Raw genomic sequence first — 121,896 nt, 5'->3', positions numbered from 1 at the left:
AAAATAGCAACTTTTGGTGTGTATGCAGAATAAAAGTCTTGAACCTGACCAACTAGCTTACAAAAGCAGCGTAGACAGCAGTATAGAGCACAATATTGTTAGAATTTCTACTCTACTTGGGTGAGCTTAACACACACTACAAGCAGTCATTAAAAAAACAGAAACAGAAGAATCTGAACTGATAGATGATACTAAGGTACATATTGTTGATAGCAAAATACTGCAGATGCTGGAAATCCAAAATAACAACAGAAAATGCTGGAAAAACTCAGCAGGTCAGGCAACATCCGTGGAGAGAAATTAGAGTCAACGTTTCGGGTCGAAACCCTTTTGGGTTGAAAAGGGTTTCGACCCAAAACGTTGACTCTAATTTCTCTCCACGGATGTTGCCTGACCTGCTGAGTTTTTCCAGCATTTTCTGTTGTTATTACATGTTGTTGATAATGGTCAGCAAAATCTGTCAGATCAGGTGATAAATATTGCTTTATCAAAGATTGAAATTATATTCTAAGTACAAGTATACTTTTTTTTTTTTAAAAGGCCACTACTGGTTGAAAAAAATTATGAACAAGTTTAAGCTATACTTTACAGCATTCATTTCGTCTGGCAGTTGAAATCCTTGAAGAAGGAGTTTGCTATTGACTCACAACTCATCATCTTCTAAATCTTCAAAACTTGGACCACTTAGGATAATAGGCTCTTTCTTAGGCAACTTTAAAAACACAAATATGTATATTTGAACACTTTCTAAACAGAATATATTTAAAATAGAAATGAAGGTAAGACAACATGTTAGCACAATACATGGAGTTCCAGATTTGGGAAGTGAGGCTTGAGATTATTATTTTAAATAATTATATTCAATGAGATACCTGTACCTACTGATTTCCACATAAACTATAGATCATCACATTTAAAATATAAAAAGATGATAAAAATAATGGGGCTGAAATTCTGTGGGGGTTCCACCCATTTCATACAGTAACTCAGGAAATGGCCAGTCGCTTCCATGGGGATTTTGCCAGTCTCTCACCAGAGTTACAGTGGAAGATGTGTTAAACTCTTACTGAACTTGAGCTCTAAGTACTTGATGATATTTAAGTCCTGGGACTGACACATAATATGGGAACCATTAGGCTCATTGAATTTATAACAAAAATTATATCACACACCACTCTCCAAATCCAGGCTCACAGACTTGGAACATTTCAGTCCAAAATGCAGAAAAAAATATTTTTGAGATCTAATTGTAATTTAAGGAATCTCTAAATTAGGAAAATTACTCCAGATTAGATGTTGAAATTTAACTAAACACACCGACAGGGAATGCTCAAAAAATCTGAGAAGTCCACAATACATTATTTCCTCTGTGCTACTTAAAAAAATCCTGTGAGGGATTACAGGTGTATAAGTGAGCCCTTTTACCTCTAGGGCTTGTGTTGAAATCTGGTACAGGTTGATGGGATAAGACGTCTGCTGGCTGTAAGAGTTCAAAAAGAATGTGGACAGCTTCAATATAGTGAGCATAGGCCATAATTAGGCACTAAGTTGATAGTCCTATTCATGGAGGGCTCAGGATAGCTAGTGTGGGAAATGGAAAATGTCACACTAATGCATTAGGGGATATTCTTCTAAGACTGGGGAAAATAGAAAGAGCTGTATTCTGCATCCAACTGTGCTATGCCTAAATTGGGAGTACTTGATTATAGCACTGGGATAGTGTTCCATTCCTCAGCATTAACATTCTTCACAATGATTCATAAAACATATCTTTCCTTGGATCATGTGCGCCCACAGTATCACTGTTATATTTGCCATGCTCAAAATAAGATTCAAGTGCCTTGCAGTCTCTTCCTGCTGTTTAACATCTATTTTAGTCACAATTTTTTTTCAGACATTAACTATGTGATGTACCTTTTAGCACCTGTTAACAACAAAAGAAAGTAAATATATGGAGCAGTTCCAGACTCATGGCCATTGCTTTCCTCTGCACTGCCTTTAAAGTACCTCAATGGGCTTCTTATGTAGCTGCAACCAGAACGATACACAGTACACCAGCTGCAGCCTGATCAGGGCACTGTACAGCTTCAGCAAGACCTCTGGAGATTTGAACACAACTGATTTGACAATATAATCCAGCGTACTATCTGCTCTGTTTATTGTCATCTCAGGTTGTTTAGACACAGTTAACCACAAATCAACTATGTAGGATTCACAAAATTCCAGGACCCCCTACTCAATGGACATGTGTCTGGGGGACTGTGTTGGACCTTTTAGAGGAGAAATGTGGACAGAAATATCTCACTATTAGGTCCTTTGGACTAAACTAGGGCCTATTGGATTGAGTTTGGACATTTTAAATTGTATGCTGGGTCTGCACAGGAAAATGGGATCCAGGCAGTCTAACAAAAGCCCACCTACCAGGGACCCAGATACATACATATTTTAATAGTTCTTAAAACGGCTATACAGAAAAACCCTGGCATCAACAAAACACACAATGGACAGTATCAAGACCTGATTACATTCTAACAGCACCATTCAAAAACCCCATCCACACCTTCGGGAATCTTGTATCACGCTGATGCTCAATCAGCCCACCAAAATTCTCACAAAGGGATCACATCAGAGTTGATCAGCCTGCCAAAATCGCACAAAAGGGAGTCATCTAAAATCAATTGTGCACCCGAGTTTTGGCGCGAAAGTTTAAGCAGCCTCGCAGGTATAACTGGGGGCTTGCTAGTAGCTAAAAAAGAGATCTCAACAGACGGGCTGAAGAGAGAGAGTGCCGGCGGGCAGCACACCGGAGCAGAAGAAACGTACCCGAGAACACGCTGGAAAAGCACTTGGACTCTGGGCTCTTTGACTCTGGCTTTGAAACATCTAACTTGCCACACGAGGTTACAGCAACGCAACAAGAAAACCTAACAAGAAGCCTCGGAGTCACTGAAAGATCAACCATCATCCAGCGCTGACTCTAGGAAAAACTTGTTTACCATCAAAACGTCGACCAGTGCTAATACCGAAGACACCGCAACCAGCCAAGGAGTCCACAAGATTGAGGAGAGAGAAAGCAGTGAGCAACTGGTCTAAACTGTGGAGAAATCCTTTGGTGAGCATAGTCCCTGTAATTTCAGAGCCTAACTTAGCTAGTGTAGTGGTGGGAGGTGGTTTTATTCTGTTTTTTTTTTCTCTCACTGCATAACTTCTGCACCCGTTGCGTATACGTTTTGTTTGGTTAATTCGTGTGGTGTGCGATTTCTAAATAAAATATTTGTTCTTGCACCAAACAGTTGTCTGCCTATATCTATCACATCCCCTAAATAATCCCAAGCCCCAGAACCAGGGAGTGGGACGATTCGAACCATCAAGGTCAATTTAAAAGGCCGACAAACCCACCACCCCCTATAACTAGTACCCTAAGTCTCTTTCATCTTCTCTGGCAAGTTCTATCCCATCCATGAGTGCACATATCTCCTACTTTTACTTCTAATACATAGGGGCCAAAACACAATTTCTTTTGGTACAGAAACGGTGTAGTTCTGACATAGTGGACTGGGATTTGGGTGTAAATCAGATGCACCAGAGTTATAACTATTCTGCAATATATGCTCAATTCTGGTAGCATTAATTGCTGGCAGAAGATGCACCCACCTCCAAAGTGGTGCATGTATGCAAATAACAGGAACATGAATCATAGAATAGTACAGCACAGAGGGAGGCCATTCGGCCCATCGAGTCAGCGCCGGCTCTTTCGAAGAGCAATCCGGTTAGTCCCACTTCCCCGCTCTTTCCCCGTATCCCTGCAATTTTTTCTCCTTCAAGTATTCATCCAGTTCACTTCTGAAGGCTACTATTGAATCTGCATCCACCACCCCATCAGGCAATGCATTCCAAATCTTAACCACTCGTTGCGTAAAAAAGGTTTTCCTTATGTCGCATCTGGTTCTTTTGACAATTATCTTAAATCTGTGACCTCTCGTTATTGACCCTTCAGTCACTGGAAACAGTTTTTCTTTATTTCCTCTATCTAAATCCTTCATGATTTCAAACACCTCTATCAAATCTGAAAGGAAGGAAGGAAGGGGAGGGAGGGAGGACTTGCATTTATATAGCGCCTTTCACAACCTCAGGACACCCCAAAGCTCATTGCAGTCAAAGAAGTACTTTTGAAGTGTAGTCACTGTTGTAATGTAGGAAACACAGTAGCCAATTTGCACACAGCAAGCTCTAACAAACAGCAATCTGATAATGACCAGATGATCTGTTTTTTGTGATGTTAGATTGAGGGATAAATATTCACCTCAGTATTCTAAACACTTCCCTTCCCTGTACCACATGCTTCTCCACAAGTCACAAGGGGATATTGTGCCAACTCTCCTCATTCCAATCACACACTCACCTGTTGCTGCTGCCCTCACAACAGACACTAACAGCATTCTGCTTTTACCTGGTAGCAACTCCTGTTGCCTGCTTTCTCATTTCACATTGAAGCCACTTTCTTGCACATGATCATGACCCCACTCCATCCTGCTCTCAACTTCCTGCTTTTCCCTCTCAGCATGCACACTATATGAAGTTGCCCCACACATCTGCTCAACACCCTTTACAAGAACCACATAATAACTCTCTCCCTCTTTTTCTGCAGGAGAAGCTTGCTTACAATAATCAGGAGAGGATCAGAACTGGAGGCAGGAGCAGCCTCCATCCTAGCCCTAACCCAGATGGAGAAAGAAGCCATAGACATCCTCGGGGCAAGCACAGCAGGGAATATCAGTGACAGTGAGGTCTATTACTTGTACCTTTTCTCTTTCCTCAAGCTAATCACACATTCAGGCAGCTTGGCAGCCTAATGCTGCATAGTGTTGCTAATCATCTGCCACTGCTGAGTCTTTCGGTGTCATGCTTGCCCATATCCCTCTCCTCTTTTTCTAGGTCCATCTGAAGACATGGAGCCTGCAGAACATCACTGAGAAGAGTCCTCCTGAAGAAGCACCAACATTCACTCCATCCCACCACCCCAGGTGGGATAGATAGTGAGTTAGAGGGGTCTGCACCTAGTGAATCACAGAGCACAAGCGAGCAGGAGCAGGGGCTAGTAGAAAGGACAGATCTGGAGATGGCTCACCATAGGGCTAGCTCAGCTCCAGCTCTGCTGAGGACAGAAGAGATGCTGACTTCAGGGGCCCAGCCTTCAAAAGAAAACTTCTTTCTGCATATATGCAATTGTATGAGGTATTGGAAAACCTGCCTTGAAGCTGCCGTACTATATCCGCTTCCCGCTTGTATGGCATTCTTGTGCAAGGTATCAGTGCTCTGTAGCCTACCATGGAGTGTGTGGTCACCTCGGTGAATGCTGCAGTTGGGCCCTCACACCAGGAGTCTGTGTCTCAAACTAGTGCCATTCAAGCTCAAGGCTCCATGTTACCACTGTCTTCGAAAGGTTGGAGGCTTCAATCGTGTCGCAGCTCTCCTACAGCCTGCTGTCCCACAGATCAGTGGGAGGGATGAGCTGAAGCCCCATGGCAGTGGTAGTGAGGCAACAGGAGTGGCATATGTTGCCCTCTCTCAGGATGACAGTATGTGTGCTCCCTCAACCAAAACCAGCTATGATGCCAGAAAGTCAGCTGGGCCAGACTCCCTGGCAGCAGTCGAGATGCTGCAGTCTGCAACCGCGTTGTCTCAGGCCCGAGTTCCTAGAGGGCACCGACCACAAGTATCTCAAGGGCCCTCATCTGAGCATCAACAGGCTTCCACCACCCATGCTGAAGCCATTGGGAGGGCTTTGTAGGAGTAGTAGATCAGGCAAGAAGTTACTTAACAAAAGCACTATGCGTTAACACATGGGTAAAAATATGATGTTATGGCTCTTGTATCAGCCATTAAACAAAAATCACAGCTTTTGGCTTTCCAACTTTTTCTGCAGCGTCGTGTCATAGTAGCTACTGAACCTGCAAAGTCAGGTGTCGTATATGAAAGTTGATCAGAGTTTCAAAGTTCTTTATTACAGGGTGTAAGGACTGGTAGAGGTCGTATTGAGGAGTGTTAATGTGGTGGTGGGAGGTAGGGTAAGGGAATGGAGTAGATCAGCTGAAGCATTGGGCAATCAACTGCTGGCAAATAGCACTGACTGCTGCAAGAGTGGGTTGTAGGTCTTAAGAGGATTACAGGAGTGTGATAGCCTCTCTGAAGAAGCGTAGCTTCCTGATTCACTGCTCCTCATAAAATTGGAGGTAGGTGACTCTGGGCCTATAGACCCTATGGGTGGGTAAAGGCGCTTGTGTGCAGCTCTCCTTGTGACGTCTCCGGGGAGCCCCGACTTGAGGCTCCTTGCTCTGCTGCTGCTGCTCCTGTTGCTTCAACCACAGTAGAGTGCGCAGGATGACTCCTATCGTGAGCACTGTGCTTCTTGAGGGCGTAGAAGCAGAAGAAAAGTGAAAATCAGCAAATTCCAATGGAAAGACTTGTAAAAAATTTCAGCCATGTGAACTGTATACAGATACCAATGATCGAGTGCTTGCAGGCGAGTGCCCCTTTAAATACCGTTCCAATTGCCGTTTCATGCCTCTACTTCCACTTTTACACCTTAAAATAGTGGTAGAAGTCCTACCGACATCATAGGGCCTCAATTTACTTTAATGAGGTTCTTGCCTACTTTAGGCTGGCCCCTGGGCTGTTCTTGCGAAGGCCCTGGGCGAAACTGCGGAGGCAGGATCAGAACGGGAACTAGACAGGAAGTGCAGCACTCTGATTTTAGGGTTGCTACTGCTCAGTTCCCACCAGGTGGAGCGAGTTAAAATTGTCCCTAATGTGTTTAGAGTTCTGTCCTTTTTGCATAAAGGTGGAATAAAAATCATTGAGCTGCCATTGAAGCTATTTATGTTCCCTTCATTCTCTTCCTGGGACCTACCTTGCTGCGCCTGTTCTTTGACAAGCAGGCATATGCTTTTCATTGGTAATACTGTGCAGCTTGTAACATACTACAACTATCCTGTTAACTCGTTCCAGGTCATATCGTAATCCAGCACCAGAATATTGTAAATATTGGAAATGTTTTAACATGATAGAGGTTTGCATGGTTATATTTCTGCTTTGCAAATGTGTGTCATTGTAAGCTATTTCTTGTTGGGTCTGGAGTATCCATAAGGTGTGATCAGCCATGTTTAGATTGGGTAGCCACATCTTCCAGGTACAATTCTTGCATTCTATCATTGTGATAAATAACTGTGTTCTGATATTTGTACTTGTACTGTAATGTCTGGAATGTTCCACCAGGGGGAACCACTAATGCTCCTCCCTGGCCCCGCCCCTCTTCTGGTATGTTCTACCAAGGGCTCGGTCGATGATGTACTCTGTTAACTCTGCCATGATTCTTATTTAATAAAAGGCTTCTGTCTTAAGCTTTAACTTCACGGATTCGGCAGTTATTTGGCACATCAATTTTATTAAATAACAACTTTTGGAAGATGGATCGATTTTTGAAACCAGAGTGCCTGGATATCGATCCCCATTCGGCAGATGCGTCGAAGAAATTTACGCATTGGCTCTGATGTTTTGAACACTTCATCGCATCATCGACCGATCCGACGGTTAACAAGTTGGGTCTTCTAACCAACTTGGTAAGTCATCAAACTTACTCTATAATTGAAGATATTACTACATATGAAGAGGCCCTCGCAGCTCTTAAAGCCCAGTACCTTAAGTCGGTTAACGAAGTATACGCCAGGTATCTCCTGTCTACTCCAAGCAATTACCCGAGGAATCTCTGGACGATTTCCTGCAGGACCTTAAGGCTTTGGCTAAGGGTTTCAACTACAAGGCTGTCTCTGCCATAGTGTATCAGGAAGAAGCCATCTGCGATTCTTTCATATCTGACCTTCGATCTAATTATATTAGACAGAGACTCCTCGAGAACGACTCGTTAGTTTTAAAAATGGTTGTCGCTGCTGCTCGATCGTTAGATGTAGCCCAGAAGAATTCAGAAGTGTATGCATCAGCCCATACATCTCTCTCAGCCTCGTGTGTTCCGAGTATGGAGGCATCCATAACACCAATGGAGCCCCCACTTAATCCTATTGTTGCGGCTGTGCCCCATGGGTCTAAGTGTTATTTTTGTGGCCAATCTAAACACCCCAGGCAAAGTTGCCCAGCCAGAGAGGCTACCTGTTTTAAATGTAAGAAACGGGGACATTTTAGTAAAGTGTGTAAGGGTAATCCTGTACCTGATGTCTTCTCTGCTGCCGCCTATCGTTTTACTCTAGCCTCGGCTACGGTTAACCAGACCATACCGTGTTCCTTGTCAAAATCTATGATGGACATTAAGATTAATGGTCGTCCTACTGGGTGTTTGATAGACTGTGGCAGTACTGAAAGTTTTATACACCCCAACCTTGTTAACTCCTGTTCATTGAAGGTGTATCCTACTCGAAGTGAAATTGTGATGGCGTCCAAATCCCTTACTTCGGAGGTAACTGGATATTGTAAAGTCACATTGACCGTTAAGGATACGGAGTATAAGGACTTTAAACTCCTCATATTACCTCAGTTGTGTGTGAACTTAATATTAGGCTTGGACTTCCAGTGTCAGCATGAGAGCGTTACCCTTAAGTATGGTGGATCCCAGCCTCCGCTCACAGTCTGCGGCCTTTCTACTTTAAACGTAAGCCCGCCTTCTTTGTTTGCGAAGCTTGCTCCTAATTTTAGACCTATAGTGACTAAGAGTCGACGGTATAGTTCAGAAGATAAAACATTTATAAAAGAGGAAGTGGAAAGGCTTCAACGGGAGGGAATCATCGAACACAGTGGTAGCCCGTGGCGTGCCCAGGTGGTGGTGGTTAAAACTAATGAGAAGAAAAGACTTGTGGTCGATTATAGCCAGACTATAAACTTGTATACCCAATTAGGCGCCTATCCTTTGCCTCGTATTTCTGAGATGGTGAACCAGATAGCTCAGTACCGCGTGTTCTCCACCATTGATTTAAAGTCTACCTACCATCAACTCCCCATCAAAATAGAAGACCGACCTTATACGGCCTTCGAAGCTAATGGGCGCCTGTTCCAATTCCTTCGGGTGCCCTTTGGAGTGACGAATGGGGTATCCGTCTTCCAACGGGAGATGGATCGTATGGTGGATGAATACGCGTTGGAAGCAACATTCCCGTACCTGGACAATGTTACCATCTGTGGGCGTGACCAACGGGAGCATGATCAAAATCTTGCGAAGATCCTAGAGACTGCAAAGAGGTTAAACCTGCCCTACAACGAAAACAAGTGTACCTTCAATACTACACATTTGTGTATTCTTGGTTGCGTTGTGGAGAATGGGGTAATCGGGCCAGACCCTGAAAGATTACGCCCACTTAAGGAATTACCTTTACCTCACACTGTAAAAGCTTTAAGAAGGTGTCTGGGATTCTTCTCGTACTATGCCCAGTGGGTGGCTAGCTACTCAGATAAAGTCCGACCTCTTATTAAGTCAACGTCTTTTCCGCTATCGGCGGAAGCTCAGGAGGCTTTCCTTAATATCAAACGGGACATTGAGAAGGCAGTGGTATGTGCCGTGGATGAGAAGATCCCATTTCAAGTGGAAAGTGATGCATCTGATTTTGCGTTGGCAGCAACTCTTAACCAAGCTGGTAGACCAGTAGCTTTCTTCTCTCGTACATTGCAAGGACCAGAAGTTCGACATTCTTCAGTGGAAAAGGAGGCACAGGCAATTATTGAAGCAGTCAGGTATTGGAGACATTATCTCGCTGGCCAACGTTTTACGCTCATTACTGACCAGCGATCTGTGGCCTTTATGTTCAACACTAAGCAGAGAGGCAAGATCAAAAATGATAAGATTTTAAGATGGCGAATAGAACTGTCAACATATGACTATGATATTCAGTACAGGCCTGGAGTATTTAATGAGCCATCGGATGCTTTGTCACGAGGAGTATGTGCTAGTCTAGGTACAGATAAGCTTCAAAGTCTCCACGACGCACTCTGCCACCCTGGGGTTACCAGAATGAACCACTTAATTAAGTCCCACAATCTACCCTACTCTATTGAGGAGGTCCGGACAATGACCAGAACCTGTCATGTTTGTGCTGAATGCAAACCCCGCTTCTATAAGCCGTCCGAGCCAGCTCATCTTATTAAAGCAACTTGACCATTTGAGCGTTTGAGTCTCGATTTTAAAGGTCCCCTTCCATCGAGCGACCGTAATGTCTATTTTCTTAATATTATAGACGAGTACTCTCGGTTCCCTTTTGTTATCCCCTGTCCGGATGTGACTAGTGCTGTTGTAATTAAATGCCTCTGCCAACTGTTTTCCTTGTTTGGCATGCCTAACTATATACATAGTGATAGGGGTTCTTCCTTTATGAGCGAAGAATTACGACAGTTTTTGCTATCGAAGGGGATTGCAACGAGTAGAACTACCAGCTATAACCCTCGTGGTAATGGGCAGGTCGAGAAAGAAAATGCGACAGTGTGGAAGGCTATCGTACTGTCTCTGAAGTCACGAGGCCTGCCGACCTCTCGCTGGCAGGATGTCCTGCCAGACGTGTTACATTCCATAAGGTCTCTTTTGTGTACAGCGACGAATGCCACCCCTCATGAAAGGATGTTTAGTTTTCCAAGAAAAGCTACTAATGGAGTATTGTTACCCACATGGTTGACGACCACGGGCCCTGTGTTGTTGCGCAGACATGTGAGAGGCCACAAGACTGATCCACTGGTGGAGGAAGTACAACTCCTCCATGCTAATCCCCAGTATGCGTATATTCAATATTCGGATGGGCGAGAGGATACGGTCTCTATTAAAGATCTTGCACCTGCTGGAGCTCGAAAAGAGTTCGACTCTGAGAGTAGAGTTTTCAATCGTGGTATTGGACCTTCAGAGACACAAACCCTCAGTGTGGAAAATACTGATGATTCTGGGAATTCGAATGAACCGGAGTTAGTACTCCGGGAGGAGCCTCAGCAAGAGTTACGTCGTTCCCAGAGGATTATCAGACCTCCTGACAGACTGAATCTATAGCAGGGGGTGAATGTGATGAAATAACTGTGTTCTGATATTTGTACTTGTACTGTAATGTCTGGAATGTTCCACCAGGGGGAACCACTAATGCTCCTCCCTGGCCCTGCCCCTCTTCTGGTATGTTCTACCAAGGGCTCGGTCGATGATGTACTCTGTTAACTCTGCCATGATTCTTATTTAATAAAAGGCTTCTGTCTTAAGCTTTAACTTCACGGATTCGGCAGTTATTTGGCACATCAATCATCCCCCTCGACAACTGGGGAACTCTTAATTCCCTCAAGGTATGTGAATTGTGACCACTCTCTGGAAAATGAGGGTTAAATTGTGAACCTTTTTGCTGGTGGTCACATATCATTGGAACACTAAGGAAGCAGTAGCCTTTTTGTTGATAAAAGAGAGGGCACTGCCGGAAGCTGTACAAATGGATACACAAATGTATAATCAGTGGCACTTTGTACATGGGGAATGCCATATGATGAGGGCAAAATTGCATCTGCCTCTATAGATGGTGCTGCATGCCACTGTTGAACTTGCGGTATGCTAATATGTAACGGAGAAGGGGACTTGTTATCTTGGTCATGCATCCTTGAACTGTATACTAGTTTATTAGTTACTTCACCTCTTGATGCCTGGAAGGACCTGGTGGTATAGAAGCCGAGTGCACTGGGCACTTTCACGTCCAAGGAGGGTGCTGCCAGATGGCAGCAATATTCACAATGCATCAAGTACCAAGTCCTAGAAGTACACCTCCCATGGCCTCAAACCTCTCAGACCATGTTGTCCTGCTGTACATGCTCAACCTCCTCCTCCAAAGCATTTAACATTGACAGACTTGATACAATACCCAAGCTGCAGAATTCACGTAAAGTCTCTTCCTTTATTAAATGGGGCAGACTTTCCACTTTGTTGCACCTGAGGAACGTTTAGTTCTCAGGCACAGCAAAGAGGAAATAGAAGCAGAGACCCACTGCATCAAGTTCCTGACCCCACAGTCCTGCTCTGAGTTGTTCAAGGCATCCTCAAAACTGACATAACTGGACCTGTGCCTGCAGTAGGCACAAGCCCAGTGTAAGCAAGCAGATGATGCAGGAGGGGGCGTCTGGCCCACTCATCTCTTTCTGGCCCACTTCTTCTTCGTTTGCACCCAAGCAGGAGACTAAAAATTCTCTAATGTTCTGTCAATGCTAATGCACAAAATTTCAACCCCTTAATTCATGTGCTTGCTCTAGTGCACAGAGTGAACTAAACTCCTCAGAAAGATAGTACATTATTAATTTGTTGTGTTATTAAAGGAAAAGGAACTATTTATGGAAATAAAAAAAAATCAGCCAAATGAAGACCTCCATTATGTTAGTGCACCATCAATCTAAGTCATGTTATTGCATAAAATAATCATCCTCCCTTTTGCAACAGCCATTATTTACTTGTCTGAACAAACTGTAAATGTTTAATAATAAACTGGCATCCCATTGTGTGAAATTCTATTTTAAAATTACAGTGAAGCCTATATTTATGGATTCCTAAGCCATCAGTTATCCTTTTTTTGCAGGTATCCGTATTTTCAAAATGGTCATTATTAGTACGCATTTAGCCAGGTTGCATGCAGATACTCGCTGTCTCCATTCGACTGGTTCCTTGAATCAGCAAACCTGTCACCCTCACCCGGTGACTGGCAGGGACAGTGGCCGCAGGGCGATTCAAACTCTGGGGAACGGCAGGGACAGTGGCCGTAGGGAGATTCAAACACTGGGGAATGGCAGGGACAGTGGCTGCAGGGCAATTCAAACTCTGGGGAATGGCAGGGTCAGTGGCCGCAGGGTGATTCAAACACTGGGGAATGGCAGGGACAGTGGCCGCAGGGAGATTCAAACACTGGGGAATGGCAGGGACAGTGGCCGCAGGGAGATTCAAACACTGGGGAATGGCAGGGACAGTGGCCGCAGGGAGATTCAAACACTGGGGAATGGCAGGGACAGTGGCCGCAGGGAGATTCAAACACTGGGGAATGGCAGGGTCAGTGGCCGCAGGGTGATTCAAACACTGGGGAATGGCAGGGTCAGTGGCCGCAGGGAGATTCAAACACTGGGGAATGGCAGGGTCAGTGGCCGCAGGGAGATTCAAACACTGGGGAATGGCAGGGACAGTGGCCGTAGGGAGATTCAAACACTGGGGAATGGCAGGGTCAGTGGCCGCAGGGAGATTCAAACACTGGGGAATGGCAGGGTCAGTGGCCGCAGGGAGATTCAAACACTGGGGAATGGCAGGGTCAGTGGCCGCAGGGAGATTCAAACACTGGGGAATGGCAGGGTCAGTGGCCGCAGGGAGATTCAAACACTGGGGAATGGCAGGGTCAATGGCCGCAGGGAGATTCAAACACTGGGGAATGGCAGGGTCAGTGGCCGCAGGGTGATTCAAACACTGGGGAATGGCAGGGTCAGTGGCCGCAGGGAGATTCAAACACTGGGGAATGGCAGGGTCAGTGGCCGCAGGGAGATTCAAACACTGGGGAATGGTAGGGTCAGTGGCCGCAGGGAGATTCAAACACTGGGGAACGGCAGGGACAGTGGCCGCAGGGAGATTCAAACACTGGGGAATGGCAGGGTCAGTGGCCGCAGGGAGATTCAAACACTGGGGAACGGCAGGGACAGTGGCCGCAGGGAGATTCAAACACTGGGGAACGGCAGGGTCAGTGGCCACAGGGTGATTCAAACACTGGGGAATGGCAGGGTCAGTGGCCGCAGGGTGATTCAAACACTGGGGAATGGCAGAGTCAGTGACCGCAGGGAGATTCAAACTCTGGGGAACGGCAGGGTCAGTGGCCGCAGGGTGATTCAAACACTGGGGAATGGCAGGGTCAGTGGCCGCAGGGAGATTCAAACACTGGGGAATGGCAGGGACCGTGGCTGCAGGGAGATTCAAACACTGGGGAATGGCAGGGTCAGTGGCCGCAGGGTGATTCAAACACTGGGGAATGGCAGGGTCAGTGGTCGCAGTGTGATTCAAACACTGGGGAATGGCAGGGACAGTGGCCGCAGGGTGATTCAAACACTGGGGAATGGCAGGGTCAGTGGCCACAGGGAGATTCAAACACTGGGGAATGGCAGGGACAGTGGCCGCAGGGAGATTCAAACTCCGGGGAATGGCAGGGCGATTCAAACTGCGGTGGACCAGCAGGGACAGCTCCTCTCTCCCGCTATTATTGCTTTGCAGTACACGATAGTGCAGGTGTTCACTGCGGCACCCACAGTCATTTCAAGACATCTAAGAGTGCTGGTAATTTCTCCTATTAATATAACCTTGTTGCTGGATTCCAGCATGAAATTGTACATAACCCTTTCTTCATTAACTTTTTATTCCCCTTCCTTCCTATAGACACTGAACTCTGCTGGGGTATGTTTCCATGGGCGTTAGCCAGCCTCTGGGTACCTAACCCAAGTTGAGTCAAACTCCAGGGAGCGGCCTCATATTGTTTTAAAATTGCAAAGACTTAAATGTGTCAGTTTTAAGAACTATGTACAATAGTGAAAGAGCTCTGCAGATGGAACAGACTGCTCTTTGTGTGTTTACCAGAACAACTTGTTATGTCTGTTAAGTCCAAGATAGACTCTGTAGTGAAGGACGTCCCTATGTTTAAACGAGGCAGAAGAATTATAATCAGTTGTCTTTGGGCACAGTGTGAATTAGAGGCTTACCGGCAGAGCCAGCTGCTGCATTTTGGAGGGGGGGGGGTGGGGGGGAAGGGGGGAGTACGCATTCAAACCCCGGGGATAGGAAGTGGCAACGGCTTCAACAACGACAGCAGGGGAACTCATCTTTCTGCAAGTACACCTTTCTCCTGTTGCCGCGAATCATCCACCTGTAGTACCAGTGACCACAACCCCAATTCCCCTTTCAATATTAGTCCCACACCTTACCTTCCCCCCGTTACTGACCATCGCAGCGTCCTCTTGGCCACAATGCTGAGATAAAAGCCACCACAAGGCAAACTTTCCAATCCAACTTTATACTGTACATCCATCCATCCAATACTAGCAGGGGGGGCCCGGCGTTGCCAGGGCAGTTTAGAGGGCTGTGCGGTTGACGGCCGGCCGCTGCCGCTCCCCCGCTCTGTGTGTCGGGTCGCGCGGTTGACGGCCGCCTGCTGCCGCTCCCCCGCTCTGTGTCTCGGGCCGAGCGGTTGTGAGGCCCGGCCTGAGTGACCCCAACTCACCTCCCGCTCCGGCGGGCCGACGCAGCTGCCCCGCTCGCTGCTGAGGAAAAGCAGGGGAAAAAATGGCGGCGAAGTTTCGGGAGGCTGCAGGATTAGGTCCCGCCCGTGACGCACCGATTGGTCAACCATCAGGTCACTGAACTGTAGGATTGGTCAACTGCTAATGAACGGATTTTTGAACATTTTTTGTATACTGTGCGAACAATTTTTGTCTGACCAAAAAGTAAATACACCTATGACACTCCCCTGACATACAGACAGACGGACAGACAGACGGACAGACATACTGCTTTATATATATAGACTAGCTGATGTGCCGAGGGTTTTTTTGAGGGCATGTTGTTGTTGGAAGAGAGAGAGAGAGCAACTTGGGGGAAGAGAGAGAGCAACTGGGGGGAAGAGAGAGAGCGACTGGGGGGAAGAGAGAGAGCGACTGGGGGGAAGAGAGAGAGCGACTGGGGGGAAGAGAGAGCGACTGGGGGGAAGAGAGAGAGCGACTGGGGGGAAGAGAGAGAGCGACTGGGGGGAAGAGAGAGAGCGGCGGGGGGGAAGAGAGAGCGACTGGGGGGAAGAGAGAGAGCGACTGGGGGGAAGAGAGAGAGCGACTGGGGGGAAGAGAGAGAGCGACTGGGGGAAGAGAGAGAGCGACTGGGGGGAAGAGAGAGAGAGAGAGATGGGGGAGAGAGAGAGACTGGGGGAAGAGAGAGAGACTGGGGGGAAGAGAGAGAGAGAGAGAGAGAGAGGGAGAGAGAGAGACAGAGAGAGAGGGAGAGAGAGAGACAGAGAGAGAGGGAGAGAGAGAGAGGGAGAGAGAGACAGAGAGAGGGAGAGAGAGACAGAGACAGAGGGAAGGAGAGAGAGAGGGAAGGAGAGAAAGGGGAAAGGGGTGGGGGGAAGGGGTGGGGGAAGGGAAAGGGGAAGAGGGGGAGGGGGAAGTGGAAGGGGGGAGGGGGAAGAGGGGGAGGGGAAGAGGGGGAAGAGGGGGGTGGGGGGAAGGGGGGGAGGGGGGAAGAGGGGGAGGGGGCAAGAGGGGGAGGGGGCAAGAGGGGGAGGGGGGAAGAGGGGGAGGGGGAGGGGGAAGAGAGGGGAGGGGGAAGAGGGGGGAAAGGGGGGGAAGAGAGGGGGAAGAGGGGGGGAGGGGGGAGGCGGGGGAAAGAGGGGGGAGGGTGGAGAGGGGGAGGGGAAGAGGGGGAGGGGGAAGAGGGGGGGGAAGAGGGGGTGGATGAGGGGGGAGGGGGGAAGAGGGGGGGAAGAGGGGAAGAGGGGGAGGGGAGGGGGGAAGGGGGGGGGGGCAGAGGGGGGAGGGGGAAGCGGGGGGAAGAGGGGGAGGGGGAAAGAGGGGGATGTAGGGCAAGAGGAAGAGGGGGAGGGGGGAAGAGGGGGAGGGGGAAGAGGGGGAGGGGGGAAGAGGGGGAGGGGGGAAGAGGGGGAAGTGGGGGAGGGGGAAGAGGGGGAGGGGGAAGAGGGGGAGGGGAAGAGGGGGAGGGGAAGGGGGGAGAGGGGAGGAGAGGGAGGGGGGAGGAGGTGGAGGGGGGAGGGGGGAGCGGGGAAGAGGGGGAGGGGAAGGGGGGAGGGGGAGGGAGAGGGCAGGGGGTGTGTGGAGGGGGGAAAGGGGGGGTGGAAGGGGGGAAAGTGGGGGTGGGAAAGCGGTGTGGGGGAAGGGTGGGGGAAGGAGGGGGAGGGGGGAAGGGGGGAAGGAGGGGGGAGGGGGGAAGGAGGGGGAGGGGGGAAGGGGGGGAAGGGGGGAGGGGGGAAGGGGGGAAGAGGGAGAGGGGGAAGAGGGGGAGGGGGGAAGAGGGGAAGGGGAGGGGGAGGGGGAGGGGGGGAGAAGGGGAGGGGAAGAGGGGGGAGGGGGAGGGGGATAGAAGCGGGGGGAAGAGGGGGAGGGGGAGGGAGGGAGGGGAAGGGGGGGAAGGAGGGGGAGGGGGAAGGGGGGGAAGGGGAGAAGAGGGGGAGGGGGAAGGGGGGAAAGAGGGGGATTGGGGGGGAGGGGGAGGGGGAGGGGGGAGAAGGGGAGGGGAAGAGGGGGAGGGGAAGAGGGGAGAAGAGGGGGAAGAGGGGGAGGGGGAGATGGCGAGGGGGAGGGAGGGGGGGAGGGGGTGGAGGGGGAGGGAGGGGGAGGGGGGAAGGGTGTGTGTGGGAGGGGGGTGGGAGGGGGGGAAAGGGGGGTGGGGGGTCAAGGGTGGGGGAAGGAGGGGGGAGGGGGAAAGGGGGGGTGGGGGGGAAGGAGGGGGGAGGGAGGGGGGAAGGGGGGGAAGGAGGGGGGAAGGGGGGAAGGAGGGGGGAGGGGGGAAGGGGGAGGAGAAAGGGGGGGAGAAAGGGAGGGGGGAGCCAGCAGACCCTCTCCCCTCTGCCAGTGTTGAGAGTTGCGCTGCCGGCGGCGGTTGGAGAAGGCTAGGCCCTGGGGCCTCGGGCACCCGCACTGACATGGCCCAGCCGAGCGCAGCGCCCTGGTCAGCCCGAGTTCTGCAGCCGCCGTTCGGCTGCAGGCCACAAAGCACCCAAGCCCAGTGCCGGCGATGGCTCCGCGGAGCTCCGTGCCACCCCACCAGCCTTTAGAAAGATGGCGGCGGAGGTTACGCTCGGCTCAGACCCGCCCGGCCCACAAAGCACCCGAGCCCAGCGCTGGTGATGGCTCCGCGGAGCTCCGTGCCGCCCCACCAGCCTTTAGAAAGATGGCGGCGGTGGCTACGCTCGACTCAGACCCGCCCGGCCAGCCTTTAGAAAGATGGCGGCGATCGCGGGCCGCTTATTGAGCGGGACGGGAGGCGCCTAGCTCGGGCGTGGCTGGGGAACAGAGGCCGAGGCTTCGAGGCCTGCAAAAACGGTGAAAGGTAGGAAAATTAATGAGGTTAGAGAAAATATTTACAAATTAATAAACTTTTTTAAAAAACAATTTAATTGTGTTTTAAAAGCAACTTTTTTTTTGCTGGAAATGTAGATTTGAAAATAAACACGCAGAAAGTGGGAAAAAGAAATGAAGAGTTAGGAATCAAGATGGCGGCCACTCACCTCAGCTCAGAAGGATTAGGCCCGCCCACACACGCACCGATTGGTCAACCATCAGGTCACTCAACTGTAGGATTGGTCAATCATCACGTCACTCAACTCTAGGATGGCCCGCCCGCACACGCAATGAACCCGCCCCCCGTGAAGCAGCGATTGGTCAACCGTCGCGTCGCTCGACTGTACGATTGGTCAACCTTCACGCCACTCAATGCTAATGAGCGGATAATGAGCGGAATTTTGATCGTTTTTTGTATACCGTCTGAACAATTTTTGTCTGACCAAAAAGTAAATATGCTTATGACCATTCCGGAATCATAAGCTTTCTTTTGATATAACACATGTGTAGGTACGCTCTATAACTTTTGAGTGTATAGAGGACATACAGACAGACAGACGGAAGGACAGACAGACAGAAGAGCTCTTTTATAGATATAGATAGATGACATCAAGAAATCAACTCATCACCCTTATGCATTCCTTTAGTGAGTGTCTTGTGTGTGCCCTTTGCCTATCCTACTGATGTCACGCTGTGCTACCCCAGTGGCTGCAGCATGGCTGGTGGAAGGCTGCTGACTTTCAGTGGGGGACACTGCAAATGGTCTTGCTGGTTGACCTTGAGGTGCTGGTGGCTAGGAGTGTGAAATCGAGTGACGGTGTTTCTTCTTCTTCACTCTCCTCTCACTCTTCTTGGTCAACCATTGGCTGTGCAGGCTGCACTTCTTGGGGTGTGAAATGAGGAAGGCACAAGGGTGGAATTGTGGTGAGGGGATGGCAGAAAAGCAAGAGGTGCATGCGAGGAGGAGGATAGCGTATGAGGATACCAGCATCTTGTATCCTTCCAGCCATGCCGCTGGCCAAGGGCTCAGCCATGCCCCTGCCAAGAATGGCCAGCACCCTCTCCTCCAAGGGGGTGAGCTGAAGCTAGGAATGGGGGGTGTGCCTCATAGTTGGTACAGATTGTTGGTAGATGTGTGATTGGCGGGGGGGGGCGGGTGGTCGTGCATTGGGAAGTGTGTGAAGCTAGTGGTGCAGCTGGTAGGAGACGGCGTTCGAAGATGCATTCACTGACCTTGACCACTGGTCTGAGGTCATGAAGCTTCTATGGGCAGTGAAGGCAGGTGGTGGGGGCGATTTGGTCCCATATTCTTCTTTCTGGAGGGCCTCCTGGTCCCTGTGGGTAGAGGAACTCTCTTGCAGTGTTAACCCCTGCACAAAGCTGGAGTACTGCATGCGATAACCTGAGTGCCCCTTTCCTGGCTTGCTGAAGCACTTTTAGCATTTTTGTAGGTGCGGAAGGCAATTCAATTTTAAAAGCTGAAGACTCCCATTTGGGAATTCTTTTAATGTTAATTGTTTTTTCAGAAGGTAGTTTAGCTGTAAAAGCTAAAAACTGCCTATTTTTACATGATTTTTATTTTTTCATTTCAGAAAGCAGTTCCCTTTCTGAAATGACAGCCTTGCTTTAAGAGCAGGCTGTTCTTGCTGCAATGACGCTATGGCCAGGCTACATTGGGGCCTCCTGCCAGGACGAACGCCACCAGAACGGCTTTGCACTGCGCCAATTTACCGGTCCTGCCAGCGCCACTATTTTTGGCTGTCGTTAACACCGGCCCGCAGTGGCACCGGCAGGTTTTTACCAATATCCAATTTCTAGGCCATTGTTTTTAATAATTGAAACAAAAAATTACAGACTCAAAGATAAATTATACTTCATTCTATATTTTAAAGTAATAAATCTTCAACCAGGTCTATATCTAGGAGTCCTAGTTAAGTAGAAGTAACTTACTTCTTCCTTTTTGCCATCCCAGCGTTTCACTGTTTTGACTTTCGGAAAAACATCACTTATTGGTGTTCTGTAAATATGTCCCGTAGAAAGTTTTCTATCGATCAGCAATAATTAAAACACAATGGTTACTTTACTACATTGGAAGAAAAGGGAAGCTTCTTCACAATTATTTTTTTCTGTATTTCACAATCAAAATATGTGAATATATCACATACCATTTTTACTGTTAAATTCAAATAAAATATTCATCACCCTACTTTGCATTTTAAGCATCTTATTTGAATCAGTTTTAATTATTGTACCATGTAATTTCAATAACCAGAAGACAGAATTTTAGGATCTATTAAACAACCATTGTTTCTACAAACAACTCAATAAAAAAAACACAAATTGATTTTGACTTAAAAGACCTGGTCTAAAGAAAATGGGTTACTACAGCAAAAACTCATGTTTGCAAAACATTCTCAGATAAAATTAAAACATAATGGCCCGGATTTTGCGTTAGTAATAACGGCGAGGCTGTTAGCGCTGTGTAAAACTGACAGCAACTTCTGGCATCTGCACATGCGCAGTTAAACGGGGAAATCCGGAAGTTGCTGTCAGTGTAACCCTGCTCCTCCACAGATGGAATCAACACAGAATCACTGATTTGATGTGAACTTCAACTATTTATGCACTATTCTCGCTGTAAAAACCAATGAAAATGTTAAGCCTTGTTCAATCAGGAGTAACTAAGTTTTCAACTGTGTACTAAGTCATAATTACTGCTGAACAACCTCTCTGGCCCTGAAAAAACAATTTTACAAGTATAGTCTCCTTCCCTCAGAAGAACATTTAAAAATTGCTTTTATTTTTTTAAAGTTTGTTTTATGATATTTAAACTTCTCCCTTAATCCCATGTGTATGTCCCAGTCTTTATTTTGCTTTCTGCACAATGATTTAAATGTGAATTATATTCTTTGCTTTTTACTTCCTGCTTTGCTGGCTATGAGAATTCTTCAATCTCATTGGCTGATCAGCCTGCCTGTTGCTGGATGACACAGATCCCCTATAGATGCTACCAAATTCAAAGTGACGTTGGAATAGAGGAATTCTACGCTCTAAACAGCCCACTAAATCTTTGTGGGCAGCTTTTGCGAGGTCAGCGGCGAGCGCCGTCCCTTCGCCACTGACCACAAAATCCGGGCCAATGAATTGACGGTAACAATTTTCACAATTTACTGTCAACATTTTTTTTTGCAATACTGAAGACTCATGTCACAAAACCACCACTTCTTAAGGTTTTACATGATGCACAGTCATGATACATGATGATCATTATTATTATTACCACTGAAACCACAACTACTGTAACACATTATTTGAATAGCAACTGATTGATGCACAGACAATAGGAAATTGATACACACGATACAATACCAATCAATTTAAAACAGTAAAACAGTAATCCAATCTCAGACTTTACTTGACAATACATGAATACTTAAGTTTTGGCACTTGCAATTTATATCATCTGGACCCTTCTACTGGATTACATCCTTGTGTGTCACAAAAAGTTATCCAGTATTGTAAGATACCCTATTCGTGTATTTTTACATATGCGTAGGATTAGGATTTGGTTTAATCGCATATGATTTTAAGGTTTTTGCTTTCTTTTAAACTTGTGGATGGCTTGTGGATTTGTATTGTAGCTAGAAATAATGAAATAGTGTCAGGGCACAATTTAGCTGACTGTGCTGATTGTTTCCTGCTGAAGTATAGGATGTGTGATTCGTGCCTGTTTGACTTGACTTTGTCAATACATTGTGAAATGAGATAGTCTTAAAATAGGAAAAGGGACAATGGGCCCAAGATGATTAGTTACATGCTTGATGATAAACAAGTTAGCATCTGGTGTTTTGTCAGGAACGACCTCATTTTTGGGGGTCTTTTTTTTTTACAACAAACTCTTGTTATCAAGATAACAAGGACAGTATGCTTGACTAGAGGCCTATAAAGATATTTCCTTCACAATTGGTAGAAATATAAGAACGAAAAGTTCAATAAAGGTTACGTCTCTATTCAGAGGAAAACCGGGGTAATTGTGTTTATTTCTCTGTACGACTACTGCTTAGAGACATTGGGCTGGATTTTCATTGAGGAGGTGTGTAGGAGGCAGGACTACAACTTTTGGGGTTATAGTCCCACCTCCATCGAGTTGTGGCCAACCCACACGATTTTCACTTGATTGACCTTGTTGAGCCCGCCCAGCGGGCTCAGCAGGCCAATTAAGGGCCACCCGGCAACAGGTGACGTCACAGATTGACATTTCATTTGTCAAAAGCTTTTGACAGATGAAATATCAGCAAACACTGACAATCTGTACTCCAAGTTAATTCCTTCCTCTCAGGCTGATTTAGAGATCTCTCCAGAACAGAAAGCTGAATGCTGCAACTTTTGACAGCTCGCGGCCATTCTGCTTTCTATGCCGGTGAGATGAGGGACTCCCGAGACCTGAAGGAAGGAAGGCTGTAAAGGTAAGTAAAGGTAAGTAAAACTTCTTTAAACACTTTACACACACCAAATACACTTACCTCTTCACTCATGCACCCATCACTCACCTGAACACCGGACATCTCGAACCCTCCAAGCCCTTCAGCCCGATGGCCCACCTCACTAACTTGGCGTGGTTTGGAGCCGTTGGGAATCCCACACTTCAGCAATAAAAATAGGGATTAGGCTAAAAACTGCCTGTTAACAGGCAGTTAATTGGCACTAATCTCCTTCCCGCCTCACGGAGGTGGGCCCCAGCACAGGTCGGGTACCCGCCTCCTTTGAAACTGGCATGGAGGTGGGTTGGGGGCGGGATGGGTTCGTGCCCCCCGATTTTGAGATTTTAACCCCCCACACACCTCCAATCCCGCCTCCACGGCCCAATGAAAATCCTGCCCATTAAGTGTGAACACAATAAAAGGTTTAAGTTGCAACCATAATTGGTGTCAGACTCAAATTTTCTTAAGTATTCTCTATATAGATATGGAATTTTCTGGATTGCACTTTCGCAGAAATTATGCCAAAATTTGTGCCAATCTTGCTGACAAGAACATGCACCCAAATTTCCTGTGAAGCTAATTTGCCTGTGCTGGAACATAAAAACTGGTGTAAAACATGCGCATATTCAGCAGTAATTACCTATAATTTGTTGTGGCATAGCATCGAACGGCATTTGCCGTTAGTTAGCTTTGCATGTTTAGGTTTTAAACATTTGTCTGTGGCAAGTTGCTGAAAGTGTGAGATGACAATGTCGCAGCGAGGGAAACAGGGCATCTGGGACCTGAGTAAACTGGGCAGGCAACTGTGTTTCTCCTTAACCAATGAGATTGAAAGATTGTGAAATTAACAGTGTAAGGACTGAGCAGGAAGTGTAAATTACAGTGGGTGAATTTAATGTCAAATCAGGTACAGAAAGAGAAATAAAGAGAGGGAAAGAAAGATTGGATTAAGAGAGAAAAAGAGAGACTGAAAGGAAAAGTTTAAAAAAATTTAATTTAAAATTTGACATTTTTAAAATCTCCAACAATTGAAACCTGAAGGAATGAGACTCCACATTTATAATACAATAGCAAAATACTGCAGATGCTAGAAATCTGAAATAACAACAGAAAATGCTGGAAGGTGCCAGGCAGCATCCGTGGAGAGAGAAACAGGGTTAACGTTTCAGGTCTGGGACCCTTCATCAGAACTGGGATAAGCTGGAGATGTAACAGATATTAAGCAGGTGCAGAGACAGGGGGGGTGGTGGGGGGTGGGAGGGGAGGAAGGAATTGAAGGAATATACTGTGCTTATGTAAGAGGCAGGAAAAATAAAATGTTGCAAATGGGAATGGCAAAATCATACAGCATGAAAAATGCGGGCAGGGGTTATAGTTTGAAATGATTGAACTCAATGTTGAGTCCAGAAGGCTGTAAAGTGCCTAATCGAAAGATGAGGTGCTGTTCCTCGAGCTTACGCTGAGCTTCATTGGAACAATGTAATAGGCCGAGGACAGAGAGATCAGAGTGGGAGTGAAGCGGAGAATTAAAGTGACTGCCTGGACCATAACCCCACTAGCAAACATCAAGCCATGGGATTGGGGGCAAGGTTGGCGGACAGAAAGCAAAGAGTTGGAATAAACGGGTCGTTTTCTGAGTGGCAGGCAGTGACTAGTGGGGTACCGCAAGGATCGGTCCTAGGACCCCAGCTGTTCACAATATATATTAATGATCTGGACGAGGGAATTGGATGTAATATCTCCAAATTTGCAGACGACACAAAGCTGGGTGGGAGGGTATGCTGTGAGGAGGATGTCGTGAAACTCCAGTACGATTTGGACAGGTTGGGTGATTGGGCAGAAACATGGCAAATGCACGATAATGTGGATAAATGTGAGGTTATCCACTTTGGTGGCAAAAACAGGAAGGCAGATTATTATTTGAATGGCAATAGATTGGGAGAAGGGGAAGTGCAAAGAGACCTGGGTGTTCTTGTGCACCAGTCGCTGAAGGTAAGCATGCAGGTGCAGCAGGTGGTTAAGAAGGCAAATGGTATGTTGGCCTTCGTAGCAAGAGGGTTTGAGTACAGGAACAAGGATGTCTTGCTACAGTTGTACAGGGCCTTGGTGAGACCGCACCTTGAGTATTGTGTGCAGTTTTGGTCGCCTTACCTGAGGAAGGACGTTCTTGCCATGGAAGGAGTGCAGCGAAGATTCACCAGGCTGATACCTGGGATGGCAGGAATGACGTATGAGGAGAGATTGTGTCGATTGGGCTTATACTCACTGGAGTTTAGAAGATTGAGAGGGGATCTCATCGAAACCTATAAAATTCTGTCAGGCCTGGACAGACTAGATGCAGGAAGGATGTTTCTGATGGCCGGGGAGTCCAGAACCAGGGGTCATAGTCTAAGGATAAGGGGTAAGCCATTTAGGACTGAAATGAGGAGGAATTTCTTCACCCAGAGAGTGGTGAACCTGTGGAATTTTCTGCCACAGAGGGTGGTGGAGGCCAGTTCATTAAATATATTCAAGAAAGAGTTGGATATATTTCTTAAGGCTAAAGGGATCAAGGGATATGGGGAGAAGGCAGGGACAGGGTACTGAATTTGGATGATCAGCCATGATCTCATTGAATGGCGGAGCAGGCTCGAGGGGCCGAATGGCCTACTCCTGCTCCTATCTTCTATGTTTCTATGTTTCCAAGACTGTCACTGACCTCATCTCCACTGGAGATCTTCCCTCCATGGCCGCCAACCTCATAGTCCCCCAACCCCGCACAGCCTGCTTCTACCTTCTTCCCAAGATCCACAAACAGGACTGCACTGGTAGACCCATTGTTTCAGCTTTTCGATTAGGCACTTTACAGCCTTCTGGACTCAACATTGAGTTCAATAATTTCAAACTATAACCCCGCCCCCATTTTTCATGCTGTATGATTTTGCCATTCCCATTTGCAACATTTTATTTTTCCTGCCTCTTACATAAGCACAGTATATTCCTTCAATTCCTTCCTCCCCTCCCACCCCCACCGCCCCCCCCCTGTCTCTGCACCTGCTTAATATCTGTTGCATCGCCAGCTTTTTCCAGTTCTGATGAAGGGTCCCAGACCTGAAACGTTAACTCTGTTTCTCTCTCTATGGATGCTGCCTGGCCTGCTGAGTATTTCCAGCATTTTCTGTTGTTATTCCACACTTATAATAGTTAATTTTCAGGGCCAGAGAGGTTGACCAGTAGTAATTAACACTTATCACATCATTAAAAGGATACTTAGACTGAAATGGACAAGACTTAGCTTTCCATGGTGAGTTTAGTTCGTATCTACTGCGCAAATACAGGAACTTTACAGCATTCAATACATTTCAATGGTGAGGCAGACAGTGAGATGCAGTTTTCGCGAAGCTAACAGTGGAGCGGCACATCACAGACAGCAACTTTTAGATTTCCCCATTTAACCACGCATCTGCCCTTGCCTGAATTTGCTGCAGCATTAGTGCAGCCTTGGCGTTAATTTGACAGCAAATTATGGGATATTATCTTTCATTCTAATTGCTTTAATCTAAGTGGCTGGAAAGAGCCTTAAATTCATGATTTTTTTAGTCATGTCCTAATAAAGTTGATCAAAGCCATACACCTGTATACTAACATTTTTACTTCATTGTATATTTCTTTAAGTAATCAAGCATGTAAATAAATTAAACTTTTTTCTTCTCTAATCATTAGTCCTTAATAAGTGCAACTAATTCAGGAAGCCTGAATATCATTTTTTAGAAAACCAGATTTGAATAGTAGCTGCAACTGGATCATAAGATTCCATACAACCACCTTTATAATTGTATTGCTGATTGGACCAGTATTTATTTACTTATATTTAGTTACTTCGGGTCCTGCTTTGCCTAAACTATTGGGTGTAAATCTATGCCAGCGTATTACTAGCATAAATACAGGAAACTTGTGTGAGCTGGTCTTTTGCATGGGGGCGCATAGAGTGAGTGGCAGGAGGTTTTGGCAGACATATCTCGGAAACGACACGAACGATCAGGGAAATTTGTGCGTACCAATGTTTTGGTGTAAAACTAGCATAAATCAGTTACGCACAAATTTCTGCAGGAAAATATGGCACAACTCTGCTCATGCGTTGCAGTTACATTGAGAAGTTTCAGGAAATTGTGTCTTGGAACTAGTGCTAAGAAAAAGCACCTAAAGATCAGTGGAAAAACATATACGGTTGGGCAAAACTGTGGCAGATGAAGTTCAATGTGGGGAAGTGTGAGACCATCCATTTTGGATCCAAGACAGACAAATCGGAATATTTTCTTCATGGCGAGAGGCTAGGAACTACGGAGGAACAAAGGGATCTGGGTGTCCAGGTACACAAATCACTAAAAATGCACAGGTACAAAAGGTAATCAAAAGGCTAATGGAATGCTAACCTTTAGCTCAAGGGGGCTGAATACAAAGGGGAGAAAGTTATGCTTCATTTGTACAGCGTCTTGGTCAGACCCCATCTGGAGTACTGGGTTCAGTTTTGGGCACTGCACCTCAGGAAGGATACAGAGGGTACAGCACAGATTCACCAGAATGATAGGGCTTGAAGGGTTAAGTTATAAGGACAGCTTGCATCAACTTGGCTTGTATTACCTTGAGTTTAGATGTTGAGGAGTGATCTATTTTAGGTGTCTAAAATGATAAAAGGATTCGATAGGGTAGATTCAGAGAAACTATTTCCTCTGGTGGGGAAATCCAGAACAAGGGGGCATAATCTTAAAGTTACAGCTAGGCCGTTCAGAAGTGAAATCAGGAAGCACAAGTGTAAGGAAATCTTTAATTCCTTCCACAAAAGGCTCTGATGCTGGGTCAATTGAAATTTTCAAGATTGAGATTTACAGATTTTTAATAGGTAAGGCTATTAAGGGATAGGAACATAGGAATAGGAGTAGGCCATTGAGCCCCTCGAGCCTGTTCCGCCATTCAATGAGATCATGACTGATCTGCAACCTAACTCCACATACCTGCCTTCGGCCCATATCCCTTAATACCTTTAGTTAACAAAAAGCTATCAATCTTAGATTTAAAATTAACAATTGATCTAGCATCAATTGCCATTTACGGAAGAGAGTTCCAAACTTCTGCCACCCTTTATGTGTAGAAGAGTTTCCTAATTCCACTCCTGAAAGGTCTGGCTCTAATTTTTAGACTATGCCCCCTAGTCCTAGAATCCCCAACCAGCGGAAATAGTTTCTCTCTAACTACCTTATCGGTTCCCCTTAATATCTTGAAAACTTCGATCAGATCACCCCTTAACCTTCTAAATTCTAGAGAACACAACCCTAATTTGTGTAATCTCTCCTCGTAACTTAACCCTTGAAGTCCGAGTATCATTCTGGTAAACCTACGCTGCACTCCCTCCAAGACCAATATATCCTTCCTAAGGTGTGGTGCCCAGAACTGCTCCCAGTGCTCCAGGTGTGGTCTAACCGGGGCTTTGTACAGCTGCAGCATAACTTCTACCCCCTTGTATTCTAGTCCTCCAGATATAAAGGACAGCATTCCATTAGCCTTTTAAATTATTTTCTGTACCTGTTCATGACATTCTAATGATTTATGTACCTGGACCCCTAAGTCTCTCTGGGCATCCACTGTTTTTAGCCTTTCACCATTTAGAAAGTACCCTGTTCTATCCTTTTTAGGTCCAAAGTGGATGACCTCACATTTGCCTACATTGAAATCCATTTGCCACAGTTTTGCCCATTCACTTAATCTGTCGATATTCCTTTGTAATTTTATGCTTCCATCTACACTGCCGACAATGCTGCCTGTCTTTGTGTCATCGGCAAATTTGGATATATGACTTTCTATGTCATCATCTAAGTCATTAATAAATATTGTGAATAATTGAGACACCAACACAGATCCGTGCGGGACACCACTAGTCACATCCTGCCAATTTGAGTATCTGCCCATTATCCCTACTCTCTGTCTCCTGCCACTCAGCCAATTTCCTAACCAGGTCAATAATTTGCCCTCAATTCTGTGGGCTTCTACTTTAGTTAACAGTCTCTTATGTGGGACTTTATCAAATGCCTTTGGGAAGTCCATATAAATAACATCCATAGGATATTGTTCAAAGGCGGATAAATGAAATTGAGGTACAGATAGGCCATGATCTAACTGAATGGCAGAAAAGGCTTATTTCATCACATTCACCCCTTCTATAGATTTAGTCTGTTCGGGGGTTTGATAGTCCTCTGCGACCGACGTGGCTGTTGCGGTGCCGCGGGTGTCGGCTGGGTGTCCCCGGTAGCCTCCTGGGTCTCTGCCGGGGGTGCCGCCAGGGTTGTTGAAGGGGTAGTTGGTGGGGGTGCCGTTGGTCGATGTTCTTCCGGGGGTGATGAAAGAGTAGTGGGTGGGTAAGAGTTGCTGCGATCGTTGTCGCTGCTATCGCCGTGGTTGTTGTCGTTACCGGCTGGGGCGACGTCTTTTATGGACACGGTGTCCTCCCTTCCGTCGGCGTGCCGGACATATGCGTATTGGGGGTTGGCGTGGAGTAGGTACACTGGCTCCACGAGAGGGTCCGTCTTGTGGCCCCTCACATGCCTTCGCACGAATACCAGACCTGGGGTGGAGAGCCATGACGGCATGGATACGCCTGAGGTGGATTTCCGGGGAAAGACAAACATTCGTTCATGAGGCGTGGCATTAGTGGCAGTACACAATAGCGACCGTATCGAATGGAGCACATCTGAGAGGACTTCCTGCCAGCGGGAGATAGGGAGGCCCTTGGTCCTTAGAGCTAGAGTGACTGCTTTCCATACTGTCCCGTTCTCTCGCTCCACTTGGCCGTTACCCCGGGGGTTGTAGCTGGTGGTACGGCTCGTGGCGATCCCCCTGGACAGCATGTACTGGCGTAGCTCTTCACTCATGAAGGACGCCCCCCTATCCGTATGGATGTAGCTCGGCATACCGAACAGGCAGAACAGGCTGTTGAGGCATTTAATGACCGTGGCGCTGGTCATGTCTGGGCAGGGGAAGGCGAATGGGAACCGGGAGTATTCGTCCACAATGTTCAGGAAGTAAACATTGCGGTCGACGGACGGGAGGGGGCCCTTGAAATCTAAGCTGAGCCGCTCAAAGGGCCGTGTAGCTTTGATTAAGTGGGCTCTATCTGGGCGGTAGAACCGAGGCTTGCACTCAGCACAAGTGCGGCAGTTCCTGGTCAGAGACCGAACTTCCTCAATCGAGTAGGGTAAGTTACGGGACTTTATGAAGTGGAACAGCCGCGTGACCCCTGGGTGGCAGAGGTCGTTGTGGAGGGTCTGTAGCCGATCCCCGGTGGCGCTGGCACACATCCCTCGTGAGAGGGCGTCAGGGGATTCGTTAAGGGCCCCTGGCCGGTAAATGATGTCATACTCGAAGGTGGAGAGCTCGATCCGCCACCTAAGAATCTTATCATTGTTAATCTTCCCCCTCTGTTTATTATTGAACATAAACGCTACCGACCGCTGGTCGGTAAGTAGGGTGAAGCGTTTGCCGGCTAGGTAGTGGCGCCAGTGGCGCACTGCCTCCACGATGGCTTGGGCCTCCTTTTCCACGGAGGAGTGTCTGATCTCGGGCCCTTGGAGGGTCCTCGAGAAGAAAGCTACGGGCCGCCCCGCCTGGTTGAGGGTGGCCGCCAAGGCGAAGTCAGACGCATCACTTTCCACTTGAAATGGAGTGTTCTCGTCCACTGCCTGTAGCGTGGCCCGCTCAATATCCTGCTTAATGCTTTTGAAGGCGGCGTGGGCCTCAGCAGAGAGCGGAAAAGAGGATGCTTTCAAGAGGGGGCGGGCTTTGTCGGAGTAGTTGGGGACCCATTGGGAATAATAAGAAAATAACCCCAGGCACCTTTTCAGGGCTTTGGGAGTGTTGGGCAGGGGCAGCTCCCGTAGGGGGCGCAATCGGTCGGGGTCTGGTCCGATTTCCCCATTCTCCACCACGCTGCCTAGTATGCAGAGGCGCGTGGTGTTGAAAACGCACTTGTCCTCGTTGTAGGTGAGGTTGAGTTTTTGTGCGGTTTCCAGGAACCTCTCGAGGTTCGAGTCGTGATCCTGCTGGTTGTGACCACAGATGGTGACGTTGTCGAGGTAGGGGAAGGTTGCCTGCAAGTGGTGGTCATCGACCATGCAGTCCATCTCCCTCTGGAAGACCGAGACCCCATTCGTCACCCCAAAGGGGACTCTGAGGAATTGGTAGAGGCGTCCGTTCGCCTCGAAGGCGGTGTACGGGCGGTCCTCTGGTCTGATAGGGAGCTGGTGGTACGCTGACTTAAGGTCGATGGTGGAGAACACCCGGTATTGGGCGATTTGGTTCACCATTTTTGATATGCGGGGTAGCGGGTAGGCGTCTAGTTGGGTGTACCTGTTGATCGTTTGGCTATAGTCGATCACCATCCGTTTCTTCTCGCTACCCCTTACCACTACCATTTGGGCGCGCCACGGGCTGTTGCTGCGTTCAATAATGCGCTCTTTCAGGAGCCTGTCTACCTCGGTCGCGATAAACCGCCTGTCCTCCCAGCTGTACCTCCTGCTTTTGGTCGCTATTGGCCGGCAGTTAGGGGTAAGGTTCGCGAATAGCGAAGGCGGCTTTACCTTCAGGGTAGCCAGACCGCACACTGTGAGGGGCGGCTGGGACCCACCGTACTTGAGCGTGATGCTTTGGTGGTTGCACTGGAAATCCAGGCCCAAGATCACGCTCGCACATAGATTCTTCATGATTAATACTTTAAAATTATCATATACAGTTCCGTTAACGGACAATTGTACCGTGCAGTAACCCAGAATGGTCGATGTCTGGGTTTTATCAGCCATAGAGATGGTACCCTGAGTAGGGACCACCTTTAGGGAGAGTTGTTGTGCCAGTTCAGGGTGGATAAAACTCTCCGTGCTTCCACTGTCAATTAAACATTTAACCCTGCACCCGTTTACCTCGATGTCCACCATTGATTTGGATAGCGGGTGCGGCCTGGTCTGGTCCACTGTGACCGATGCCACTGTAGGGCCCTGATCGAGACAGATGGCGTCCACGCTGTCTGCTCATAAGATGGCGGACCCCACGAGGTCGGGCAAGATGGCGTCCAAGATGGCCGCTCCCACAGCGCGCACGCGGCGGTGGCGGGTTTTCCGGCGGTTGGTTTTCCGGCGGGGTTCCCTCTGCACACCTTCCCGAAGTGCCCCTTCTTACCGCACTTAAAGCAGGTGGTGCCTTTCGCCGGGCACAGGTTTCTGGTGTGCTTTGGCTGCCCGCAGAAGTAGCAGTTGGGTTCCCGACGCGTCGCGGCTGTCGTAGGGCTTCTGGGGGGAGAGCGGGGCCCCGACGGTGTTGGGCTGCCGGGCGGGGAAGATGCCTTCCAAGATGGCGGCGCCCTTGGTGCACACGTGGCGGCGTGGACGGCGCGGGCTGAAGAGTAGGCGTCCGAGTTTCTCTGGGCCACATCCAGGGATCGCGCGGTGTCCGCAGCCTGTTTCAGGTCCAATCCCATTTTTTCCAGCAGTCTTTGCCGGATGTAAGTGGAGCTGAGGCCTGTGATAAAGGCATCGCGAACAAGCTCGTCAGTGTACACTGCGGCTTTTACATCTCGGCACTTGCAGTCTTTGCCAAGCATTTTCAGGGTGCCTAGGAACTCCTCCACCGATTCCCCAGGTCGCTGTGCGCGAGTAGCGAGCAGATGCCTAGCATACACCTCATTCGTAGGCTGCTGGTAATGCGCCTTTAAGATGTCGCAGGCGGCCAGGTACGTGTCGGCGTCTTGGATGAGGGGGTAAACCCGGTGGCTTACCCAATTCCGCAGAATTCCGAGTTTCATACTCGCAGCGTCCATAGCGTCTGCCGGGGGTGCCGCCAGGGTTGTTAATAAAATTGATGTGCCTCAATAATTCCGAGACTCGATGTTAACAAAGGAGTTGAATGGCCTACTCCTATTCTGGGGTTCCCAACCCTCCCGCTTTCGATGGGAGTTTCCCGGAATTGGTGATTGGTATCCTGAACGTAACTTCTGGTGACTCGGGAGAAACGGTCCTTGTATGCGTGGATCGCGCATGCGCTGTACCCCGGCTGTCTTGGCTTGCAGCCAATCTGCATTATCTGGGCCCTGCTGGTCACCATCGGAACACACTGCTTCCTTGCCGGATGTGAGGATGGTGGCTTTGAGGTCAATGAAAATCACCTGGAAACTCCGTGAGCCCTGATTACAGAGAGAGAGAGAAAAACACAAACTGGAGGAGAGAAACAAACTGGAGGAGGGAGGGAAAGAGAGCGCAACACAAACTGAGAGGAGAGAGCAACAAACTGGGAGAGGGAGGGAGAGAAAGAGCAACACAAACTGGGGGGGGGAAGAGAGAATCAAACTAGGGAGGGAGGGAGGGAGAGAAACACAAACTGGGAGAGGGAGGGAGAGAAAGAGCAACACAAACTGGAGGGGTGGGGAAAGAGAGAATCAAACTAGGGAGGGAGGGAGAGAAACACAAACTGGGGGATGGGAGAAACACAAACTGGAGAGAGGGAGAGTTCATGTCAGCCTGTGATGTACATGGTTGTATAATGTGTTTCATTCCAGGACTCAGGCAGCTTTGGTGCTGCTCCCTGAGGGCTGAGCCTCACCTCCCTGAAGATGGGTTTCAGCAGTGGGGGTCAGTGAACTGAATTAGGCTTGGTTTCGGTTTTATTTATTATTTTTATAACTTGCTGTGTATTGTAAAAAGTCATAAAATTGTATGAAAACTTTAGTTAGCAATTACTTATATCGATGATGTTTTTGTTGAATCAGTGGAATTTACTTGGTGTTTCTCATTGTGGTCAATACTGTAGAAATATCACAGAAATAGCTTTTATTTCAACATTACTTATCCTTAAATCTTTATTGTTTTGTATTCTTTCTTTGATTCATAAATTATGTTATTCATCTCACTACTAAACAAAAAGGAAAATATTTTATTCAGGGCTTGGTGTTACATAGACACTCAACTAAGGTGAATTAAATCACATCTGCAAACAGTGGGCAAATGTCACGTGATCGAATGTCATATGATTAAGCATCACATGTGCAATGTCATATGATCGAATGCCATGAGATCAAATGTCACAAGATCAAATCTCCAGGAATAGATCAACTCTCCAACAATACATCAAATCAGAGTTCACAACCCAGAGTTCACAACCGTATCCTGTTCCTTTATTCTTATGAGAAGGGTGGGAGTAGTCCTTATGGCAGTGGCAAAAGGCCATTGATCTCTTTTTTGGATGGAAAAGGACCATTAATGGGCACCTCCTCTTCGCCCCTTAGGCCTTAAACATTCCGCTTTTTAGGCCTGGGTCCAGTACAAGGTCTAGCAATAAAGTCCTTTATGATCTATGGTGCTCTTCCACCCACTTAAGTGGCCTCCTATTCAGATACTGCCTGAATTTTCCTGGCCGGAAGGGGCAAGCTTTCTCTAGCTATTGAGGAGCCTGCAAGGCACATACCCTGAATACTTAATGATTCCCTTCTCAACCCAGGTAACTGGGCTGGGGTCATGCCAGGATTGGGAAGAAGTCCTGCTCTGACCCTCCTGGGTGCATTCAGGAAAATTCAGTACATAATCCCTGCCTATGTGGATTACTTAGTAGCTTGGTTTGGAGACTCTTATACATGCTGATCAAAAAAGGAAGTGGATTATGCTTTGGGGCAGTTAAAGCGTTAAAAATGGGATTCCTGACTTGATTCCGCCCCCAACCCACCGGTTTTGCCGGAGGCGGGAGACCAACCCGCTCCCAGGGGGCATTACCTCAGTTTAAATAATGTAATGAGGCTGGAAGCCTCTTTTTCCCCTCCATTTTGTTTTTAACTCGTGAAACCCAGCAGTTAAACTGAGGCGGGGACTGCTGCATCCAGGAGGTAAGTGGCTTTATACCTCCCTCCTGGATCCAGGGACCCTACCTAACCCACCCCCCGTGATCGGAGATCCCCCTCCACGAGGCCTCCGATCACCTTCCCAGGCCTCCCCCCCTAACGCTGATGATGAGGCCGACCCCGATCCTTCGGCGGACAGCCCCGATCCTCTCTCCACCCCCCTAGATCCCTGTCCGACCCCATCTCCACCGATATCCGGCCGACCAAACCCCCCCACCGTGATCCCTGACCCCTTCTGATACTCCCTTCCCCCCCTCTCAATCCCCAACCCCTACCAATGCTCTCTCTCCCCAGCGATTCCCAACCCCTGCTGATTCGCTCTCCCGCCGGCGCGATCCACGACCCCTGCCGCTGCTCTCTTCCCCTGCCGTAATCCTTGACCCCTACCGATGCTCTCTTCCCCACCCCCTGTGATCCCCGACCCCTGCTGATTCGCTCTCCCGCCGCCGCGATCCATGACCCCTGCCGATGCTCTCTGCCCCCCCACGAACCCTGACCCCTGCCGCTGCTCTCTTCCCCTGCCGTAATCCTTGACCCCTACCGATGCTCTCTTCCCCACCCCCTGTGATCCCCGACCCTTGCCGATGCTCTCTCCCCCCTCCCGATCCCCGACCCCTGCCGATTGCTGATCCCTCCCCCGAACCGGCCCCTTGCTTCAGAGGCCTACCTGCCTGCAGCCAGCAGTTGCTCAAGGCCTTCGGGAAACCTGACCTCCAGGGTTTCCCACCAACCTCGGAGGCCCCCCGCCCCCAACCTGCTTACCTGGGGTCAATTCCGGCCAGTATCTCTGCTCTAGCATTTTCACCCAATGTAGCTTGTGTCTGGTCAGTGAATTTATGAAGAAATGAAGGCCAAATTAAAGATTACCAAACTAACCATAAAAATAAGTTAATATTATATACAAATAAGATATTTTTCTGTAATTCATTGTTCATGAACTATGTCACAAATTTAAGACCCCTTCAAGTCTGACATCACATATTCAAGACTCACTCGAGCCTTACAATAATTAACTGAACTTACACAGTACCTTTAAGGTTATTTTAGTAAAACTTTAACTTGTGAAGGAATATACTATATAACCTTTTTAGAAAAATATACTATATAGCCTTTTTAGAAAAATACACTATCTTATGAAAGAATTCTGGCCTTGTTGAGATAAGACAGTGGTTGACCCTGAAGAGTACCTTATAAGGAACTCTACCTTATAAATTCTTTAAAACATGACAAACTGGGTTTGGAAATTTAGAAACCTAACTATGAAATAGCTATGAAAGAATTCTGGCTATTGAAACAGGACAAGTTGTTGACCCTGAATAAATAACCTTATTGAAACAGAAGAATGGGTGGCTCCGAGTGGCTGGCCTTTTGGAACAGAACAATGGTCAACCCTGGAAAAGTGATCTAAATTAAACCTCGTAAAGATGACAGGAGATAAGGAACATCTGCCCTCGTAAAGATGACACATGGAATAAGGGACATCTGCCTTCACACCTATATGGTAAAAACTCCCAATAACTATTGCCGATGTAGCAGTAAGAATTTGCAAGAGGTCAGCAGAAAGATGAATAGTGATAATTAACTTGGATCAGCAGAAACCTTATGGGATACAACTGAAAAAGGGTATAAAAATTGAAGTCTCAAATGGGATATTAGAATCGCTTTAATCGGGCAAAGCGATTCTCGACTACAGAGGCTGCTCTGTGGTCTTCCACTCTTTGTACCTTGGGGATCGAAGGTAATTTGATATTGATGGATATCCTGCAGAGAAAATTTTAAGAACTGTAATACTGTAGCGAAGTTAAGCTTTAAAAGTAAGATTCTTTGTTAATAAGATCATATTTTTTCTCTTTTTAGAACTGTTAATGTTGCGATTGACTGATTCACCAACTGTAAATTGCATGTCAGTTCTATTAATAAATCTCTATATATTTTTAGAATTGTCTCACATAAGTCTTCTGTATCAATAACTCGCGAACCCAATCTCTGTACACTCTTTGGTGGAGAGGTACATTTCTGAAGGAGATCTCCGGACCCTCATAATATCCGGGACGTTACAGTCTGGCTAAACTTATTAAAAGTGCTATCTGGAGGATGGTAACATTCTTGGGTTGCTCCTTTCCTTTTGGGAGAGATAGCCCGGACCTTTAGACCCAGTTAAGCGTCTTTAGGATTCGGCTACCTCAAACTTTAGTTGAAAGTGAACGTCTGAGAAATACGCCCCAAAGGGGCTAGGACAAGTAAATATCCTTTCAAACTTACATTACATCTTATTTATTTTGACATTAATTTAAATTTAGTTTTATAATCTTAGCCTTCCTGTTTTTCTGTGCCTCCACCAACCTTCATTTCATTCAGGGTGTTAAACCCACATCAATAAAATTTAGTGACGGAGTGTTTAAAAACCACTTCCAAAGTTTGAGTTTCTAATCGATCAGGAGACTGAAGACTAAAGTTTGACTTGGTTGCAGCCTTGAAACAAGCTGGTCGAAATTTCACTTTTTCATAAATGCAAAGTGGCTAATGACCTAAAATCTGATGGCATACATCCTTCCTAAAGTAGGGCACACAAAACTGGGCACAATTGTGATTAAAACAATCTAAAAACTTACTTCATATAAAGATTTAGATTTTTACCTAAAAAATTCAGCTATTCCACGTTCACTGAATGAACCCTTCAAGAGTACATATTTTTTTATTCTTGCATCAATGGCTGTTATGTTAGGGTACGCAATACCTCCAATACCCAAAGCCTTTTCTAGCTTTGGCTGAGCCCCAGATTCTGTCCACAGCCAGCTAAAATGAGAGCACAACAGTTTTGTTACACTACAGTCATGCAACAACATGAAAACTTTAAAAAAAAATTACAGTATTATCATCGTATGTAGTAAATATCCATGTGAACATAGCTTCAAATTTAATTGAAGGTTGAAAAGGCTTTAGAAGCTGAAAGACTGATCTCAAATCAGATCGAGCTGCTGGTCCAGATGGCATTCACATGAGGGTGCGCAAAGAATTGGGAGCTATACTAAGTGAGCCCCTTGCTTTTATATTTAATAACTCTCTGGAGTCTAGGATTGTTCTTACAGACTGGAAGGAGGCTCATGTTGTACTGATATTCAAAAACGGTAACAGATCAGAACTGGGAATTATGGGTCAATAGGTTGATGTCAGTTGGAGGAAAGTTGTTAGAAGGGTTCGTGGTGATACTCAGTAAGCCACCTTGGCAGAGATGGGGTTATTAGAGACGCGCAATATTGTTTCTGGAAAACAAAACCATGTCTTACCAATCTGGTTAAATTACTAGTTTGATGGATAAAAATAGTACATTTGGATTTTCAAAGAGCTATTAACAAGGTGCCATACAATAGATTACTATATAAAATAGTGTCCTGTGGGATTGGAGGCCAGTTACTGGGTTCGATAGGGAATTGGCTGCATTCTCATAGACAGAGGGTTATAATTAACAGTAGGTATTCAATGTGGAGACCAGTTACTAATGTTCTAACTCCGTGATCGGTGTTAGGACGCTTACTCTTCACAATCTAAACTAATGATCTGCATGAAGGCATTGGCCGGGGGGGGGGAATACTGTCTGCAAGATCATGAATGACACGAAGATTTGTGCCGGTGTTAGAACCCTCAAGGAGAAAAAAAGATGCGATAGAGGAATTGACCCGCATCTGGCAGATGACATTTAATAATGGAGATAAATGTAGAGTTATGCATGTGGGTAAGGCCAATGCCAAGCATGTGCATACCATGCTGGGTTCTGAATTACAGGGGTGAATTTCCCGGGGGTCAGTGGGTGCGATCGGTGGCAGTTCAGGTGGGAAAGTGGTTCTTTTTGACAGCAGGTCGGGACCCCGCTGACAACCCGCCGCCATGCGCCTTTACCAAATGCTGAGCAGACCTGACACGCAGCGGTGGGGGAGGCAATTAAAATAATTAGTGGCTTGTTTACAGCCACTTAACAACACTTTTTTCCCAGCTTTTTGAATTTGACAGGTCATGCATCGGTTTCCCGCTGTGCCTAGCTGCGAAGCTGAGGTGGGATGTCACTCACCATTATTTCAGCTGATGAGTTCACAGCTTCAAATGTCAAGTCAAAACTCCCAGCTGATTGAGAAATGTTCCGTTAGCCACTAGCTTCTCTAAACTGCACTTCCATTACAGATTCAGGATGCTGCAAGTCTTTACACAAGTCTCCATCCAGTCTGATCTCATTACCTCTCTCACCATTGACAGATCGCTTCTGTCATCTCTACTTCACCTGCCATCTATTCCATCAGTATCGGTGCCCTTTATACACTCTCACCTTGGTCTGCAGAATCCCACCACAATCAGCCCCAACACCAGCAAAAACACCAACCTTCTCCACAATCAACTGATGCTGCACAGGACAGAGGGCATCAGCGCCCGACTACATTGCTGCCTGGGATGCCAGGGATGGCCTCACCATAGCCAGAGTTACTTCACTTGAGGCTGTACACCCTGGCTGCCACATGGTGTGCTAGGTTGGCACCACCCTACACCAACACCATAAAGCATCCCTACAATGTCCAAGCCATTCCTTTCACACCATTCACTGCAACTCACTAAGCCACTTCCAAAGGTGCACACAAATCTGTCCAAGAATGCAAAGTATTGAAAATAAAGGTTTCAATGTTTGACAGCACGTTAACAGAAACTTTACATGAACATTGGCGAAAGCACCCAAGTGCTTACCCTTGTGTGTTGTTATGATTGCATTAGGATGAGAGTGAATGTGATGGGTGGCTAGTGAGATGGGGATGTGATAATGTAGATAGAGAGGGATGGGTGGAGGTGCAAGGTAAGTTGGTGTGAGTAAGGATGTGCAGGAGTAGGGTAGAGAAGGCAAAGTGATGGGGATGTGATGAGAGGCACAGCAGGATGAGGTTGAATGTGGCTTTGTACTAATGTTTTGTGATCTACTGAGATCATTGAAACATTTGCGGCACTGCATCCAGGTTCTCCTGACCACGTCCCTGCTTGTGCCCTCCTCTGCAATGAGCAACCAGGCTGTGTTGATCTTCTAGGGGTGGTCTTCTTTGCCCATGAGAAGGGAAGAGGACCTCCCTGTGTGCTGTGACTCCCTCCATGAGTCATAGGAGAGCCTGGGTGCAGCCGTACACCTCTGTGCAGTGCTTGTCAGTGTTTGCAGCACCTCAATGCTGTAGAACACTGACAGCACAAATGTCAAATTAAAGTTGGCCATGGTTCCTTTAAGGAAACCGGCTAATGACGCGTCATCAAATGACATCATCGGACCCGTTTCTTTCAATTGGCCGGGAAACTCGCTGGGCGGACTTAACAAGCCCAATCAAGGGAAACTCATTCTACACAGTGGGCTGGAGCCGGCAGTGGGGCCGGGACCTGCCACCGATATCGCCTGCCACGGACCCGCTGAGGTTCGTAACATCTAGTCCACAGTCTTTTGAGCACGGAAAGAGACCGAGTGTTATAGTACATGAGTCTCTAAAGTTTCACAACCAGTGCTGAGATGCTATAGCAAAAGCAAATAGAGTATTCGGATGCATAGCTAGGACTATTCAATATGAAACAAAAAAGCACCAGTGTCCTTGTACAAAACCTTGGTTAGGCCTCAACGAGAATACCGTGTCCAGTTCTGGTCCCCTCATGTGGTGGACGATATAGAGGCCTTATAAAAGGTTCAGTAGAGAGCTACTAGATTAATACCTAATTTAAAATCTCTTAGTATCACAATAGGCTCAGAGAGCTGTGTCTTTTTACTCTAGAAAAGTGAAGACTTCAAGGTGATTTGATTGAATATTTAAACAATGAATGAACTAGACTATGTGGTTAAATTATTTAAATTAGTCCAGGTTGGGGAGAATGAGGGGGCTTGCCTAAAAATTATGGAAGTGTAGAACTAGGCTAAATATCAGAAGGTTTTTTTTATTTTCGCAGATGGTCATAGGTCTGTGGAATAAGTTGCCAGCTCGTGCACTGGGTGCGTATTCATTGCAAACTTTCAAGAAAGAGCTGGACGAGTTCCTGGAGGAGGCCAATATCATTGCATACAAAAGGTAGGTGGGATGTTGGGTGATGTACTTCGCAGTCACTGTTATCTCCTGGAACTCGTTTTTTGATCACCTTCAGGGGGTGGGAGTGGAATTTCCCAGAGTCTTTTCCCCCCTGAATTGGCCTAGGGTTTTTTTCAAAACTGTTTTTTTTGCATCTCCTAGGAGATTAAATGGCTGCCGGTGGGTGGGGAGCATCGAGAGCCATGATGCTTAGTTGCAATAGGACTGAATGGGACAGACTCAATGGACCAACTGGTCCTTTTCTGTGCATCTATTTCGTTGGTTTGTACTAACAAAAATTATGGCAATTAGTAAAAGACCAGGATCAGATTAAAACTTCTGAAACAGTACATTCTGAGTAGAAACACTTAGATAAGCAAATATTTAAACTATCTTCCAATAGCAGACAGAGTATGTGTAATGTATATACCTTTAAGGGGGGAACTGCATAATTAATTCGGAAAACCAAATTATAATTTGATTTGTTAAGGTTTAGTTGAACTTTTGTTTATTTACAGTCTTTTTGGGTTCAAATAAAAAGAGTTAAGAGGGGAACTATCTTTTACAGCTCATGTATACTGCAGTACCGGCAGTGACCACACCTGTATATAGCACTGAGTAGTAATCTGTACAGATCAGTTCCCATGTGAGCCATGTTGAGTAAACACCTGTTGTACCGTTCTCCTGCAGTCTGTGTCTTATTATACACAGACACAACATTGGCGACAAGGCAAGTTCGAACCTACCTGCAACTCTGCATCACCTCCCGGGGATTCGTTCCTGGAGATCAGTGGATTGGAGGTCAAGGCCAGAGACTCGGGCGTCGACCACGGGCAACCGCCCAGTCATCCAGCAGAGACTCGAGAATTGCGGGGGAGGCTGTCGAGAGCCAGGCTTGGCTTTCCAGTCGAGGTGGTCCAGCGAAACGGGCTGGCAACAGGTAGTGCGCAGACCCTTCCCGGACAGAGGCGGGCTAGAGCCCGACCGAGCAGCACAGCAAAGGGCCGAGCAGCGTCGACGGGGGAGAGAGAGAGAGGGCAGAGCATACAGGGCGCAGCCGGTGTTCAGGGGCCGAGCAGCGTCGAAGAGAGGGAGAGAGAGACGCGCAGAAACCCGCGAGGCGCCGCCATTGCCACGAGGACCGCTGAGAGCGGCGTTGGCAGCAGCGCAGGAGAAGCGCACGAAACCTACAGGGCGCCGCCATTGCCACGAGAACCGCCGGGAGCGGCGTTGGCAGTAGCGGGGGAGGAAGGAAAGCGCGGGAGATGCCATTTTAAGCCATTGGGAGACGCCATTTTAAACCACACCCAAAATGCCGAAGAGTGGCAGTATCACCGCGTTTGACAATGAAGTCGAAGATTGGACTACATATGTCGAACGAATAGAGGTATACTGCCAGGCAAATGAGGTGTCAGATGACAAGAAAGCGTCGGTATTGATAAATTTATCGGGTGCAAAGACATATGGGTTATTACGAAATCTAGTAACCCCAACGAAGCCAATGGAAAAGAGTTTTGAAGACATAGTAACGATACTACAGGAACATTTAAACCCCACACCGCTGCTAATAGCAGAAAGATTCAAATTTCACAAACGGAACCAGCATAAGGATGAAAGCAATGCTGATTATTTAACAGAACTGCGCAAACTATCGAAACACTGCCAGTTTGGAGCGGGACTGGCAGATACCTAAAGGGACAAGTTTGTGTGTGGGCTTCAAAGTGAAGGAACCCAGAAACGGCTTTTATCTGAAAAGGACCTTATGCTGAAAAAGGCTTTCAGCATTGCAGTATCATATGAAGCAGCAGCACGGGGCGCTGCAGAGATACAACAGAGACAGCAAGAATATGGCACAAACGAAATGTCATATAGAACAGAGAAGTGCTATCGCTGTGGCAGAACAGCACATGACCAGAATGATTGCTGGTTCAAAGACAAAGTGTGCAGACAGTGTGGAAAAGTAGGACACATAGCACGAGTCTGCAGGTCGGGGAAGAAAACCAGCAATAAGAAACCTACCAAAGGAAAGTACAAGAAGGTACATAAGATGACGGAGAATAGTTCAGACGAACAAAAGAGTGATAACGACTCCGAAAGCAGGGAACTGAGTTGTCTGAAACTACATAATGTGATCACAATGGAGGATCACCGAACCATTTGGGTCACTCTCAAGATAGCAGGAGTCCAGGTAAAGATGGAATTGGACACAGGATCAGCCCTAACAGTCATAAACCGACGGGACTACGCGCGGCTATTCTCACATATACCCTTGAGAGACACAAAAATTATTTTGAAGACGTACACGGGGCAAAAAAGTCTACCCCAAAGGAAAAATAAGGGTGACCGTTATATATAACGGTAAGGAAACACCAAAACTAGACCTGTATGTATTGCAAGATGGAGGACCACCATTACTGGGATGTGAATGGATCCGGAAAATACAACTGGATTGGCATTCCATACAGGCACTGACTGTGGCTGACAAAAAGGATGACGACGTCACACCTGGGCGACTGTCAAAGATCCTAACTGACGCGAAAGAAGTGTTCCAGCAAGGACTCGGAACATTAAAAGTCATGACAGTGACGATTAAAATTGAAGAAAACGCAAGCCCAAAATTTTTAAGGCCAGACTGGTACCTTATGCGATCCGCCCAGCCGTCGAAGCAGAGCTGGAGAGTCTGAAACGTTCAGGTGTACTGTCCAAGGTAGACTGGAGTGAGTGGGCTACACCCATCGTCCCTGTGATGAAAAAGTCGTTGAGCAGCACGCCTGGGGAACCAAGGAAGGTTCGCATCTGTGGGGACTTTAGGGTAACAGTGAACCCGGTCCTTCACACCGTACAATATCCACTTCCGCGGATTGAAGATATTTTCGCCTCGCTATCTGGAGGGAAACGCTTCACTAAGATTGATCTGGCCCAGGCGTATCTGCAAATGGAGGTAGAAGAAGCATCAAAAAAATACCTCACAATCAACACCCATAAAGGTCTTTACCAAAACAACCGGCTGGTATTCGGGGTAGCATCAGCTCCGGCTATTTGGCAGAGGGCAATGGAACAAGTCCTGCAAGGGATCCCAGGGACCCAGTGTTATTTGGACGACATCCTGGTCACGGGCGAAAATGACAGTGATCACCTTGCCAACCTGGAGCAGGTGCTCACTAGATTGCAGGAATATGGGCTCCGAGCTAACTGCCCCAAATGCGAGTTTTTTAGAAAACAGATCTCGTGTTGTGGCCACATTATCGATAAAGAGGGGTTACATAAGTCCCCAGAGAAGATTGAGGCAGTAGTCAAGGCTCCAGCACCGGAAAATGTGTCACAACTGAGGTCGTTCCTCGGGCTGGTAAACTACTACCATAAGTTCTTGCCAAATTTGTCTACAATACTACACCCACTGAACACCCAAACTGCAAACTGGGGTGCCATGGAAGTGGAGTGACGAATGTAGACGAGCTTTCCAGAAGAGCAAAACACTAATCACATCGAAAGAGGTATTGGCCCTTTACAACCCGGCATTACCAATTCGGTTGGCATGTGATGCGTCACCCTACGACATTGGAGCGGTGCTGTCGCACAAATTCTCGGACGGCTCAGAGAGGCCAATAGCCTTTGCGTCACGATCACTAACCTCAGCCGAGCGTAACTACGCCCAGATTGACAGGGAGGCCCTCAGCCTAGTGTGGGGAGTGAAAAAGTTCAATCACTATCTGCACGGGCAGAAATTCACCTTGCTGACTGATCACCAGCCTCTTGTCTCCATTTTTAATCCGAAGAAGGGCGTTCCGGTGATGACTGCGCAACGACTACAAAGATGGTCACTTTTTCTAGGGGCGCACCACTATGAGATTGAATATAAGGGCACGAAACAGCATGGAAATGCTGATGGGCTATCACGCCTGCCACTGCCTACTGCGGAGGAAGCACCAGCAGTGGATCCTGTCGAAATATTCCATTCGACTATAGTTGAATACCTACCGGTAACTAACGCTTGTATCGAAAAGGAAACCCGAAATGACCCGACACTGTCTCGGGTATATGATTTGACGGTGAAGGGATGGCCAGCACATGGCGACTCACTGTTGCCAGCATTCTCGACAAGGAGAGAACAGCTGTCAGTGTGCTGGGGGACCTTGATGTGTGGATCCCGAGTGGTAATTCCACCCAAGTTAAGGGATAGAGTGCTCAATGAGCTTCATGAGGGTCATCTGGGAGGGGTAAAAATGAAAAGCTTAGCCAGGGCTTATTTGTGGTGGCCGGGAATCGATAAACAAATCGACGACCTGACCAAGAGCTGCTCAGGATGCCAGAAAGTCCAAAATGCACCACCACAGGCCCTTCTACACCCATGGGAGTGGCCCTCATCTCCATGGCAATGGGTGCATATTGATTTTGCTGGTCCATTCATGGACTCAATGTTTTTAATAGCCGTGGATGCGCACTCAAAATGGCCTGAGGTCATCAAAATGTCCTCCACCACCACAGAGAAAACTATTGCAGTCCTACGGACCATTTTTGCTAGGAATGGCTTGCCAGAACAGATTTGCTCTGACAACGGACCACAGTTTGTGTCCGAAGAGTTCCGGAGGTTCTTGAAAAAGAATGAGGTAAGGCATTACACATCTGCCCCGTATCATCCAGCCACAAATGGATTGGCTGAGAGGTTCGTACAAACCTTTAAGAAGGCAATAAAGGCTATGTACAATGACAACATTCCGCTGCAGCACAAGGTGGACAATTTCCTGTTCGCCTACTGGAATGCGACACATGCAGTCACCAACCAGGCCCCAGCCATGATGTTCTTTAACTGAAGGTTAAGATCTTGCCTGGATTTGCTCAGACGAAATGTACGAAGAGATGTTGAGAGTAAGCAATTCCAGCACATCCATGAGAAGCCAACAAGGAGCTTCAATGTAGGGCAACCAGTCTTGGCCCGCGACTACCGAACAGAAAAATGGCAGCCAGGAACGATATGCACACGGCAGGGCCCCCTAATGTACACAGTGGACGTTGGGGAGAGCATCGTGAGACGCCATGCTGACCAGATCCTAGAGTCACAGGAACAAGTTAACCCCATGCCTCGCCCATACGTACCTGGTGATGAACCCGACGTACAGGTCGTATCTACCCCAGAAACAGTAGCATCGCTGATGAACCAACCGACGACAGGGGGCCAGAATCGCCTCCGCACCAAGAGCAAGACACTCGGGAAAGGCGCTATCCAGAAAGGATCAGGAAGCCTCCCCAAAGACTGAATATATAAATAGACTATTTTCAGCTAATGTTGCATGTTAAAAGTGTTAATTGTAATTAGTTTGATATTTAATTGTTAAATGAGTGTTATGGTACTGTTAATCTAAAAGGGAAGGAATTGTAATGTATATACCTTTAAGGGGGGGGAACTATCTTTTACAGCTCATGTATACTGCAGTACCGGCAGTGACCACACCTGTATATAGCACTGAGTAGTAATCTGTACAGATCAGTTCCCGTGTGAGCCACGTTGAGTAAACACCTGTTGTACCGTTCTCCTGCAGTCTGTGTCTTATTATACACAGACACAACAGTATGAAGATAATGACTAGCTTTTTCTTTTTTTCTCTCCTCTCCTGAAAATGCTGACTTTTGCTTAAGTACAGATGAATGAGCAGCTTCTGGTACCTCGCCAAAATGGCCATTCTTCATATGTGAGCCTTGACAGCAAGTGTCAAATGGTTACTTAACCAAGGAGAGCATCACAGTGAAGCCTACTCCTGGTCCATGAAATGCTCACATGTGCATTTTCCAATAGGTGGAACTAGATTTTAATCACTTCACCATTGGCGGCCATATGGGTTATGTGGAACGGGTAGGGAAGTGGCTTTGAGCCCAAGATCAGCCATGATCTTATTGAATGGTGGAGCAGGCTCGAGGGGCCAACTGGCCTATTCCTGCTCCTATATCTTATGTTCTTATATTCATACCTTCAGCTGCCTAGGCCCTAAGCTCTGGAATTTCCTCCCTAAACCTTTCCGCCACTCTACCTCTCTCTCCTGCTTTAAGACTCTCCTTAAAACCTTTGACTAAGCTTTTGGTCATCTGTCCCAATACCTCCTTATGTGGCTCAGTGCCAAATTCTGTTTTATAACCCTCCCGTGAAGCGCCTTCGGATTTTACTACGTTAAAGGCGCTATATAAATGCAAGATGTTGTTGTAGATAGCAATCAGCAGGCGAATCCTGGATGACTTTTTTCACTCCTTAGCTCAGAAGCCCAAGGGCAATTGTAGCAGCCCAACTGCTGACTCGGCATAGGAATCTAACTGGAGACCTACTAGCCTGTATGACATAATGCTACGCTGAGTGGTGCCTTTATCAATTAGACCATCAGGGAAGCATGGTAAACCCTTACTACAGGTACTATCCAAGTACTTAATCAAACAATATTTTTAAAATGTTTCATAACAGCTTATACTAACTAAAAATTTGCTATACATATTCATACAGTAATCGTAAAAGGAACTAAAGTAACATTTTTGAACCATCAAATTGTCTCCTTAGAGAATACCTCACTAAACCATTATGGACTAAAATGTGTAGCAATGTGCATTTTGTTCAGTACTTTGATGTACATGTGCAAGGCACCATATTCTACTTTGCCACTGCACATAGCTTGTTGCTTACTGAAGTGGCAGTTCCAAATAATGTCACAGAGTACAACTTGCTATAAATAAAAGAAAGCATTTGCATGTATATAGTACTTTTCACCATCTTAGGACATCCCAAAACACTTAATGAATTCCCTCCCTAAACCTCTCTGCCTCTCCATCGCTCTCTACTCTTTTAAGTCGCTCCTTAAAACCTACAGCCTGGAAATTCCCCACCTTAGTGCCGGCTGTCGACACCAATTTTCTTGAAAAAATAGCGGCCGCCTCGCTTCCGGTGCTGAACACGGCGGCTGCCATTTTGGAGAGGTCGGCAGCGCTGTTGTTGCCTGTTTTTTTTCAGCAGGCAGTTGAGCTTTAAGGGCTAGAGACTGCCTATTTTTGAATGATTTTTTTTTTTTTTTCAGAAGTCTGCTTTCTAAAATGACAGCATTGCTTTAAGAAAATGCAGCCTCGCTCCAGGGACGGGATATTGGGCCTCCTGCTGAGTGCACAGCCTAAAGCAGCACGTTTGTCGCTGGGATGTGCGCTGAAATCATTCAAATCAGCAGGCAGGACCAAAATAACATGCTGCCTGTGATTTTTTTAACGGTCGCGAGCTAATCTCGCCCACCGCCCGTTTTCGGGCCTTATCGTATTTCTAGGCCTACCTCTTCGACCAAGTCAATAAAGTACAAAAGTGACTATGCTTCAAAATGTAGGCAAACATAGCAGCCGGTTTGTGCACAGTAAAGTCCCATAAAAAACAATGACCGGAATTTTCAGTACCCGGGCAGGTCGGGTGCGGGCGGTCACCGTTGCTGCTTCCATCCTGCTGCAGAAAATTACTTTCTGATAATGGGGCCTATAAAACACGCCCTATGCGTTACCCAGCCCAATTAAATGGTGCGGGTCTGATGACGTCATCTATGACGCGTTTTCAGCCAGGATATTTAAAGGAGCCATGCCACATTGCATTTGAAGGTGCATCTAGGAGCAGGCAGCACACTGGAGGTTTTCATTGCTCCAAATAGTTGGAGAGATGGCTGCAAAGAGGCAAAGGCTGCACCCAGGTTCTCCAATGACTCCCTCCATAGGGAGTCTGCACACAGGGAGGTCCTCTTCCTTTCCAATGGGCGGAAGAGAACTCCCAGGAGACAAAAAGCCTGGCTTCAAGTTGTAGAGGAGGTCAACAGCAGGGATGTGTTCAGGAGGACCTGGGTGCAGTGCCGCAAACATTTCAATTATCTCACTAGATCTGGAAAAGTGAGGAGTACAAAGCCACACTCACCTTCACCCTGCTGTGCCTCTCATCACATCCCCATCACTCTGCCCTCCCAACCCTACTCCTGCACATCCTTACTCACACCAACATACCTTGCACGTCCATCCATCCCTCTCTCTCTATCTACATTATCACATCCCCATCTTACTAGCCACCCCTCACATAAGAACATAAGAAATAGGTGCAGGAGTAGGCCAATCGGCCCCTCGAGCCTGCTCCACCATTCAATAAGATCATGGCTGATCTGATCCTAACCTCAAATCTTCTATCACTCTGCATCCACCCGAACCCATGTGATCTCCCGGGAGAGGCGAAAAACCAGATAAAGACCCAATGGCCAATTTGGGAGAAAAAAATCTGGGAAATTCCTCTCCGACCCATCTAGGCGATCGAAATTCTTCCAGGAGATCACTCTGTCCCTATATTTTCTACAGTACTTACCTTCTGTAAAGGCGATCTCCACCCCAGCCAGGAACAGGAATAAAACCATCTCCTGAAATCTAACAGAATTAGAACACAGTAGGAGCAGAACAAGGCTACACGGCCCCTGGGCCCGCTCCACTACCCACAGGGCCATGACCATTCCGAACCCAGACTCATGTCCAATTTCCTGCCCGCTCCCCGTAACCCTTTATTCCCTTTACTTCTAGGAAACTATCTATTTCTGTTTTAAATTTATTTAATGATGTAGCTTCCACAGCTTTCTGGGGCAGCAAATTCCACAAACCTACCACCCTCTGAGTGAAGAAGTTTCTCCTCATCTCAGTTTTGAATGAGCAGCCCCTTATTTTAAGATTATGCCCCCTAGTTCTAGTTTCACCCATCATTGGGAACATCCTCACCGCATCCACCCGATCAAGCCCCTTCACAATCTTATATGTTTCAATAAGATCGCCTCTCATTCTTCTGAACTCCAATGAGTAGAGTCCCAATCTACTCAACCTCTCCTCATATGACCACCCCCTCATCCCCGGGATTAACCGAGTGAACCTTCTTTGTACTGACTCGAGAGCAAGTATGTCTTTTCTTAAGTATGGACACCAAAACTGTATGCAGTATTCCAGGTGCGGCCTCACCAATACCTTGTACAACTGCAGCAATACCTCCCTGTTTTTATATTCCAACCCCCTAGCAATAAAAGCCAACATTCCATTGGCCTTCTTAATCACTTGCTGCACCTGCATACTAACTTTTTGAGTTTCGTGCACCAGGACCCCCAGATCCCTTTGTACTACAGTACTTTCCAGTTTCTTGCCATTAAGATAATAACTTGCTCTATGATTTTTCCTGCCAAAGTGCATAACCTCACACTTTCCAGTATTGTATTCCATCTGCCAAATCTCTGCCCACTTACTTAACCTGTCTATGTCCCTTTGCAGGTTTTTTATGTCCTCCTCACTCACTACTTTCCCTCCCATCTTTGTATCATCTGCAAACTTTGATATGTTACACTCGGTCCCCTCCTCCAAATCGTTAATATAGATTGTAAAGAGTTGGGGACCCAGCACTGACCCCTGCGGAACACCACTAGTTACTGGTTGCCAATCTGAGAACGAACCATTTATCCCAACTCTCTGCTTTCTGTTAGAGAGCCAATCCTCCACCCACGCCAGAATATTACCCCCAATCCCGTGATTTTTTATCTTGAGCAATAATCTTTTGTGTGGCACCTTGTCAAATGCCTTTTGGAAGTCTAAATACACTACGTCCACTGGTTCCCCTTTATCCACCCTGTATGTTACTTCCTCAAAAAACTCAAGCAAATTTGTTAAACATGACTTCCCCTTCATGAAACCATGCTGAGTTTGCCCTATTAAATTATGTTTATCCAAATGTCCCGTTACTGTCTCCTTAATAATGGACTCTAACATTTTACCAACCACAGATGTTAGGCTAACAGGTCTATAGTTTCCAGCCTTCTGCCTACTACCCTTTTTAAATAAGGGTGTTACATTAGCAGTTTTCCAATCTGCCCGGACCTTTGCTGAGTCCAGTGAGTTTTGGAAAATTATTACCAATGCATCCACAATCCCTACCGCTACTTCCCTCAAGACCCTGGGATGCAAGCCATCAGGTCCAGGGGATTTATCCGCCTTGAGTCCCATTATTTTACCAAGTACCACTTCCTTAGTGATTTTAATCGTATTTAGTTCCTCCCCCCCTAGAGCCCCCTGTTTGTCCAGTGTTGGGATATTCTTAGTGTCCTCTACTGTAAAGACTGATACAAAATAATTGTTCAGTGTTTTTGCCATCTCCATGTTTCCCACCATTAATTTCCCGGTCTCATCCTCTAAGGGACCAACATTTACTTTAGCCACCCTTTTTCTTTTTATATAACTATAGAAACTTTTACTGTCTGTTTTTATATTTTTTGCTAATTTACTTTCATAATCTATCTTCCCTTTCTTAATCAATCTTTTTGTTATTTTTTGCTGTCTTTTAAAGACTTCCCAATCTTCCATCCTCCCACTAGATTTGGCTACCTTATATGCCCTTGTTTTTAGTCGGATACTATCCTTAATTACTTTACTTAGCCACGGATGGCTCTCTTTTCTTTTACACCCTTTTTTCCTCAGTGGAATATATATTTTTTGGAAGTTGTAAAATAACTCCTTAAATGTACACCACTGGTCATGTACCGTCTTACCCTTTAATCTATTTTCCCAGTCCACTCTAATTAATTCCGCTCTCATACCTTCATAGTCTCCTTTATTCAAGCTCAGCACGCTTGTTTGAGATCCAACCTTCTCACCCTCGAATTGAATATGGAACTCAACCATGTTATGGTCACTCATTCCAAGGGGATCCTTTACTAGGACATTTTTAATTAATCCTGTCTCATTACACAGGACCAAATCTAAGGTTGCTTGCCCCCTGGTCGGTTCAGTTACATACTGCTCAAGAAACCCATCCCTAATACACTCAATGAACTCTTCCTCAAGGCTGCTCTGCCCAATTTGATTTGTCCAGTTAATATGATAATTAAAATCCCCCATAATTATAGCTGTTCCCTTATTACAAGCCTCAACTATTTCCTGATTAATACTCCGTCCAACAGAGTTGCAACTGTTCGGAGGCCTATAGACTACACCCACTTGTGTTTTTTTCCCCTTATTATTCCTTACCTCCACCCAAACTGTTTCGCTATCCTGCTCCTTTGACCCAATATCATTTCTCTGTATTATAGTGATTCCTTCCTTTATTAACATAGCCACCCCACCTCCTCTCCCTTCCTGCCTGTCCTTCCTGATTGTTAAATAACCTGGTATGTTTAATTCCCAGTCATGGTCACCCTGCAGCCATGTTTCTGTAATGGCCACAAGATCATACCCATATGTCATTATTTGTGCCGTTAACTCATTCATTTTGTTACGAATGCTACGTGCATTCAGATAAAGAACTTTCAAATACTCAGCCTCATCCTAATGCAATCATACAAACTAACAACAAGCAAGGAGCCCATTTGGCATTGCCACCCCAATCCATCATAGTCTCTCTAAAGATGTAACCCATCCATTCCTTACACTCATTCCATCACTCTCACTCAACCTTCTCTTCTTTCCCTCCTTGCAGGAGAAGAGAGCGCACAATGAGATGGAGAGGGAGAGAACTGGAGGTGGGCCCCCATCATTTGCGACCCTTACAACAGCAGAGGAGGCTGCGTTGGAAGTCTCGGGAGTGGCTGAGCAGCTGGAGGTAGGAGACGGAGAGAGGGGGACATCTCAGCAACCTGGTGACAGAATTAAATATGATACAGCTACATGGCATACATCAGTCACTCATATGGGGACTGATGTCATCAGCCACTAAATGGTCGTCATGTGCATAATGGTATCAGTACCCATTCTTCATATGGCATATCTAACTCATCTCTTTACTCTCCCACAGGTCCATCAAGAGAATCCCCCCCATTGTCCAGGAGGAAGAGCAAGACGACTCCTCAGAGGAGCCTCCAGCCTCTGAGGGCGCTGCGTCATCAGACATGAGCGCACCCAGCACCAGCGCAGAGACATTAATTGGGTCAAAGGATCAAGATAGTGAAACAGTTTGGGTGGAGATAAGCAATAATAAGGGGAAAAAGTCACTAGTGGGCATAGTCTATAGGCCTCCTAACAGTTGCAACTCTGTTGGTCGGAGTATAAATCAGGAAATAGTTGGGGCTTGTAATAAGGGAACAGCTATAATCATGGGGAATTTTAACTTTCATATTGACTGGACAAATCAAATTGGGCAGGGCAGCCTTGAGGAAGAGTTCATAGAGTGCATTAGGGACGGGTTCCTTGAGCAGTATGTAACTGAACCAACCAGGGGGCAGGCAATCTTAGATCTGGTCCTGTGTAATGAGACAGGATTAATAAAAAATGTCCTAGTAAAGGATCCCCTTGGAATGAGTGACCATAACATGGTTGAATTCCAAATTCAATTGGAGGGTGAGAGAGTTGGATCTCAAACCAGCGTACTAAGCTTAAATAAAGGAGACTATGAAGGTATGAGAGCAGAGTTGACTAAAGTGGACTGGGAAAATAGATTAAAGTGCAAGACGGTACATGAGCAGTGGTGTACATTCAAGGAGATATTTCACAACTTTCAAGAAAAATATATTCCAGTGAGGAAAAAGGGGCGTAAAAGAAAAGACAGCCATCCGTGGCTAAGTAAAGTAATAAAGGATAGTATCCGACTGAAAACAAGGGCATATAAAGTAGTCAAATCTAATGGGAGTATAGAAGATTGGGAAGCATTTAAAAGCCAGCAAAGAATAACTAAAAGATTAATTAAGAAAGGGAAGATAGATTATGAAAGTAAACTAGCAAAAAATATAAAAACAGATAGCAAGAGTTTCTACAGTTATATAAAAAGAAAAAGGGTGGCTAAAGTGAATGCTGGTCCCTTAGAAGACAAGACCGGGAAATTAGTGGTGGGGAACATGGAGATGGCAGAAACGCTGAACAAATATTTTGTTTCAGTCTTTACAGTAGAGGACACTAAAAATATCCCAACACTGGACAAACAGGGGGCTATGGGGGGGGAGTAGCTAAACATGATTAAAATCACTAAGGAGGTGGTACTCGGTAAGATAATGGGGCTAAAGGCGGATAAATCCTCTGGACCTGATGGCTTACATCCTAGGGTCTTGAGAGAAGTAGCGGTAGGGATTGTGGATGCATTGGTGGTAATTTTCCAAAACTCCCTGGATTCAGGAAAGGTCCCAGCAGATTGGAAAACTGCTAATGTAACGCCCTTATTTAAAAAGGGAGGCAGACAAAAGGCTGGAAACTATAGACCAGTTAGCCTAACATCTGTGGTTGGTAAAATGTTGGAGTCCATTATTAAGGAAGCAGTAGCAGGACATTTGGATAAGCATAATTTAATCGGACAGAGTCAGCATGTTTTACGAAGGGGAAGTCATGTTTGACAAATTTGCTTGAATTCTTTGAGGACGTAACAAACAGGGTGGATAAAGGGGAACCAGTGGATGTGGTGTATTTGGACTTCCAAAAGGCATTTGACAAGGTGCCACACAAAAGATTACTGCACAAGATAAAAAATCACGGGATTGGGGGCAATATACTGGCATGGGTGGAAGATTGGCTATCTAACAGAAAACAGAGAGTTGGGATAAATGGTTCATTCTCGGGTTGGCAATCAGTAACTAGTGGTGTTCCGCAGGGGTCAGTGCTGGGACTCCAACTCTTTACAATCTATATTAACGATTTGGAGGAAGGGACCGAGTGCAACATATCCAAGTTTGCCGACGATACAAAGATAGGAGGGAAAGCAGTGAGTGAGGAGGACATAAAAAACCTGCAAAAGGACATAGACTGGCTAAGTGAGTGGGCAAAAATTTGGCAGATGGAATATAATGTTGGAAAGTGTGAGGTCATGCATTTTGGCAGAAAAAATCAAAGAGCAAGTTATTATCTAAATGGAGAGAAACTGCAAAGTGTTACAGTACAAAGGGATCTGGGGGTCCTGGTGCATGAAACACAGAAGGTTAGTATGCAGCCACAGCAGGTGATCAGGAAGGCCAATGGAACCTTGGCTTTTATTGCAAGGGGAATGGAGTATAAAAGCAGGGAAGTCTTGCTGCAGTTATACAGGGTACTGGTGAGGCCACACTTGGAATACTGCGTACAGTTTTGGTTTCCATATTTAAGAAAAGATATACTTGCTCTCGAGGCAGTTCAGAGAAGGTTCACTCGGTTGATTCCAGAGATGAGGGGGTTTACTTATGAGGAAAGGTTGAGTAGGTTAGGCCTCTACTCATTGGAATTCAGAAGAATGAGAGGCGATCTTATCGAAACATATAAGATTGTGAGTGGGCTTGATCGGGTGGATGCGGTGAGGATGTTTCCACTGATGGGTGAGACTAGAACTAGGGGGCATAATCTTAGAATAAGGGGCTGCCCTTTCAAAACTGAGATGAGGAGAAACTTCTTCACTCAGAGGGTAGTAAATCTATGGAATTTGCTACCTCAGAGAGTTGTGGAAGCTGCGACATTAAATAAATTTAAAACGGAGATAGACAGTTTCCTAGAAAATATAGGGACAGAGTGATCTCCTGGAAGAATTTCGATCGCCTAGATGGGTCGGAGAGGAATTTCCCAGATTTTTTTCTCCCAAATTGGCCATTGGGTTTTTATCTGGTTTTTCGCCTCTCCCGGGAGATCACATGGGTTCGGGTGGATGCAGAGTGATCGTAGATTTGAGGTTAGGATCAGATCAGCCATGATCTTATTGAATGGTGGAGCAGGCTCGAGGGGCCGATTGGCCTATTCCTGCTCCTATTTCTTATGTTCTTATGTTCTAGCAGATAAGGGAATTAGGGGTTACGGGGAGAGGGCAGGGAAGTGGACGTGAGTCTAGGTTCGGATCAGCCATGATCCTATTGAATGGTGGAGCAGGCCCGAGGGGCCGTATGGCCTACTCCTGCTCCTATTTCTTATGTTCTTATGTTCAACTAAAAGAAACTCATCATGGAAATTACTCACCCCCATTTTTTCTTCTTGTACTTGTCTGCCATTTTCACCAGTAAGTCCAGATAATCACTTCTGCCACTAGTCCCTGGCAACAGGAAAGTTCCATTAAAATATAAAATGCAAAACTTTATTCAAAATTAATATAGGGAATATATAACACAACATTTCATATAATTTCACTGGATAACATACCTGTGTCAGAAATGTGAGGCAGCACAGCAATAATACATAGTAGCCGGTGGCCACAGGTTTTCTTTAAGACTTCTTCACTGATCATTTGCTAATCAAATGAAAAGAAAATAGAAAACAATGTTAGTTTATTATGTTAATAGGATTTTGATTTCCTCAATATTGATGTCTCGTGTAATAATAAAAAGGATATAAACAGTCTAAAAGAGTTGGTCTACTTTGTATTTCACAGCTTTATTATCCCTTTGCCAATTTCAGATCATTCTCAGAAATTCAGTATCAATCTCTTCTAAAGGGCATTTAAAAAGGAGTTTAGAAGGAAATAATTCTAACATTTTAAAGATGGAGTTCAGAGGAATGGAAACACGGATTCTACCGTTTTCATGCTTGAGTTAGAAATTTCAGGCTCAGTAATTTTTGTATGTGATGAGAGGGTTCAGAAAATAACTTCAGCGATGACTCTGGAGGGTTCTAAGTTATGAGGAGAGACTCAAAGAGCTGAAATTCCTTTCATTACAGAAAATAAATTGAGAGAATACTGAAAGGGATAGATAATACAGATGCAAGCTGGTTGAATCTGGATTGTAGCCATAAAACTGGAAGACACAAGCAAACTTGACATTATATAAAAAATCTCTTACAAAACAATATGTGGGATATTCTCCCAACTAGAATCACGGGGCTAATTCTAGTCTGCATTACAGCCTGGAAACAGGTGCAGACAAGGAGTACTGGAGAGTGAAATTGGGCAATCGATCCCAACTGATCTGCACCCATATATTTCATTTTCCGGTGGGGTTTGGGGTAGCTAATGGGAGCTTCATAAACATAATAGCCTAGATTTTCCATGACCTATTCGCATAATTTCAGGGTATAATTGGGGGAAGTAACATTTTTAGCAGCAAAATGGGACAGAATCTGTTTATGCCAGTTTTCCAACCAAAAACCGATCTCCCTGAATTCTTTCTTGGGTTTTGGTTGTTATTGAAATCCTCCCACCAAGTCCTAAGTGACTTTAGTTAAATATATTATAATGAAGGCCAGTGGTGCTAAGGGCCCGAGCTTCATGATTTTACACTTGGGGTAAGTTACACTGAGAATTATAAGGCGCAGCGCGTGCCAGGATCTGCTGAAGAATGTGGACAGTTTCGGGAGTGATTTCTACAGCTGGAAACATTTTTTGCAATTGTTTTTGGCATTCTGCTACAAAGACATGGACCTGCTTCTCACTACTTCAGATCAACAGAGATTTTCAACCCCTACCCACAGTGAGGGCTTCTTGGGAGCAGATATGGTATTCCCTATGGGCATGGGATGCCATGCGACAGTGTCGGTGCTGAGTCATTAACCTGGCACTGGCAATTTGCTCCCAACCTCGCCATCTCCCATGGTAAGAGCAAAGTATTCCACCATGAGCTCAGAGCCTTTTTCTCATAGGCCGTGAGGTATTTCAGGTTGAAGATACCCCCTCCGTTGGCCTGCCTCTTGTGGGGATTGTCCACCATTTTCTCTTGCAACAAGATTGAGTAAATTACGTGAATAGTAGTAGTTGAGGAGTGTATGTCAAGTGGCATGGAAGAGCTCAAGAGATGTAACGGCAACAACCTGTTAAAGTGGAGGAAAGAGTTTTAGGGTTGTTCATTGATGTTTGGGGAGATGGGGTGGCATACTGTAATATTCCAAGTTAGTGTCCCCACTTAACCAAAGTGCATTGTGAAGGGTTAGTTGTAGAACTGTTATTTAAGAGAAGAGTGTGCAGGTGTCCAAGGAATAAAAGGTAAAGTGGCCAGTATGTTACCTTGCATGCCATAATCAGATAACTGAACTTGTGGCTGCACTGGCTACAGCCCTGGGAGTGAGAGAATTGGCACTGAGTTCCAGTGCCACCTCCCTCCACATGGCATAAGTCACATTTTTGGCGGATTTCCTCCCAGACACCTTGCAGTCTGTCTCTCCTGAGTTCACTTTCCTCAAGGAAAGCTTGCAGTTCAGACGCTGTGAAATTGTGACATCTTTTCTGCCTGTGTGCCATGCCCTCATGCAGTCAAGCTACCTCACATTCAACTAAAGTTACACGCTAATATCCTTGCACACCTGCAGATTACTCCTGTTTTAATACCAAGTACTCCAATGGATTATGCAAATTAGTTTACCCAGGAAATGTTCCTGTAAATACCTCTCCAGACCATCATTAGACACAACTAATTTTTCAACAACGACATACATTTATATAGCACCTTTTAACATAGTAAAACATCCCAAGGCGCTTCACAGGAGTGTAATCAGACAAAAATTGACACCGAGCCAAAGAAGGAAACATTAGGATAGGTGATCAAATGCTTGGTCAAAGAGGTAGGTTTTAAGGAGAGTCTTAAAGGAGAGAGAGAGAGAGACAAAGAGGTTTGGGGAGGGAATTCCAGAGCTTAAGGCCTAGACAGCTGAAGGCATAGCTGTCAATGGAGTGAACGAAGTGGGGAATGTACAAGAGGCCAGAGTTAGAGGAGGGTACAGAGATAGGGAGGGGCAAGGGCATGGAGGAATTTGAACACGAGGAGGAGAATTTTAAAATTGAGGTGTTGATGGACCGGGAGCCAGTGTAGGTCAGTGAGCACAGGGATGATGGGTGAATGGGACTTGGTGCGAGTTAGGTTATGAGCAGCAGAGTTTTGGATGAGCTCAGGTTTATGGAGGGTGGGAGATGGGAGGCCGGCCCGGAGAGCGTTAGAACAGTCGAGTCTGGAGGTAACGAAAGCATGGATGAGGATTTCAGCAGCAGATGGGCTGAGGCAGGGGCGGAGACGGGCAATATTATGGATTTGGAAGTAGGCGGTCTTTGTGATGGGAAGGATATAGGTTCGGAAGCTCAAATAGGACGCCAAGGTTGAGAACAGTCAGGTTCAGCCTGAGACAGCGGCCAGGCAGGGGGATGGAATTTGTGGCTAGGGAAAGGAGTTTGAGATGGGGCTGAAGACAGTGGCTTCAGTTTTCCCAATGTTTAATTGGAGGAAATTGTGGCTCATCCAAGACTGGACAACACAGAGGCAGTGCACTGGCATAAAATCAGTGCAACCCACTGTGTGGAATTTCTAGGTCAATGAAGTTAGCAGGAAGTGACATTGGTTAGACATCAACCTAAATTTGCAATATTACTGATAGGATTACATCAGTTCTTCACAACATCCTGATAACTTGGGCACTCATAGATCAAAGGCTGCTGTTTCAGTTCAAAAACATTTAAAAAGTCATGCAGCTATCAATAGTTTGGAACTTTGTTTTTCTTGTTGTTCTGAATAAATATTAGTAACTGTTCTGTACTCTACATATAAATAGGTTTACAGGAGGGATTTCATGACCTCATCTTTGAAAGATTCCTAGCCCTATGGAGTATGGGTGCACCTTTGGAAATCTCTCTTTAACTGGCTTACGTGGAGGAAACAAATTTTAAAAAATGCCTTGTGCATTCAGATACAGCACCTTTAAACTTAACTTTTTACTATTTTTCCCTGATTTGATCTTATTCACTGATTCACTATTACAGGAAACTCTCGATTTACCGGCACCCAAACAACCGGAAATCTCGGTTAACCGGCAAAATTCAGGAGTAGGTTCAGTTAAGTTTTCTTCATATTAGTGGCCGTTTCTTGATTCTTGGCTGTGTAATCGGGGGTTCCTGCACTTGTTGCTAAGCAACAGGGACGCTTGGTCTGTGGCCGGGGTTCTTGCAGCTGTTGCTAAGCAACAGGGAAGCCTGGATTTGTTGCTCTGTACAGAGCTCTCGTACCTTTTAACTATAACTCTCTGTAATCCGGACTTTTTGATAAACCGGCACCACACCGGTGCCAGATAAAAAAGAGTTTCCTGTACCGTTAAACTCTCTGTCCCTTCCTGTCACTACACTGCTCTATGGCTTTGACTTTTCTCTTCAGATTTATAATTTCCCCCTCACCTGAACCCTCCACCTCCCCACTTTTTTAGTTTAAAGCCCTATCTACAGCCCTAGTTATTCAATTCGCTAGGATACTGGTCTCAGCCTGGTTTGAGTGGAGTCCGTCCCAACAGAGCAGCTCCCACTTTCCCCAGTACTGGTGCCAGTGCCCCATGAATTGACCCGTCTCCCACACCACTCTTTGAGCCATGCATTCAACTCTCTGATCTGTTTGAACCTGTGCCAATTTGCGCATGGCTCAGGTAGTAATCCAGAGATTATTAACTTTGAGGTGCTGCTTATTAATTTGGATCCTAACTCCTCAAACTCCTTCAGCAGAACCTCAATCCTAGTTCTACCTATGTTGCTGGTTCCTACATGGACCACAACAGCTGTATCCTCCCCCTCTCACTCCAAGTTTATCTCCAGCTGTGAGATGTCCTTAACCCTGGCATTGGGCAGTCAACACAACCTTCGGAACTTCCGGTCACGGCTGCAGTGAGCATTGTCTATCCCCCTGACTATACTGTCCCCTACCATTACCACATTCCTTTTCACTACCCCCCCCCCCATTTCAATAGCATCCTTTACCATGCTGCCATGGTCAGTTTGGTCATCCACCCTGCAGATTTTGCCCTCACCCACACAAGTAGCAAGAACCTCATACCTGTTGGATAAGGGCAAAGGCTGAGGCTCCTCCAGCACTGCACCTGGAGTCCCTTACTTGCCTGACTTGCAGTCATACCCTCCTGTCCCTGACCACTAACTGGACCTGTATCACTACCTAACCCAAGAGGTGTGACTGCCTCCTGGATCAAAGTGTCCACCCCATCCCCCCCATGATGTCCCGCAATGTCCGCATCTCGGATTCCAGCTCAACAACTCTGAGTTGAAGTTCCTCGAGATGCAGACACTTACTGCAGGTTGTCCAGGATCGGGATGCTCTCACAAACTCCCACTTCCTGCACTGCCATGCCTATATGACCTTGTTTTACTTATTTAATTAAAGAATCCCAATGTAATAATAGACAGAATCCCAATGTATAAATGAGTCAATTATAAGCGACTTCTGCTGTAGAGTTTAAATTTTCAAATCATGCGGCGTCAGTGTCTACCTTGTCTAATGCCAGTATGTACCTGGAAAATTTACTCCTATATTTTGTAATTCACAAAAATAAGAAGATTGATTTTGAACAGAGATATCATGGTTCTTTCCAAACCCCATTTCTTACCTCAAATGGCTTATATGGTGGGATCTTAGCATACAAATCAAGTCCTGTAGCAATAATGCTGGATGCAGATTTCTCACCATTATAGACAACACCTTCATTGCTTGTTTGAAATATCTTAATCACTGGAACTTGTTGAATCTAGAAAGCAACACCATTTTATGTTAGCTTAAAATGAATTACATAATTATACTTATGAGCTGATATTTCCTTCATCAAAACAAAATCACTTAAACATTTTGAAAATGTAGGAAAGACAAAGACAAAAGCCTTGATATCCTATTGTTCATTGAGTTAATGAATCTGAAAAATGTACATTATTGCGGCAAAATTTCTAGAATTTGGAATTACACTGAATGTTTTGAGCCAAGTTGGAAGAGGCCAAATGAGTGAAAGGGGAGTTGAGTGAATAAATGGACTTTGGCCTAAACTGGAGTGAGTAGGTAAATGCTAAATTAAAAGTTTGCTGTCAGCTAGAATTTGCTTTGCAGTGATTTTTCATTAATTGGGCTGTTTTGAATGTAATATTTGTGTTTGAATTGACTGTGTTGCTTTGAGAGGATTTAAGTAGATTGACGAGAGGCAATCAAGTTGTGAGAGGCTAGGGAATGAGAAGGCAGTTGAGTGAATACTGGTGTAAGAAATGTGTCCAGATAGTTACAAAGCTTGAGCAAGATTTGTAGACACTGCACTATACAGGAGGAGGAAAGTTTCCAGAGTACACATTACAGGATGTGGCTAGAGAGGAATAGTGAGGCAGAGGAAGGGAAGTGGATCAAACAGAAGCAGTGCAGTAAACTCCCAGAGATGTGAAACTCACTGATAGATATTTGCTGCATATCTACGATACAGACAGAAGTCATGTCAAAACTAATAATTTAGGGAAGAATAGGATTTACTTACTGCAACAAGAGCTGCAGAAGGTTGGAAGGAGATTCAGAAGCAGAACTTCAAAGGTAATAATTTCAGGATAACGAGCAGTACCACATGCTAGCCAGGTTAGGGAGATAAATATATGGCTAGAGGTGTGGTGTGGAATAGAAAGATTCTGATTCTTGGGCAGTGGATCCAGAGCGAGTTGTACCAACAGGATAGCCTATGCGCGAATAGAATTGGAATCAATAATCTTGCAGGGAGGTTAACTAAAGCCGTAGACAAGAGTTTAAACTAATATGGCAGGGATAGGAGATAAGGCAAGAGAGTACAGTAGGCAACTTGGAAGGGAAAGCAAGCTTTAGATGGATAGGTAATAAGGAAGTAGAAAGGTTAAATGGTTTAATAGAAGATAGCAAAATATCAAATTGGGATGCAAGGAAACAAAAAAAGTTAAAAATACCAAACCAAGGGAATCCAAACTAAAATCTTTGTACATTAATGCACAAATTGTGAAACTAGAGCCATTGATTAAAATAGAAAATCATTACATAATGGCCTGGAATTTGCAGTCAGCGGTGAAGTGACGGCGCTCGCCGCAAACCTCGAAGAAAGCTGCCCACAAAGATCTAGCGATCTCTGTGGTGTTGATTTCAGCACTCCCAACCTTTGTTTGAATTTGGCGCCAAATCAAGTGAATCCCAAGCATCCAGCAACAGTGATGTCATCAAGCTGGCTAAGCAGCCAATCACATTGAAGAATTCTCACAGGCTGCAAACCAGGAAGTAAAATGCAGATTCTAATTTACTTGTTATAAATTTTACAGAGAGCGAAATAAAGGTTGGGTCATACACATAGGATTAAGGTAGAAGCTGAAATATCATAAATAAACTTTAACAAAAAATTATTATATTAAAAACTTGTAATTCTTAGTCATATTAATGGACATTCTACAAGTATAAAATTGGTTTTTCAGGACCAGAGCGGTTGTTCAGCAGTCAGTAGGCCGTTAGAAACCCAGTTACACCTCTTTCAACACCGGTAACGTTTTAGTTTTTTTTTAAACAGCAATATTCCATCGTAAAAGGGGAAGTTTTTGTCAGTTCAAGTGATTTGAATTGATTGCTGGCTCTGTGGAGTTCCACAGCGCAACCTGTGGTGGAGCAGGGATTGACTGACTGCAACTTCAGGATGTCTACATTTATCTGCACTTGTGCTAAATCCTGAAGTCAGAGGGTTAATGATGGCGAACATTGACAGTTTCACCATAATTACCACTGTAAAATCCGGACCATTAGCAATAACTGAAATGTGGCTGCTGCTGATTCAGAATTGGCGATTAAATATATGTGGTTTTAAAACTTTCAGGTGGGATATGGAGGGAAGAACGGGAGGAGGGGTAATATTGAAACAAGATATTACTAGAGAGCAAGAATTTAAATAGGAAAGTGGTCCAAGTAGAATCCCTTCGGAATGAGCTAAGGAATGATATGAGATTAGTCACACTACTGGGAGTATTATGCAGACCACTGAACAGTGGAAAGGAAATTGAGGATATTTGCACACAATGAGAAAACTCTGCATTAACAGTAGAATTGTAATTATAGGAGATTTTAATTATCCAAAAATAGACTGGGCTAGGGAAAATGTTGAGTGGTGAGGAAGGGCAGGTTTATTCTGGGCTTTTTTCAGTCATTATGTTGCTAGATAAAGATATCCAAAATAAAATCAATGACTTCATTATAAATTAAATGGAAGTCTAAATGGGCTCAAAAATAATTCCCCAGGCATAGATGGTATTTATTCCAGAGTGCTGATAGAGATTAGGGAGACAATTCATAAGGCACTGACAATCATTATGAAGGAATCAATGAACACCATGAAGGTACCAGCACTCTGAAAATATGCTAATATGGTGCCTGTATTCAAAAAGTGTGGCTTAACAGACACAGATTATTACAGAACGATTATTCTTAATCAATTCAATTATTTTACCTGAAATGGAAGTATCAGGAGTAAATTTGAGATCATCTGTACAATAATAACCTAGTTAACAGCAGTTACAGGAAACTTTGGTTTATCCGGAGATTGTATGGCCGGAAACCTCGCTCTAACGGCAGAAATCAGCAGCCGTTTTGGTTAGGTTTTTTTTCTTCTCCTAGCATTCTTTTAACAGGCAGGCACTGGAAAGCGTCTTTGTAGCTTAGCAACAGCTTCAGAGACGCTTCCAAGGTACGGGCCGAGTGTTTACAAGCTGTTGCTGAGCAACAGTGTTTGTTGTCAAATACGGAGATTTTCATCTCCGTATGCTTCAACGTTAACTTTGCATGTCCGGCAGTTTTGATATATCGGCAACACGCCGGTCCCGTCGGTGCCGGATATCAGGACTTTTCCTGTAGCATGGATTCAAAAGGGGAATATCTTGCCAGACCAACTTCCTCAACCTCTTTGAGAAAGTGACAACCCAAGTGGACTGTGGTAAGCCTTATCGTATGGTTTACCCCAACTTCCAAAAGGCTTTTGATAAAGCTCCACATGAAAGACTATTTATTAAACTCAAAGCTGTAGGGATTTAGGATAAACCCTGCATGGTAAGTTTTTAAACTTAGCTTTGTACCAGACTTACATGTATACTGGTCTGGTGTGAAGTCCAAGTAATGCAAGACCATCTTCTGCAGTCAGCAGTCGAATCCCTGAGTTATACTACTGGTTTTGCATCAATGTGCATTCAAAACCACTCTGCATCATTACAAAGCAGTAATGAAACTGGCCAAGAACCTTTATCCAATTATTTTGCACTTATCATCGAAACAGATAAAGCACATCATGTTTCCAGAGGGTAGAATAATAATTTTTAAAATGCCAAAACCAGTTACCAGAATTATTACTTGCATAGGTAATCAGCACATATTTTATATCTATATAAAAATCTTACATCTGCATGCACTTTCAGTCTACAAAACCTTGCTTCCTCTCGTTACATTTTTATGTCAACTTTTCCCATTATAAATTCCTATGTCCACATTTATAATGGAAACTACCTATTTAACTCGTCACACCATAATTCCACCCTCCCACCAGTGGTGGGGCTGTAGCGCTTCAGCGCTGTGTCTCTTAACTCCTTAGTCTATACCAGAGAAACTTCTATGCTCCACTCTACTCTACTTTCCTGCTTCCCAAATTGCCCTAAATATTGCTAATTAACTATAAGTGATATCAAATAAAAGTATTATATAAAAATAAGAAAAAAAATATATAACTAGAAAATGAAAAGTTAAATGATGTCTGCTTGCCCTGACGACACTTGCTCTTCACTCCCTATGTACAACACATGGGGGATTGAGTAATGTATAACAAATTATAGACTTCAGAAAGACATAGACAAGTCAGAAGAATGGGCAGACAGGTGACAAGATGCAGTTTAATGAGGATACGTGTGAGTTAATATATTTTGGCAGATGGAAAGACATTCAAGATGGACATGAAGATGGACAAGACACCTAAGGATTAAATAAATCTGGAATAATAAGCTAGTATCAGTAATGGTGACCATGAAACATGTTGTAAAACCCATCTGGTTCACTAATGTCTTTTAGGGAAGGAAATCTGCCGTCCTTACCTGGTTTGGCCTATGTGACTCCAGACCCACAGCAATGTGGTTGAATCTTCACTACCCTCTGAAATGGCCTAGCAAGCCACTCCGTTGTATCAGAACCGCTACAAAAATCTACAATAAGAATAAAACCACCCGGCATCGACCTAGGCACTGACAAAGACACACCCAGCCCAGTCAACCCTGCAAAGTCCTCCTCACTAACATCTAGGGACTTGTGCCAAAATTGGGAGAGCTGTCCCACAGACTAGTCAAGCAACAGCCTGACATAGTCATACGCACAGAATCATACCTCTTAGCCAACATCTCAGACTCCTCCCTCACCATCCCACCGGCAGGACAGGTCCACCAGAGGTGGCAGCACAGTGGCACCTCAGGAGGGAGTGGCCCTGGGAGTCCTCAATATTGACACCAGGCCCCATGAAGTCTCATGGCATCAGGCCAAACAGAAAACCTCCTCCCTCAGCTGATGAATCAGTACTCCTCCATGTTGAACACCACTTGGAAGAAGCACTGAGGGTAGCAAGGTTGGGGGGCTTCAATATCCACCATCAAGAGTGGCTCGGTAGCACCACTACTGACCGAGCTGGCCGAGTCCTAAAGGACAAAGTTGCCAGACTGGGCCTGCAGCAGGTGGTGAGAGAACCAACACAAGGAAAAATCTACTTCACCTCATCCTCACCAATCTACCTGTCGCAGATGCATCTGTCCATGACAGTATTGGTAGGAGTGACCACCGCACAGTCCTTGTGGAGACGAAGTCCCATCTTCACCTTCCATCGTGTTGTGTGGCACTACCACTGTGCTAAATGGGATACATTCAGAACAGATCTAACAGCTCAAAACTGGGCATCCATGAAGTGCTGTGGGCCGTCAGCAGCAGCAGAATTGTATTCCACCAATCTGTTACCTCATGGCCCGGCATATCCCTCACTCTACCATTACCATAAAACACCCAAGTGGCTACCCTTGTGTGTTGTTAGTTGGTATGATTGCACTAGGATGAGGGCGAGTGTGAGGGGTGGCTAGTGAGATGGGGATGTGTTAATATAGATAGAGAGGGATGGGTGGAGGTCCAAGGTAAGTTGGTGTGAGTAAGGGTGTGCAGGAGTAGGGTAGGGAAGGCAGAGTGATAGGGATGTGATGAGAGGCACAGCAGGATGAAGATGAGTGTGGGTTTGTACTAACCTTTCGTGATCTACTGAGATAATTGAAATGTTTGCGGCACTGCATCCAGGTCCTCCTGACCACATCCCTGCTTGTGCCCTCCTCTGCAACCAGGCTGTGTTGGGAGCGCCTGGGTGCAGCCCCGCACCTCTGTGCAGTCACTGTCAGTGTTTGCAGCACCTCAATGCTGTAGAACACTGACAGCACAATTATCAAAATAAATTTGGACGTGGCCCCTTTAAGGAAACCAGCTGATGACACGCCAGCAAATGACGTCACCAGACCTGCTTCCTCTAATTGGTCCAGGAAAAGCGTTGGGCGAGCTTAACAAGCCCTATCAAGGGATATTCATTTCACAGAGCGGGATGGAGCCAGCAGCGGGGCGTGACCCGACACCGCCATCGCTCGCCAAGGTCAGCAAAATCACGGCCAACATGTGTAATGGCCTCTTTCTGTGCTATAAAAGTCTACGGTTCTATGTATATGCTCACCTCATATCGACTGGCTAACATCTCATTTATTGTAGTATCCACAGCTGCAAGATGGACCTTTCCCTTAGTCCGTCTTGCTAGTTCAACAACTGCATTAGTCCACTCAGGCTCTTGACTACAAAAAGAAAAGATTAATCAATGTTCTGATATGCTGAATTACACCATTGCGGGAACCAAAATAGTGCATGATTGGAATACTGATGCAAAAATAGCTTTCATAAAGTGAAAATGGCAAGAGCTTTAAGATTATATTATAAACATTTTATAATCCCATGTTTATATTATTTTCTTTTAAATGCATTGTTCCTCATTTAAAAATGTATCTTCAATATTTTCTTTCAAAAGTTATTTATGCTTTGTTGTATTGTTCTTTTCATTCATATAATCTCCCCAAATGCATGAGAAGAGTTGTTCGGGTGATCTTTTTTGGTTTGATGCTGAATTTACCAACGCATGATTGCCAGGGAATAAGCAGCTTCTGCTTCCCAAGTTATTTTCTAATTGACCTTAATGTTCCTATAATTCATTAGTTTAAATTAGGATAGGGTTAGTGGTTCTTTTCCAATTTGTTGCATTAAGTCATACAACAGCACTAAACCATCTCAATGGTTGACGAATTACTCTGGTCACTATGTATAGTGAGATCTGATTGGCAATTCTAGGAAACTGATAAACCCATTTACAATATTGCTAGAAATATCAACTAGAGGATATCTCTATTAACCACGTTGTTGCATAAAACAACCAGAGCATTTGTCCCTAAAATAGGTTTCAGCACAGCTGGAAGTACACCAAAGTCTTCTTTTTAAAAAAACATTGAAATGTCTGGAATCTTGCCAACAGGTAGGCAAGAACTTGTTTATCCTGCAATTGGGAATAAAACGTTTTTTTTCAGTAAACTATCCAATCCGAATGATTTGCCATTAGTGTCTCCAATTACCTTCACTGTCAGTGGATACCATGATTTCATGTGCAAAATGTCCAATTCTCATTGGTGGCAAATTTAAATATGAACAATAAAGCAGTGGGGAAAGAGTTAAACTGACATCGCTGGCAGTTTCACTGAATGGTGTAATAAAAACAATAATCTAATAGGTCTTTGCAGTAGTAAGCTTTTTCTAAATTGCAGTTGAGATAACCTAGTGTTAGAACTGCATATTGTGTCACTTAGAGACAATTGCAAATAGTCAGATGTGGAAACCATAAGAGGCCGAGAGGATGTAAGTTCTGTTCTGGCAGGAAAGTAAAACAATGAGTTGGAAGTAAAGAGGCCTAGAGAGGCAGGAAAGGAGGACAATGAGTCAGAAGTACAATGTTGGTGAGACCCCATCTGGCATAAACAAAGGTCAGAGGTGCAACAACAGCTTGGGGGATAACGGACATATACTTTTCCGATAATAAAGGCGGTACTTTAATGTAATGCAGCATAGGCAACCAATCAGTGAAGATGCATGCGGGCCAAGGTCCAATCAGGTGGCAGGAATGAATTTTGACTGAGCTGGACATATGTGTTGTAATGTATAAAAATGTAGTGTTTTCTGTAACAATTTGGAAAAGTCTGGCTAAGACAGAGCAGACTGTTTCCCCACCGGTGCAATAAAGACAACTTGGCTATCGATCTAAAACCTTGTGTCGAGTGTAGGTTTAAAATACTCAACAAATAAGAACTTACATTTATACAGCACCTTTAATGCAGAAAACATCTCATGGGCTTCACAGAGGTGCAAGGAAAAGATAGATGGCGAGCCAAAGAAGGAGAAAGTAGGAGGGGTTGTCCAAAAACTTGGACTGAGTTGGTTTTTAAGAAGGGTCTTAAAGGAGGAGAGGCAGAGGAATCTAGGGGGGTAATTACAGAAGGTAGAGCCTAGGCGATTGAAGGCACGGCCGCTAATAGTGGGGCAAAGAGAGCAGGGACGCATAAGAAGCCGGAGTTAGAACAATGGAGAGTCTGGGTAGGGGGGCTTTTAAAAGGGAAGTGGATAAATAATAGGAAAAGAAACATTTTAAAGGGTATAGGGAAACAGCAGGCCAACAGGGATAAATGGATGGCTCTTTCAGAGAATCAGTGCAGGCACAATGGGCCAAATGATCTCCTACGACGTAAAGATCTATGACTCCTATTAAAATGTTGGTTAACTTTTTGAAAAGCATTTAAAATGGCAAAGCTCACTGAAAATAGGATAAGATTTATTAAAGATCTAATTGTTCAGATTGGTAACTTTCATCTTATCAGTAATACAGCAAAATAGACAAAACATAGTTTCCTTAACAGTGTAAACCATTTACAATAATAAAAACAACAACTTGTATTCATATAGCACCTCTAACATAGTAAAACGTCCCAAGGCACTTATGGCACAATGATTTTCCTTGAAAAGTTAAATTAAATTAAATTCTAATTGATAGAAAGGGGTAAATTTTAACGTACATTGCCGAGTTGAAAACTGGATATGCATAGATTTTCTTTTCCATTGCCAAGCAGAAAGGTAATTGGGCGGGGTGTATAAAGGTTAGCCGATCCACTAACGCCAGTTTTCCAACTGGCGGTGAAAGTTAAAATCTATCCTAAAGGAACATTCAAACTTTTCTTATTATTTGTACCCTTTAAAAAAGAAATGCATGGAACAAGAAAAGATTATTTGACCCATCCTACCATAGATCATGTACAATGTACAATCCTTTCATGGATTCTACCCAACTCATTTCAATCTCAAATGTTCACAATACAGGAAACTTTGTGCTATCCGGCACCGACGGGACCGAGCTGTTGCCGTTCCCTCAAAACTGCCGGATACTCCAGCGCTAATGTTGAAAGATACGGAAGCTTTTGAGCTCCGTATCTGTCAACAAACCCTGTTGCTTAGCAACAGCTTCTAAACAGTCCAAGCGTCTCTGTAGCATCTCTGTAGCTTAGCAACAGCTTCAGCAGACCTTGCAGAGCTTGACTGTTGAGGAAAAAAGCAACGAGAAGAAAAAAACCTAACGAAAACGGCTCCTGATTTTTGCCGGTGGCTCGAGCATTCCGGACAGTTAGCCTCCGGATAACACAAAGTTTCCTGTATTTCTTCTTAGCCTCCTCCTTCGCAAAGGAAGCTGAGCAATACTTCAGAATATCAAGCTTTACAGACTACTTTATTTACCTTTGACTACAGGAAACGTTGTGCTATCCGGCACTGACGGGACCGAGCTGTTGTCGTTCCCTCAAAACTGCCGGACAAACCAGCGTTAATGTTGAAGCATACGGAGCTTTTCAGCTCCGTATCTGGCAACAAACACTGTTGCTTAGCAACAGCTTCTAAACAGTCGGCCGTACCTTGGGAGCGTCTCTGTCGCTTAGCAACAGCTTCAGAGAGACTTTGCAGAGCCTGACTGTTGGAAAAAAAAGCCACGAGAAGAAAAAAAACCTAACGAAACGGCTCCTGATTTTTGCCGGTGGCTCGAGCTTGCCGGACATTTAGCCTCTGGATAACACAACGTTTCCTGTAATTGCTTTCCATGACATGACAATTCTATGGTCCAACAGCTCAAGAACCAGTATTTGATATAGAGTAATATTCACATGAAACGAATCACTTGCACAAAATGGAAAACAGCAGTACAAATCTGTACACATCATTATGAGGCTGAAATAAATAATGTAAATTTTCTAGCTTGTATGTATGTCCATTTTAATGTAATTTTCAACCAAAAACAGGTGGAAATTCTGTAAAAACTGCAAAGTATTTTATTACCCACCTTAAACAGTGTTCACACCAAGGTGCATAAAACTCCACGATCCATATCTCATCACCTCTAGCCACTTGGTTATCAAAGTTGATATCATTCAGTTCAAATGCATCTTTATTGTTTATTCGTCTACACTGTATCAAAGAGTAGAAAAATGTTGCTGATATATTAAAAAGGGCTAACAATAAGCAAGCCTTCTGATTTTCTAGTTTTATTTTTCCTGAATTCGGTCAAAATATCGGGGCAATCAGCTGCAAGGAAATATGTGCTTTTTGTTCAAAAGTAAAACAATCCTCATAAATTAGAAAACTTCAGGTTTAGTCAGCAGAATAACTTTAGAAGCAACAAATAAAGGGACAGATATTCCTGTTATTTGGTTTGGGCATACTGATTTGCCTAGATGCAGTGCACAGAAGAAAATTGTACGGGCATGTGATCCTCCCTGGCTGATTTTCCCCTATGTGCTGCACCCGGGCTATCCAATACATAGAATTACAAAATACGCACAGCACAGGAACAGGCCATTCGGCTCATCGGTCCATGCCGATGTTTATGCTCCACCAAGCCTCCTCCCACCCTTCTTCATTTAATCCTATCAACATAACCTTCTCTTTCTTTCTCACTCATGTGCTTATCTAGCTTCCCCTTAAATGCATCTCTGCTATTCGCCTCAACTACTCCCTGTGGTAGCGAGTTCCACATTCTAACCACTCTCTGGGTAAAAAAGTTTTCCCTGAATTCTCTATTGGATTTATTAGTGGCTATCTTATATTTATGGCTCCTAGTTTTGATCTGCCCCACAAGTGGAAACATCTTATCTACATCTATCCTATCAAATCCAAAGACCTCCATCAGGTTGCCCCTCTGACTTCTCTTTTCTAGAGAAAAGAGCCCTAGCCTGTTCAATCTTTCCTGGTCGGTGTACGTTCTGGTATCATCCTTATAAATCATTTTTGCACCTTCTCCAGTGGCTCTGTACTCTTTTTATAATATGGAAACCAGAAGTGTGCACAGTCCTCTAAGTGTGGTCTAAACAAGGTTCTCTGCAAGTTTAACATAACTTCTATGCTTGTAAATGTTATCCTTCTAGAAATTAACCCATGTGCTTTATTTTTATGGTCTTATTAACCTCTGTCACTAATTTTAGTCATTTGTGTATTTGTATCCCTAGATCCTTTTGCTCCTCTACCCCATTTAGACTCTTATTTTCCAAGAGTATGTGGCATCCTTATTCTACCTACCAAAATGCACGACCTCACAATTATCTACATTGAAATTAATTTGGCAATTACATGCCCATTCTGCAACACCCAAGCACAACAACAGGCCCAAAATATCTTAAATAAATAAGGCTTATTGTGATAAATCCATGTAATGAAACAAGGAACTCGAAGAGGCGAGATATTAGAATTAGTCCGTGTACTTTATTAAACAACTGCGTAACCAACATACAGGCCTGCATCCTCCCATTCCACCTCCGCTGACCTTAACTAGCAGCAGCACTAGCTACAGCACCACCTGGTGGATAACCTTAATCATAACATCCCAGATTACTATACTTATATACTGCTGTCTTCACAAAATATGGTAAAAGAGTTCGCTATGCAAATTTAACTGCATTCTCAGTACCTCCTTCTCACCCATAGACCTTTGCTCAGTAGTTTGTACATGTGTGCGACTGAAGGCGTGTTTTTTTCCAATGCTATCGGGCAGTAGGGAGGGAAGTTGAAGCACTCCCTTCATCAAACAGGAAAGCAGCTGTGTGCATCACATCAGAAGTGTAGTATGCAGAGGGTGACATTCCGGGTTTACTCAGGTTACCATCAAAACCAAAGAACTTAATGATAAGCAACCTAATTGTAATAATGCAATCGGAACCTCAAGGATCAAACTCTACAACAAACACAAAACAATAAAAAAAATTGCAGAATTTTTGATAATTTTTCTTTCAGGAAAAGGATTTGGAGTTACATTTAACTACTGTGTGTTAAAGCAAAGTAAATTCACACAGGTTGAAAAAGCCACTGGCTCCAGCCTCTGAGATAGAGATGGTGGATGATTGATGTGTTAATTGTATGGTTTCCACAACTATTGGGGACATTTAGCAGGGTGTTATCTCGTCTCAGAAGGCCTAACAAAACATCCACATCCATTATGGTGGGGATGATTCTATTCATGTGAGCTCAGTATGAGATGTTTGCTGACAATGTAATCTTGGGAGAGAGGGGTAGTCAGTATAGTTAACAGACCTATTGGTGAATCCCTGAATGATTCAGCGGACTTTTCACTTCTGGTGAATGCAAGGAGGGAAAAAAAGTGACACACAGGCAGCGAGTCATGTTTTAAACAGGAGATTGTGAGGAGCAGACCTTAGCCTCGGGCTCGAAGGCAAGATGAAGGAGCTCAGTTTTTGCAGTTAGAAAGAATGGTAATGTCAAAAATAAGTAAGTCAGCCCATAAAACTGACAGGGCACGTGATTTATTATTTTTTCTCATTCCTCCTGGGGGAAGTGAAATGAATTTACAGCTATCAATCTGTGTGTTCACTTACTGTCTGTAAAATAAAGCAGCTTAATTATTCATATTTGGCTTCGTCTCACCAAAATGTTCCATAAGAACATAAGAATTAGGAGCAGGAGTAGGCCATTCGGCCACTTGCACCTGCTCTGCCATTCAATAAGAACATGGTTGATCTTCAACCTCAACTCCACTTTCCCGCCCAATCTCCATATCCCTTGATTCGTCTAGGGTCCAAAAATCTATCGATCTCAGCCTTGAATATATTCAACGACTGAGCATCCACAACTCTTTGGGGCAGAGAATTCCAAAGATTCACAACCCTCTGAGTGAAGAAATTCCTCCTCATCTTGGTCTTAAATGGCTGACCCCTTATCCTGAGACTGTGACCCCTGGTTCTAGACTCTCCAGCTAAGGGAAACAATCTCTCAGCATCTACCCTGTCAATACCCCCTCAGAATAATACATGTTTCAATGAGATCACCTCTCATTCTTCTAAACTCCAGAGTATCGGCCCATTCTACACAATCTCTCATCATAGGACAATCCTCTCATCCCAGGAATTAATCTAGTGAACCTTCGTTGCATCGCCTCCAAGGCAAGTACATCCTTCCTTAGATAAGGAGATGAAAACTGCGCACGGTACTCCAGGTGTGGTCTCACCAAAGCCCTGTACAATTGTAGCAAGACTTCCTTACTCTTATACTCCAACCCCCTTGCAATAAAGGCCAACATTCCATTTGCCTTCCTTATTGCTTGCTGTACCTGCATCCTAACTCTGTGTTTCCTGTACGAGGACACCTAAATCTCTCTGAACACCAACATTTAATAGTTTCTCACCAATTTAAAAATATTCTGCTTTTTTATTCTTCCTGCCAAAGTGAATAACCTCACATTTCTCCACATTATACTCCATCTGCTCTGCCAACTTCTTGCCCACTCACTTAACCTGTCTATATCCCTTTGCAGGCTCTTTGCGTCCTCCTCACAGCTTACTTTCCCATCTAGCTTTGTATCGTCAGCAAACTTGGATACATCACACTTGGTCCCTTCATCTAAGTCATTAATATAGATTGTAAACAGCTGAGGCCCAAGTACTGATCCTTGCGGCACCCCACTAGTTACAGCCTGCCAATCAGAAAATGACCCGTTTATCCCTACACTCTGTTTTCTGTCCGTTAACCAATCCTCTATCCATACTAATACATTACCCCCAACCCCATGTGCCCTTATCTTGCGTAACAACCTTTTATGTGGCATCTTATCGAATGCCTTTTGGAAATCCAAATATACTACATTCACTGGTTCCCCTTTATCTACCCTGCTAGTTATATCCTCAAAAAACTCTAATAAATTTGTTAAACACGATTTCCCTTTCATAAAACCATGTTGACTCTGCCTGATCATATTTTGATTTTGTAAGTGCCATGTTACAACTTCCTTAATAATAGATTCCAGCATTTTCCTGATGACCGATGTCAGGCTAACTGGCCTATAGTTCCCTGTTTTCTCTCTCCCTCCTTTTTTGAAAAGTGGGGTTGCATTTGCTACCTTCCAATCCGCTGGGACCGTTCCTGAATCTAGAGAATTTTGGAAGATCACAAGCAATGCATCCACTATCTCTGCAGCCACCTCTTTTAGAACTCTAGGATGTAGGCCATCAGGTCCAGGGGATTTGTCAACTTTTAATCCCATTAGTTTCTCAAGTACTTTTTCTCAACTGATATTAATTACTTTAAGTTCCTCACTCTCATTAGCCGCTTGGTTCCCCGCTTTTTTTGGTAAACTTTTTGTGTCTTTTACAGTGAAGACAGATACAAAACATTTGTTTAAAGTCTCTGCAATTTCCTTGTTCCCCAATATAATTTCTCCTGTCTCGGCCTCTAAGGGGCCAACACTTGCTTTTGCTACTCTCTTCCTTTTTACATACTTGTAGAAGCTCTTACAATCTGTTTTTATATTTCTTGTTAATTTACTCTCTTTTTATCAGTTTTTTTGTCATCCTTTGCTAGTTTCTAAGGCTCTCCCAATCCTCAGGCTTACTATTATTCTTTGCAACATTATAAGCCTCTTCTTTTGATCTAATACTATCCTTAAATTCTTTACTTAGCCACGGATGGATCACTTTTCCCATGGAGTTTTTATTTCTCAATGGAATGTATATTCATTGAGAATTTTGGAATATTATGCTTATCTACCATCATACCTTTAATCTAATTTCCCAATCTACTTTAGCCAACTCGCCCCTCATACCTATGTAATTGGCTTTGTTTAAGTTTAAGACTCTAGTTTTGGACTTAACAATGTCACGCTCAAACTCAATGTGAAATTCTATCATATTTTGGTCACTCTTCCCTAGAGTATCCATTTACTATAAGATTACTAATTAACCCTGTCTCAAAACAAGATCTAAAATAGTCTGTTCCCTGGTTGGTTCCATGACATATTGTTCTAGGAAACTGTCTCGAATACATTCCATGAACTCGTCCTCCAGACTACACTTGCCAATTTGATTTGTCCAATCTATATGAAGATAAAAGTTCCCCATGATTATTGCATTATCTTTGTTACAAGCTCCTATTATTTCTTGATTAATACTCCGTCCAACAGAATAGCTAATGTTAGGGGGCCTATAAATTACTCCCACCACTGTTTGCTACCCCTAGTTATTTCTTATCTCCACCCATACTGATTCTATTTCCTGATCTTCTGAGCCAAGATCCTTTCTCACTACTGCCCTTCTGTCATCCTTAATTGTCAGGGCTACCCACACCCCCCCTCCCTTGTTCCAGACCGCCTGTCTTTTCGAATCGTGAAGTACCCTGGAATATTTAGTTCCTAATCCTGGTCACCTTGCAAACATGTCTCTGTAATGGCTATTAGATCAAACCTATTTATCTCTATTTGTGCCACTAATACATCTATCTTGTTACAGATGCTTTGTGCATTCAGGTAATGAGCCTTTAGTTTTAACTTTTTACCATTCCCTGCTTTCACCTTATTCGCTGATGCACTATTACAGGAAACTCTTTTTTGTCCGGCACCGACGGGACCGGCGTGGTGCCGGTTTATCAAAAAGTCCGGATTACAGAGAGGTATAGTTAAAAGGTACGAGAGCTCCGTACACAGCAACAAATCCAGGCTTCCCTGTTGCTTAGCAACAGCTGCAGGAACCCCGGCCACAGACCAAGCGTCCCTGTTGCTTAGCAACAAATGCAGGAACCCCGGTGACACAGCCACAGCTCCAGGAACGGCCACTAATATGAAGTAAAACTTACCTGAACCTACTCCTGAATTTTGCCGGTTAACAGAGATTTCCGGTTATTTTAGGTGCCGGTAAATCGAGAGTTTCCTGTACCTTTAAACTCTCTGTCCCTTCCTGTCACACACTACTTATCTTTACCCAATTCACTACACTGCTCTACTGCCTTAACTTTTCTCTTTAGATTACTGAATTTCCCCTCACCTGCTCCACCCCCCCCCCACCTTTTTAGTTTAAAGTCTTATCTACAGCCCTAATTATTTGATTCGCTAGGACACTGGTCTGAGCCCGGTTTAAGTGGAGTCCGTCCCAACAGAACAGCTCCATCTTTCCCCAGTACTGATGCCAGTGCCCATGAATCGAGTCCACCATCTAAAAGTTTGGAGAATCGCATGAGTACACGTGCGAAAGACAATATCCCATTCAAATGACAAGGGGATCCTATTGCTACACCCCCATGTTACACTATTATATAATTAGATATTGGGCAATACAGGCACACTCCTGAAAGCAAGATCCTTGGATTGTTTATGCAATGACCAACAAGCGCTATACCCAAGAAAATATCTAAGCCAGGATCAAAATTTGCAATAAAACTTTTTCTGATTTAAAAAAAATTGTTGTAGCTATTCCTGCATCTCTGTCAGGAAGACTAGAAACTGAGCGATATGGTGCTACAGATTCCCCATTTTTTAAAGAATGTGTTGCTCTCGCCACTGTTGAGCATAATCATTTACTAATAAACTTAAATTTAATCTAATAGGATGACGCCACACCACACCTTTAGTTAGATTTCAGCCTGACACATGATAAAAACAATACAAAATCAACAGTATGTGTTCTACCAAAATGGTAAGCATGTCTTGGGCAGGAAGGTCTTGATAAACTGACCAGACATAATCTGTAACCATTTTCCAAAGCACTTCAGCAAAATAACTAGGATGGCACAAAAATATCTTCGGAAAATAGAAAATGAATACTTAAAATAATCATCTTCTGACACTCAAATTTTCTTCACATCGACAAAAAACATACTGTATTTAGCACTTTTAGCATCAGCATAGGAGATTAAAAAAAAAAAATTTCTTAAGAAAAATTATTTTGGATGAAGCGAAGGCTTTCTATAGACAAAATTGTGTTTTTCACCTGTTCTCCAGATCCACATAGACTGCCTTTTTCAATCAGTCTCTCCCTTACTATGAACCGTATAGAATTAAGGACTCCATTAGTAATGGCTGCACTTGACCTTCCACCTGATTAATCAAATTATATATTAGGCATTTTAAACTAAACTACTTTTTTTTTAAGTGAGCCAAAATTCACATTCATAGCAAACAAAAGTATCGAAACCTCAACCATTATAAAGAGAGGATAATTGTATACCATAATATTTTTCTGCCTTGTTCTTATTGGGTCCAAAGAACTTGATAGTAGGAAATTCTTCAATTTCATACTGATGTCCTATCGATTTATATTTGGTCACATCTATTGCACCAACTTTAACAATACCCTGTTCATAATGAGAAACATTTTCAAACAAAGACAGCCTTCATCATAAATTAAGTTAATAACAAAGGAAAATAACTAATTATATATGTTAAGTGACCTAGTCAGCTTACCTTCAAAGCGGTAGCTACCTTAATCCACTCTGGAACAAATTGCTCACAGTGTTCACACCTGCAATGTATATCAAACAAGTTAGCAGCTACTACAACACTGGCAGTAAAGTACAAGGCCAACTAAGAAACATTTCACTTACCAATGAACATAGAATTTCACTAGCCAAAGTTTGTCACTCTGAATAACTTGAGAATTGAAATTTATTGAAGTTAATTTTATCACATTACTTGAGGAGTAGAATGCATTCACGGTCAAAATGCATGTGCAGACTACAATGCCTGAAATGAGAAAACATTTTAATATTTAATAAGTATTTCAATATTTACAGACAATCTGTACTTACTTTTATCTTCATGGAAAAGTCACCTTGTATCTGAAAACTACAGTTCAAATCAACAGCTAATAAATGTTATTGAGTTATCTCTATAATGCAGTCATCTGTACAGTCTATATTGTAGCCAATATATCCAGCCAATGTACCCAATTCTGTTTAGTAATTCCACTTATATATAATGATCAACTATTTATAAAATGTCATGCAAAAGGGAAATTAGGGATAGCATAAGATCCAAGGAGAGGACATATAAATTGGCCAGAAAAAGCAGTAAACTGGAGGATTGGGAGCAGTTTAGGATTCAGCATAGGAGGACAAAGGGATTCATTAAGAGGGGGGAAATAGAGTATGAGAGTAAGCTTGCAGGGAACATAAAAACTGACTGTAAAAGCTTTTATAGATATGTGAAGAGAAAAAGATTGGTGAAGTCAAGCGTAGGTCCCTTGCAGTCAGAATCAGGGGAATTTATAATGGGGAATAAAGAAATGGCAGACCAATTAAATACATACTTTGGTTCTGTCTTCACAAAGGAGACACAAATAACCTCCCAGAGATGTCGGGGAACATAGGGTCTAATGAGAGGGAGGAACTGAAAGAAATCAGTGTTTGTAGGGAAATGGTGTTAGGGAAATTGACGGGATTGAAGGCCGATAAATCCCCAGGGCCTGATAATCTACATCCTAGGGTACTTAAGGAAGTGGCCCTAGAAATAGTAGATGCATTGCTGGTCATCTTCCAAAATTCGATAGACTCTGGAACTGTACCCATGGATTGGAGGGTAGCTAATGTTAGCCCACTATTTAAAAAAGGTGGTAGAGAGAAAACGGGAAATTATAGACTGGTAAGCCTGACATCAGTAGTGGGGAAAATGCTAGAGTCCATTATAAAAGATGTAATAGCAGAGCACTTGGAAAACAGTGACAGGATCGGACAAAGTCAACATGGATTTACAAAAGGTAAATCGTGCTTGACTAATCTACTGGAATTTTTTGAGGATGTAACTGGTAAAATTGATAAGGGAGAACCAGTGGATGTGGTGTATTTGGACTTTCAGAAGGCTTTCGATAAGGTCCCGCATAAGAGATTAGCGTGTAAAGTTAAAGCACATGGGATTGGGGGCAAGGTATTGACTTGGATAGAGAACTGGTTGGCAGACAGGAAGCAAAGAGTTGGAATAAACGGGTCTTTTTCCGAGTGGCGGGCAGTGACTAGTGGGGTACCGCAGGGATCGGTCCTGGGACCCCAGCTATTCACAATATATATTAATGATCTAGACAAGGGAATTGGATGTAATATCTCCAAGTTTGCAGACGACACAAAGCTGGGTGGGAGTGTGTGCTGTAAGGAGGCTGCCGAGAAACTCCAGTATGATTTGGACAGGTTGGGTGATTGGGCAGAAGCATGGCAGATGCAATATAATGTGGATAAATGCTAGGTTATCCACTTTGGTGTCAAAAACAGGAAGGCACATTATTATCTGAATGGCAATAGATTGGGAGAAGGGGAAGTACAACGAGACCTGGGTGTCCTTGTGCACCAGTCGCTGAAGGTAAGCATGCAGGTGCAGCAGGCGGTTAAGAAGGCAAATGGTATGTTGGCCTTCGTTGCGAGAGGGTTCGAGTACAGGAACAAGGATGTCTTGATGCAGTTGTACAGGGCCTTGGTGAGACCACACCTGGAGTATTGTGTGCAGTTTTGGTCGCCTTATCTGAGGATGTTCTTGCCATGGAGGGAGTTCAGCGAAGATTCACCAGGCTGATACCTGGGATGGCAGGAATGACGTATGAGGAGAGATTGGGTCGATTGGGCTTATACTCGCTGGACTTTAGAAGAATGAGAGGGGATCTCATTGAAACTTATAAAATACTAACAGGACTAGATAGACTGGATGCGGGAAGGATTTTCCCAATGGCCGGGGAGTCCAGAACCAGGGATCACAGTCTAAGGATAAGGGGTAAGACATTTAGGACTGAGATGAGGAGGAATTTCTTCACCCAGAGAGTGGTGAACCTGTGGAATTCTCTACCACAGAAGGCAGTAGAGGCCAATTCATTAAATATATTCAAGAAGGAGTTAGATATATTTCTTAAGGCTAAAGGGATCAAGGGATATGGAGAGAAGGCAGGGACAGGGTACTGAATTTGGATGATCAGCCATGATCGCATTGAATGGCGGAGCAGGCCTGAGGGGCCGAATGGCCTACTCCTGCTCCTATCTTCTATGTTAGATATTTTTGCTTTATTGTTCTTCATGCATGATTGAACAATGCATTTTTGATGTCACAGTTCATCATCTGATTGAATAAGAGTATTGGGAAATGGGTGCACCTGTTGGCTATGCTCGATTCAGTCTGGAAGGTGCACAGAAGGATCATTTGCTACACTTACTACAAATGGCGAGAGTATAGCAGAAGATATTATGGCTGACTGTAAGGAGAAATGGCTATTCACAGGAAGTGCCTATGACCCACATGATAGTCTGTATTTTTTCCTATTCTTACTTCCCATTATTTACTACATCCCCATCCAGATTAGCACCTGCCCAGTTTTTGCATTGTCATTTGCCATCTATGGCAGAAGCATCCAATCTAATGTACGTGGTTTCTTTAAATAAGGCGATAATGTCGTGGGATATCATTCATCCCAATTTCCATCATTACCGCCTATTTATGAGCAGAGCCAATCATACCCGTATATAGTGGGTGCCTAGTGTTGTTAAATGCTGAAGAAAAAGGAGGGAGAAAATTTGAAAAAGCCAAACACAGAAATCCTGAAGCTTTGCAGAATCCATGGCCTGAAATTTCCTTTGTTATACTTCCCAAAATCCAGCAGTATAGTGGCAGTGAATGGAACATGGGGCAGGGAGACCTACCAGTGGATGCCCGCCCGTAAAACTGGCATAGGAAATTTTCCTCCCTAATGGTCCCCTGAATCAGTGAGCTCAGTTGCCCAATGCTTGACTGTCTTGCTGATTATAGTAGACAGCATGGCTAGGAAAACCTGCTGCAGCACCTGACCCCAGGTAAAACCAGTACTAGGGTAGCAGTATTTTCAGCAGCTGTGGCAGGGAGCTCACCGGTGGCCTTGTTTGAGGGAGAGGGCCTTGTTGTAGCCATCTCTCCCTCTCCTCTGCCCCCATACCCAAAGTAGTTAGGCCTTAGTTCATTCAGTGACTTTAACTTAAAAAAACTTCCAAAAATCTTCAGGCCACTTCTCCCTTCTTTAGAACATAAGAAGTAGGAGCAAGAGTAGGCCATACGGCCCCTTGGGCCTGCTCCGCAATAATAATAGTAGCTGCCCCTCTTTCCTTTCTTGCAGTGGCAGGCTTCCCCTATAGAATAGGGTTCTTACCAGGAGCCCACCCTACATTTTTAATGACCTACCAACTAAGGAAAATGGGTTGGGGTCATTGCAAGGTCAGGGCAGCAGGCATTAGTCCCGTGCTCACCCACCTCCGGTGGTGAAACCACCCCGGAAAAATATCCAGCCATTTATATCTGAACCAATTTTGGGATTTAAAAAATTTTTCTGTCAACTACTTTACTTTCTGCCGCTCATCTCTTCCGCAGTACTGAGAGACATTGCGTGCAAACTAAATTGTTATATTGGACCTGAAATTGCGGTCAGAAGTTTCCTGTGGGCGAATGCCTCCGAACCGCAAGTAAAATCCATACTTACCTGATCCCTGAACCTACGAAGACTCGCGTTCCTGGGCCTGCAGGCGTACGCCTGCGTATAGGCCCACGTATCCCAGGGGCCCATGCGGTTCGCAAGCATCCCTGAGATCCCGTGGGATGGCCCAACCAATCAAAAAGGGGGATTCCTATTATTCTTATAGGGATTCCATTTACGTAAGGAATCCCCATAAGCATAATAGGAATCACATAAAAAATACATTTTCACACAACCCAAATAAAAATAAATCGTCACATGTTTAAAATTAATTAAAATACAATTTAATTAAACATTTAAAAGAAAAATTTAATTTTTTGAAAAATAAATTTAAACATTTTTTAAAGGGGCGAAAAATAGCCTAAACTAATTTTAAAGGTTTTTGAATGTTTATATGATTTTTAAAAATTTATTTTAATATTTATTTAAACCCTTAAGCTGGTAAAAGAAGGCCTTATGCCTGCTTTTACCAGGTGTAAGAGTTTTGTGGGCATTCGCTGGGCAAATAGCGCAACCCTGCGCCAGCGAATGTCCATTTCCTTTGGATTCGTACGATCTGTCAAGCTAAAACTTGGCAGATCGCAAGTTCCGGGTTTTCGGCATGTGCATCGCATGCGGAAACCCGGAACTTGCGGGGCACTTACAATCGCCTATGCATCCGGGCCATAGTTTTCTTCAAGATTTTCTCCTGCACTGACCCCTTTAAGATGCTGCAGACCTTTAAAGTCGTGCAGCGTCATGCAAGTTCTTGCCCCAAAATTGGAAGGTCCCAATCAGAGGTGGTAATGTTTCAGGGAGCTCATCTGCTTTATTAAAATTATAAACAAACTCCTGAAATTGTGGTGGAGTAAGCACACTAGTTCAGGCAGGCCTAAATGATGTCCCACCTTTATTCTCCTCAGGTTTTTGCCCAAGTGAAAAATCTAGGCTAATATGTTTGACACAGATGATCTACTTTGCAAATAAAAAACAATTGGTGACCACAGACATTTATATGGAGTGGCTCAAGGAACTTAATCAACAAATGGCGAGACAGGAACGACGTTTTCTTCTTTGATTAAATTGTTTGCCGCCCTGCAACAGAAACATTTAAGTTTGGATTTTCCAATGTTATTTGATTGATTCTCAAATATTATTCAAGTATAAGAAGTCACACAACACCAGGTTATAGTCCAACAGCTTTATTTGAAATCACAAGCTTTCGGAGCGCTGCTCCTTCGTCAGGTGAAGTGGAGAAATGCATAAAAACACAGCAATCAAAGGTGTGAATGCTGTGATTATCTCTCTGCCGAGGTGTGATAAATGGCAGTTGGAAACATTACCTGTAAACATCTGACATGATTCTCTGACTATATAAGCTGTGTCTTTATGCATTTCTCCACTTCACCTGACGAAGGAGCAGCGCTCCGAAAGCTTGTGATTTCAAATAAAGCTGTTGGACTATAACCTGGTGTTGTGTGACTTCTTACATTTGTCCACCCCAGTCCAACTCTGGCATCTCCACACCATTATTCAAGTAGACTGGGCAGAAGTCCCATCCCATTAAAATTCTGCCCACTTTGCATCCAAATCATTTGCCAGTGGAAACCCACCTCAAACAGGCTGGAGCTTCATTTGGATATTCATTTGGTGGGGGGTGTCAGGCCTACACACCATTTCAGGTTGTTTGTACATGCAGGACATCCAACGTAAAGAACATCCGTGTGAAACACATGTCCAGAGTTACTCGGTGGCAGTAGATATATGGAAGGCCGTGAAAAGGACCCAGTAATATTAAAAAGTAAATGCATTTTAGCCATTTCCAAACCATGTTCCATTTATGTTATTTTCTCGAGCATTTAAGATTCTCATGACCGTTGGTGCCCAATGTTGTCATTTTTTTTGCGCTGTACACAATTACTAGCACCAATGGAGAAAATGAGGAGGATCGGGGGGGGCGGGGGGGAGGGAAGGAGGGGATACTCCGCAGGTCAGTATGCATAATGATCTGTGCCCACCCGCTGGCACCTGCCTGTACCCAAATTTACAGGCATAGGAAAACATATCTCACTCTGGCAGGCAGTGCAGGTGGAGGCTCCACTACCAAAGGGAAGCGGCGACAGCAGACTCAAGGTCATCACTAAGATATATGAATGCCTGACTAATATCAATGCTGAGTGCTTCCTCAGAAGCAACCCAATCACGATATGTCACGCTTTCAGTGTGTGGTAAACCACTGTTGTTAGTATTGTTGTACTTGTCTGTGCATGCCTCAGCTGACTCCGCCCCTGGCTCCACCCTCATGGCTGGGTATAAAGGTCGCTGCTCAGAAGCCTCCGGCCCTTTTGGATACCAGGCAACCCCAAGAGGCATGCTCTGTTCTTTGGTAATAAAAGCCTGTTTATTACTTACTCAATCTCCAGTCTTTTGTAGCAATTGATAGTGCATCAATTTTATTACCAAAGTTAAATGTTGGCTGCGGATGCTGATCAACCGATGGCGCAAAACGCTGAGCAGCAGGCGCTGCTGCGAGCCCTCAGACCAACATGCCTGGACCTAGACCCCCAAGAAGCGGGTTCGTCGACTAAATTCGCACAATGGCTGCGTTGCTTTGAGGCGTATCTGGAAGCCTCGACCGTGACTCTTGATGAAAATAAACTGAAAATCCTGGCCTCGAAGGTGAGCCACCAAGTCTATACTTTAATCCAAGATGCGACGACCTACGCGGCGGCTATCGACCTACTGAAAGGGCAGTATGCACGCCCGGTTAACACGGTCTATGCCAGGCACCTTTTAAGATCTCGCAGACAGCAGCCCGGGGAATCGGTGGAAGCCTTCCTACGGGCACTGCGGGTACTCGGACGCGGCTGCGACTGCAAGGAAGTATCGGCCGCGGCACATGCGGAGGGACTGATACGAGACGCTTTCGTTGCGGGTCTAAGGTCCGACTACTCCCGGCAGAGGCTGCTGGAGAAGGGTGAAATAGACCTGACAAAGGCAGTGTCCCTCGCGCTCTCGCTCGACGCGGCCCACAGAAATATGGACGCTTTCTCCCCTCATCGCCCCGCGCCGTGGACGCCGCAATCTTGGGCCATGGGACCGCCACCTCCAACTGCTGCAGCGATGTCCAAGGCACAAAAATGCTATTTTTGTGGCCAAGCTAAACACCCTAGAGCACGCTGCCCCGCGAAGAATGCTACCTGCTCCGGCTGCGGGAAGAAAGGTCACTACGTTAGCGCCTGCAAAGGGAAGACCGCTAACGCCAGCAGCGCTGCGTGCGAACCGTGGGCGCAGCCATCTTGTCCGCCATCTTGGGCTCCCCCAGCCGCGTGGGGACCGTGGGCGCCGCCATTTTGTCCGCCATCTTGGACGCCTCCGACTTTGGTTACGGGGGACCCGGACTCCACCACCGCCTCATCGGACGACCGCATCGACACGCTTGAACATACGCTGGCTTCCGTGACGCTGGATCAATCTCTCCCGCATCAACTGTCCAGGTCCATGATGGACATTACGGTAAACGGCTGCGCCACTACCTGCCTTTTTGACAGCGGGAGCACGGAGAGTTTTATACACCCCGACACGGTGCGCAGTTACTCTCTCCCGGTCCTGCCGACGCGTCATCGCATCTCTATGGCTTCCAAAGCCCAGTCAGCGGACGTCGGTGGCTACTGTATGGTGACTCTTTCAGTGCGGGGTACTGAATACAAAAATTTTAAACTTCTGGTCCTGCCCCATCTCTGCGCTGCCGTCCTACTGGGGTTGGATTTTCAGTGCCACCTTAAGAGTGTCACTTTAGCGTATGGTGGACCCCTCCCCCCTCTCACAGTCTGCAGCCAGCAGTTTTTAAATCGCCCGCCGCGCGCCATTTGCAGCCTCTCCACCCTTAAAGTCTCCCCCCCCTCCTTGTTCGCTAACCTCACCCGCGACTGTAAGCCCATCGCTACCAAAAGTAGGCGTTACAGTGCCGGGGATAGGGGTTTCATTAAATCCGAGGTAGCGAGACTCCTGAAGGAAGGGATTATCGAGAGCAGCAATAGCCCATGGCGAGCACAAGTGGTGGTGGTGAAGGCTGGCGGCAAACAGCGCCTAGTTATTGACTACAGCCAGACGATCAACCGCTACACCCAGCTGGATGCATATCCACTCCCCCGCATATCTGACATGGTCAATCAGATAGCACAATACCGGGTGTTCTCGACGATTGATCTGAAGTCGGCATACCACCAGCTCCCCATCAGGGCTGAGGACCGCCAGTACACAGCTTTTGAAGCTGACGGTCGGCTCTATCACTTTCTCAGAGTTCCCTTCGGCGTTACCAACGGAGTTTCTGTCTTCCAACGGGAGATGGACCGGATGGTTGACCAGAACGTGCTCCAGGCCACTTTCCCATATCTAGACAACGTCACCATCTGCGGCCACGACCAGCAGGACCACGACGTTAATCTAGAGAAATTCCTCCGGACGGCCCAGCGGCTGAATCTCACATACAACAAAGACAAATGTATGTTTCGTACTACGCGCCTTGCTATTCTTGGCTGCGTAGTGGAGAACGGAGTCATCGGCCCAGACCCCGATAGAATGCCACCCGGGGGTCACCAGGTTCTTCCATTTTATCAAATCCCGTAACCTGCCCTACTCCATCGAGGAGGTCAGGACCATGACCAGGAACTGCCAGATCTGTGCCGAGTGCAAGCCGCATTTTTATAGGCCAGACAGAGCGAGCCTGATCAAAGCCACGCGCCCCTTCGAGCGGCTGAGCATCGATTTTAAAGGGCCCCTCCCCTCCTCTGACCGCAATGTGTACTTCCTCAATATAATTGATGAGTACTCCCGTTTCCCGTTTGCCATCCCTTGCTCGGACATGACCAGTACCACGGTCATTAAATGTCTGAATGACCTCTTCGCCTTGTTCGGTTTCCCTAGCTATATCCATAGCGACAGGGGCTCATCTTTTATGAGCGACGAACTTCGGCAGTACCTGCTCGCGAGAGGCATTGCTACAAGCAGGACCACCAGCTACAACCCCCGGGGTAACGGCCAGGTGGAAAGGGAGAATGCGACAGTCTGGAAGGCAGTCCTTTTAAACTTAAAATCTAAGGGCCTTCCGACCTCCCGCTGGCAGGAGGTCCTCCCTGCGGCGCTCCATTCCATTCGGTCGCTGCTCTGTACACCCACCAATGCCACTCCTCACGAGAGAATGTTCTCCTTCCCCAGGAAGTCCACGTCGGGGATTTCGCTACCAACATGGCTGACTTCTCCAGGTCCCGTCCTACTGCGGAAGCACGTGAGGACCCATAAGGCGGACCCCCTGGTCGAGAGGGTGAGCCTCCTCCACGCTAACCCGCAGTATGCTTACGTGGTGTACCCGGACGGGCGGGAGGACACAGTCTCCATTCGAGACCTCGCACCTGCAGGTGCTCCTGAAACACCCTCTTCGCCACCCACCGCTACTCCTGCCTACCCCCAGGACACAGTCCCCGCACGAGACCTCGCACCTTCGGGTGCCTCTGAGAGACCACCATCGCTACCTCCCATTACCCATGCTCTGACCCCTGTAGACGGCATGCAGCAGCCCCAGGGTCCGCCACCTGCTACACCTCCTCTGAACGAGACACCGGGTTCACCGTTGGATGCTGCACCATCACCGCCGCTGCTGCGACGCTCAGGACGGCTTACAAGGCCTCCTGATAGACTTCAGTACACGAATTTTTAGTGCACTTCACCCCGCCGGACTCAATTCTAAACAAGGGGTGAATGTGGTAAACCACTGTTGTTAGTATTGTTGTACTTGTCTGTGCATGCCTCAGCTGACTCCGCCCCTGGCTCCACCCTCATGGCTGGGTATAAAGGTCGCTGCTCAGAAGCCTCCGGCCCTTTTGGATACCAGGCAACCCCAAGAGGCATGCTCTGTTCTTTGGTAATAAAAGCCTGTTTATTACTTACTCAATCTCCAGTCTTTTGTAGCAATTGATAGTGCATCACAGTGGCGCTACATAAAAGAAGATATGTCAGGGTAATCAGCAGGCAGTACGCCCTGATGCCTCCAACCATTTCTGCAGGCCCTGGCACACCTGCCCAGCAATAATTGTGGGAAACTATCTTCTCAGAGTCCTATCAGCAGAGGAGCAGATGTTGTGCCATCTGGTGCAAGGGCACCTGTAACCACCATGCAACCTAGGGCTGGCACATCCAGTGACAACAATGGTGCACTGTGCCTGAAATGTAACTCCATCTGCTTGCCGGCATGCTTGCTGCACTGCTCACCTATGAGGATAGTGCCATGGGCTGGTATAGAGGACCATCAACCTCACAAGCATCTCCTGCAGCACCACTTCCATTTCAGCAGGCCTCTCTCTATATAGGTGCTTGGGTGCTGTGCTGCTTTGCCACTTGCCTGTAGCCTCATGTCAGCACTTTGGGTTTACTTTCTTTGCATTTTTGCATGTCATTTCTCAGTCCTCTACCCCAGGAATTTTGGTAAAGGCTTCTAGTGGGGTTAAATGACTTTTGAGGCTCTCCAAAACCTTTCAGAATGTTTGCCCCTTATTATAACAATCCCCTTAAATTATTTCCAACCCTTTAAATTTTATGTACATAGAATTTTCCAGTTCCACTTCTAGAGTGCTCCCATTCGAATCTGTACCTGAAGTTACAGTAATGAATTGAGTTAGGAAAACTGGGTTTGAATACCCCACTTTCTGTTTCAGGCTGTCTTAAATCTGCCCAATATCCATTCTACTGTAAATTTTGCTAATAGAGGAAAACATAGCATTAAAATACAGAAGATCACAGTCAAATTCTTTGCAGGCTGAGCCGTTGTCTTCAGTACCCCCCACAAACCCCGTTCCCTAGCCACCAACTCCATCCATCTCCCTGGCCATGTCTGAGGCCGAACCAGCGCGTTCACAACCTTGGCATCCTATTTGACTCTGAGCTGAGCTTCTGACCCCACATCTTCTCCATTAGGAAGACTGGCTACTTCCACTTCCATAACAACGACTGTTTCTGCCCCTGCCATGCTCATCTGCTGCTGAAACCCTATTCCATGCATTTGTTACCTCTAGACTCAACTATTCTAATGCTCTTCAGGCCAGGCTCCCACCTTGCACCCTCCGTAAACTTGGCCTATTCAAAACTCTGGTGCCTGTAACCTAACTCACACCTAGGCCTGTTCACCCCTGTGTTCCCTGACCTCCATTGGTTCCCGGTCCGGCAACGCCTCTATTTTAAACTTCTCATCCTTACTTTCAAATCCCTCCATGGCCTCACCCCTCCCTATCTCTGTAACCTCCTCCAGCCCTACAACCCTCTGAGATCTCTGAACTCCTCCAATTCTGGCCTCTTGTGCATCTGTGAATGTCATCATTCCACCACTGGTGGCCGTGCCGTGAGCTATCTTGGCCCTAAGCTCTGGAATTCCCTCCTTAAACTTCTGGATCTCTCTACCTCTCTCCTCCTTTAAGATGCTCTGTAAAACCTACCTCGCACCTGTCCAAATATCTCCTTATGTGGCTCAGTGTCAAATTTTCTTTGATAACACTCCTGTGAAGTGTCTTGGGATATTTTACTACGTTAAAGACACTATATAAATGCAAACTGTTGTTGTTGCAGCAAAGAGGTGGAGCTGTATTTCAGACCACAGCTGACCATTACTGGCACTGGATGTTAGCATATGTTACACAGTAGCTGCAGGTATCCTTACAGCAGTTGGTATAGCTGCATTTGTGTCTCAGTTGACTCAGATCCTCAAAAGACAGTTCCCTCTGGTTGTTGCCAGGTATGTGTGACAATCACATTCTAATCACATCATGACGTTTTTTTTTAACTCATTCTTGGGATGTGAGCATCGCTGGCAAGGCCAGCATTTATTACCTATCCCTAGTTGCCCTGAGAAGGTGATAGTGGACCTTCTTCTTGAATTGCTGCAGCTTGTGTGGTATTCTTTGTAGTAGTTTGATACATCGGAGTGGCTTGCTTGGTCACTTCAGAGGGCAGTTAAGAGTCAACCACTTTGGTATGGGACTGGAGTCACATATCGGTCAGACTAGGTAAAGACAACAGGTTTCCTTCCCTAAATTACATTAGTCAACCAGTTGGGTTTTATGACAAGTTCATGGCCACTTTTACTGATACCAGTTTTTTATTTTCAGATTAAAAAAAAAAGTTAATTCAAATGTTCAAACTGCCACAGTGGGATTCAAACCCACGTTCTCCAGTAACTAGTGCAGTAACAGAACCACTATACTACTGTACTACTGTACCCTAGTGTGCAAAGACTATCTACAAAACGGTTCTGCTGAAGTCACTGATTACCAAGATTGACACAAGTGACATTCCTTCAACTGTATTGAAGTGAATTCTGGTCCTTGATTCTAGTAGACCTGTTGGAGAAGTGCTGAGCCATACCAGGGAACAATATGCTGCTACAGAATAAACCAGAGTTTCTTAGTCTGTTCGTATTGGGTCGCCAGGTTAAACCTGCTAGTTCATTCAGCAAGTTGTTTCTCATCTTAATTTTCAGCAAGGCACTATCAGGTCCTGTTCTCCTTTGCTAAAACTGCTCACTATTCAAAGATCATCCTGGAATGCAAAGATAACCCCAGCTTCTCTTCTCTTCTCTTCACCACAAACTGTCCTCATAAACCACCCTCTTGAGCCGCCTCCATCCTCACCTCAATAGCAAGCGCGAGGAGCTCAAGGACTTTTTTGTCACAAAGATCAAGACCATCCCTTCAGCTGCCTCTGTTGCTTCCCTCTCTTCTCCTAGCCCACCGGGCCAAACTTCCCCTAATGTTCCCCACTGCCCTACCCTGAACTCACATCTTTCTCTAGATTCTATCCCATCTCCTACTGTACTCTCTCCAAGCTCATCTTGTCCATGAGACCCACCTCCTGCTCCCTCGACCCTATTTCCAAACTGTTGACTACCCAACTTTCCTTCCTGGCCGCCATGTTAGCTGATATTCTTAACGGTTCCCTCACCTCAGGTACTGTCCCCCTCCCCTTCAAATCCACCATCATCATCGTTCTCCTCAAAAAAACACCCTTGACCCCTCTGTCCTTGTAAATTACTGCCCCATCTCCAACCTCCCTTTGAGAGGTGTTCAAAATCAAGAGGGATCTGGACAGAGTAGATAGAGAGAAACTGTTCCCATTGGCGGAAGGGTCGAGAACCAGAGGACACAGATTTAAGGTGATTAGCAAAAGAACCAAAGGCGACATAAGAAAAAACTTTTCTACTCAGCGAGTGGTTAGGATCTGGAATGCACTGCCTGAAAGAGTGGTGGAGGCAGACTCAATCACAGCTTTCAAAAGGGAGTTGGATAAGTACCTGAAAGAAAAAAATTTGCAGGGCTACGAGGAAAGGGCCAGCTCGGGCTCAACGGGCTGAATGGCCTTCTGTGGTGTACCCATTCTATGACTCCTCTCAAAAGTCCTTGAATGTGTTGTCGCCTTCCAAATCCGTGCCCATCTTTCCCGCAATTCCATGTTTGAATCCCTCCAATCAGGTTTCCGCCCAGGCCACCATACTGAAACAGCCCTTATCAAAGTCACAAATGATATTCTATGTGACTGACTGTGGTAAACTATCCCTCCTCATCCTTCTCGACCGATCTGCAGCCTTAGTGTCAAAATTTTTATTGATAACGCTCTTGTTAAGTGCCTTGGGATGTTTTGATATGTTACAGGCACTATATAAACGCAAATTGTTGTTGTTGTTCTTTGAAAGTCGATGCACCATTCAATGTAACACCTAGATACACACTCTGGGTCATGGCCCAGCCTCTACCATTCAGGAAGATGTTGAGCAGTTTGGCCTTTGGGTGGTTTACATGGAAACTGTTATTTTGACATTTAGTTTTAAGTCTCCATCTTTTGCGGAATTAAGGACTTACATAGGCCTCGATTTTGAGGTAAAAATAAAGGTGAGGCTATCAGTGCCCTCCATTATTAAAGAGTAAGTCGGACAGCAACTTCCAGCGACCGCACCAGCGCAGTTAAATGCGGAAATCAGGAAGTTGCTGGCCGAGTTGCCCTGCTCTTTCAAAAGCTTCGCTATAACAGTATCCCGATGAGAGACTCAGCATTCAGATACATGCAACGGCGTCAATTTGCTGTACTTACGTGATAGATACCTACTAAATAAGCCAGAAAAAGTTAGAGCTTGTCCATTTAAGTGTAAGGGAATTTTTAACGGCGAGATAAGTCTTAATTACTGCCAAAATAATATCTCTGGCACTGAAAATTAACTTTTACAAGTGTAGAGTCTCATTCCTTCAGATTTCAATTATTGTTGGAGATTTTAAAAAATTTAAATAATTTTTAAAACTTTTTCTTTGTCTTTTTTATCTCTCTCTCTTAATCGCATCTTTCTTTCCCTCTCTTTATTTTGTTTTCTGTACATGATTTGGCATTGAATTAACTATTCTAACTTACACTTCCTGGTTTAGGTTCTGCGTGCCTCAGTAAGGATTCTTCAATCTGATTGGTTAAGGAGGCACACTGTTGCTTGCCCTGTTTACAGGTGCCAGATCTCCTGTAGAGGGCGCCGCGCTGTTTTGGATTTCTAATTACCGCAATTTCCAGTGCAAAAGCCCACAGAAAGTGTGTGGGCAAGTGCAAGTGAAATGAATGGCTAGCGCCTTTCATTCACCACAGATCGCACAATCCGGGCCATAGTATTTACAGCACAGAAACAGCATACAGCCCAACAAGTCCATGCCGGTGTTTATGCTCCACATGAGCCTCCTCCTACCCTTCTTCATCTAACCCCATCAACATATCCTTCTATTCCTTTCTCCCTCACATGTTTATCTAACTTCCCCTTAAATACAGACATACTATTTGCCTCAACTATTCCTTGTGGTAGCAAGTTTGCTGATGCTCAGTTTAGGTTCCGCCAGGACCACTCGGCTCCAGACCTCATTACAGCCTTGGTCCAAACATGGGACAAAAGAGCTGAATTCCAAAGGTGAGGTGAGAGTGACTGCCCTTGACATCAAGGCAGCACTTAACCGAGTATGTCACCAAGGAGCCCTAGTAAAACTGAAATAAATGGGAATCAGGGGGAAAATTCTCCATTGGCAGGAGTCATACCTAGCACAAAGGAAGATGGTTGTGGTTGTTGGAGGTCAATCATCTCAGCCCCAAGACATTGCTGCAGGAGTTTCTCAGGTCAGTGTCCTCGGCCCAACCATCTTCAGCTGCTTCATCAATGACCTTCCCTCCAAAATAAGGTCAGAAGTGGGGATGTTCGCTGATGATTGCAGTGTTCAGTTCCATTTGCAATTCCTCAGATAATGAAGCAGTCCGTGCCTGCATGCAACAAGACCTGGACAACATTCAGGCTTGAGCTGATAAGTGGCAAGTAACATTTACACTACACAAGTGCCAGGCAAAGACCATCTCCAGCAAGAGAGAGTCTAACCACCTCCCCTTGACAGTCAATGGCATTACCATCATTGAATACCTCACCATCAACATCCTGGGGGGTCACCATTGACCAGAAACTTAACTGGACCAGCCACATAAATACTTACAGCCCTTAAGTTAAGACTAATGTTTGCTTTCATAATTCTATGGTCTGACCTGACAATATTAAATGAGTTGTAAGCTTCAATATACCCAACGCTGTTTTTTTTTTAACCTTTTCTGTACGAAGATGTAATCCAGTCGGGCTTTCTTACCATTTAGACAGAAGTTATTAAACAAGGTGGAAAAAGAATCAGCACAAATTGGTTTTCAAACAAAGAGAATGATGCAAAATTAAGTATTACAGGAGGTCAATGACTTTAAATACTTGGGGTAATGGTATGGAATAACAGAAAAGGATATTTACACCAGTATAAGTGAGGCTTGGTCAGCTCGTAAACAAATGAATAGAGTTTACAAGTGCAAAGAGTTGGGCAGGAAAGATAAGATTGAGATATTCAGAAACACAGTGGAGTCAGTGTTGATAATATGGCGCTGACACTTAGACATTTACTGAGAAACTGGAAAAGAAACTAGATGGCATCTACACAAGACTGATGAGAAATGCCTTAGATGGCAGCTGAAAAGGCCACATCCCAAATGAGATATTATATGGAGACATAGACAAAATAACAACACTAATAAAGTATAGAAGGCTGAATCTTGCTAGCCATTCCTTCAGAGCAAAAGAGAAATTGATTTCAGAACTGTTATTCTGGGGAACAAAACATAAAAATAAAAAGAAAGGTAGGCCTAGAATTAAAGTACAATATTCAATTTGTAAAGAATACAGAAATTCTCATAGAAGAATTACCATCATGAATAAAGAGGTGAGGATGACAGTCACAGGAGCTCCGATGATTGTCAACTGACGATGATGACGATGAAGTAAAGAGGTTGAAAGGGCACAATGCAATTATGTTCCTGTCATATACCCCCATAAGTACCCTGCTTCAGGAGGGGAAACCAAAGCTGCAACAGGCAGGTCAAATCTTTCAGATCCTGGCCAGCATTTATTCTCTAGGGTGAAACTGAAATGTTGACAACTGTTATGAGACTTCTAAATTCAGTTGAGTAGAAGACAAGTGTCCTGAGATGTTAGTTTCATGTGTTAGCAAGTACCCACTAGATGGGATCACCTGCCTGGAAATCAGCGATGGCGGTTATCCACTTCCACAGCAGGCTGACCGCATCATCAACTTCCCAGTCCTTCAGAAATCCACCCAGGCCTGGGCTCTATTTAAACCTTTGGCTCCAAACCCACCAGGGGTGAGGTTGAATGGACAGAAAACAGAGAGTAGGAATAAACGAGCCATTTTCGGGTTGACATGTTGTAAATAGCGGGGATCTGTGCTTGGGCCTCAACTATTCCACAATCTACATCAATGATTTGGATGAGGGAACCAAATGTAATATATCCAAGTTTGCTGACGATACAAAGCTGGGTGGGAATGTAAGTTGTGAGGAGGATGCAAGGAGGCTTCAAGGGGATATAGACAGGCTAAGTGAGTGAGCAAGAACATGGCAAATGGAATATAATGTGGAGAAACGTGAAGTTATCCACTTTGGTAGGAAAAATAGAAAAGCAGAGTATTTTTTAAATAATGAGAGATTGGGAAATGTTGATGTTCAGAGGGACCTGGGTGTCCTTGCACACAAATCACTGAAAGTTAACGATAGCAAAATACTGCAGATGTTGGAAATCCGAAATAACATCTCTCCAGTTTTGAAGAAGGGTCAAACCCGAAACGTCAACTCAAATTTCTCTCCATGGATGTTGCCTGACCTGCTGAGTTTTTCCAGCATTTTCTGTTGTTATACTGAAAGTTAACATGCAGGTACAGCAAGCAATTAGGAAAGCAAATGGTATGTTGGCCTTTATTACAAGAGGATTTAAGTATAAGAGTAAAGATGTCTTACTGCAAATATATAGGCCCCTGGTGAGACCACACCTGGAGTATTGTGTACAGTTTTGGTCTCCTTACTTAAGGAAGGATATACTTGCCATAGAGGGAGTGCAACGAAGGTTCACCAGACTGGTTCCTGGGATGGGGGGATTGTCCTATGAGGAGAGATTGAGTAGACTAGGCCTATATTCTCTAGAGATTAGAAGAATGAAAGGTGATCTCATTGAAACATACAAAATTCTTACAGGGCTTGACAGAATAGATGCAGGGAGGATGTTTCCCCTGGCTGGGGAGTCTAGAACCAGTGGTCACAGTCTCAGAATAAGGGGTCGACCATTTAGGACTGAGATGAGGAGAAATTTCTTCACTCAGAGGGTGATGAATCTTTGGAATTCGCTATCCCAGAGGGCTGTGGAGGCTCAGTCGTTGCGTATGTTCAAGAAAGAGATCGATAGATTTTTGAATATTAAGGGAATCAAGGGGATAGTTCCGGAAAGTGGAGATGAGGTAGAAGATCGGCCACGATCTTATTGAATGGTGGAGCAGGCTCGAGGGGCCAAATGGCCCACTCTTGCTCCTCATAAGAGTCATAACAGCACAGAAGGAGGCCATTCAGCCCATCGAGTCCGTCCCTGCTCTCTGCAGGGCAATCCAGTCAATCCCATTGCCCCGCTCTATCCCCGTGGCCCTGTAAGATAATTTCCCTCAAGTGCCTATCCAGTCTTCCCTTGAAAACATTGAGTGTCTCCGCTTCCACCACTTCTGTCGGCAGCGAGTTCCAGGTCCTCACGACTCGCTGCATAAAACAGTTTTACCTCACACACGCTCTATATCCTAGTTCTGATGCTAACCCTGAGCCCCAGGTGTTGGTACCTGGGGGCCAGGTGCCGAGTCCCCATCACTGCCACTTAAGGGAGAGCCTGTAGTTCTGTGGACTAGACAGACTAGATGCAGGAAGGATGTTCCCGATGCCGGAGGAGTCCAGAACCAGGGGTCACAGTCTAAAGATAAGGGGTAAGCCATTTAGGACTGAGATGAGGAGGCATTTCTTCACCCAGAGAGTGGTGAACCTGTGCAATTCTCTACCACAGAAGGCAGTGGAGGCCAATTCATTAAATATATTCAAGAAGGAGTTGGATATATTTCTTAAGGCTAAAGGGATCAAGGGTTATGGGGAGAAAGCAGGGACAGGGTACTGAATTTGGATGATCAGCCATGATCGCATTGAATGGCGGAGCAGGCTCGCGGGGCCGAATGGCCTACTCCTGCTCCTATCTTCTATGTTTCTTTGTTTCCCAGCCATTGATATCTACCTGCCCAGAGTTTGGGGATTATGAAAGTCAGTGTTCCAGATGAGTACCAAGCCAGAAATAACAACAGAAAAATGCTGGAAAAACTCAGCAGGCCAGGCAACATCCGTGGAGAGAGAAATAGAGTCAACGTTTCCAGTTACCTGAAACGTTGACTCTATTTTCTCTCCACGGATGTTACCTGGTCTGCTGAGTTTTTCCAGCATTTTTCTGTTGTTATTTCGGATTTCCAGCATCTGCAGTATTTTGCTAGAGTACCAAACCAGCATTGAGATGTTGCCCACGGAGAAAGACTCACCCACTGCACCAGTGCTCATGTTTGACAAGTCAGGAGGCGGCGGAGGCGGCGGCTCCTCCTTTCCGGTCACCACGGCAACAGCGGACGGCGACGGGGCGGAGCCTCACGCGCCGGGGTCACTCCAGCCGCCGATTGGCCAATTCAAAGGGGTGCCTCATTTGCATAGGTCGGTTGGCGAGCGGCAGGCGCGGCGCGAACGAGCGAGGAGGCGCGAGCCCGCCCAGCGGACAATGCACCAACACAACAACAACAACCCAGCCAGCCAGCAAGAACTGCAAAGGGCGGAGACGGACAGTCGTTGAAATGTTGAGTCAAGAGAAATGGGGTAGGAATCTAAACATTTTTTTTGTAGGAACCAATGTGATCAATAAACAAAAACTATGACTTAAAAATACATCAAAGGAACCAATGTGATCAATAAACAAAAACTGTGACTTAAAAATACATCCAAGGAAACTTGGGAACCAATGTGATCAATAAACAAAAACTGTGACTTAAAAATACATCAAAGGAAACTTAGGAACCAATGTGATCAATAAACAAAAACTTTGACGTAAAAATACATCCAAGGAAACTTAGGCACCAATGTGATCAATAAACAAAAACTGTGACTTAAAAATACATCCAAGGAAACTTAGGCACCAATGTGATCAATAAACAAAAACTGTGACTTAAAAATACATCAAAGGAAACTTAACAAATGAAATTAAGAAAATGCTGTAAAAACTCAGCAGGCCAGGCAACATCCGTGGAGAGAGAAATAGAGTCAACGTTTCGGGTCAAAACCCTTCGTCAGGACTGCTTTTTTGAAGAGCCAAACGGAGATCCCGGTCGAAGAGAAGAGCAGAACTTCTTCAAGGTAGCCATTCCTAGAAGAGGTGTGGCAGTGAACCAAACACTAGTACCATAGCAAAATACTGCGGATGCTGGAAATCCGAAATAACAACAGAAAATGCTGGAAAAACTCAGCAGGCCAGGCAACATCCGTGGAGAGAGAAACAGAGTCAACGGGGTCGATTTTCCCGAACCTGTCGGGAAGAAGGCGGGACTTCAACATTCGGGTTTTAGACCCACCTACTTCGACGTCTGGCCAATCCGCGCGATTTTCCCTTGATTGACCTTGTTGAGCCCGCCCAGCGGGCTCAGCAGGCCAATTAAGGGCCACCCGGCAACAGGTGATGTCACAGACTGCAATTTCATCTGTCAAGAGTTCTTGACAGATGAAATATCAGCGTTTCACAGCTGTTTGAAGCTGTGAAACACTGACAGTCTGACTTCTAACATGAGTCCTTCTGCACAGACTCAGTTAGAAATCTCAGCAGCACTCAAAGCTGAAGGCTGTCACTTTTCACAGATCGCAGCCGTTCAGCTTTAAGTGCCGGCTGAATGATGGGCTCCTGACAGCTACAGGAAGAAAGGCTGTTAAGGTAAGTACAGGTAAGTAAAAGTTCTTTACACACTTTAGACACACCAAACACACTTACCTTTGCACTCATGCACCCATCACTCACCTGAACACCGACATCGCGACCCCTCCAACTCCTTCAACCCAACGGCCTGCCTGCTCTAACCTGGCGTGGTTTGGAGCTGTCGGGAATCCCACACGAAACCCCTCAAAATAGGGTTAACAGGCAGTTAATTGGCACTAATCCCTTCCCGCCTGGTTTCGGCGGGTCCCAGTGCGGGGTGGGTACCTGCCGCCCCTGAAAGTTGCATGGGGCGGGGTTTTGGGTGGGATGGTGTTGGGACCCCCGAATCTGGGATTTCCCCCCCCCCCCACACGCCTGAAACCCCGCCTGACGGCTCCAGGAAAATCTAGCCCAACGTTTCAGGTCAAAACCCTTCGTCAGGACTGAAGTTAAGATTTGGTTTCCAGGGGGTTGATGAAGCACTCCAGTCCCTGCGGTGCCCACCGGTCGCGCGGAAGGCCTTGAGCGTGGCGGCGGACGCCACGTGCTCCATCTCCAGGGCCAGCCGGGGAGCAAACGCGGCCGCGGAAGAGAGGCAGGCAGTCGGGCCTGAAGGGCCCCCCGTCAACCGCCCGCTGCCCGGACCAGTTGATGGCCACTTTGGCCAGGCCCAGGAGCAGTCCCAACGAGGAGTTCCCCCGACCTGCCTGCTCCACTCCTGCACCGCGGTGACCAAAGATCAGGACCAATGTGGGGTTGTTTTCTTTGGAATGAAGGGAGACCGAACTGAGGTGTACAAAATTATGAGGGGCCTAGATAGAGTGGATAGGAAGGACATATTTCCCTTAGAGAAGTCAATAACCAGGGGGCATAGATTTAAAGTAATTGGTCGGAGGTTGAGAGGGGATTTGAGGAGAAATCTTTTCACCCAGAGGATGGTGGGGGTCTGGGACTCACTGCCTGAAAGGATGGTAGAGGCAGAGACCCTCATCACACCTCCTTCTGTGCTGTTATGACTCTATGACTCTATTTTTACACAGCGAGTGGTGAGGATCTGGAATTTGCCGTTGACGGAAGTGGTAGAAGCAGAAACACTCAATGTTTTCAAGGGGAGACTCAATAGACACTTGAGGGAAATAAAACTTGCAGGGATAGAGCGGGGCAATGGGACTGACTGGATTGCTCCACAGAGAGCTGGCACGGACTCGATGGGCCAAATGGCCTCCTTCTGTGCCGTTATGACTCTTATGACATTTTAAAAGTGTTTGGATGCACACTTGAAGTGCCCTAACCTACAGGGCTACGGACCACGAGCTGGAAAGTGGGATTAGGGTGGATAGCTCTTTGTCGGCCGGCACGGACACGATGGGCCGAATGGCCTCCCTTTGTGCTGTTAATTTCTATGATTCTATGAATGACAACGGTTGCACTTTTTAACAGGTATATAAAAATCCACATGCAAAAAAAAGCATCTTCTGTTATATTTAAATGATGAAGAGTCGTCGCATTGTGACTGAACACGTTCATTGGATGGAATCAACTGGCTCCGATCTGGGTCCCATAAGATTACATTTGCTCGGCTATTCGATTATCCAGTGCATTGCTGGACCAATTTACTCCTGTGGAAGAAGGATTGAAAACTGAGATTTCTTGTTGCTTCTCAAAAGTAATTGTATGAAAACTCCAGCCAGGCAATCAATGACATATCTGATAAAAATTGTAACTTTACTGTAACCAGACTTTTCAGAGCTGACAGTCCATGAGCTCGAGTGGATTGGCACCATAGTGATCTATAAATTATGTGACATCTAAGTCTATAACTACAACTTTCAGTCATGTTTTTAACCAGATATTCGCCCAGGTCTTTTAAAGGAGTTGTCTGCCATAGCATTAAGTCGTTTTATTATGAGTCTATTTCACATGTTTACTACTCTGGGGAGGAACATTCTTCTAATCTCTGCTCTTGCTTGGAGCTGTACTATATTCTAGACTTGTAATCACAGTTCACATTAAATAACTTGGCGATATCAATTATTTAATCAGCCCGCATTAAACATTTAGTTGCACTAGAGAGACAGGATTAAGACCAGAAATGAGAAGGACAATAATCCCCCGTTCCCCGCCCAAAATATTGGTGGCCAACAAAGATGTATATGCAGAATAAATCATTTCAATAGATCCTTTCCAGCTTCTTGGTAAATATCTATTTGCCTTGGACATCTCCAAAACCGTTAGATGAAAGAACCGCTATTGGCACCGCCGTTGCCCTAGACGTCCGTTTTTACAATTGGTATTACAGTATAAATTCTGTGAATAACAATTACTTATTGTAGTTCAAATGTACTTCTTACATAATTGGGAAAACACGAAGTTACGTAATTATTAGAGGGTTATTTCGAACGAGCATTATAGTAGACTGATAAGTGGTAAAACATCCCCGCTGAATGTTTGAACTGTGGAGTGTACCATTGTGATTCTTTGTCACAATGTTTATTCAACAATAATTAATCTTTGCCAGGTAAATCTGATTTACCTAAACATAGTTAGGTACCATTATCAAATTCAAATTGCAGTAATAAGACTGCGTAAAATAAATGCCGAGTCTGTGCAGCGCTTTGGGACATTTTTCAACGTTAAAGTCGCTTTCTAACGCAAATTATACTATGAACACCGATTTGAGATCGGTATCTGCATCTGCACACCAGCAGACTCCAGTAATACTCACAGCTGCGCTTTACTGTTGGTTGCGCTGAGCAACCATAAAAGCCACGCCATGTGCGTGTGTGCCGAGCTTTGCTCATTAGGCAGTTGATTTTTATTATTCTGAGAGAGCAGGCGGCAGAGTCAGTTCTCATTACATTAAAAAATATCCATACTAAATTTTAAAAAAATCTAGGAGGTCCAGTAGACTTTTTAAATGCGACTTTGCACCTGGCTGGTGCAAATCCCAAGTAGTGTGAGACTACCTACTAGAGGTGGTCTTGCATCTCTTGGTTTCAGTGTACTCGGGACTCAGATTGCCCCGACTCCCAAATTGCAGTGTCGTTATCATTTTGATGCCTATCGTAATCTGATTCAAAGTGACAGAAACGTACTACAGTATAAAGGTTGCTTTAGGCTGTCACATTTTATAGGGTTCAGATATTTGTGGTTAGTCTAACAAACTGAAGATTCAACCAGTTCATTAGAGATCTTTCTCTTGGACAGCAGATGTCAGGACAATCAGATTTGTGGTCAAGATGTAAATTAATTGAAATTTGCTAATCAGCCAGGAGATATAATGTTGAAAAAATATGGGGATCAAGAAAGTAGGCTACTAAACCTCTAAACACATAACTAAGGAATATTAAAATCATGTTTTGATATTGTACTCAGTAGGAAATTAATCTGTACATTTCAAAACATTAAAATAACCAGTAATCAAATATTTCACAAATGTTTGTTGGAGGTGGTGGTGTGGTTGCAAACATATTCATCTCATACTTGTGCTCGGCCAAATTTCGTTTTCTTGCAAAATGTATTGTCTAATAGTAATAAAAATAAATATTTTTTGTAACAATCTACAATTAAAGGACATTCCTGAGCTTTACAGAGGAAGGAAAGAAAGTAAAGGAACTGGGGCTAAGAGGAGTACAAAAATAAACCTACTGTCAAAAAAGTAGGTTATCAGGAGACAGGAAAAGAGATAGCTAGGCATAGTGATTTTGGATGAGCATTCCAGATGGCATGGGAAATAATGGCTGAAAGACTGGTGCCTGATCATGGATCAGAAGGAGGCATGGGACAAGCAGTAACCCAGAGCCAAAAGGACAAGATGCACGGTTAAGCTTTATGACTGCAGAAGACTTCCCAAATTAAGTAGGTGAGGCCATGGAGGAATTTCAAAATGAGAATAAAAATCTCAAAGGTGATTCACTGAGGCAACAGATGACAGCGCAACTGGGTAATGGTGGGGAGAAGACTTTTTTTTATTCGTTCATGAGATGTGGGCGTCGCTGGCAAGGCCAGCATTTATTGCCCATCCCTCGTTGCCCTTGAGAAGGTGGTGGTGAGCTGCTGCCTTGAACCGCTGCAGTCCGTGTGGTGACGGTGCTCCCACAGTGCTGTTAGGGAGGGCGATCCAGGATTTTAACCCAGCGATGATAAAGGAACGGCGATATACTTCCAAGTCAGGATGGTGTGTGACTTGGAGGGCAACTTGGAGGTGGTGGTGTTCCCATGTGCCTGCTGCCCTTATCCTTCTAGGTGGTAGAGGTTGTGGGTTTGGGAGGTGCTGCCAAAGAAGCCTTGGCGAGTTGCTACAATGCATCTTGTAGATGGTACACACTGCAGCCACTGTACGCCGGTGGTGGAGGGAATGAATGTTTAACGTGGTGGGTGGGGTGCCAATCAAGCAGCCTGCTTTGTCTTGGATGGTGTCGAGCTTCTTGAGTGTTGTTGGAGCTGCACTCATCCAGGCAAGTGGAGAGTATTCCATCACACTCCTGACTTGTGCCTTGTAGATGGTGGAAAGGTTTTGGGGAGTCAAGAGGTGAGACACTCGCTGCAGGATACCCAGCCTCTGACCTGCTCTTGTTGCCACAGTATTTATGTGGCTGGTCCAGTTAAGTTTCTGGTCAATGGTGACCCCCCAGGATGTTGATGGTGGGGGATTCAGCGATGGTAATGCCGTTCAATGTCAAGGGGCGATGGGTAGACGCTCGCTTGTTGGAGATAGTCATTGCCTGGCACTTGTGTGGCACGAATGTTACCTGCCACTTATCAGCCCAAGCCTAAATGTCATCCAGGTCTTGTTGCATGCGGGCATGGACTGCTTCATTATCTGAGGAGTTGCGACTGGCACTGAACACTGCAGTTATCAATCAGCAAACATCCCCACTTCTAACCTTATGATGGAGGGAAGTTCATTGATGAAGTGGCTAAAGATGGTTGAGTCTCGGACACTGCCCTGAGGAACTCCTGCAGCGATGTCTTGGGGCTGTGATGATTGACCTTCAACCACCACAACCATCTTTCTTTGTGCTAGGTATGACTCCAGCCAGTGGAGAGTTTTACCCCCGATTCCCATTAACTTCAGTTTTACTAGGGCTCCTTGATGTCACATTCGGTCAAATGCTGCCTTGATGTCAAGGGCAGTCACTCTCAGCTCACCTATGGAATTCAGCTCTTTTGTCCATGTTTGGACCAAGGCTGTAATGAGGTCTGAAGCCGAGTGGTCTTGGTGGAACCCAAACTGGGCATCAGTGAGTAGGTTATTGGTGAGTAAGTGCTGCTTGATGGCACTGTCGACGACACCTTCCATCACTTTGCTGATGATTGAGAGTAGATTGATGGGGCGGCAATTGGTCGGATTTGATTTGTCCTGTTTTTTGTGGACAGGTCATACCTGGGCAGTTTTCCACATTGTCGGATAGATGCCAATGTTATAGCTATACTGGAACAGCTTGGCTCAAGGTGCAACTAGTTCTGGAGCACAAGGGGTAAAAATTGGGTAGCGCCCTGTGGGGAGCATCCCCGCGGCCGATTTTCCCAGGTAGCGCCCCGAGAGGGAGGAGGGGCGCTACTGGAAGCGCCCTGCATCCCTCTTGGGGCGTGGCGAGCCAATATCGTGGCGCTGCGGCATGTCGCGCCACGGTACTGCAGGCCTTCCCCTTATTAAAGGAGAGGGGCCTGGCGCAGCGCGTCCCAGCACCCAGCTGGGCCACCAGGGATTGGGTGTGCTGGCATACGAGCCCAGCATTCAAGAGGAGTGCCAGGCTCACGGAGAGCAGCCAGCATCCTGCGGGGGGGGCTTCACGGGGGCCGGGGACAGGTGCTGGCAGGCGGCCAGCAACAAAAATGACTGCCCGCCACCTCCCCTTTAACTAGCGCCGCCTCGGCCACAGGTAGGCCCCCCTGACCCCAGCAGACATAGCGTCCGGCGGTAAGTCGGGGGCGCTATCCAATATTACAAGCGGGGCGCTGCGCACGGTGATGATGTCATTGCTGGTGGTGCAGCGGCGCTAACGGTTAGCGCCGCCGCTAACCTCCCGCTGTATTTCGCGGGAGGCGTTAGCGGTGCCGCACCCAGGCGCTAGTTGATTTGCTCCCTGTTAGCGCCCTCTTACGGTGCTAACGGGAGGCGCAAATCAACTGAATTTAGCCCCCCAAGTCTTCAGCACGACAGCCAGGATGTTGTTGGGGCCCACAGCCTTTGCTTTATCCAGTGTGCTCAGCCGTTTCTTGATATCACGTGAAGTGAATCGAATTGGCCGAAGACGGGCTTCTGTGGTGGTGGGGACCTCAGGAGGAGGCTGATATGGATCATCCACTCAGCACTTCTGGCTGAAGATGGTTGCAAATGCTTCAGCTTTGTCATGGATGCCCATTTTTGAGCTGCTAGATCTGTTTTGAATCTATCCCATTTAACACGGTGGTAGTGCCACACAACACGATGGAGGGTGTCCTCAGTATGATGATGGGTCTTTGTCTCTACAGTGAACGTGTGGTGATCACTGCTACCAATGTAGTCATGGATGGATGCATCTGCGAAAGGTAGATTGGTGAGGACGAGGCCAAGTAGGTTTTCCCCTCGTGTTGGTTCTCTCACCACCTGTTGCAGGCTCAGACTGACAGCTATGTCCTTCAGGACTTGGCCAGCTCGGTCAGTAATGGTGGTACCAGGCCATTCTTGGTGATGGACATTGAAGTCCCCCACCCAGAGTATATTCTGTGCCCTTGCTACTCTCAGTGCTTCTTCCAAGTGGTGGTCAACATGGAGGAGTACTGATTCATCAGCTGAGGAAGGGCGGTAGGTGGTAATCAGCAGGAGGTTTCCTTGCCCATGCTTGACCTGAAGCCATGAGACTTCATGGGGTTCGGAGTCAATGTTGAGGACTCCCAGGTCCACTCCTTCCCGACTGTATACCACTGTTCTGCCACCCCTGGAGGGTCTGTCCTGCCAGTGGGACAGGACATACCCAGGGATGGTGATGGAAGAGCCTGGGACATTGGCTGAAAGGTATGATTCTGTGAGTATGACTGTGTCAGGCTGTTGCTTGACTAGTCTGTGGGACTGCTCTCCCAATTTTAGCACAAGTCCCCAGATGTTGGTGAGAGGGACTTTGCAGGGCTGACTGAGCTGGGTGTGCCGTTGTCGTGTCCGTAGCCAGTGCCGAGGTCGATGCCGGCTGGTTTGTCCGCCACAGTGTTCTGGTTTAGCTAAAATTTGTGAAGGCTGCTGAGAAGAGCATTTGAGAAATTGATCCATGGAGTGATGAAAACTTGGATGAGGATTTCAGCAGGAGTTGTGTTGAAGTAGGTGTGTAAGTGAGCAATGTTGTGGAGGTAGAAGAAGGTGATCTTGACCAGACATGGGTCACACTGAATGTTGATGTTGCACACCACTGAGCTCAGCCTAAGACAGCACCTGGGGGGGGGGGGGGGGGGGTGTAAGGAATCTGTACCAATATGCTACTGAGAAACAAGCAGCTATAGGAATTATTGGCTCATTTTGGAACTAATGGCAGACAGGTAGTTAGATAATACACTAATAACCCTGGATCATTGAGTTAATGGTGGTGGCAGAGATATCAAGTTTGAGTCATCAGGTTAGGTCTGAAAGCTGAACTCATGCTTGTGGATAATAATTAGTAGGTGACCACGCATGAAGCCCTGGGACATATATGGGGTGTCTGGGTATGAGAGGAAAATAGTCTTGAGGAGATATAGTGCTGTATTAGGACAGGTAGGAGTGGAACTATTAGGACAGGTAGGAGTGGAACTACAATAGCACAGTGCTACTAAAGTGAACAGTGTAGGAGGGGCAGTGGGTGAGAATGGAGTGGTCAACAGTGTTGAAAATAGTGAGAAGGACGAGGAAGGACAGCAAGCTACAATTGCAATCACAGAATGTTGTTGGGCACTTTGACCAGTCTTGCTGCTGTAGGCTTGTCAGAAATTCAATTGGAGGGATTCGAACAGAAAGTGCTGAGAGAGGTGAGCTCGTAGTCGGTCAGCAAGGATTTGTTGAACAACCTTAGAAAGGATAGGTCAACAGTTTGTGATGAAAGAGAGGTCAAGGTAGGCTTTTTAAGGAGGAAAGTAATAAAAACAGATTTAAAAGGGGTTTGAATCTTGCCATATTGTTTTAACTGATGAATGGAGTAGTTCCAGCACATTGTTTGAAGCCATCGTAAAATCGTGCACATGGGCCTCAGGAGGTCCCAGCTATCGGTGGTTGGAACTGCTGCAGTCCTTATGCTGATGGTACCCCATAAGAATTCCAAGATATTAACCCAGCAATAATGAAGAAATTGTGATATATGTCCAGTTCAGAATGGTGTGGAGATGCCGGAGTTGGACTGGGGTGGACAAATGTAAGAAGTCACACAACACCAGGTTATAGTCCAACAGCTTTATTTGAAATCTGACGAAGGAGCAGCGCTCCGAAAGCTTGTGATTTCAAATAAAGCTGTTGGACTATAACCTGGTGTTGTGTGACTTCTTACAGTTCAGAATGGTGTGTGACTTGAAGGGGATCTTAGAGGTGATGGTGATGGTGTTACCATGACATTGTTTCCCTTGTCCCTCTTGCTGGTAGAGGTCGCAGAGCTGGGAGATGCTGTTGAAATAACCTTGGTGAGTTTCTGCAGTGCATGCTATATCCATACAGCACTCACCGTATACTGGTGGTGGAGAGGATGCATATTGAGTCCAGTGACTGCCAGTCAAGCAGCATGCTCTATCCTGGATGGTCTTGAACTTCTTGTTTTTTGTGGTTGCCAAGTGGCGTGTATTCTATTACACTCCTGACATGACCCTTGTAGATGGTGCAGAGGCATTGAGGGGGTCAGGAAGTGGCTAATTTATTGCAGAATACTTAACCTCTACTCTTCTCTTGTAAGCTTGAAAAGAAAAGGCTGAGGGGGTGACCTAATAGAGGTCTTTAAAATTAGGAAAGGTTTTGATTGAGTAGATACAGAGAGAGTGTTTCCACTTGTGGGGAAGAGGAGGCCATCAATATAAGATAGTCACTCAGAAATCAAATAGGGAATTCAGAAGGAACTTCTTTATCCAGAGAGTGGTGAGAATGTGGAACTCGCTACCACAGGGAGTGGTTGAAGCGAATAGTATCGATGCATTTAAGGGGAGGCTAGATAAGCATATGAGGGAGAAGGAAATAGAGAGTTATGCTGATAGAGTTAGATGAGGAAAGCCGGGAGGAGGCTCGTGTGGAGCATAAACACTGGCATGGCCTGTTTCTGTGCTGTATATCCTATGTAATGTAAAAAGCACAGTGTTAATATGACTGGTCAGGTTAAACTTTTGGATGATGAGGGACTCAGCAATGGTTGTGCTATTGAAGTACAGGGGGAAATGGTTAGTCTTTCTCTTTTGGTGATAGTCACTGCCTGGTACTTAGGCAGCACAAATGTTACCTGCTACTTGTCAGCCCAAGCCTGAATGCTTCATTATCAGAAGAATTGTGCATGAAGTTGGAACAGTGTGAAATCGCCAGCAAACAGCTGATGGTATGATGGAGGGAAAGTCATTGATGAAGCAGCTGAAGATGGTTCACCTGAGAACTTTGCCCTGAGGAACACTTGCAGCAATTTCCTGAGGGTGCAATGATTGTTCTCTGACAATCAGAACAATCTTTCTGTGTATCAGTAAGGGACCATAGGTAAGAGGCATAGAGAAGAGGAGAGAGACAGATAGAAGAATAGACTTACAAAAAGAGGGAAAGTAAGTGAGAACCTGTTGGAGGCAATGTGATAAGAGATGAGAAAGAGAGAAAGTGTATGCAAGGTGTATAGAGAGTACAGGAGGTAGAGTGGAAGACAAACAGGAAGCTAAAAGTATTGTGGTAGGAGAAAGGTAGACAGTTACAGGAAAGATTGACACATTTCTCATTTTCTTGCTATGGACACTGGAGATCTGTCCTGCTGAAGATCCTAAGAATTTCTACCTTATGTATTTTAAAATTAGGGTTTCATCCTTCCCAGTATTGTAATAATGTAAAATTGTCTTGTTGTTTACAAGATGATGCTGGAGATAAGTGGTATGCATCAACCAAACCAAGATCTCTGACCTGGTAACTAATCAAATAAGGGACAGAAGACAAATAACTGACCATTCACATTCTTTCTGTCCAGGACAATGTTATTATTTAAAAGCTAATAGCATAGACTCTGAAATCTATTTTGATTGACAGCTTTGATTAATTGTGAAGGCATCTTTTTATCTTTCTTTTGTACCAGTTTAACTTCAAAGAAAAGAGGCATACAATTATGTGGCAATCTAGGATCTCCAGTTCCCTTCTTACTATGCAAGCTTGTAAGAACATAAGAAATAGGAGCAGGAGTAGGCCATTCGGCCCCTCGAGCCTGCTCCGCCATTCAATAGATCATGGCTGATCTTCTACCTCATCACCATGTTCCTGCACTATCCCCATATCCCTTGATTCTCTTAATATCCAAAAATCTATCGCTCTGTGTCTTGAATATACTCCACGACTGAGCCTCCACAGCCCTCTGTGGTAGAGAATTCCAAAGATTCACCACCCTCTGAGTGAAGACATTTCTCCTCATCTCAGTCCTAAATGGCCGACCCCTTATTCTGAGACTGTGACCCCTGGTTCTAGACTCCCCAGCCAGGGGAAACATCCTCCCTGCATCTACCCTGTCAAGCCCTGTAAGAATTGTGTATGTTTCAATGAGATCAGCTCTCTTTCTAAACTCTAGAGAATATAGGCCTAGTCTATTCAATCTCTCCTCATAGGACAATCCTCCCATCCCAGGAATCAGCCTGGTGAACCTTCGTTGCACTCCCTCTTCCTTAGGTAAGGAGACCAAAACTGTACACAATACTCCAGGTGTGGTCTCACCAGGGCCCTATATAATTGCAGTAAGACGTCTTTACTCTTATACTCAAATCCTCTTGCAATAAAGGCCAACATACCATTTGCTTTCCTAATTGCTTGCTGTAACTTTCAGTGATTCGTGTACAAGGACACCCAGGTCCTTCTGAACACCAACATTTCCCAATCTCTCACCATTTAAAAAATACTCTACTTTTCTATTTTTCCTACCAAAGTGGATAACTTCACATTTCTCCACATTATATTCCATTTGCCATGTTCTTGCCCAATCACTTAGCCTGTCTATATCCCCTTGAAGCCTCTTTGCATCCTCCTCACAACTTACATTCCCACCCAGCTTTGTATCATCAGCAAACTTGGAGACATTACATTTGGTCCCCTCATCCAAATCATTGATGTAGATTGTGAACAGCTGAGGCCCAACTGATTCTTGTGTGTAGAAGAAGGCAAAAGGAACTCACGTAATCTTTTCATCACAAATTTGTGGTGGAAGTTATGAAAGTGACTGCAGAGAACTCCCAAGGACTGCCGAATTTCATTATTTTGGAACAGTTTGAAAGTTCTGTTGAAAAATTAAGTATTCTATTGTTATATTAATTTTGCTGATTGGCCCGTTTTGTTTCTGTTATTTCCATCTCTTAATCAATGCTAATTAGCAGTTTTAAGGCTGACCTACATGGTCAGTCAGCATACTATTTTCCTATTTTCTGCTGATTTTCGGAAGATGAATTAGGGGGAACCACTAATGTGTTCCAGTATACATACCAATGGGAAAAGGGTTCACTGTTTATCCTGTGCGTGCTTCGTTCCAGATACTTTGTATATATGGTCAAGTTACTGATCATAAGCACAGGGATACCTACGGAAGCTGACTTTTGTGCTGACCATGAGTAGAAATCATAAGCAGCAGCCGTATGGGAGATCAACTAGTTTGTTCTTAAAAACCGATGAAAGGAAGAAAACCTTAACTTTTCATTGAATTAGTTCAGCAAAACATAAAAAATGGTTTGTGCAGACTGTAGCTAGATGTTATGTAGCCATTTAATAATAGTTTGGTTCCCTTGTGTTTGCTTTGTGAAATATGAAAAAACGTAATGGAGCTTGCAGTATCGTTGACTATTTTCAGACGCTGTGCAGTCTTTCCACCAGCAGGGAGTGTAGCTTGCTTTTGCTGGTACAGTTGGTATTATCTCGTGTGGATGTGAAGAATTTCAATGCGCGTCTAAGAGACGGATTATGTTACCTTTATGATCCAAACGGTTGACATTCTCCAGGGCTGTGGATCGCAGTGATAACATTTGCTTCACTCATTGTGCAACACTGCATAGACACGATCGACAGGTTATCGGGTTTACTGCCTGTTTATCAAACTGCATGCAGGAAAGACAGTCTTTTTCAAACTCCACGTTTCTGAGGTATAGTTTTTGTTCTGGTTTCACAAGATTAGCAACCTGACAGATCGCTTGATGTCCCGTTAATTTGAATGTATTTCATTCATCAATTGCCACACGATAACGTGCTATTGTACTTCAATGGCTCTCCTGTGTGAGTTTTATAAGTCCGTGATTCCAACTTTCAGCGCAACAGACTTTGGTGAGTTTTGATCTAAAGCGCTTTCCTCACTATATTCCCCATTGAAAAACCTTTCCCCCCAATTTGAGGATCAGTGTAATAGTAAATGTTCCATATTTGCTCTCTATTTACATCTTACGAAATACCGAGGACGTCGGTGCAAGTTGTTGCGTTTAGACATTTATCAAGGGAGCGAAAAGTGTGTTTGTTGAACTTGATTTAGTATAATACCTAAACCATGCGGACGGAACCCAGAAGCCCGGACTCTGGTGAATCAGAAGCTTGGGAAGATCAGGAGCTGGTGGTGAATATTGGCGGGGTCCGCCACATTCTGTACGGGGATGTGCTGAACCGTTACCCGGAAAGCAGACTGGCAGAATTGCTAAACTGCAGTGGATACGAAGCGATCTTCTCCCTTTGCGATGACTACGATCCGAGCAAAGGAGAGTTTTACTTCGATCGAGATCCGGACTCTTTCAAATGTGTACTGGACGTCTACTATTTCGGAGAAATCCACATGAAAAAAGGGATTTGCCCCATTTGTTTCAAAAATGAGCTAGACTTCTGGAAGATCGAGGTGGACTTTTTGGACGAGTGTTGCAAATGCCTCTTGGGCGAGAAAAATGAGGAACTGGAAGAAATCGCAAAGCAAGTGCAGCTTATTTTGGCCGACAGGGGGGAATCGGCTGGTGGCTGTTGGGGGAAAGCTCAAAAATTCCTCTGGAAACTGATGGAAAAGCCCGATTCGTCCTGTCCGGCCAGAGTGATTGCAGTTTTATCTTTTCTGTTTATTTTAATTTCATCCGTGGTAATGTGTGCCAGCACCATCCCTGACCTCCAAGTGACTGATGAGGAAGGGAGCCCAATAGAACATCCAGTCCTGGACTCCATCGAAACGGCCTGCATCGGCTGGTTCACAGCCGAGTATGTACTGAGGCTGGTCTCGGCCCCCAGCAAGCTCAAATTTGTACTGTCTTTCATGAACATCATAGACATGCTAACGATTCTGCCTTTCTATGTGAGCCTGATCTTGACTACAGTCGGGGCAACCCTGATGGAGCTGACTAATGTGCAGCAGGCCATTCAGGCTCTTAGGATCATGCGGATAGCGCGAATTTTTAAACTGGCGCGCCACTCCAGCGGTCTCCAAACACTCACCTACGCACTGAAAGGAAGCTTTAAAGAACTGGGCCTATTGCTCATGTACTTGGCAGTTGGCATTTTCGTTTTTTCGGCTTTGGGCTTCACCATGGAACAAAGCCACCCCGAAACCCTCTTCAAAAGCATCCCTCAGTCCTTCTGGTGGGCGATCATCACCATGACCACCGTTGGATATGGGGACATTTACCCAAAGACAACTTTGGGAAAACTCAACGCAGCACTCAGCTTTCTCTGCGGCATTATAGCCATCGCGTTGCCTATCCACCCTATTATAAATAATTTTGTCAGGTACTATAACAAACAGAAAGTTTTGGAAACGGCTGCAAAACACGAACTTGAACTAATGGAGTTGAATGCTAAGGACGGAGAGTCTGGGGATTCCAGAAATGAGCAGGTAGATATTGTGGTCACTAAAGCCAGTAGCAATAGTAACCTCTCGCTCAGTAACAGTTTACTAAATTCTTACAGCGGCACTTTTATTCCACTTTTATCAGAGGAAAAACTGCATCGAAATAGGCTCCAAAGCTGCAAATAAACTGACAGTTTGCTAGTATTACAGACTGGGATATGTGCAATTTTTATTAGGTGTACCAGAATGCTATCCCGATCGTCTTATCCCTTGTCAAGTACTGATACAGCAGACATTTATAACTATGCATGCTTGATACAAAGATCAATATGAATGAATATCAGTTACTGTCAAATGTTATATATAGTTACAATAAATTGTACTTATGTAATGATCATTTGGCACAAGTGATTATAATTCCATATTTAGTATTTTAGAAAATACATTTCATCAGCACAAAATAGAGTTGGAAATGTTTCATTGGGTATTATTAAGCTAACGTTTAATGAATTATAATTTAAGTATATGGCGACATAGAAACTTGTGAATTGTTATATAAAGACAGACAATATAGTATCTTCCAGATAAAAACTCTCTAACAAAAATATTGGTAGTGGTTAGGATATTTTCACAGCATGTACAGATTTTCAAAATATATTACACAAGTATTCCAATCTCTTAATAAAGTACAAATGGCAAATGTATCGTGAACAAAACGGGACCCAACATGAGAGATTTGTGGCAATTGTTGATCATAAATAATTGTCAAATAATGATAGCTGTAAATAATTATTGCCAATTCATACCTACATATTCTTAACACTGAACCAAGCATGCCACAAATTAAAAGAAATACAAACTCCAAATGTTGGAAAATAAAATAAAACCAGAAAATGCTGTAAATATACAGCAGGTCAGTCAACATCTGTAAAGAGAAAAGCCAGATTATTGACATTTTATGCCTGTAACACTGAATCAGAACTGAAGATTGCCTCATTTTGGAAAAATATTAATAGAAAATGTAAATATAAATAATAATTTGGAAAGTTTTAATGTTATTTCAATATCTGGAATTACAAAGCAAACCCAAAATACTCAATCTTCATGCAATGGACTTTTACAGTAAGACATAACAAAATAATCTATTTTTTGTTTAAGTCTATTTTAATATACTGATTTTTATGGAAAATCAATCAATAACAATCAGTGAGATAATTTTATTTTGATAGGGTATGGAGCACAATACAACTATGTTGTTAATGGCAAAAAGAGCAATGTTTGCAATGTTTGAATAATGAAAATACTGTTAACCAAATTGTACAAAATGTGTGTGCATCTATTTGATACTACCTCAGTGGTATATTTCCAGTTTTATGATGAGTGAAATGTTGACATTTTAATTTATTTTGTGATCTATTAAAAAAATTATCACTCACTCTTTATATTTCTTTGATATTAATAATATTCTGCAAATTATTTGTCATCCAATAATGAAAATAATGCTCCAAACCCAGGCATTTATTATTTTCAGATAACAATTTCTCATATTGTCCAGCTTTAAATGTAGAATACGTCTACAGTGCAGTATTTACATTATCTCTTTTTAAACGGCTCTTGTCATAGTGCAAGTCTTATTGGCTATACCTGTAATAATGTTTGCTGTTTGATTTAGTTGACTTTACTGTTTGTGCATTTTTCACAGCTTTTGAATAATTGAAAATATCACCACTGCTTGCAACTTGTTACGCTATGCACTCATTGTGTTGGTACTAATTGGAGAATATGGTCCAAATATAACAGATGTGTCTAACATAAGGATTGCATTTATCTGTAATGCATTAAAAATCTTACATCTGTGCACACTTCCTATCAACTTTTTCCATTGTTAGTTGCTATGTCCACATTTATAATAGAAATGGCCTTGCCATGCTGCAGTGCCACCACTGGCAGGAGGATGTAATTACAACATGACAAGTTTACATAGGCAATTTCCAATATTAATGTAGACATAAGAATTTATTGTGGGAATATGAAAATAAGGACAGAATGTATGATTTTAAAATGGGGACTGAATTACATCTGCGTGCCCAGGCCCAGTTATCTTCCGCCCTTTAATTACAAATCCAAGACTACACTTTGTCTTGACTCCCTGTGTGCAACATCATGAGAAATCAACTGGTATATATTATAAATGTTTATATAATTATGAAAAAAGTAAAAAAACGGTAAGAATGTTTTAAATAACTTCACACCAGCTTGTCCTTGGCTAAATTCTTTTTTTTAATACGTTCATGGGATGTGGGCGTCGCTGGCAAGGCCAGCATTTATTGCCCATCCCTGGTTGTCCTTGAGAAGGTGGTGGTGAGCCGCCTTCTTGAACCGCTGCAGTCTGTGTGGTGAGGGTACTCCCACAGTGCTGTTAGGGAGGGAGTTCCAGGATTTTGACCCAGAGACGATGAAGGAATGGTGATATACTTCCAAGTCAGGATGGTGTGTGATTTGGAGGGGAACTTGGAGGTGGTGGTGTTCTCATGTGTCTGCTGCCCTTGTCCTTCTAGGTGGTAGAGGTCGTGGGTTTGGGAGGTGCTGCCGAAGAAGCCTTGGCGAGTTGCTGCAGTGTATCTTGTAGATGGTACACACTGCAGCCACAGTACGCCAGTGGTGGAGGGAGTGAATGTTTAAGGTGGTGGGTGGGGTGCCAATCAAGTGGGCTGCTTTGTCCTGGACACTGTCTCGAGTGTTGTTGGAGCTGCACTCATCCAGGTAAGTGGAGAGTATTCCATCACACTCTTTACTTGTGCCTTGTAGATGGTGGAAAAGCTTTGGGGAGTCAGAAGGTGAGACACTCGCCACAGAATACCCAGCCTCTGACCTGCTCTTGTTGCCACAGTATTTATGTGGCTGATCCAGTTAAATTTCTGGTCAATGGTGACCCCCAGGATGTTGATGCTGGGGGATTCGGCGAAGATAATGCCGTTGAATGTCAAGGGGCTGTGGCTAGACTCTCTGTTGGAGATAGTCATTGCCTGGCATTTGTGTGGTGCGAATGTTACCTGCCTATTATCAGCCCAAGCCTGAATGTCGTCCAGGTCTTGCTGCATGCGGGCATGGACTGCTTCATTATCTGAGGAGTTGTGAATGGCACTGAACACTGTGCAGTCATCAGCGAACATCCCCATTTCTGACCTTATGTTGGTGGGAAGGTCATTGATGAAGCAGCTGAAGATGGTTGGACCTAGGACACTGCCATGAGGAACTCCTGCAGCGATGTCCTGGGGCTGAGATGATTGACCTCCAACCACCAGAACCACAACCTCCCAATCCATTCCAATAACATTTAATGCAATTTAATTTCTAGTAAAATTGATATATTTGTTGCAATATCATTATTAATGTTTCAGGGTGCTGTTTACTAGTGATATTTTACTGCAAACCCTGTCACTTAGTTTTTCCATCAATAAATGTTACTAGCCTATCCAGTCTCTGAACAAATGAAAGGCAATCACCTTGGATCTGGGTTGGATTGCACTGCCAATACTAACAATAGGTGAGCAGTTGCTCCTATGTCAGCACTTATGAATGTCAAACAGTTGAGTTATTGAAACTGTACACTGAGGATTTAATCTAAAACCCTCCCACAAGACTACAAAGGCATATTATAATATTCCCTTCTGAGTATGTATTAAAATATACTGTTCAAGCATACATTTGGTTATTTATGTCAACATTTCCTCCCAAAAATTGAAAGACAACACTAAAACCATTTCATAAGAAACATTAGAATAAGGTCTACTTGTTGTATGGATCTACTTTACGGATGTAAAATTGCATTTTCATGGGATCCACTGAGTTAACAGAAATTCTATGAAATAACTTGTCTGAGGTCTGTGCTTTATAACAACCACAATTAATGAGTTATTTAAACGCATTTAAGAAACATTATTCTCAGTCCAATAATGAAACAGTTTTTGGTGCAATTTATAACATTTCCTTGTAATTAAGACTGTATAAATCAACTCAAAATACAAGTAATCATGAAGTATGCAATTAAGCCCATCGATAGTTTGTACTACCAGACCCTACTTTTGGAGGTTTAAAGAATCAAGTAATACAGCAGATTTGGATTTGGGCCCTGCTTTGTATCTTGGCCTCCTCGTTCTTAGCCAATTATGGTTTCCTTATTCACTGGAGTATAAATTTAGATACATAAACAAAGCCTTGTTAATGCAGTTATTATAAGCCAACTAATATGCTTTTTCACTTGCACAATTACTTTCAAAAGTACCTCCAACTGCTTTTTAAATAAATTAATGTACTGTATTACTTTTGGAGTTCTAAAAGTCTTTACTCTGTTTGTTAAATTCTACACTGATTTCTTTGTGCTGCTTTCTGTAAAGCATGAGATTTTGAATAGATCTGCTGTAGTGATAACACTGATCTTTTAATACATGCTATTCAGAGTGGAAGTGAGAATATGTTGAAAGAAAGATAATCTGTATAAAATATCATTACGTAAACAAATAACAATGCATAAATATTGTTTTTTATTGTATAAAGTGACATTTGACAGACAAAAAGATGGTAAATGCATTAGATATTTACTTAAAAGTAGGCAAGGGAGCATTGGTAAGATATCCCTATAATGCAGTATATATGGTTCCTCTTTATTGTACACCTCTAGAATATAAGCAAATTTGTTACAAATAATAATATCTGAGTATTTGATCTTACACTTTCATCATTCTGTGGCATGAAACTAGTGAAACCTATAGAATTTGACTTAATTAGGTTAAAATAAAACGGAATAATTCACATTGGATATAAAGTTTGGGTATAATTGGTAAATGCTGTCATGAATTTGAAATTCAATTTTGAGACCAGTGGAATAAGAAAATCAAACCTAATTTGGAATCCGTTGTAGGGAAGAAACCAATTTCAATAAGCTAAGCAAGTGAAATCCATCCTAACCTTCATAATTATCTAAATATAAGCTATTTTTAGTCATCAAGATAATATGTATCTGGACCAACTGAAGGTTTTGATTAGGATGAGTACTGAGATTGGACTGATTTACCCTGGGTTACCGATTCAATACAAAGTGCAGCACAATGATGTAGGCCTTTTTTATGCTAACTGAATTTACATGTTTTCATGTGTAATTCAATTTGCAATCTAATTTTAGACTTTATCATACAATCCAATGCAAGCTATTGAGTATATAAACATGCTGGTATGACTTAGCAATAAGGTTAAACTGAGTAATTAAATGTCCCCAAACAAACATTGCTTTAAACAGATTTGAATTAAAAACTGAAAGGCTATCAGAATGGTGGTTTGTTGAAGCATATTGAAAGTATATTGCACTGTGACATGGATATGGGTTTCTCCCCCAAAGTGGCACATTCCCGACTTAGCTGTCCCACTGGGGGAAGATATCTAGTAGAAGACAGAAGAATTGCAAGGAAGGAAGGAAGGAAAATTGGAAGGGCAACCTGGGTCAGCGTTGTTTATCTCCTTGTGGATCTGTTTATGACATTATCGAGAACAACTTTGGTAGAAGCCTGGAGCAAACAACAAAAAAATTACCGATAAACAATTGGCAAGTTGGAGGAGAGCGATCAGTGAATCGCTCAAAATATTTTTTGAAAATGCTTTCAGTTGTTTTTTGCTTTCTCATTAGGCTGAGGCTATTGTGCTAAACAATTCTTAACATAAAAACATAAATAAATAACATTAAAGTTTCCCATAGAGTTGTCTTTTCTGTGTTTAAAATCTGTACAGTAGCATTTCCCTCCACAAAGCCTGCCCTCTCCAGCCTAGGGTTTGAGTTCTGCTATGGTTCTGGAACTTGCAATGTCTTCCCTGCTGATCTGGAGGCTCAAACAGGTAGTGCAATAGAACAGCTATAATAAAGAAAGACTTGCATTTATATAGCGTCTTTCACAACCACTGGCCATTCCAAAGCGCTTTGCAGCCAATGAAGTACTTTTGAAGTGTGGTTACTGTTGTAATATAGGAAACCAATACACTAATAGTACTCTGATGGATTACAAATCCAATAATTCAGTTTAAGGTTGCAACCTTTTACTCAAATTCAGAGGAGAGTGGATTACAAGCAGAGAAGTGACCTGCTCTGTGAATGACAAATCTTGCTGTCGATCACAACAAAAGCATTCTGATGCTTTACAGATACATCCTGATTGGACAAACAAAAACATTTTCTCCCAGATATCGCCTTCGTTACACTCATTCCATCACTCTCACTCAACCTTCTCTTCTTTCCCTCCTTGCAGGAAAAGAGATCCCACAATAAGAGGGAGAGGGAGAGAACCGGAGGTGGCACTCTATCATTGGCCAACCTAACATCAGCAAAGGAGGCTGGCTTGGAAGTCTCTGGAGTCACCGAGCAGCTGGAGGTGGGAAACGGAGAGAGGGGGCCATCTCAGCAACCTGGTGACAGAATTGCATATCATACAGCTACATGGCATACAGCAGTCACTCATGTGGGGACTGATGTCAGCAGCCAGTGAATATTCATCATGTGCATAATGGTATCTGTGCCCATTCTTCATAAGACATGTCTAACTCATCTCTTTACTCTCACAGGTCCATCAAGAGCCCCCCGCATTGTCCAGGAGGAAGAGGAAGATGACTCCTCAGAGCAGCCTCTGAAGGTGCACCATCACCAGACATAAGCGCACCCAACACCAGCGCAGATACTTACACCTCGGTGGGTCCCGCGTGAGATAGAGTAGTGTTGTCACCTGGTGTCTCACAACTCGCAAGTGAGCAAGAGCAGATGGTGGAGACAGGGACAGCAGTGGAGACTCCTCACCAGAGGGCGCAAGACGCTCCCAGCTCTGCTCTGTTTCATGTAGACACTGTGCCTCGGGGGCCATCCAGAAAGAGGACAATCCTGGAGATGCAGCAAGAAGTGCAGGAGGCATTGACAGGTTTTGCGACTGCGATGTCTGCAAATGTCCAGAGAATGGAGGAGTCCATCTCCAACATGAGCACCACCGTGTTGCAGGCAATGGTGACTGTAGGCTCTTCCATGGATAGGATGGTCACCTGCATGGAGCAGCTAATGCGCCACTCACAGGAGCACATGATCTCTATGGAGAATAGATGGCTATCTCATAGAGTTATACAGCACAGAAAGAGGCCCTTCGGCCCATCGTGTCCACGCCGGCCATCAAGCCCTATCCTAATCCCATTTTCCAGCACTTGGTCCGTAGCCTTGTATGCTGTGGCGTTTCAAGTGCTCATCTAAATGCTTTTTGAATGTTGTGAGGGTTCCTGCCTCTACCACCCTTTCAGGCAGTGAGTTCCAGATTCCAACTGCCTTCTGGGTGAAAAAGCTTTTCCTCAAATCCCCTCCAAACCTCCTGCCCCTTGCCTTGAAACTATGCCCCCTGGTTATTGACCCCTTTACTAAGGGGAAAAGTTCCTTTCTATCTACCCTATCTATGCCCCTCATAATTTTGTACACCTCAATCAGGTCCCCCCTCAGCCTTCTCTGCTCTAAGGAAAACAACCCCAGCCTGTCCAGTCTCTCTTCATAGCTGAAGTGCTCCAGCCCAGGTAACATCCTGGTGAATCTCCTCTGCACCCTCTCCAATGCAATCACATCCTTCCTATAGTGTGGCGACCAGAACCGCACACAGTATTCCATCTGTGGCCTAACTAGCGTTTTGTACAGCTCCATCATAACCTCTCTGCTCTTGCCTTCATTAGCCGAGGCATAGAATATAAGTATCCCATATGCCTTTTTAACCGCCTTATCTACCTGTCCTGCTGCCTTCAGGGATCTAATATATTAATAATCTAGACGAGGGAACTAGATGTAACATCTCCAAGTTTGCAGACAACACAAAGCTGGGTGGGCGTGTGTGCTGTGAGGAGGATGCAGAGAAACTCCAGTATGTGTTCGCTGCTCACGATGCAGTCTCCTCTACATTGGGGAGACCAAACGCAGATTGGGTGACCGCTTTGTGGAACACTTCCGTTCAGTCCGTAAGGGTGACCCCGAGCTTCTGGTCACCTGTCATTTTAATTCACCGCTCCATCCCCACTCGGACCTCACCGTCCTTGGCCTCTTGCATAGTTCCACGGAAGCGCAACGTAAACTCGAGGAACAGCACCTCATCTTCCGATTAGGCACTTTGCAGCCTTCTGGACTCAATATAGAGTTCAACAATTTCAGATCATAACCTCGGCCCCTATTACATTTTTACTTATATTTTTTATCCACCCCTTCTTTTTGTTTTGGTTTTTCCCTCCCCCCCTTTTCCTTTTTTCCTTCTCTCTCCCACATGGCAGCTGTCTCTCATTCTGCCAGAACATTTCACACCTAATCTGAGCCGTCTTTTGTCTCCACTAGTCCTATCACCGTCTCGTCTCATTTTGAATACCTCTTAATGTCTCTTCACTTCTTTTGTTCTCTCGCAGCCCTGCCTTTCGATCTATTTCATTTCCTTTCCAGTTTTGAAAAAGGTTTAGACCCGAAACGTCGACTCTAATTTCTCTCCACGGATGTTGACTGGCCTGCTGAGTTTTTCCAGCATTTTCTGTTGTTATTTCCAGTATGATTGGGACAGGTTGGGTGATTGGGCAGATGCATGGCAGATGCAGTATAATGTGGATAAATGCGAGGTTATCCACTTTGGTGGCAAAAACAGGAAGACAGATTATTATCTGAACGGCAATAGATTGGGAAAAGGGGAGGTGCAACGAGACCTGGGTGTCCTTGTGCACCAGTTGCTGAAGGTAAGCATGCAGGTGCAACAGGCGTTAAGAAGGCAAATGGTATGTTGGCCTTCATAGCGAGAGGATTTGAGTACAGGAGCAAGGATGTCTTGCTGCAGTTGTACAGGGCCTTGGTGAGACCACACCTCGAGTATTGTGTGCAGTTTTGGTTGCCTTATCTGAGGAAAGATGTTCTTGCCATGGAGGGAGTGCAGCGAAGATTCACCAGACTGATACCTGGGATGACAGGAATGACGTATGAGGAGAGATTGGGTCGATTAGGCTCATATTCGCTAGAGTTTAGAAGAATGAGAGGGGATCTCATTGAAACTTATAAAATTCTAACAGGACTAGACAGACTAGATGCAGGAAGGATGTTCCCGATGGCAGGGGAGTCCAGAACCAGGGGTCACAGTCTAAGGATAAGCCATTTAAGAATGAGATGAGGAATTTCTTCACCCAGAGAGTGGTGAACCTGTGGAATTCTCTACCATAGAAGGCAGTTGAGGCCAACTTATTAAATATATTCAAGAAGGAGTTAGATATACTTCTTAAGGCTAAAGGAATTAAGGGATATGGGGAGAAAGCAGGGACAGGGTACTGAATTTGGATGATCAGCCATGATCTCATTAAATGGCAGAACAGGCTCGAGGGGCCGAATGGCCTACTGCTCCTATCTTCTATGTTTCTATCTATGTACATGCACACCAAGGTCCCTCTGATCCTCTGTCCTTCCTAGGATCCTACCATTCATTATGTATTCCCTTGCCTTGTTAGTCCTCCCAAAATGCATCA

At 44.9% G+C, this 121,896-nt stretch overlaps 2 protein-coding genes across 2 annotated transcripts; one reads left to right on the top strand and one right to left on the bottom strand.

Moving 5' to 3' along the window:
* Nucleotides 1–406: 406 nt before the first annotated feature.
* Nucleotides 407–97,081, bottom strand: LOC147112236 (protein disulfide-isomerase A6-like). Its single transcript, XM_085996315.1, has 13 exons — nt 97,002–97,081; nt 78,167–78,305; nt 78,027–78,084; nt 77,791–77,917; nt 77,554–77,660; nt 70,638–70,762; nt 66,903–67,017; nt 60,762–60,899; nt 55,608–55,695; nt 55,428–55,500; nt 37,102–37,260; nt 20,032–20,125; nt 407–712 (listed from the first exon to the last, which is right to left on the bottom strand). Exons 1-13 carry the CDS (start codon nt 97,018–97,020, stop codon nt 644–646), a joined length of 1,311 nt encoding a protein of 436 aa, XP_085852441.1. The 5' UTR covers nt 97,021–97,081; the 3' UTR covers nt 407–643.
* Nucleotides 97,082–110,399: 13,318 nt separating this feature from the next.
* On the top strand, nt 110,400–113,793 carry kcnf1b (potassium voltage-gated channel, subfamily F, member 1b). The gene has a single exon (XM_085996314.1). The coding sequence runs from the start codon at nt 111,082–111,084 to the stop codon at nt 112,537–112,539; it is 1,458 nt and encodes a 485-aa protein (XP_085852440.1). The 5' UTR covers nt 110,400–111,081; the 3' UTR covers nt 112,540–113,793.
* The last annotated feature ends 8,103 nt before the right edge of the window (nt 113,794–121,896 follow it).

The sequence above is a fragment of the Somniosus microcephalus genome, chromosome 9 (genome assembly GCF_052327205.1).
Source record: "Somniosus microcephalus isolate GS21.2 chromosome 9, FLI_Smic_1.0, whole genome shotgun sequence".
Lineage (NCBI taxonomy): Eukaryota > Metazoa > Chordata > Chondrichthyes > Squaliformes > Somniosidae > Somniosus > Somniosus microcephalus.
Note: the sequence above shows the minus strand (reverse complement) of the source record. Positions and strands in the feature narration are given on the sequence as shown.

Excerpts from the sequence above, each read along its gene's own strand:
- LOC147112236 (XM_085996315.1), bottom strand. Across the intron at positions 37,261-55,427 it reads TACAAGAAGAAAAAATGGGG|CTGGCTGTGGACAGAATCTG; the intron begins GTGAGTAATTTC and ends CTCTCATTTTAG. Across the intron at positions 20,126-37,101 it reads GGAATAGCTGAATTTTTTAG|AAAACTTTCTACGGGACATA; the intron begins GTAAAAATCTAA and ends GCTGATCGATAG.
- kcnf1b (XM_085996314.1), top strand. The coding sequence starts at position 111,082 with ATGCGGACGGAACCCAGAAGCCCGGACTCTGGTGAATCAGAAGCTTGG.